General features: G+C 36.6%; 2 protein-coding genes and 2 long non-coding RNA genes across 10 annotated transcripts in view; 1 reads left to right on the top strand and 3 right to left on the bottom strand.

Moving 5' to 3' along the window:
- Positions 1 to 1,473, bottom strand: part of LOC309480985 (uncharacterized protein) — a 7,244-nt gene extending 5,771 nt beyond the window's left edge. For both annotated transcript variants that reach the window (XR_014199814.1, XM_082145765.1), the window contains exon 1: positions 1,244 to 1,473. Coding sequence is in view for 1 of the 2 variants with exons in the window: in XM_082145765.1 (XP_082001891.1) it covers positions 1,244 to 1,280 (37 nt within the window). In the remaining variant the exon portion in view is untranslated. The remainder of the gene's footprint in view (positions 1 to 1,243) is intronic.
- Positions 1,474 to 11,918: 10,445 nt separating this feature from the next.
- Positions 11,919 to 72,400, bottom strand: LOC309481010. 6 transcript variants are annotated; one of them, XR_014199827.1, is made up of 5 exons: positions 72,375 to 72,400; positions 13,965 to 15,556; positions 12,628 to 12,706; positions 12,401 to 12,528; positions 11,919 to 12,278 (listed from the first exon to the last, which is right to left on the bottom strand). It is a non-coding gene; the product is annotated as an uncharacterized lncRNA (long non-coding RNA). The 6 variants fall into 6 exon arrangements; XR_014199828.1 differs by lacking the exon at positions 72,375 to 72,400 and adding an exon at positions 72,175 to 72,207 and having other exon boundaries at positions 13,965 to 14,076; XR_014199830.1 differs by lacking the exon at positions 72,375 to 72,400 and having other exon boundaries at positions 13,965 to 14,076; positions 15,294 to 15,870.
- Positions 21,968 to 55,138, top strand: LOC309480846 (interferon-induced very large GTPase 1-like). The gene is made up of 6 exons (XM_082145512.1): positions 21,968 to 22,119; positions 44,005 to 44,046; positions 44,649 to 45,314; positions 47,465 to 48,088; positions 48,700 to 49,871; positions 50,279 to 55,138. Exons 1-6 carry the CDS (start codon positions 22,104 to 22,106, stop codon positions 54,959 to 54,961), a joined length of 7,203 nt encoding a protein of 2,400 aa, XP_082001638.1. The 5' UTR covers positions 21,968 to 22,103; the 3' UTR covers positions 54,962 to 55,138.
- On the bottom strand, positions 23,037 to 38,586 carry LOC309481041. Its single transcript, XR_014199867.1, has 3 exons — positions 38,521 to 38,586; positions 33,400 to 33,501; positions 23,037 to 23,688 (listed from the first exon to the last, which is right to left on the bottom strand). It is a non-coding gene; the product is annotated as an uncharacterized lncRNA (long non-coding RNA).
- Positions 72,401 to 102,807: the final 30,407 nt, after the last annotated feature.

Below are 102,807 nucleotides of genomic sequence, written 5' to 3' on the forward strand. Positions count from 1 at the left end.
CACACACACACACACACACACACACACACACACACACACACACACACACACACACACACACTTTGAACATCGTGGTGGTTATTATCTATAAATCACTTATGTAAAAATAATTCATTACATTTGGTTATCCATATCGGAAATTGCAAACAAGTTCTATAGAAACTGTGTATAGAATCAATATCTATAGAAATCTATAGGTGTACCAAATGATTCATTGATTAACCATTACAGTTTTTTTTTATTCGCTTTGGTACTATTTTCACAAGTAAGGTGTACATTTTCAAAACTCTTAGTGATAATATCACAACAGATCATCAAAAGTGCACTTTTTTCAAACATTTCATCATGTTTTCAGTTGTGTTAGTACAATACACAAAATCACAAAGTATCCTTTTCACAACACAAAATAAGTGTTTCATCTTCATAAATGTTTCATTCACAGTCACTGCCTTTCAGAAAGCTCTTACTATCAAACCTTTGATTTGCATCTCTTCTTGTTCAGTTAAATACATTTGTCTATGATTTAATATGATTGTCTTTTTTCGTGTTTTACTGTAGCATAAGAAGTGTTAACGTCAGTGTAAACCAGGAAGGCCTACATTAGGTTTATTTAACAACAGAAACTAAATAATCAAAATGTAAAAATAAAACACTGCTTAGTCTTCAGTGTATGAATTAAATATATACTGATTCTTATTAAAGCTACAAAAGTTATTCAGCGTAGAGCAGAGAGTGATTTACTTCATCTTTTGTTCATGACCCCAGTTATAGCAAGCTGTTGAGATATGTATATCGTAATATATACATTTATTCATTTAGATAATTTCGATGTATTGTACAGCCCTACTATCTATCTATCTATCTATCTATCTATCTATCTATCTATCTATCTATCTATCTATCTATCTATCTATCTATCTATCTATCTATCTATCTATCTATCTATCTATCTATCTATCTACTAAAAATAGTCCATGGTGTGCAATTTAAAGTGTTTGTGAAACTGATAAAAATAAACAAGTTTCGTGTTTAATGTTTTTGTAGCACAGCAGTTTACAATAACTTTCAGAGATTTTGCAAACAATTTCATGTTAGACCAATTTAATGCAATGTTTGAAAATCCTTAATTGTATTTGTACAACTTGTGTCAGCAGTTTGCCCTGTTGAGCATCTCAGTAAGTTACACAGTCGTGACCACAACCACTAAGAGAATAGAAACAATATAAGATTTAAAATATCTTACCATCCACACTGATGAAAAACACGATGAAAACCCACATTTTGAACAGGCATTAGATATTAATATAAGTGATGTTATTAATCTTGATAATGCACCTGGAGCTGGAGCTCGTCTGATGAACATTCAGAGGATTGTAACTCTGACTGTCATCAGGAAGTGCCACAGGTGGAGATGAATCTGCTGAATCCTTTAGATGGCACCAAAACCTCTCAACAATTACAGTTTTTTCTGAATGCTTAAGCGCTAATCGTGATTCTTGTAGCACAATTTCTAAAACTATTAATACGTATAGCAAAACCACTCACTGAGTTTGCAAAACTAAAAGCACAAACACTGCTTTGCACTCAGTTTGCAATTTTGTAACACACACTTTGCAAAACTGTAGGCACAATTCACTGCACAACACTCTTTTTGCAGAACTTTAAACACAGCTCACTGCTTACACTCAATTACCAAATTTCCAACACACTCCTAGCAAAATTATACACATGTATGGCTATCATTAACACTATTTTGCCAACTGTCTGGCACACTTTCACATGTGAAAACTGTTTTAGATAATTAGTTCACTTTGCAATCAGCCTAAGCACTATAAATAAGCCACAGGTAAGCTGTCTGTGTGGAGTACAATGGAAGGAGCAGTAAGAGTGAGAAGAGTGAGAATGAGGAGGTCGAGGAGGCCGAGAGAGAGGACGTGGAGGTGGAGGTGAAGAAGTTGGAGGAAGAGGACGTGGAGGTGAAGAAGTTGGAGGAAGAGGACGTGGAGTTGAAGAAGCGAGAGGGTTAGAGGAAGTTAGAGGAAGAGGACAAGGAGGAGCAAGAAGAGGACGAGGAGGCCGAGGGAGAGGACGTGGAGGTGAAGAAGCGAGAGGGTTAGAGGAAGTTAGAGGAAGAGGACAAGGAGGAGCAAGAAGAGGACGAGGAGGGGAAAGAGGAAGGGTAAGAAGAGTAAGAAATAGAATAACTGATGACATCAGAGCTACAATAGTGGACCATGTCATCAACCATGGGATGACCCTGAGGGAAGCTGGCCAACGGGTTCAGCCTAATTTGAGCCGCTACACTGTGGCAAGCATCATTAGGACATTTCGAAATGAGAATCGGTAAGTACTTTGTAGCACTGCCATACTCTAATGAGAAACACAACAGTACCATACATGCAAAAATACTGAAATTGTTACTTTACAGAATTGCTAGACGTCCAGATGTTGGGGGCAGAGGAAGAATGTTCACTCCAGAGCAAGAGACCCATATAGTGAACATGTGATTGCCAATAATGCAATAAGACTGCGCGAAATACAGCAGCGCATAATTGATAATGACACCATCTTTCAAAATATACACAGTGTAAGCATTTCTGCACTAAGTCGTGTACTTGCGCGCCACATAATAAGAATGAAGCAAATTTACAGAGTTCCTTTTGAGAGAAACACAGAAAGTGTAAAGCAACTGCGATATGACTATGTGCAGGTAAGCTATAGTGTCATTGGTTCTGTATTTGGAAGTGCATACTGTAGTGCTGTGCATGGGCCTGATGTGTTGCATTTGTTTTGTCTTGTCCAGAGAGTGATGGAACTAGAAGCAGATGCCATGGGACATGAGCTACTTTTTGTAGATGAGGCCGGTTTTAACCTCAGTAAAACAAGGAGACGTGGCAGGAACATTATTGGACACCGTGCCATCATCAATGTCCCAGGACAACGTTATGTTATGGTAACATAACCATGTGTGCAGCTATAAGCCAAAATGGTGTTGTTCACCATCATGCATCCATAGGCCCATATAACACTGCACACATTATTGCATTCCTGGACACCTTACATGACATGCTCACTGTTCAGAGACCAGAGCAGACCAGATACGTCATCATATGGGACAATGTTAGTTTCCATAGGGCTGCTTTGGTCCGCAACTGGTTTACAGACCACCCATCCTTCATGGCACTCAACCTCCCTCCATACTCTCCATTCTTAAATCCCATCGAGGAGTTCTTCTCTGCCTGTCTATCGCATGCGATGTGGACAAAATTTTGTGGCCGGACCCAGAAAGACGACATGATGTAGGCTGATTGTCTTTTTTTTTTTTTTTTTTTTTTTGTGAAATTACTATTTTGTGTTCTGACTTTGTCTTGGTTTTGATGAGTGTGAATAAACACCAATACTTGAAGTTTGGATCCTTGTATGTTTACATGACACTATGACAAAAGTATGACCTCAAATTGACATCTGTACACAGAGAAAGCAAAAGCCAGATGTGTTTTGTATTCATACCATCAGTGTGTAGTTGGCACATTGTGTGCTTAGTAGATGATGGCTTGTGTTTACTGTTTGATACGAAAACACCATTTTTACGAAGGTGTGAAGAGTTAATCTAGCTGTGTTCGCTTTTGCAAGAGAACTACAATGTTTTGATAATTGGGTGAAAGGTTTTCTTATTTGTGTGTAGAGTTTTGCAAAAATAGCCAATAGTTACAAAAAATGTGCTTAAGCAATCAGAAAAAACTGTAATCACAGCTTTTCTCTTTCTGACTTATCAGTGATTAAAACTCAATTTCATTATATATCATGCACTATTTATTTATGCCATGTAAACTTAACTTAATGTTAAGTTTATTAGAATTAAACAATGTTAATACCGCCTCTCCGATAATATATTGATATTTATCTTTGGTTATATTGAGCTTTTGCGAGTTTCAAAACCTGCAAAAAATAAATTAATGAATATATATATATATATATATATATATATATATATATATACTGTAGGCTATAGATAGATAGATAATTGTAACTATAAGAAAAATAAAGAAGCACTCACCTGACCCAGGAGGCCTTTGCTCTCCCCGTGTCACCGTGAGTTCCCCCACATCTGCCTGCAAAACCGGAGGGATTTTCAGGACCCTAGTTCTAGGACCGCATTTCTAGGACCCTAGGTTTTTAGTGACAACGCCACCTACCGAATTAGAGGACCAGCGAAGATGGATGACAATCAAGAGTGTGAGTATCAAATGCGAATCAATTTTTATTTGTTTAACTTTAAAAACAATTGTGATGCATTTCATTGGAAGGTTAATATAGCCAACGTGATGGTGATTTGCTAAATAGTCTTGAATGCATAGCCATCATATATTAGGCTCTAATGCTGTAAAATGAATTGTTAGCACAATACAGAAGCGACGCGGCGCGCTCATTTTTCCAGGCGGCGCCTCTGTTCATGGTTGCATAGCAACGACAGACTCCACGGGAGAGCAAGCGTTTGTGGAAAGGAGAAAGCGGTACTATGGAGTGAAAACAGTCTCAAAACCTTCCACAAATGCACGCAAGAGATCCACATGTGCTTTTCAAGGTTTTCTTAATAGGCCAGGGGCGTTTCTAGGTTTTAAAAACATCAGGGGCTGAGCCCTAAACGTCAGGGGCTAGGGTGGGTAACAAGATAACATGATTCGATACAGAGAATAATGTATACTGTAGGCCTATATGCAGGGGGGGCAGACTGGTTAAAAAATTCAGTCCTGGCACTGTGGCCACACCAGGCCATACTACCACACAGACACACACATTCAAATGTGAGGTAGTTAGGGGGGTTGGGGGGCATGCTCCCCCGAGAAAATTTTTATTTCTCAGACTTACATATGTACATTTTAAGGTGTTTGACGGCCAACATTTTTTGATAACAATAGCTTTAAAAGCATGTCAGTCGGCAGTAGCATAAATAATTTGTCAAGCAGATAACAGATTCTTAAACATGAGAATGAGGATAAATGTTGAAATGAATGATCCACACTAGAAAATGGAAATGCAGAATGTTTCTGCTTATTGTTGACAATACACAACCACATATTCCAAACAGGAATGGCCTTAAATGAGAAATCTTTCAAGGATTATTTTGCATAGATGTAAACTTTTTAGCATTAAAGATTCGTTTCAGCAACTTGTTTCTTTCTTGAGTTAATCAATGTTTTTGGCACTATTAAATCAGTTCAATTAAATTTCAATTGTTCACTCATAAAGACAGTCACTTGTCACCATTACTGGCCTAATGATGCAAGTTGTGCAAACACAGACAAGCGGAGTGATAGAAACTGTGAAAAGGCTGATGCTGGTGAAATATTCGAACACATTCGAGGACCTTATATATAGGCTACATATCAGAGTTAGGATTAGGAATACATTGTAATAATGTTAATCAAGCAGACTAAATCACACGACTGCGCAGCAATATTTAAGCACATTATACAAAGGAAATAATACAGATCTAGACAAATTGGGTGGCTTATAGTTAAAAGAATGTCATGAACGATCATTTAGGCTAGATGTAGGCCTATTTTTCACATTTTTGGTCACAAAATATTTAGTTAGTTTTGATGACTTTGCAATATTGATAAAATGTTAGAATATTAATAATGAAAATTGAGTAGGGCTACGCCAAAATGTGTAACATTTATGTAGCCTACAAAGGAATACAAAAGCCCCGACATAGAGTTTTGACGCAGCTTTAATCTCCCTTTTGGTTATTTCAATACTTAATTGACGACAGAACACGACGTTAGATGCTAGTTTATTTTGCGTGATACAGGGCGCGCCGCATTTGCGCGTGATTGAGCCGCGATCAAACGGCTGGCACGACGTAGGCCTAAGTAAGTTCGTTTTTCTGAGTTTTACTGACATATAGCCTGACAACATCTGGTGTGACTGAAGACTGTGCGGCGGTGCTGACTGCGTTATTTTTTTTAAACCGGTGCGGCGCGCGCGCCCCCGAAGTTCATCCGTGAGAAACTTGAAACCGGTGCTTGAACTTGAATTCAGGTGACTCATTAACACTCACGCTACTGTCCACGCCCTGCTCTCACGGCTCGTGGACTCGTGCTGCTTGCCACTTTGCCTAATAATAATGATCAATAAATTAATTTTTTTGAGATCCGGGGCTATAAAAAAAACATCCGGGGCTGAAGCCCCGGAGGCCCATGTCTAACGACGCGCCTGTAATAGGCTATATAGCCTATTCTGATTTCACGTTGAAGAATAAAAAAAGGGGTTTGGTTTTACTCTACATTTGCATGTATGTATATGATATTTAGAGAAAAATGTTTAGACTTCAGTTGTCTCGCCAAGTCAGAAACACCATTCTTAAGGCAGAACACCAATGCAAAAGACTCTGAAATTACAGGTACAGATAAAGCAAAGTTGTGGATTGTGTTGTGAGCAAAGCAATGCAAGTAAGGACAATAATGCATGATTGCCGTGTGTGTGGATCGCTGTGTGTGTGTGTGTGTGTGTGTGTGTGTGTGGATCTCTCGCGTGCATTCGTGGATCGCTGTGTGTGTGTGAGAGAGAATCTCTCGCGTGCATTTGTGGATTGATTTGTGTGGATCTCTCGGGTGCATTTGTGGATTGCTTTGTGTGTGTGTGGATCTGTCGTGTGCATTTGTGGATTGCTTTGTGTGTGTGTGTGGATCTGTCGTGTGCATTTGTGGATTGATTTGTGTGGATCTCTCGCGTGCATTTGTGGATTGCTTTGTGTGTGTGTGGATCTGTCGTGTGCATTTGTGGATTGCTTTGTGTGTGTGTGGATCTGTCGTGTGCATTTGTGGATTGCTTTGTGTGTGTGTGGATCTGTCGTGTGCATTTGTGGATTGCTTTGTGTGTGTGTGGATCTGTCGTGTGCATTTGTGGATTGATTTGTGTGGATCTCTCACGCATTTGTGGATTGATTTGCATGTGTGGATCTCTCGCGACTATAACATGATTCCTTGTTTATTTTACTTGAGTTATTATATTATACTTAGACCCAATAATTTCTCAACATTCCTAGGAACCAGGTTTAATTACAATAAAGAAAGTAGTATTTGGGTGTAATAAATGTTTTTAAAAAACTCTGGTTAAAACTGGGTGGAAATACTGCCTTGGTGGCACTTTTTTCGGTCCTCCAAAACTAGGGTCCTGGAAATGCGTTCCCGGGACTGCGGTTCTCCGACTCGGTAGGTGGCGCTGTCAACAAAAAAAATAGGGTCCTAGAAATGCGGTCCTAGAACTAGGATCCTGAAAATGCGGCCTCCGGGACTGCAGACGGATAATATTGGCAGGTTATGCCGAGTTCACACTGCACATTTGTAGCCCCGACTTTCACTCGCTGACAGATTTTGGCGGTGATCAAAATCACAGACAAACTGCTTGAAATCAGAGGCAGAGTTGCTATTCTAAATCATAAATCAGATGTAATAACATTACGACGCCCAGCAATCGATTTACAGTTTTTTTTCAACTGCTTACACACATTTGTAAAACCGCATATTTCCATCTTAAAAATATATCTAAAATACGTCATATGCTCTCATTGACAAATGCGGAACAATTAGTTCATGCGTTCATGATATCAAGGCTATGTTATTGTAATGGGTGATTGCCCTGCACGGTTATTAAACAAACTACACTGTTCTGTCAACACATTCTCCCTTATGAAGTATACTTAAGTAATTTTCAAGTATATTTTTAAGTATACATTATGTGGTAAGTATACTAATGTCAATATGTACTACTAGTAAACTTGTGAGTGTACTATTTTAATACCGCTTGGGACTAAATTGGCCCGCTTTTAGTATATGAAAGTATATGTTTAAGTGTACTATAAGTGTAACAGTAGTAAACTTTAACTGCACAACTAGTTCATAATTACGTTTCTCATTTGTAGGCTACTGCAAGTGAACTTATGGGTATACTAGTAGTTTACTATTTTAATACTTGTAGCAACTTTGAAGTATACTCTCAGTAAACTACTAGTTTAGTAGTTTTATACTGCAAGTTTTCTTTAAGTGAACTTAACATTATACTTATAGTTTACTATTTATATAATTTTTGCACTTGCAGTAGGCCTATGTTCAAATGTTATTTTTTATGCTTAAATACATTTAACTGTACTTTAATTTTAAAAAACATTTTATTAGCTTCATGCATTCATTTTTATCAACACTTGAATGTTGGTAAGTTTCATAAATAAAGGCAACATTTTAAACAAAAAAGATGAGAAAATCATATTTTTGTCAAAGACTACGCCTTGATCAGATTCATAGATCAGATTCAGAAACAAAACACAGATGGAGTAATCGAGTCCAACACCCCCAAAGCTTCACAGTCGTTTTCATAGCGCCCCCTACTGTATAAATTAAGTAGAATTAAAGTAAATTCCTATACACTACCAGTGGTCTAGCCTACCCAAAAATTCAGATAGGCAGAAATATCAGATATTAGAAACATATCTGTTTTATATCAATATTTTAAATCAATATTTTCAAACAATGTAAGTTTCATAAGACTGTATATGAAAAACACAAATATACAAAAAAAAAAGTATATTTAATAGGCTACTCGATCAAAAGAGTTAACACAACTACAAGCCAAGTATACTTTGAATAATTAAACTTAAGTATATCTCGATCAAAAGATTGAGTACAAGTATAGGCCAAATATACTTGGACTTTTCTCTCAGTATAAGTCACACTTTTTTTTCAATTGCTTACACACTAAAATTAAAACTTTCCCACAATTAGCAAAACCTTACACTCAAGGAGCAAAACACCGGCCTAAATTTGCACAACTGTAAGCTCATTGTCAGCTTCACACTTTTTGCTAAACATTACACACAGTGATTTGCAAAACACTAAACACACTTGCATGCATTTGACACAGAAATTTATCATGATGTCATTTCCTTGCAATTTCAAAGCAAAGGCTTTCAAATGAACACACCCATGAACCAATTGGTTAAACACAGCCACCAGATGTGCACACACACTGGAGCTTAATTGTAGACACACCAATCAGGTTTACAGTAAGCACTATAAAAAGGCAACAGGTAAGTTCACCTGTCTTCAACAATACTGTAAAACTGTATGAAAACTGGAAAATGTTTTGTTATGAATGTTTTGTTGAAATGTTCAGTATTGGCTGACTTGAGTTCATGAAAATAAATACATATTTTCATTAGTCTGCACAACTGGTGTCATGTGGTGTTTACACTCTCTCTGTGTAAATGCTAAAAGTGTTTTAGGTTGAGCACAGGAGTGTTTAACTGATTCAAACAGAATCAGACCATATGATGGTTGTGTTTATGTTATGTCAAATAAGGTTTTTATAAGACATTGTATAGTTTTGACAAAAGTGTTCCATTTTGCAAATGATCTGAGGTGTTGTGTTACTTTGGTGTAGTGTTGTGCTAAAAATTGTGCTTAAGCAATTGAAAAAAAACTAAGTATATTTCTGAGAAGTATATAAAGTATATTTCTACTTATTTGCAGCTGTATCATACAAATAAATAGTTAAAAAATCATACATTGTGATTTCTGGATTTTTTTTTTTAGATTATGTCTCTCACAGTGGACATGCACCTACGATGACAATTTCAGACCCCTCCATGATTTCCAAGTGGGAGAACTTGCAAAATAGCAGGGTGTTCAAATACTTATTTTCCTCACTGTATATATATATATATATATATTTTTTTTTTAAGTATTTACAGTTTTTTTGGATTGCTTACACACTAAAATTAAAAGTAGTACACTATTAGCAAAACCTTACACTCAAGAAGCAAAACATCAGCCCATATTTGCACAACTATAAGCACATTGTCAACCTCACACTTGTTGCAAAACTCTACACACAGTGATTTGCAAAACACTAAACACACTTAACATACATTACACACAAAAATCTATCATGAAGTCACTTCCTTGCAATACCAAAGCACTGACTGTCAAATTACCGCACCGTCCAACCAATTGGTTCAACACAGTCTTCAGGTGTGCAAACACTTGTTTGCTTAATTGTAGACACACCAATCAGGTGTATAAGCACTATAAAAAGCAGCAGTCATTCAAGACGTTTCTTTCCAAGATGTCTTGCTAATGACAACATTGCCTGCGATGTTGATGAAATTCTCTGGCCAGATCCAGCTAGGCGAAGAGACAATGTCTAGGTTTTTTTTTTTTTTTTTTTTTTACAGTAAACTTACAGTACAATACGTAAATTGACATTTTGTTACAGTATTATGAATCTCCAGGTCAACATTTTGGGCGTGTTGAGGAATAAATGAGTTTCTTCAGTCTGCAACATTGGTCTTGTGTAGTGTTTGGTGAATTTACATTATATTTGTACTTTGTTGATTGTACCCATACACAAAAGAAATATATTTACAGTAAAATATATTTTCAGAGTATATTTTGGAATATATGCAAATATTTGAAATTGGCCCAATAAATATATTTCACACTTAACATCATATATTTTTGTTATATTTCAGAATATTTTTCAAAGTATTTTTTTCTGTATGGGTCCCCAAAAGTGTCAAAAATATATGTGGCATATATTCCAAATACATTGAAATATATTCTGAAATATAACAAAAATATATGATGTTAAGTGTGAAATATATTTATTGGGCCAATTTCAAATATTTGCATATATTCCAAAATATACTCTGAAAATATATTTCAAATAAATTTCTTTTGTGTATCTAATCATAGGGAAGTAGAAGTGCTAAAAGTGTTTTAGGTTTATCACAGCAGAGTGTAACTCGTGCGAACAGAGTATAGTAATGTGAAACGTGTGTGTTTCATATGGTAACAAAGTGTGGTTTTTAAACAGAAGTGTATAGTTTTTACAAGAGTGTTTAATTATGCAAAGGATCTGTTGTGTTTTGCTAATTGGGTGTGTGGTTGTGCTAACTGTGTGTAGTGTTTTGAAAACACGGGCCCTGTTTTGAAAATCGTGCTTAAGCAATCCAAAAAAACTGTAATAAGCTACCTCAATCAAAATAGTAAACACAAGTACAAGCCAAGAATACTTAGAATACTTAATTATACTTTTAAGTATATCTCGATCAACAAGTATAGGCCAAATATACGAGATGGTCCTCACTGCAGAACATGACATCCAGGGGGAGGAGTTGGATCCAGATTTTCAGGTCAAAATGAAGCTCTACACTCAAAACCATTCACTCTTGCTGAAAAACTAAACTTTGCCCTCAGACATCACACACAAGCCCTTACAAACACACACACTACAACATAGTCTAACACACTGGTGCAATACATTCAAAACAACATTTCCAAAACTGGTAAGTTATGTTGCACACACACACAAAAAAAATTTTTTTCCACTGTTTTACTTTTTTTATTCTCCCCTCTAAATTTTTTACAAATATTTACTTAGATGTGTGTGACCATCATATGACAGTAAAAGAGCACGCACAAACCTTATTCTAATATGTAATTGTATTGGAATGGTAAAGAGTGTTGGTCGTGACAGGAGGGCCTCCACTCAAGGACACAATATGATGAACACGTCTACACAGTAAAAAACGCAGTGTCAAATTAACACTTAAAAAGTGTTCATTTTAACACTACTCCGGATCATATATGGTCCCAATCTATCTAGTGTAAAAAGTACACTGTTTGTAGTGTTGAATTTAGAGTGTTAATATAGCACCTTTCAGTGTAGAAAAATTACACTGAGTGTAAAGTGTTACACTTACAATTGTTGTTCAAGTTTTACACTATGGGGTTTTAACACCCCTGGTGTTGATTTAATTCCATTGCATTACACTATAAGTGTTATTAATAAAGTATTCTGTTCAGTGCAAAAAAAAAATTACAATATTAAATAATCAAGAATCTTCAGACAAGATGTATAAATCCAAAGTTTATTAACAAATGGGCAAAATGGCTCTTTTAAAACATATACCATATGTGTAAAGGTCAAATTATCACATTCACGAGGTGTTGCACAAAAGGAAAAAAGTCAATAAAATGCAAAAAATCATCAAATTTGCCTAGACATGAACAAATATGACAGGTAGATTTGAACAAGATTGCAGAAAACTACTTGTCGACAGTTGTGTAGCATCCATGAATGCAGTTCCTCTTTGTCCCATCAGCGAGCAGGTAGTAGTAGTCTTTGAGTTTACTGCCATATCAGCATCACCGGCAGCGAGCAGGTACGCTGTGTGGTCTCTTCAATGCAATCAAGGTGTTCTTGAATGCTGGTCCCTGCCAAAGACAAAAATAACACTCAAAGTCAGCTCTCCAATTGGCCGTCTTTATATTAGTTTTCCACAATACAATCAACCCAAATGGCAATATTTTTAGGCAGACAATATGTCCAAATTTACCTTTTTGATGACGACAAGGTGTTGTTCAGCTTGATATGAGGACATCTTTCCAGGTCTCTTGCAGCCTTGTGGTGATGGTGGAATCAAATCAAGGAGGAGACGAATCGATGCAAGATCGCTGCCCCATTCTAAATAACAGATGTGACAACTTCAGCAAAAAATGCATGAACGCGTATAGATAGTCTTATTCTGAACTATAGTCTAACCTGAATCATCAGTTTCATCACCTTTTACAGCAGATTCTGCAGTCAATCAGGTCCTTGGAGGTCTTGGGAGAAGCCTTTCCAGGAACTTAGCTGAGGTCTTCTAACCAAAAAATCAAAACAAACAAAAACATTATCAAACAGTTACATAGCATAATGACAACCTCATTCCTCTCTCAGGAACCATTCTGGTCAGATGATTGTGTAGTCACAGAGTAGTGCCGTTCACACCTGGCATTAACATTCATCTTGGGTGACACGCAAGTGAGCAATTCGAAGTACAAGTGTAAACGCACTCAAGACGCATTGAGATTCGATTGTTCTGATGAGGTCTAGGCCACGTTCTTTTATTAAAGGGTTAGTTTCACTCAACAAAAATTATTCTGTAATTTACTCACCCTCATGTCGTTCCAAAACCTGCAAGACTTTCTTTCGTCTTTGAAACACAAATGAAGATCTTTTTGATGAAATCTGAGAGCTTTCTACGCAACTACCACTTTGATGCTTCAAAAAGTTCATCTTAAAATTAATCCATATGAACCAAGCAGTTTAGTCCACATTTTATTTTTCTTCTGTTTATGTTTGTTGATTAATGTTTATATGCGAATAAAAGTCTAAATTCAATCTCATCACAAAGCGATCGAGTCCCTTCCAAAAATTTGGACTAAACCGCTCAATTCATATGGGTTAGATTTATGATCTCTTTATGAACTTTTTAAAGCATCAAAATGGTAATTGTGTGGAGTCTGTGGACTGTCAATAGAGGGACAGGAATCGTTAAGATTTAAAATATATTAATTTGAGTTTCGAAGATAAACGAAAGTCTTTTCATGACATGAGGGTGAGAAATGACAACAATTTTACACTTTAGGGTCAACTAACCCTTTAACTTTTTGTTATAGTTAGATGCATCATGAATTATGGCAATCAAGACACATCAATCACCCAAGACACATGTAAATTCCAGGTCTGAACAAAGGCATTGTGTGGTTACCCAGTTAGGTTTAAATTTGTAAATTAAAATTAAATTTTACATTCGTCATGTAATAAAATTTGTACTGCACAAAGAATAAAATGGTAAATGGTAAATGGACTGCATTTATATAGCGCTTTCACAGACCTATGGCCACCAAAGCGCTTTACATAGCCTCACATTCACCCATTCACACACCGACGGCGGTGTCAGCCATGCAAGGCGCCATCCAGCTTGCCGGGAGCAGCTGGGGTTAGGTGTCTTGCTCATGGTCACCTCGACACTTGGTCAGGTGGAACCGGGGATTGAACCACCAACCTTTCGGTTTGTAGACAACCTACATGAACCACTGAGCCACTGCCGCCCCATAAAATATAACGACACTCACAATTCTGGATTCATCTTCAGCATTCTGTTGCTTTCTTCTTCATGTCTGTTGGTTGCTTTCTGTTGCAATCTCATGAGAGGAGCTTTCTTCACTTGACTAGTCGAGGCCAAATCTATTGAAAAAGGATTTGAAAAAAATATGTCAGTTGAGGCTAATATTTCCAAAATTCAGTAATACAATACAATTTAAATTAGGGCTGTAAATATGGTAAAATAATTGTGATTACCCTTTCTATAAAGCATGGGTGTCAAATTGTAAAATTATTTATATTTATATATTCACACACCTACACTTGAATATTCACATATTCAAGTTAATAGCCACAAAACCTTCTTCACATGGAGGCCTGAAACAGTTTAAATATGCATTTAATTTTTGATTATTAAATACATTTATATAATTTAAACGAGTAAATTGAGCGATAAGGCATCTTAAATTAAACTTGGTGTACTACGTTAGATTTTAAGACTTGTTTATAATTTTTTTTACCCATAATTTTTTAATGATATTTATAATGTGAACAGAAAATACAGATTCATAATAATAAAATACAGACAGATAAATAGTTAGGACAAAATTTAGCCCAAAATAACATGCAGAATGAATTGATATATCAAATATATGATTATTTTGCTGAGAAATACAACAGATGTGCTGATATATGAAAAAATACAGTGTGATCCCATTTTCTTCTATAGTCACTGTATGTTTACAGTGTCTCTCATTAAATATGACCGATTTTGATACGAGTGAATTCTTGAGTTTTAATGTGAATGGATTGCTGTATTATCAAAATATAAAGTGGTCAGACTCTATATAAAATGACAATTTTTAATGTCTAATGTGCAGATGATAATAGCCCAGATCTTTCACAACATGGATTGCTATTCTTCTTTTGCAGGATAAAAAATGTACTTGTTTTCTTGGTAACTAGTTTGTGAATACTTTATTGAATGAATAAACAGTCAATGGGAAAATAAACCTTGTGTTATACAGTTGATTGTCTTCTTTTCAAACTGTGAACTTTCATCTGTAGTGATATGGTCAGGAAGAGTTTACTGCTACACAGGACATGCATCTCTAAACCAGTGATTCACAACTAAAGGGTACGTGAACATGGGCACTTAAAACCATAATTTACTTTTGGTAAAGGAACGTAAACTAAGTAGGCTATATAAAGAGATGTTTTTGGCTAATTGTGTGGATGGCATTTACAGTCAAATATAGTATATAAAATACTGTGTCATAATAATAGTACATAATATATAATCAAATATTTTATGGTTAGAAAATAAGAAATATCAATGATGAATAAATAATGTTGCTCACTTTTTATTCATGTAACGTTAACATATACTGATATAGTGTAATGTAACAGGTGATTTTTCTACTAGCCTGTTCATGGAGTCCTCCTATTGTTGTCCCATACAAATGGCGTAGAAATTAATAAGATAAAACATCCTAAAATACACGATGTATAAACTATAAGTTATCATGTTCATTGTGAGTACAACATTTAACTCGTTATGCTAGCTAGCGCTATGCTAATGTTCAGTCTACGATAAGTAAAAGACATGCGTAAAACAGATTGCCTAAATTTAGAGTAACAGAAAGGCTGACTCCAGCTCCTTTTTCGCCAGCTCCTTATTCGTCGAACTATTCGTTCCACCTTAAAATTTTTTGGATGGTTGTTAACCCCTCCCCCTCGGTGCTTTTGGCCGTATTTCTTAAAGGAACAGTTGTATGTGAATTACAAGCCTGTGGATCGGGCAGCATTTTTCATTTAACAGTGAAAATAAATAGCCTACTCCTGAAAAGATTATCTTGTCTGCCTCTATAAATGGTGTAAGCTATGTGGTAAATTATTATTTTGTAATTACTAAAGGTTTTTTTGTTTTTTTTTAAGTATGGAGAAACGTGACATTATGTTTCCAACTGAGATTTAATATAATGTATTTCTGTTCTTTATTAGAAGTTATCCATTACTCCAGTCTAACATATGCATACATATACATATACATACACATACATTACATACACATACATACATATACAAACATATATACACACACACACACACACACACACACACACACACACACACACACACACACACACACACACACACACAAATACATACTGTATATACACATATACACACATATACACATATATACACATATACACATATATACACATACACACATATATACATATACATATATACACACATACAAACATACACACATATATACATATATATATACATACACACACACACACACACACACACACACACACGTGTGTGTGTGTGTGTGTGTGTGTGTGTGTGTGTGTGTGTGTATACTGGACAAAGCATACTGGAGGTGCCATTACTTTAGTATTTCACAAGTTCTCAAAAAAAAAGGGAACGTAGAGGTATAGATAATTTCATTCTTAAATGAAATCTTGCATTACAACATTTTCTGATGTTTTATTGTTGAAATATGGTACCCAGAACATGCCTCTCCATGCAACTTTATGTGCCGACAAAGCATACTGGAGGTGTCATTACTTTAGTATTTCACAAGTTCTCAAAAAAAACAGGAACGTAGAGGCATAGATGAATTCATTCTTAAACGAAATCTTGCATTACAACATTTTCTGATGTGTTATTATTGAAATATGGTACCCAGAATATGCCTCTCCATGCAACTTTGTGTGCCGACGAAGCATACGGGAGGTGTCATTACTTTAGTATTTCACAAGTTCTCAAAAAAACGGGAACGTAGAGGTATAGATAATTTCATTCTTAAACGAAATCTTGCATTACAACATTTTCTGATGTGTTATTGTTGAAATATGGTACCCAGAATATGCCTCTCCATGCAACTGTATGTGCCGATGCAGCATACTGGAGGTGTCATTACTTTAGTATTTCTCAAGTTCTCAAAAAAACAAGCACGTAGAGGTATAAATAATTTCATTCTTAAACGAATTCTTGCATTACAACATTTTCTGATGTTTTATTGTTGAAATATGGTGCCCAGAATAAGCCTCTCCATGCAACTTTGTGTGCCGACAAAGCATACTGGAGGTGTCATTACTTTAGTATTTCACAAGTTCTCAAAAAAACAAGCACGTAGAGGTATAGATAATTTCATTCTTAAACGAAATTTTGCATTACAACATTTTCTGATGTGTTATTGTTGAAATATGGTGCCCAGAAAATGCCTCTTCATGCAACTTTGTGTGCCGACAAAGCATAGAGAAATGCGTATGACTAGGCTACATCGTTTTGTTTTATTTTGAATGGTTCTGTTTAAAAGTAAAGATTTCTGTAAATAATAGATATATTTCAATTTTGTTTAGGTCTGTGAGGCTAGTAGGCTACCTTATAGGCTGAGTTTCGGTTCATGGATGACAGCTTAGCTCCAGTTCAGGTTCATGGATGACAGCTTAGCTCCATTTCACTCCGGCGCCTCCGTGTCGTGATTATCTATTTTCTGATTTACATTTTATTTAGGCTATTAAATCTAGGCAATTGGTTGATGAAACATAGATTAAAATTAAGATACAATTAATACAAAACAAAATTCGTTTAGAAAGGCTTTGTGCTTTCTGTTTGAGGTCTCTGTGTAAGTTTTAAAGTCTTTTAGTGCCGCTTTCAGAGCACTTTTGTCCGTAATGGAGAACGGTCACGTAACATTGTTTTTCCCTCATAAATGCGAACACAGAAAATAAAAGACAAAAGACATTTTTTAAAAGACAAACCATACATTTTGGATTTTTTTTTTAATGGATTTAGGCTATAGCGTTTTCGAAAAAGAAATTATGGATTTATAGCGTTTTGAAAAGAAAAAATTACTTTGAATTAATCATCAACGATATTGTTGTTTGATTTAATAATCATTGTTCAACATGTTCAGACTGAGGCAAAAAACAACAACATTTTAACAGGATAAGTTAATAAAATAAATAAATAAAGCACTTTAATTGGAATGATTTTAGTGTCTGTGATTTATCGCGGGCTGGGGTCGGGTAACGGGTCAACACTAAAGTAATGACACCTCCAGTATGCTGGATCGGCAAATAAAGTTGCATGGAGAGGAATTTTCTGGGTACCATATTTCAACAATAACACATCAGAAAATGTTGTAATGCAATAATTGGTTTAAGAATGAAATTATCTATACCTCTAAATGCTTGTTTTTTTGAGAACTTGAGAAATACTAAAGTAATGACACCTCCAGTATGCTTCATCGGCACATAAAGTTGCATGGAGAGGCATATTCTGGGTACCATATTTCAACAATAACACATCAGAAAATGTTGTAATGCAAGAATTCGTTTAAGAATGAAATTATCTATACCTCTACGTTCCTGTTTTTTTGAGAACTTGTGAAATACTAAAGTAATGAAACCTCCAGTATGCTGCATCGGCACATAAAGTTGTATGGAGAGGCATTTTCTGGGTACCATATTTCAACAATAACACATCAGAAAATGTTGTAATGCAAGAATTCGTTTAAGAATGAAATTATCTATACCTCTACGTTCCTGTTTTTTTTGAGAACTTGTGAAATACTAAAGTAATGACACCGCCAGTATGCTGCATCAGCACATAAAGTTGCATGGAGAGGCATGTTCTGGGTACCATATTTCAACAATAAAACATCAGAAAATGTTGTAATGCAAGATTTCATTTAAGAATGAATTCATCTATGCCTCTACGTTCCTGTTTTTTTGAGAACTTGTGAAATACTAAAGTAATGACACCTCCAGTATGCTTTGTCGGCACATAAAGTTGCATGGAGAGGCATGTTCTGGGTACCATATTTCAACAATAAAACATCAGAAAATGTTGTAATGCAAGATTTCGTTTAAGAATGAATTCATCTATACCTCTACGTTCCAGTTTTTTTGAGGACTTGTGAAATACTAAAGTAATGACACCTCCAGTATGCTTTGTCTGCACATAAAGTTGCATGGAGAGGCATGTTCTGGGTACCATATTTCAACAATAAAACATCAGAAAATGTTTTAATGCAAGATTTCATTTAAGAATGAAATTATCTATACCTCTACGTTCCCTTTTTTTTGAGAACTTGTGAAATACTAAAGTAATGACACCTCCAGTATGCTGCATCGGCACATAAAGTTGCAATGGTGGGGCTTATTCTGGGCACCATATTTCAATAATAACACATCAGAAAATGTTGTAATGCAAGAATTCGTTTAAGAATGAAATTATTTACCTCTACGTGCTTGTTTTTTTGAGAACTTGAGAAATACTAAAGTAATGACACCTCCAGTATGTTGCATCGGCACATAAAGTTGCATGGAGAGGCATTTTCTGGGTACCATATTTCAACAATAACACATCAGAAAATGTTGTAATGCAAGAATTCGTTTAAAGCCCATGTTGCAGGTTTTTTTTTATTTTTTTTTTATTAATATAACCTTGTATGAAAATACCATGTGAAAAGTAAATGCAGGATTAAAAATTGTTTTGCAAGCATAAGGGCACAAATTTAATAGAAAACGTGACCGTTTCCTTGACCGTGTTGAAAAAACGCTTTTTTTCACCATCGCGTCATATGACGCCACATGAGGTAGTCGTTCGCCGGCTCTGCGCTCAGTGCGGAGTAGGTTGGTTTTCAGTTGGAGCGGTCATGATTCAGTGTGTTTTCGGTGCTTATTGTATTTCAATTAATCATCGTCGTGGTAAATGATTGTGAATTATGGCCTGTCAGGGCATCGAGTACACAGGTTTCCGAATAAGAAAAAGGACGGTGCGATCTTCCGTGCCTGTGTGCGTTTTGTGCAGGGTAAGAGACGGGACTTCACTTCTGCTTTTGCTTTGAATAACGCGGTAGTGTGTAGCGTTCACTATAGACCGAATGATTATAATCCCGGCGATATGTGGACACTGTCCCGGCTCCTTCATCGGGTCACCCGGTGACGGTCCGCCGTCAGCATGTGGTTCGGCCGCCGGCGGGAAACATGACGCTCACGGATCCGTCAGAGATCACATATTGTACATCTGTTTTACAAAATGTGCCTTGTCTTAATTTAATTCATTAACATATCCTACATAAACTTGTAATGCATTTATGTGTTTGTTATTAGTCTGTAGCCAACACTTATTATTATATATATAATATATTATGTTCTATATTTCATTTTCAATCTGTACAAACCGACTTTAATGTTTGTGTTGGCTGTTTCTACATATAAAGTTTTTATACAGTAAGACAGTTGTGATTGTGATCATTTTTTGTATTCATCGTCACCAAATGGGTCAAATCAAAGCCTTTATAAAGTCCCTCTTCCTCTGGAAACTGTCTCCTAATGGCTGACACACACAGCACATGCAGGTAAGGGTCTAAATACTAGCTTTGCCATTGCCTGATACATGATGATAATAATCTGTACAGTATTGTGATCTGAGCATAGTGTTGTACATATCGTCGGCTAACGTGAATACATCTATAAGCTAACGCTGTTCTCTCGCCCTGTTCTCCTCACACCACAACTCACCGTTGTTCTGTCTAACCCTGGCCTGTCCTGCTCACTTGGCTTCATATCAGGCTCATAATTATATGATATCATCATATATATCAATTATATGAATTATATATATCATACGAGTAAACATTTAGGCTACAATTCCCCCAGCTTTCCGAGCTGTCATTGCGATCCATTGCTTTCCTATTGTTTACTTTGACCGCTCTACCTCATGTTGCGTCACTTCCGGTTCGGCGGTTTTCAAATGCGGAAGTAAAATTTTCTCACAAAAACGACTCCAGAAGCCTAAATAGCGTTTTATAAGTATATGTTTATATTTAAATCTAGTTCCTACATTATTTTTCTATACATTGGCTTACTGGGTATTCTAACCTGCAACATGGGCTTTAAGAATGAAATGATCTATACCTCTACGTTCCTGTTTTTTTGAGAACTTGTGAAACACTAAAGTAATGACACCGCCAGTATGCTTCGTCGGCATATAAAGTTGCATGGGGAGGAATGTTCTGGGTACCATATTTCAATAATAACACATCAGAAAATGTTGTAATGCAAGATTTCGTTTAAGAATGGAATTATCTATACCTCTACATGCTTGTTCTTTTGAGAACTTGTGAAATAATAAAGTAATGACACCTCCAGTATGCTGCATCGGCACATAAAGTTGCAATGGTGGGGCATATTCTGGGTACCATATTTCAATAATAACACATCAGAAAATGTTGTAATGCAAGATTTCATTTAAGAATGAATTAATCTATGCCTCTACGTTCCTGTTTTTTTGAGAACTTGTGAAATACTAAAGTAATGGCACCTCCAGTATGCTTTGTCCAGTATACACACACACACACACACACACACACACACACACACACACACACACACACATATGTATAAATAAATAAATATATATATATATATATATATATATATATATATATATATATATATATGTATATATGTGTGTGTGTGTGTGTATACAGTATATACAGTATATATATATATATATATATGTATGTATATATGTGTGTATGTGTGTATATGTGTATATGTGTGTATGTGTATATATGTGTATATGTGTATATATGTGTATATATGTGTATATATGTGTGTATATGTGTGTATATGTGTATATACAGTATATGTATATCTGTATATATGTGTATGTGTGTGTGTGTATGTGTGTATATGTTTGTATGTGTATGTATGTGTATGTATATGTATGCATATGTTAGACTGGAGTAATGGATAACTTCTAATAAAGAACAGAAATACATTATATTAAATCTCAGTTGGAAACATAATGTCACGTTTCTCCATACTTAAAAAAAAACATTTAGTAATTACAAAATAATAATTTACCACACAGCTTACACCATTTATAGAGGCAGACAAGATAATCTTTTCAGGAGTAGGCTATTTATTTTCACTGTTAAATGAAAAATGCTGCCCGATCCACAGGCTTGTAATTCACCTACAACTGTTCCTTTAAGAAATACGGCCAAAAGCACCGAGGGGGAGGGGTTAACAACCATCCAACATTTTTTAAGGTGGAACGAATAGTTCGACGAATAAGGAGCTGGCGAAAAAGGAGCTGGAGTCAGCCTCGTCGGATGTCCGACCTCGAGTATGGCGTCCAGTTTAGGTAAGACTCAAATCAGACCATATAAATATGTTTAACGAGCCAAAATACCATATTTACTGAAATCCTAACTGTAATTCTTTTATTTTATTTTTTTAAATGCGCTTTTCTTCTATCGTAATCTAACGGAGCAACGCAGTTTGTTCGAATACGTTTTCTTGTGAATAATAAGGCAGAGGCATGTGGTAACCCAGCTAGAATTTTTTTGTTCTAAAAATGTTCTGAGAACATTATCTTGAAATGTTATAATAATGTTTTCAGCGGGAAGTTTTATTTTAGAAAAGGTTCTTGTAAAAGGTAGGAAAACATTCTCTAAAAACATTCTAAAAATGTTTAACATTGTTGGAACATTATTCCCTAATGTTCTTATAACATTTTTAGCGGGTAGTTTTATTTTAGTTCCCAGAATGTTCTCCTAAAAGGTAGGAAAACATTCTCTAAAAACATTCAAAAAATGTTTAATGATAACATTGTTGGAACATTATTCCCTAATGTTCTTATAACATTTTTTAGCGGGTAGTTTTATTTAAGTTCCCAGAATGTTCTCCTAAAAGGTAGGAAAACATTCTCTAAAAACATTCTAAAAATGTTTAATGATAACATTGTTGGAACATTATTCCCTAATGTTCTTATAACATTTTTAGCGGGTAGTTTTATTTAAGTTCCCAGAATGTTCTCCTGAAAGGTAGGAAAACATTCTCTAAAAACATTCTAAAAATGTTTAATGATAACATTGTTGGAACATTATTCCCTAATGTTCTTATAACATTTTCATTGAGTAGTTTCATTAAAGTTCCCAGAATGTTCTCCTAAAAGGTGGGATAACATTCTCTAAGAACACGCTAAAAATGTTTAATGATAACATTGTTGAAAAATTATTCCTAATGTTCTTATAACATTTTTAGCTGGAAGTATTATTTAAGTTCCCAGAATGTTCTCCTAAAAGGTAGGATAACATTCTCTAAGAACACTCTAAAAATGTTTTGTGATGACCTTCTATAAAGGTTTAATCATAACATTTTTAGAACATTATCCCTTTACATTCTTATAAAGTTTTTAGCAGGAAGTTTTATTTTTATTCTTAGAATGTTCTTCTAAAAGTTAGGATAACATTCTCTAAAAATACTCTTAAAAATACTACTTAACATTCTTATAAAGTTTTTAGTGGGAAGTTTTATTTTTGTTCCCAAAATGTTCTCTTAAACATAAAAAATGCTTAGCTATAACATTGTTAAAACATACAATTTTATTAATCTCAAAAATAAAACATAAAAATCTAACAGGTTTATTAATGGCATCCACATAAATTATTAGAAGTTATGCGTACAGTAGATGCCCAACATTACATGAAGAACTCAGTAAAGTCCAATGTGCAATCACACGTCTTGACTGCTGTTTGCTCAGAGCGCTCATCATCAGTCTTTGCTTGTCTTGGTTCTTGCAGAAAAATAATAGAGTCATCTGCATTAATAGGTGTTCTACTGTTCTTCTCTTCTTGTTTTTCAGCTGCTATCCCAGTTAGCAGAATTGAGCTCCTTTCTCTGTGTGCATGGTAGAGTTTTTCCTCATAGCCTATAAAAGAAGATCATGCAACAGTGTAAACAGAAAGAATACAAATACATACTACAAAAAAAGTTTGAGACAAACTTTAAGTTGGCTTGAGAAAGCCGGACCAGAGAGTTTGAAAAAGTTAAAAGTAGTTTGAAGTTTAAAGTAGTTTAAATTTTGATTGATAAATTAGTTAGAAAGAAAGAAAAAATATTAGTTAGAAAGAAAAAGATAGATTAGTTAGAAAGATAGATTAAAAGAAAGATTAGTTAAAAAGAAAGACAGATTAGTTAGAAAGCAAGAAAGCAAAAAAAAGAAAGAAAGAAAGAAAGAAAGAAAGAAAGAAAGAAAGAAAGAAAGAAAGAATTGTGGATTAGAAAGAAAGAAAGAATTGTGGCTTATAAAGAGAAAGAAAGAAAGAAAGAAAGAAAGAAAGAAAGAAAGAAAGAATTGTGGATTAGAAAGAAAAAGAAAGAAAGAAAGAAAGACTGATTAGTTGAAAGGAAGAAAGAAAGAATGGTGGAATAGTTAGAAAGAAAGAAAGATTAGTTAGAAAGAAAGAAAGAAAGAAAGAAATATAGAATTGTGGATTAGAAAGAATGAACGAAAGAAAGAATTGTGGATTAGAAAGAAAGAAAGAAAGAAAGAAAGAAAGAAAGAAAGAAAAAAGAAAGGTGGATTAGTTGAAAGAAAGAAAGAAAGAAAGAAAGAAAGAAAGAAAGAAAGAAAGAAAGAAAGAAAAAAGAAAGAAAAAAAGAAAGAAAGAAAAAAGAAAGAAAGAAAAAAGAAAAAAGAAAGAAAGAAAGAAAGAAAGAAAGAAAAAAAGAAAGAAAGAAAGAAAGAAAGACAGACAGACTGATTAGTTGGAAGGAAGGAAGGAAGGAAGGAAATATGGGCTTGGTACATTTACATTTACATTTATTCATTTAGCTGACGCTTTTAATCCAAAGCGACTTACAATTGCTATATATGTCAGAGGTCGCACGCCTCTGGAGCAACTAGGGGTTAAGTGTCTTGCTCAGGGACACATTGGTGTCTCACAGTGGATTCGAACCCGGGTCTCTCACACCAAAGGCATGTGTCTTATCCACTGCGCCACTACCACCCCTATGGTAGAAAGAAAGACTAGTTAAAAAGAAAGAAATATGGGCTAGTTAGAAAGAAAGAAAGAAAGAAAGAAAGAAAGAAAGAAAGAAAGAAAGAAAGAAAGAATGGTGGATTAGTTAGAAAGAAAAAAAGAAAGAAAGACTGATTAGTTGGAAGGAAGGAAGGAAGGAAGGAAGGAAGGAAGGAAGGAAAGAAAGAAAGAAAGAAAGAAAGAAATATGGGCTTGGTAGAAAGAAAGACTAGTTAAAAAGAAAGAAAGAAATATGGGCTAGTTTAGTAAGAAGATTAGTAAGAAAGAAAGAAAGAAAGAAAGAAAGAAATATAGAAAGAAAGATTAGTTAGAAAGAAAGAAAGATTAGTTAGAAAGAAAGAAAGAATTGTGGATTAGAAAGAAAGAAAGATTTGTGGCTTATAAAGAGAAGGAAAGACAGAAAGAAAGAAAGAAAGAAATAAAGAAAGAAAGAAAGAAATAAAGAAAGAAAGAAAGAAAGAAAGAAAGAAAGAATTGTGGATTAGAAAGAAAAAGAAAGAAAGAAAGAAAGACTGATTAGTTGAAAGGAAGAAAGAAAGAATGGTGGAATAGTTAGAAAGAAAGAAAGAAAGATTAGTTAGAAAGAAAGAAAGAAAGAAAGAAAGAAAGAAAGAAATATAGAATTGTGGATTAGAAAGAATGAACGAAAGAAAGAATTGTGGATTAGAAAGAAAGAAAGAAAGAAAGCAAGAAAGAAAGAAAGAAAGAAAGAAAGAAAGAAAGAAAGAAAGAAAGAAAGAAAAAAGAAAGGTGGATTAGTTGAAAGAAAGAATGAAAGAAAGAAAGAAAGAAAGAAAGAAAGAAAAAAGAAAGAAAAAAGAAAGAAAAAAAGAAAGAAAGAAAGAAAAAAGAAAGGTGGATTAGTTGAAAGAAAGAAAGAAAGAAAGAAAGAAAGAAAGAAAGAAAAAAGAAAAAAAGAAAGAAAGAAAGAAAGAAAGAAAGAAAAAAGAAAGAAAAAAAAGAAAAAAGAAAGAAAGAAAGAAAGAAAGAAAGAAAGAAAGAAAAAAAAAAGAAAGAAAGAAAGACAGACTGATTAGTTGGAAGGAAGGAAGGAAGGAAGGAAGGAAGGATGGAAGGAAATATGGGCTTGGTAGAAAGAAAGACTAGTTAAAAAGAAAGAAATATGGGCTAGTTAGAAAGAAAGAAAGAAAGAAAGAAAGAAAGAAAGAAAGAAAGAAAGAAAGAAAGAAAGAAAGAATGGTGGATTAGTTAGAAAGAAAAAAGAAAGAAAGACTGATTAGTTGGAAGGAAGAAAGGAAGGAAGGAAGGAAGGAAGGAAGGAAGGAAGGAAGGAAAGAAAGAAAGAAATATGGGCTTGGTAGAAAGAAAGACTAGTTAAAAAGAAAGAAAGAAATATGGGCTAGTTTAGTAAGAAAGAAAGAAAGAAAGAAAGAAAGAAAGAAAGAAAGAAAGAAAGAAAGAAAGAAAAAAGAAAGGATGGTGGATTAGTTAGAAAGAGAGAAAGAAAGAAAGAAAGGTGGATTAGTTAGAAAGAAAGAAAGAAAGAAAGAAAGAAAGGTGGATTAGTTGAAAGAAAGAAAGAAAGCAAGAAAGAAAGAAAGAAAGAAAGAAAGAAAGAAAGAAAGAAAAAAGAAAGGTGGATTAGTTGAAAGAAAGAATGAAAGAAAGAAAGAAAGAAAGAAAGAAAGAAAAAAGAAAGAAAAAAAGAAAGAAAGAAAGAAAAAAGAAAGGTGGATTAGTTGAAAGAAAGAAAGAAAGAAAGAAAGAAAGAAAGAAAAAAGAAAAAAAGAAAGAAAGAAAGAAAGAAAGAAAGAAAAAAGAAAGAAAAAAAAGAAAAAAGAAAGAAAGAAAGAAAGAAAGAAAGAAAGAAAGAAAGAAAGAAAGAAAAAAGAAAGAAAGAAAGAAAGACAGACTGATTAGTTGGAAGGAAGGAAGGAAGGAAGGAAGGAAGGATGGAAGGAAATATGGGCTTGGTAGAAAGAAAGACTAGTTAAAAAGAAAGAAATATGGGCTAGTTAGAAAGAAAGAAAGAAAGAAAGAAAGAAAGAAAGAAAGAAAGAAAGAAAGAATGGTGGATTAGTTAGAAAGAAAAAAGAAAGAAAGACTGATTAGTTGGAAGGAAGAAAGGAAGGAAGGAAGGAAGGAAGGAAGGAAGGAAGGAAAGAAAGAAAGAAATATGGGCTTGGTAGAAAGAAAGACTAGTTAAAAAGAAAGAAAGAAATATGGGCTAGTTTAGTAAGAAAGAAAGAAAGAAAGAAAGAAAGAAAGAAAGAAAGAAAGAAAAAAGAAAGGATGGTGGATTAGTTAGAAAGAGAGAAAGAAAGAAAGAAAGGTGGATTAGTTAGAAAGAAAGAAAGAAAGAAAGAAAGAAAGGTGGATTAGTTGAAAGAAAGAAAGAAAGAAAGAAAGTGGGAAGAAAGGAAGAAAGAAAAAAAAAAAAAAAAAAAAAAAAAAAGAAAGTAAGAAAGAAAAAAAGAAAAAAAAGAAAGAAAGAAAGACTGATTAGTTGGAAGGAAGGAAGGAAGGAAATATGGGCTTGGTAGAAAGAAAGACTAGTTAAAAAGAAAGAAATATGGGCTAGTTAAGAAAGAAAGAAAGAAAGAAAGAAAGAAAGAAAGAAAGAAAGAAAGAAAGAAAGAAAGAAAGAACAAAGATTAATTAGTTAGAAAGAGAAAGAAAGAAAGAAAGAAAGAAAGAAAGAAAAGATTAGTTAGAAAGAAAGAAAGAAAGAAATAAGATTAGTTAGAAAGAAAGAAAGAGAGAAAGAAAAAAGATTAGTTAGAAAGAAAGAAAGAAAGAAAGAAAGAAAGAAAGAAAGAAAAAAAGATTAATTAGTTAGAAAGAAAGAAAGAAAGAAAGAAAGAAAGAAAGAAAGAAAGAAAGAAAGAAAAAAGATTAATTAGTTAGAAAGAAAGAATAGTTAGAAAGAAAGAAAGAAAGAAAAAAAGAAAGTAAGAGAGAAAGATTGATTAGTTAGAAAGATAGAGAGATAGATTAGTTAGAAAGATAGATAGATTAGTTAGAAATAAAGAAAGATAGATTAGTTAGTTAGAAAGATAGATAGATTAGTTAGAAAGAAAGAAAGATAGATAAGTTAGTTAGAAAGATAGATATATTAGTTAGAAAGGAAGAAAGATCGATAAGTTAGTTAGAAAGAAAGAAAGAAAGATAGATTATTTAGTTAGTTAGAAAGATAGATAGATTAGTAAGAAATAAGTAAAGATAGATAAATTAGTTAGAAAGATAGATAGATTAGTAAGAAACAAAGATAGATAAGTTAGTTAGAAAGATAGATAGATTAGTAAGAAACAAAGATAGATAAGTTAGTTAAAAAGATAGATAGATTAGTTAAATTGATTCGTTAGAAAGTATTAGTTAGAAAGAAAGATTAGTTAGAAAGAAAGAAAGAAAGAAAGAAAGATTAGTTAGAAAGAAAGAAAGGATTAGTTAGAAAGAAAGAAAGATTAGTTAGAAAGAAAGAAAGAAAGAAAGAAAGAAAAGAAAGATTAGTTAGAAAGAAAGAAAAAGAAAAAAGAAAGATTAGTTTGAAAGAAAGAAAAAGAAAAAAGAAAGATTAGTTAGAAAGAAAGAAAGAAAGAAAGAAAGAAAGAAAGAAAAAAGATTAATTAGTTAGAAAGAAAGAAAGAAAGAGAAAGAAAGAAAGAAAGAAAGAAAGAAAGAAAAGATTAGTTAGAAAGAAAGAAAGAAAGAAAGAAAGAAAAAAGATTAATTAGTTAGAAACAAAGAAAGAAAGAGAAAGAAAGAAAGAAAGAAAGAAAGAACAAAGATTAATTAGTTGAAAGAAAGAAAGAAAGAAAGAAAGAAAGAAAAAGAAAGAAAGAAAAGATTAGTTAGAAAGAAAGAAAGAAAGAAAGAAAGAAAGAAGATTAGTTAGAAAGAAAGAAAGAGAGAAAGAAAGAAGATTAGTTAGAAAGAAAGAAAGAAAGAAAGAAAGAAAGAAAGAAAGAAAGAAAGAAAGAAAGAAAGAAAGAAAAAAAAAAGATTAATTAGTTAGAAAGAAAGAAAGAAAGAAAGAAAGAAAAAAGATTAATTAGTTAGAAAGAAAGAATAGTTAGAAAGAAAGAAAGAAAGAAAGTAAGTAAGAGAGAAAGATTGATTAGTTAGAAAGAAAGAGAGATAGATTAGTTAGAAAGATAGATAGATTAGTTAGAAATAAAGAAAGATAGATTAGTTAGTTAGAAAGATAGATAGATTAGTTAGAAAGAAAGAAAGATAGATAAGTTAGTTAGAAAGATAGATATATTAGTTAGAAAGGAAGAAAGATCGATAAATTAGTTAGAAAGAAAGAAAGATAGAAAGATAGATTATTTAGTTAGTTAGAAAGATAGATAGATTAGTAAGAAATAAATAAAGATAGATAAATTAGTTAGAAAGATAGATAGATTAGTAAGAAACAAAGATAGATAAGTTAGTTAGAAAGATAGATAGATTAGTAAGAAAGAAAGATAGATAAGTTAGTTAAAAAGATAGATAGATTAGTTAAATTGATTCGTTAGAAAGTATTAGTTAGAAAGAAAGATTAGTTAGAAAGAAAGAAAGAAAGAAAGAAAGATTAGTTAGAAAGAAAGAAAGAAGGATTAGTTAGAAAGAAAGAAAGATTAGTTAGAAAGAAAGATTAGTAAGAAAGAAAGAAAGAAAGAAAGAAAGATTAGTTAGAAAGAAAGAAAGAAGGATTAGTTAGAAAGAAAGAAAGATTAGTTAGAAAGAAAGATTAGTTAGAAAGAAAGAAAGAAAGAAAGAAAGAAAGAAAGAGGGAAAGACTGATTAGTTAGAAAGAAAGAGATAGATTAGTTTGAAAGAGATAGATTAGTAAGAAATAAAGAAAGATAGATTACTTAGTTAGTTAGAAAGATAGACAGATTAGTTAGAAAGAAAGATAGATAAGTTAGTTAGAAAGATAGATAGATTAGTTAGAAAGAAAGAAAGAACGAAAGAAAGATAGATAAGTTAGTTAGAAAGATAGATAGATTAGTTAGAAAGAAAGAAAGAACGAAAGAAAGAGATTACTTAGTTAGAAAGATAGATATATTAGTTAGAAAGAAAGATAGATAAGTTAGTTAGAAAGATAGATAGATTAGTAAGAAAGATAGATAAGTTAGTTAAAAAGATAGATTAGTTAAGAAAGAAAGATACGTTAGTTAGAAAGATAGATAGATTAGTTAGAAAGATAGAAAGATTAGTTAAAAAGAAAGAAAGATGGATTAGTAAGAAAGAAAGATAGATAAGTTAGTTAGAAAGATAGATAGATTAGTAAGAAAGAAAAATAGATATGTTAGTTAGAAAGATAGATAGATTAGTATGAAAGAAAGAAAAAAGATAGATAAGTTAGTTAGAAAGATATATAGATTAGTTAGAAAGAAATATAAGTTAGTTAGAAAGATAGATTAGTTAGAATGAAAGAAAGATAGATAAGTTAGTTAGAAAGATAGAAAGATTAGTAAGAAAGAAAGAAAGAAAGAAAGATAGGTTAGTTAGAAAGATAGATTAGTTAGAAAGAAAGAAAGATAGATAAGTTAGTTAGAAAGATAGATAGATTAGTAAGAAAGAAAGAAAGAAAGATAGATCGATAAGTTAGTTAGAAAGATAGATAGATTAGTTAGAAAGAAAGACAGATTGATAAGTTAGATAGATAGATAGATAGATAGATAGATAGAAAACGTTTGAAGATAGATAGATAGATAGATAGATATGGTTTGAAGATAGATAGATAGATAGATGATAGATAGATAGATAGATAGATATGGTTTGAAGATAGATAGATAGATAGATAGATATATAGATAGATAGATAGATAGATAGATAGACAGATAGATAGATAGATAGATAGATAGATAGATAGATAGATAGATGGATAAGGTTTGAAGATAGATAGATAGATAGATAGATAGATAGATAGATAGATAGATAGATGGATGGATAAGGTTTGAAGATAGATAGATAGATAGATAGATAGATAGATAGATAGATGGATAGATAAGGTTTGAAGATAGATAGATAGATAGATAGATAGATAGATAGATAGATAGATAGATAGATAGATAAGGTTTGAAGATAGATAGATAGATAGATAGATAGATAGATAGAAAAGGTTTGAAGATAGATAGATAGATAGATAGATAGATAAGGTTTGTAGATAGATAGATAGATAGATAGATAGATAGATAGATAAGGTTTGTAGATAGATAGATAGATAGATAGATGATAGATAGATAGATAGATAGATAAGGTTTGTAGATAGATAGATAGATAGATAGATAGATAGATAGATACGGTTTGTAGATAGATAGATAGATAGATAGATAGATAGATAGATAGATAGATAGATAGATAAGGTTTGTAGATAGATAGATAGATAGATAGATAGATAGATAGATAGATAGAAAAGGTTTGAAGATAGATAGATAGATAGAAAAGGTTTGAAGATAGATAGATAGATAGATAGATAGATAGATAGATAGAAAAGGTTTGAAGATAGATAGATAGATAGATAGATAGATAGATAAGTTATTAGTTAGACAGAAATAGCTTAAAGCTTAATTGAGTATCAATGGCTTCTAGCAGTTTACATTAAACATAGTTCAAACAGACATGGACTTTTGGTCAATGAAAGTCTATGGGATTTTTATGATTTTTAATATTAATTTTTAAGAAAACCATAACTCAAACCAGTCTGAAAAGATATAGCACACCAAGTCAGAACAGTATGAAGGTCTGACCCGAGTTTGGAGTATGTAGCTTGAACGGTCTAGGAGGAGTTAGAGTTGAAAATGTTTGGGTCAGAAGAATAAGAAGAAGAAGAAGAAGAAGAAGAAGAAGAAGAAGTTTAAATAGGATTTCAGTAAGTTGGCTTTCTCAAGCCAACTTAATAATAAGTTTAAATAGGATTTCAGTAAGTTGGCTTTCTCAAGCCAACTTAATAAGTTTAAATAGGATTTCAGTAAGTTGGCTTTCTCAAGCCAACTTAATTACATATTAAGATCACAAGCAATATTGACTTTGAAAACTTTCAAAATTAGCCAGCCTAATTATTAATCAGAAATTATGTAAAGATTAATTTATTTAAAAGTATAAATATAATACCTTATGAGTATCTATTTTGTTTCTGTAATTTAAAACATATACTTAATCCATTATATATACATGTTAATAACACAACTAGAGGCTAAACTATGTGAACAAACTACAAACTTGGCTTGAGAAGTGTGAACCTTGAACTCAGGTCGCCTTGAGCACAGCTGCAGCATGTCACAGCACTGCCCACAATGCTTTTGCTCTGATGTAACAGCTCATTTTCATCAGTTATATTGTCTATGGATTGTTACATTTCTTACAGATTTCTGCTTGTTTTAAATCAGAAATACAGATAAAGTAGCACTGCATTTGAATGCATTGGCGATAGAACAATTTCTAGTGTGATTTAATCATACCTGTGTATCGTCTCTTTGCTGTAAGTTTTAGTTACTTCAAAAGCAGAAAGAAATATATGCTATAACTTCTGTTTCTACGCCGTTTCTTATTGAGAAATCACAGGACAGTGTTGACACTAACTTTCTGTGCTCCAGTAGGTTTCTGTGTGCGCACAATCTGCACGTTAAATGTGACCTATTGTCTGTGCATATGAAAGCTTGTTTCCGCCATGGAATAACATTTTTAAAAAAGGTAATTGCGACTCACAATTCAAACTTTTTTTTCTCAGAAGTGCGAGATATAAACTCGCAATTGGCTGTTTGAAAGTCAGAATCACAGGATAAATTAGTAAAACCTGAGAAAAAAAAAGCAATTCTGGCTTTCTTTTCTCAGAATTGTGAGATATAAAGTTACAATTGCAAGTTATCAAGTCCAATAGGCCCTTATCTCATTTCCTGGTTTTGGAACGTTCAAAATCGCCAAGCAGTGTACTCGCACTTCCGGTGGTTACTTAGTTACACCTTTAGATGAAAAGTAGGTCAGTAAACTTAAATAAAATCGTGATATAGACCAGTGTCTGTCAATATTAAACTGCATAAAGACCATTTAAATAGGAATCGTGCATGTTCTGTGTGTCTCTGTGAATGAATGGCACAGACGCGCTGTTTCATTTACCACACACACACTGAAGCAGCATTTTAGCTTCATTTGAGAAAAACTATCATCATATCATAAAACACAGAGAGACTCAAAGGTCTACACGGCAATCCGTCAAAATAAAAGTTTGGTTTAACCTTTGAAGAAAGTTTTGCTTAAATCATTACATTTAAAATAATTGGTTATAGCAATTTAATTAAACAATTAAAATGGAATAAAAAATAATAAAAAATAAAAACTTTTGGGAGATGCGAGAGCGAAGTAGTCCAGTGATAATTAACAGGCAGCCATGGTTAATGCAATTTGCAAAGACCCGCCCCCTTTAGTTACTGTTGCTATGTCCAACAAGCCATGGCGCTCTCACGCCACACATTATGTTGTCACGCAATGAAAGATACATTGCGGATCAAAGAAAAAACGCTGAAACGTCTAAACGCCGAGACAAGACAGAGCAGGTTACTTTTGATATGAAACAAAGTCTCAACGTTTAATTTGTGTAATTTTTGTAAAAAAAGAATTTTTTGTAAAATAGAAATGTAAAAAATAAATACCTGTCAATCAAACTCCCTCGAAGGGTGAATTCTGAGGGGAGTAAAAAAGCCAGCTCACAATTCTGATATTTTCTTGCAATTGTGTGTTCCTGCCTCACAATTCTGAAAAAAAAAAAAAAAAACTGTAATTTTACTGATGGAAACAGACAGTAAAAAAGTGAACTTCAAAGATTTCTTATTCTGTAGCTCCCTGTGGGATTTTTTTTATAAGTCCATAAAAATGCATCCATTCATGATAAAAGCACTCCATACGGCTCTGGCAGGTTAATAAAGGCGAAAGGTGAAGCGAAGTGATGCGTTCGTGTAAGAAACATATCCATATTTTAGGGCTGGGAATCGATAAAAAAAAAGCAACTAATTACTTGCACAATTTGCTGTAATTAATTGCAATTAATTGCATTTCCCCCAAGCTTGTAATCATCAATATTTAAAGGTGCTGTAAGTGATGCGACGCGTTTTTTAGGCCAAAACATTTTTTGTCACATACAGCAAACATCTCCTCACTATCCGCTAGCTGCCTGTCCCCTGAACACACTGTAAAAAAACGCGGCCTCTCTAGACACCACAGGCTCCACAAACGGCAACAAAAACAAACTGGGCTCACCCACACCACGAAACACAACAAACAGTGCTCCAGCCAATCACCGACAAGAAGTATTGGAGGGTGGGGTTTGGGGGGTTAGTGCGCGTGCACGTGAAGGGGGTGTGGAGGAGAGAGAACAGAGAAGCATGAAGAGGGAAGTTTGAATTATGGCCGACACACGACCAAAGAGACGACGTTCCGATGAACAAATTGCAAAGAAGAGGGACAAGGATAAAGAACGCACGAAGTCCCGAATTTACATCGGAAAAACCTTCGAAAGGTGGCGAGAACTCCGCCGGCAGAAGGGCTTCCAATCCGACATAGTTGCTCTGTTTTTGCAGAACAGGTAAATCCATTTTTCTTTCTAAACTGACGTTCATGTTCGCTAAACCAACACAAGGATGTAATTAGCTAGAACTATGCAGTCAGCGTTAACTTTGGTGAATACAACATATATGTTTCAGCTAGCGATCAATCTCTATTGTAAATGGTCAAGCAAATTCACAGGGGAGGAGGGAGGAGACGGGATGAGGAGGAGGGAGGGTCTAGCTAGCCTCCGTTTTGTTTGACAACAATTCGAATGTCAACAAGAAGTAACGTCTCCCGGGATCGCTTAGAGCACCTTTAAACTTAGAATAACCTAATTAAACAACACAGGAAAAAAGGAACAGAAATAATGTAGAAAAAATGTATTAAAATAATATTAAACATCAATATATCTGTAACGATCACAAGCTGGAGTGCCCATGAGAGCCGCCAGAGGGCACTCCACACCAGACTATCTTGTTCACTCAGACTACATTTCCCATAACTCACTGCCCGGACTCATCATCACTGATTGTATTCACCTGTATCTCATTCACCTGTATCTCATCACCTTGTTAGTTTCAGCCTATTTATTCCTTGTTCATTCATTCAATCATTGCGAAGTTTTGTTTAGTGTCACACTGCAACTCTGAGCGTTTTCCTGGTTTTCTTGTTTATTGGTTTTCGGATTTCTTGCCTGTTCCTTGGATTACTCTCTTGCCTCTGACCCCTGCCTGTCTTATTTTTGTTTTGTTTTGTTTTGTTTGTTTGGACTGTCTACCTGTGTTTTGACCCTTTGCCTGTTTATTGGATTACGTGTCTGGATTGCCCCTTAATAAAGCTGCATTTGGATCTCCTCTTTGAGTCTCGGAGCAGTTTCGTGACAGAAAACTTCGCCACACCCAGATCCAGCAGCTATGACCTCCAGGAATCCAGCAGTACGGATCTTGCCTGATCTTCCCAGCATGAGCCGGGAGTTCGCTGGACAGATCGCGGCCTTGGCCCTGGATAGCCTCGATCTGTTCCAGTACACCTGGGGGTTTGTTCCTCTCGCTGCCTCTTGCTCTCTGGGCGATGAGGCAATTAAGTTGTGTTACCGGCTGGGGGCTAAGGAGGTCGACCCGAGGGAGCTCCCCGATCTCTCTGGTCTGGATTGGAGAGAGGCACTCTCCAGATGTCTGGAGAGCTTCCTTCCGTGGCACGCCATGTCACCGTCTGCACTTCACGCCAGTCCAGCCGAGCCTGCACTTCACGCCAGTCCAGCCGAGCCCGCACTTCACGCCAAATCTGCCGAAGCCAAGGCAGTATGCGTCATGCCCGCCGCCCCTGAGACAGCAGGCGGCATGCCCGCCAAGCTAGAGCCTTCACCGCTGGTCTCGTCCAGCACAGAGCCCTCTTCACTGCTGGTCCCGTCTAGCACAGAGCCCTCTTCACTGCTGGTCCCGTCTAGCACAGAGCCCTCTTCATCGCTGGTTCCGTCCAGCTCAGAGCCCTCTTCACTGCTGGTCCCGTCCAGCACAGAGCCTTCACTGCTGGTTCCGTCAAGTTCAGAGCCCTCTTCATCGCTGGTCCAGTCCAGCTCAGAGCCCTCTTCGCCGCTGGTCCTACCCAGCTCAAAGCCCTCGCCGCCGCTGGTCCCGTCAAGCTCAGAGCGCGCTGATCCTGATCCAGAGACTGTTCACGTCACTTCTGCCGATCCAGAGACTGAGCTTCACGTCACTTCTGCCGATCCAGAGACTGAGCTTCACGTCACTTCTGCAGATCCAGAGACTGAGCTTCACGTCACTTCTGCCGATCCAGAGACTGAGCCTCACGTCACGTCCGCCCGTCAAGAGTCTCGTCCCGCCGAGACTGAATCTGTTCCTGAGCCTGAATCTGATCCTGATACTGAGCCTGAATCTGTTCCTCTTCCTCTTTCTGCGCCTGTGTCTTCGGACAGGATGGCCGACTCCACGCCTGTGTCTTCGGACAAGATGGCCGACTCCACGCCTGTGTCTCCGTACAAGATGGCCGCCGCCGAGCCAGTGTCTCCGTACAAGATGGCCGCCGCCGAGCCAGTGTCTCCGTACAAGATGGCCGCCGCCGAGCCAGTGTCTCCGTACAAGATGGCCGCCGCCGAGCCAGTGTCTCCGGACAAGATGGCCGTCGCCGAGCCAGTGTCTCAGGACAATATGGTCCCCGCCGAGCCAGTGTCTTCGGACAAGATGGCCGCCGCCGAGCCAGTGTCTCCAGACGAAATGACCGCCGCCACGTCGCCTGAGTCCTCAGCAGAGATGGTCGCCGACACGGTGTCTGTTCCTGTCCCTTTCCCTGAGCCGGTGTCTGTTCCTTTCCCTGAGCCGGTGTCTGTTCCTTTCCCTGAGCCGGTGTCTGTTCCTTTCCCTGAGCCGGTGTCTGTCCCTGAGCCTGTGTCTGTCCCTGTTCCTGAGCCGTTGTCTGTTCCTGAGCCGGTGTCTGTTCCTGTGCCATGGCCGCCTGAAGGGTCGTCTCCTCCCTGGCCGCCTGAAGGGTCATCTCCTCCCTGGCCTCCTGAACCGTCGTCTCCGCCCTGGCCGCCTGAAGGGTCGTCTCCGCCCTGGTCGCCTGCACAGCCTGATCCGCCCTGGTCGCCTGCACAGCCTGATCCGCCCTGGTCGCCTGCACAGCCTGATCCGCCCTGGTCGCCTGCACAGCCTGATCTGCCCTGGCCTCCCATCTTGCCGCAGTCTCCAGGTCCTCTTCCACTTCACGGGCCTGGCCCTCCATCCCGCCCCCGGGTCCTCCTCTGCTCCACCACCCTCCTGAACTGTTTTTCTGAGCGTCTGGAATCCGCTCCTTAAAGGGGGGGCTATGTAACGATCACAAGCTGGAGTGCCCATGAGAGCTGCCAGAGGGCACTCCACACCAGACTATCTTGTTCACTCAGACTACATTTCCCATAACTCACTGCCCGGACTCATCATCACTGATTGTATTCACCTGTATCTCATTCACCTGTATCTCATCACCTTGTTAGTTTCAGCCTATTTATTCCTTGTTCATTCATTCAATCATTGCGAAGTTTTGTTTAGTGTCACACTGCAACTCTGAGCGTTTTCTTGTTTATTGGTTTTCGGATTTCTTGCCTGTTCCTTGGATTACTCTCTTGCCTCTGACCCCTGCCTGTCTTATTTTTGTTTTGTTTTGTTTGTTTGGACTGTCTACCTGTGTTTTGACCCTTTGCCTGTTTATTGGATTACGTGTCTGGATTGCCCCTTAATAAAGCTGCATTTGGATCTCCTCTTTGAGTCTCGGAGCAGTTTCGTGACAATATCAATATATTATTATTTTTCAATAATCAATCAACATAATCAATTTAATTTTTTTTAATTTATTTTTTTTACTAATTATCAAAATAAAACATAGTCCTACAAAGCTATTATTACAAGAGCATGTGATCAGAGCAGGTAATTTGACCATTGTTGCCAGCATGACTATACCAGCTCAGTAGGGCTATTTCACAGAAGTCTACTACTGAGAAATTTCACATCATTTGACTTTGCTTTTCCAGTGCATGATCGGTACATGATTGGAGCGTTTGGGCCGTTAACGACAGAGAAGAACGCGCAGCGCAAACACGGAGCAGAACATTGAGCAAAGAGCTCAATGTTTGCTCAATGTTGTGTGTGTGTCAGTGCGTCGACACACACACACACACACACGGAATGGAGAGCGCGACGCAGAAAAGACCCGCTCATGAAAGCTGCGCGAGAATGAAACCTGATCGCCGAACACGGCGGGGCGGGACGGCATATTTTTCCGCAACAGGAAGTCATTAAAACGAGGCAAAAAAAGTGCTGCGTTAATTGCGGTTTTTTTTTTTACGCGTTAAGCATCTCAAATTAATCGCAAAGATTAACGCGTTAATTTCCCCAGCCTTACCGTATAACTTTATCAACTTAAATAACTAGCTTCCGGCAGACAGCCATATGCAATTCAAATTACGCCCAAAGAGTAACTCTTGTCAATGTACGACGTAGGAGTAGCGTAAGCTTTGACGGCTCTCGCGGTTCAAACAAACAGGGCTAGGCAATAAATTCAAGCTCCTCCCACATTTCTCTTTAATGATAATTTTTCTAAAAATCTCTGTGGAAAGAAAGTCAGATATACATCTGGGATGGCACGAGAGAGAAAAAAAGAGATCATTTTTTATTTTGGAGTGCATTGTGCCTTTAAAATTGACTACGGTTTTATAAACTGCAGTGGATACTTACTAGTGATGGACTTGTTTCTCTGTTGGTGCCTGTTCTGCTCCGTAAACATTGTTCCAATGCTTGATCTTAAGAAAATTTAAAAAGTGGGTTAATGTGTGTTAACAGACTATTGATCTGGGTGATATAGGACCATTTTTTATGTGTTACTTAAGTGTTATATAAATCTGGAGAACCCTTACTAACATTAAAGGGATAGTTCACCCAGAAATGAAAATTCTGTCATCATTTACTCACCCTCAAGTTGTTTCAAACCTGTAAGAATTTCTTTTTTCTGCTGAACACAAAAGAAGATATTTTGAAAAATGTCTGTAACCAAACAGTTGATGACTTCCATAGTAGGAAAAAAAAAAATACTATGGAAGTCAATGGGGTCCATCAACTGTTTGGTTACAGACATTTTTCAAAATATCTTCTTTTGCGTTCAGCAGAAAAAAGAAATTCTTACAGGTTTGAAACAACCTGAGGGTGAGTAAATGATTTTTGGGTGAACTATCCCTTTAACCATGGTTTTGCTACACTAACTAAATTGTAATAAATTATTGTAATCAATCCACCATAAAAACATAGTTTCTACACTTTTACTATAATAAAAACCATGGTTAATTTAGCAAAGGACCCTGGGAACATGTCCTAAAAAGAACAGCTCATACAAAAAAGTTCTCTCGTTATTTACTCCATGTTGTTCCAAAACTGTATGAATTTATTTTGTAACCTTATATCTTGAGAAATGCCTTCACTGTTTTGTTTTTTTCCATAAAATGGGTTCCAATGTTATGGGTTCCAGTGTTGTTTTATTCCCAACATTCTTGTGTTTCGCAGAAGTAAGTCATACAGGTTTGAAAATAATTTCATTTTGAAAGGACATTTATGTTTGGGTCAGCTAGGCCCGTAAACTCATATCAAGAAGACAGGTAAAATATTGTCTGGAGGGTTTGGACCAGTGTGCCTTTGAGCAGAGTTTACATGTTCTGCCTCTATTTCACGTGTATTTTACTACAGTCTATGGTATTTTACTATGACAATACTCACCAACTGAAGATCGTGTGGCTGGATAATATTTATTCCCAAAATTCCTGGATAATGAGGGAAACAGACATACAGCAATATTATTAGCTATTTGTATTTACTTACTAAAAGAGACATTTGCAAAAGCTTGCGAAATTTTACTCACCAGCTCAAAAACATTTGACGGATCGGTAGGCCGATATCCCGCGATCAACAATATTCAAAAGCCTAACGTTTGCATGTGGTTCGAGTTCCTCTCTGTATAAAGACACAATGTTCTCAGTTCACTCATTGTAAAGCTCCTATACTGAGTTTTATTTAATTTTTTATCAAAAACTAAGTTAGCTGACAATATTTACACAGCCTGAAACATTGACATAATATCGATATTGCTCTAATTGCATTTAACATTAGATTCTCAATTTAACACACTATATTTTGATGTAGCTGAATGTATTTTTATATAAAATAAAGTTATTTACCTTCCGCAGATTGCAATATGTCCGTTACACGTACGTTGTTAAAATTCGTTGACCATTTACATCCCGCAACTCGCTCAAAATAAAAATGTAACAGTACGATGCAAAATAATCCATGTTTTAAACAATGTAAAAGCCACAGAACCGAAGGAGGCTAGTACTGAAGATCCCGAGCAGCAGCGCGCGCACACACACACACACACACACACACACACACACACACACACACTCACGACACTCACACCAACAGACGAATATTCAAACTTGACCAGTAAAAGGCGCGCATAGCTGTCATTGGCCAGATTCCTGGATGACAGTCTGAATAACCAATCATGCTCAAAACAACTCGAAGAGACAGCCAATAATGTGGTAACATTGCAATAACAGGGAAAGATGACATGTTTTAAAAGAAAGAATATGAAAAAAATTTACATGTGCTATTTATTTAGTTGTATTTGTAAGCTGGCTGTTATATTTAATCAATTGGTTAAATGGTGTCTTCATTGCAGTGCATGATAAAAAAAAAAATTAACTTACAATAACATATAAATAATAATAATAAATAACATAAATAATATATACCATATATAACAACATATATTTACCACTGCTCTGCCAAACAGCAATTTAAAAGAGCAAACATATTATATATTAAACAGAGCGAACATTGCATATGTAGGCTATTCATATACAATTCTGTATACCTTCTTAGATGAAAAACTAATGGATTGGTGTCATGGTGACATTAGAGTTACATTCATGTGACCCATAATGATCCTTTTGCACTTTAACAAAATATTGACCTTTCCTTTAGAAACACTCTTATGCCTAATAATGTCAACTTGCTTTTCACCCTGTGTGGCACTGTTACACAACCTGTTGTTTTAGGGTTAATCCTCTGTCCAACGCAACACTTTGCTAACATTGGCATAATTCTACACAAGTTGCAACATATACCCCGGGTTTCACAGGCAAGGTTTAAGCCTGTAGTCCCAGACTAAAATGCACGTTTGAGCTGTTTTACTTGAAAGCAACTTGTACTGACATATCTTAAAATATGTCAGTGCCATTGTTTTGTCTCAAGATGCACACCAGTAATGGTTTTTTTTTTTTTTTTTTTTAGGCACATTTTTAAAAGCTAATTAAATGCACTAAGGCCTAATCCTGGCTTAATCTAAACTCTGTGAAACCGGGTCTGGGTTAGAAATTAAGGGTTAAGGTTAACCCTAACTCTAACCCTAACCCTTGTCTACAGACTTTTATTTAACAGCATGGATACTCCAAGGTGTTGACTGCAGTGGTTAGGCCTTTAGCGTTGATACAGGACGAATAACTTCTCACGGTGACAGTCTGTAATGTATTTTAGCAAAGAGTGTTTGTATGGATTGTCCCTAATTAAGCTAGAGCTATTGGTGCATTCAAGTCATGTCATAAAGATCGTATTTACAAGTTGAACGCCAACACAATGATGAGAATATGAGTTTGAAGCTCAGGATTTTCTTTAACCCCGATCTTGAAGAGTTAGGGGTGTGTCAGTGAGAAACATTGTGGAATACCACTATAGGTATTCAGCAGTGACAATGAAGTAAGCTAATGCCTGCACAAAATATGATAGCATTATAATATAACAATATAATATGTGATGATAAAGTTTACAGTGGCTTCATTAATTTAAAACATAAAAAAAAATTAAACCTCATGAATACAAACTTCCCAGGAGGACTTAAACGCACAATATGTTCCATCGTGAACCCTGTTGGCCTGCTTACTGACCAGCAAGCTCAATTTAACAATAATTGTGTAGTTTGATTGCTAAATGTTACATTTAAAATGTTCTAGTTTTGTTAACACGTCACATTACAAGAACGTTTTATAAAAACACTCATCATCTCAGGTCTCAGTGATATCCTCAAAACATTTTACGAACGTTGATTTGATAATGTTCCTCCTCTGTTATTATGGAACATTGTGCCAATGTTTTACTGAGAACATTATATAATCTGTTATCTCAAAAACATCCTCAAAATGTTACATTTGAAATGTTCTAGTTAACACATCACATTACAAGAAGGTTTTATAAAGAACATTCAACATCTCATCTCTCAATGATATCCTCAAAACATTTTCATAATGTGACGGAGAGAATGTTCTTCTTTTGTTATCATGAAACATTGGGACAATGTTATATTGAGATCATTGTACAAACTTTAACTTTAACAACATTCCCAAAATATGCTCAAAATGTTGCAAGTAGAATGTTCTTCTTTTGTTATCATGAAACATTGTGTTGTGAACTTAGAATTGAAAGACCAGGAGACTTGGTTGTTTCTTCAGCAGGATTCTTTATTGAGACACGAGCTGTCGGTAGCTGCAGTCACCAAGTCTGACGTGAATGTTCTCTTACAGTTTATATACATTTAGGGGCAGGAACCGAAAAAGACAGGTTTAGGAACCGGTTTTAGACAGAGCATTGCCCACCCTAATCCACTCAGCATATCTATTCAAACACTGAGACCCGAGTACAGGACTGGCTGGACTTTCTTGCTAAAACACAAACTCCAAGAGTTTCAGTAAAACAGGACTGACCAGAGTCTTTTGCTAGAAAACTCTGATAATCATAATTTATACCTAACCTTAACATGCTAAATTCAATGTAAACCTAAACTAAACATTTTAATAAATTTGCATTCCCACAATTGGGACAATGTTATATTGAGATCATTGTACAAACTTTAACTTTAACAACATTCCCAAAATATGCTCAAAATGTTGCAAGTAGAATGTTCTAATTGTGTTAACTCGTCACATTAGAAGAACGTTTTATAAAGAACATTCAACATCTCATCTCTCAATGATATCCTCAAAACATTTTCCTAATGTGACAGAGAGAATGTTCCTCTTTTGTTATCATGAAACATTGGGACAATGTTTTATTGAGATCATTGTACAACTTGTTACCTCAGAAACATTCCCAAAACATCCTTTGAATGTTGCAGTTAAAATGTTATATCTTAGTTTACATTTAACATTATAGGAACATTTTTAAAAATGAGAAAACATCCTTAAAATATTCGTTAAACATTACATTCAAATGTTTTCTTCAGAACATTAACCAAACTTGTAGGGAATGTTAGCCAAAGTTCTAAGAACGTTCCCTGCTAGCTGGGAAATGTGATATAGAATTAGTAATAATAAGGCAAAGTTTGTCACCTCGAGAAATCATAAGGTAGCACAATTTTCAGTAATATTTTGATTAACCATTTCATCAAAGGTTGTAACGTTACCATTTTATTTTCCCTTTCGTCATTTCGCAACACTCAGGCTAGTAGACATATTCCTGCAATATTTTGCTCATACTGTAAAAAGACAAAGTTTCATTTTTTAAAGTTTTTGAGCATGTTGGTCAGAATAAAAAGGATTACGGAGATCCACCCATGCGCTTCAAAAAAGCATTTTGAATAGGAATAAAAGCAAGAAATAAATAAAGAGCATATTTAACTAAAGATATGCGACTAATCTTTGACACGCATTGCCTTCAATATTAGATGGATATGGGAATATACTGCATATACTGCAGCCATTCCAGACAGTATATAAATCTCAATCAAAAACCGGGAAAATAAAAATATATTGATTGTTTAATTTCTTTTCTTTTTTTTTTTCACTTGTCAATATTGTATTCAATTGACAGATTTGTATTCAGTCTGCAAAGACAATGCAAATATCCCCCCAACAAGGAATTCAAAGACACGACTGGTTGTAAAAAAAAAAAAAAAAAGAATTGTTCAGATGTAATTAATATTGTTAAAAGTGTGTAATTTACTTATCCCCATGCAGGAAATCAACTTTTGTGTTTTATGAAAGAAAGAATATAATACTGAGTTGGAATAACATGTTGACAAATTGTTCTTTTGTGTGAATTATTTCTTTAATATGAAGATAACAGAATTTGGTAAAAGAGTTAGCAAAATTTTAAATTGCATGTTATTTTCTTTTGCAGTTAAAAGAGGACGGCAGAGTCCATCTCTTGACCGACCTAATAGTAAGTAAACAAATATGAAAACAGAGTAAATGAAGTAGCCTAATGTGATTGCTCCGATTAACATGTAACAAGAGAATGAGTGAGTTTGCAAATCATTTGTGCACACATGGTCACTCTCACTCAGCTTGGCTGCAGCGGGACTTTTGTCATTGCGTGGCAACAGTAGACACCAAAACTATATTATTTTGATCATGGCATGTAGGCTAACCCAGCCAATATCCAAATTCACACCCATTCACACAGACATATGAATATTCAAATTGTAGAATAGTTCTGTTGTTTCAGGTTTCTAGATTCTAAGTTTATGTTTATCATTTTATGTCTCATTATACATTTTTGCATTCTGCTCTTTTCGTGTAAATTTCAAGTATTTTAGTTCATACAATAATAAATTGATTTCAATCACCATTGGTTTTGTGATGTTATTTGCCATAAATGCGATACATTGACTGCTATAATATTGTGAGATAGTAGTGGCTGTTTGTAGTTGTGATGGGGCCTATTAGGGGGCAAATCCACTGCCGTTTTTTACTCCCAGTCCGTCCCTGATTCACTTGGTCGAGTATAACTGTTATTTCTGTGTTCTCTGTTCTCTGTTCCAGTGAATGATTTGAGGATTGTTCTGCTGGGGAAGAATGTAACAGAAAACAGCAGAGTGGGAAACTTCATCTTAGGAAGAGCAGCGTTTGAGAGTGAAGCACCTGCTGATGTAGAGCTGCACATTGAGAAACACAGAGGAAAACTGAAGGACAGAGACGTCAGAGTCATCAACGCTCCTCAACTGCTGCATCCAAATCTGTCAAACTCTCAGATCACACAGAGAGTGAAAGAGTGTGTGAATCTGTCTGCTCCTGGACCTCATGTGATCATACTTGTCCTGCAGAAGAACGACTTCAGTGAGAGTGACAGAAACATAGTGAGATATGTGCTGAATGAATTCAGTGACGAGGCTCTTAAACACACTATAGTGTTGACCAATGAGGAAGAGATACACAATAACCGTATTCATCAATTCATAAATGAATGTGGAGGTGGACATCTTCAGTTCGATGAAAGAAAATCAGGATTGCATTCTGAGATACTCGAAAGAGTAGAGAAGATACTCAAAGAAAACCAGGTCCAATTTCTTGTCTGTGACTTGTATGAGGAAGCAGGAGAAGAAGCATCAGAGGATGAAGAGCAGAGCAGATCTAGAAGTTCAGTCACAGCAGAAGAAGAGGGAGATCTTGATCATGAAGATGATGGAAAAATCCAGAAGAATACCTTGTGTAAGTATTGTTGGCAAGAAAGTTAGTTTAACCCTCGCATACACATCACTTCCTTCAAGAGAAAAATGTTTATAATGATAAATGATAATACAAAAACAGAATTATGTAAGGAATAATTGACGACAGGCCGTTGAATTATTAGAAAAATAATGCACACCCGAGGTGGTAATGCGGTCACGACGCGAAGCGGAGTGGCCGTTACACCTCGGGTGTGCATTATTTTTCTAATAATTCAACAGCCTGAAGTCAATTATTCCGCTTATACTACAGTTACCACACCTCGAAACATTTGTTCAGATTTTGTATTTCAAGACGTTTGTAAAGTTTTTGTCATTAAAACGCTCTTGTATGTAGGACTAATTTCTTACGCATCTAATCCCATGCCTCCGTTGCTAATTCCAAAACGTCATTTCAGAGTTAGTAACGGAGGTTTGAGCCACTAATGCTGGGGACACACGACTAGCTGACACATTCTCGGACTGTTTTCATCGACTGCAGCAGATTTTAAACACCGACTTTGAACACAGACTGAACGCGCTGAACACGCGTTTGGTCATGATCAGTCATAAGTATCAAATTACATTCATAACCGGCCTTAAAGTGTGTCCCCGGCTTTATGCAGTTATTAGAGAGAGATGTTGCAATAATGAGACAGAAAAGCATGTGCGTCAATATTATTTAATAAATTAATTCAATTCGTTTTAATTAATTCGTTAATTCTTTTTTTTTAATTTATTATTGACAGATGACAGTAGACTAGCCAAATAAATGAAACCCAAAGCCCTTTTAACAAGTAGGCCTATCAATAATTATTTATTTGTTAAATTATCTGCAATAAAAATCCGTGCTGCAGGACTATCCATTTATTTAGCCTATATTCAGTTTAATTTTCTATTGATTATAGATAGGACTTTATAGTTTATTTATTCAAATTAAACTGCATGTTTCTATTGATTGTGAAGCTAGACGTTGAAAATTGCAGATCAAGCGCACGGGGCGAAATGCTTTTTCTTGTTATGAATTGTATCCTATTTTCCGTTATTACAGTTGACTACGCGAAGTGATATGGAACTGTAATGCGGTCAAGACCTGCCTGGAACTACTTTAGCCGTGCGTTTCCCTGAAAATAATGCACACCTTAGAACGTTCGTCAACCAATCAGATTCAAGCATTCAACGGCCCTGTAGTATAAAATTTTATAATGTCTACAACAAACTCAGTAAACTTACAGATACTCTGTTTTATTTTTTATTTGACAGCATATCCATTTGGGGAGAATAAAAAAAAACTTTAATAAACATTATTACTCTAACAATGTTAAAGGCTCAGGGAAGAAGGAGGCGGGAACCGTTAAACGATCAACATGATGTTTATTGCTAAAAATAAACAAACAACAAAACAAAAGTATCATTCAATTTTAATTAATACAAGTTGTATAAATCACATGAAAATTGTTATGTAACTCATGTAATTGACCCAATAAACTAATATTACATTTTCATTATTTACTTTTTTGTCAATATTGTCAATATTGTATTCAATTGACAGATTTGTATTCAGTCTGCAAAGACAATGCAAAGATTCCCCTGACAAGAAATCCAAAAACACGACTGGTGGTAAAAAATTAAATAAACAATTCAGATGTAATTAGTCTTGACAAAATTAAAAATGTATAATTTACTTATCCCCCATGCTGGAAATAAACTTTTGTGTTTTATGAAAGAAAGAATATAATACTGAGATGGAATAACATGTCGACAAATTGTTCTTTTTGTGTGAATTATTACTTAAATATATAAAGATAACAGAATTTGGTAAAAGAATTTGTGACATTTTTAATTGTATGTTATTTTATTTGTAGTTAAAAGAAGACGGCGGAGTCCATCTCATGAACGACCTAGTAAGTAAACGAATATGATCATTTGATAATATTCAATACTGAAAATATAATCAAACCCCAGAATAGGACAGAATCTTTATTCCCATTTCAATGTACATTAGCTAAATGCTGCTGCACATTATATAATGACTGTTGAAGATTATTAATGTTATTGTAGAGGTGATAATTCTATTTAAATTAATAACAATTTTATAAATCACATGAATATTTTTAGTTGACCCACTAAACTAATGTCATGTTTGTTTCTCAGTGGCAGAGAGTGTCTGTGCTTCACCAAAGCTGAATGTGGTTCTGTGTGGGAGTGACAGAACATTAAAAGCCTTCATATCAAACCTCATCCTGGAGCAGAGAGACAGAAGATCCGAGCTCAGCTCAGAGTGTGTGAAGCAGGAAGGAGAAGCTCATGGACATCGGATCACTCTGGTGGAGCTTCCAGCTCTGACTCGACTCTCACAGGAGGAAGTGATGCGTCAGGCTCTCCGCTGTGTGTCTCTCTGTGATCCTGGAGTTCATGTTTTCCTCTTCATTATTCCTGACGGTCCACTTACTGGTGAAGACAAAACAGAAACAGAGGAGATCCAGAAAATATTCAGCTCGAAGATCAACAACCACACCATGTTTCTCATAATCCAGAAGTCAGAGCATGAGACAGAAGAACAGAATGAAGCAGTGAACACTGTTGAGTGTTTTGGGGGAAAACATCATTTCCTTGGTCCAAACCCACAAGTGTCCGTGTTGGTGACTAAACTGGAGCAGATGATGGAAGAAAATAGTGGAATTTGTTTCTCCACTGACACATTTTTGGATGCACAAATAGAGAAATTTGAAGAAATGAGGAAGAGAATCTCACTAGACACACAGATTCAACAGAAAGGTAATGATCAGAAAATGTGTGTCTCACACCCACTTTAAGTGATAAAACATGTGGACATTTACTACTGGAAGGAGGAGAAAGTGCACATAATCTCAGTCAGACTATTGCACACACCATCTCCAAAAGACCAGGAGAGACTGTAGCTCAGACATAACCTGCTTTTTCATATTTTCTGCAGTGACTTTATGGCTTTTATGCAGAATCTTAAAGCAGAATGTGGTTATTGTCTACCTAAGTTTTGGTGCTCAATAAATATCTAAAACCATACAGTTGCTGTAAAATTTAGAAACATTGAGAATTGTTTTGGAATCAGATCTCAACACCCACCAAACAGAGATTAAAACCAGTTTCATTAGGCCATAAAGATATGTTAGTTTGGATAAATAATTTCAGGAAATTGTCACAGATGATGTGCTAAATACATTTTCTTCATGTCAAAATAAAACAGTCACATAATTGTCAAATTCACGTACAATTCAAATTCTCAATATATTTGATTTCAATTTGTTCTTTTGTAATTTGTAATAATTCAGACAGATTGCTCTTAAATGTTTGTTGGATCTGACTTTTAAAAGACTAGCAGCATGACTCAGCAGTTTTCTCTTTTTCAGATTCAGTAGAGGATTCGGATGATGTGAGGATTGTCCTGCTGGGAAAAACTGGAGCTGGGAAGAGTGCAACAGGAAACACCATCTTAGGGAGAGAAGCATTTAAAGCAGATGTGTCTCAAGAGTCCATTACTAAAGAGTGTCAGAGAGAGACGGCTGAGATTGATGGCAGACAGATTACTGTGATTGACACTCCAGGACTGTTTGATACTAAACTTAGTCATGAAGAGATCAGCAACTGCATCTCCATGATTCTGCCAGGACCACATGTGTTTCTGTTACTGATACCACTGGGACGATTCACTCAGGAGGAGGAAAATGCTGTCAAGATCATTCAGGAGACTTTTGGTGAAAACTCCATAATGTACACTATGGTGCTCTTCACCAGAGGAGATGATCTGAAGAAGAAGACCATTGAAGAGTATCTGGGTAAACCTGGATCTGCTTTGATGAACCTCATCGGACAGTGTGGAAACAGATATCATGTGTTCAATAATAATGAGACTGGAGACCGTGTGCAGGTGTCGACATTACTGCAGAAAATCAATGACATGGTGACAGCAAATGGAGGGAGTTACTACACATGTAAGATGTTCAGACAGATGGAAAGAGAAAAACAAGAAGCACAGATGAAGATGCTAATGGACAAAGTGGAGGAACTGAACAGAGAGAGAGAAGAACTCCTGGCCAAACATGAAGAAGAGAAGGAGAAAATAAAGATGAAGATGGAGGAAGAAAGACAGAATCATGATGCAGAGAAGAAGAGAAGAGAAGAAGAATTCGAGAAAAAGAGGGAGAGAGAACAAAAGGTGTGGGATGAATCTTATCAGAGACTTAAAGAAGAGAGAGAGGAAATCAAAAAACAGAAAGAAGATCTTCAGATCAAACATGAAGTAGAAATAGAAAACATGAAAGCAAATATGGAGGAAGAAAGACAGTATCATGACAGCGAGAGGAGGAGAAGAGAAGAAGAATTCAAAGGGAATGAAGAACAATTCAGAAAAAATATAAAAGAACAAGCGGATCAAATACAGATTGAGAAATATCTGAGAGAAGAACAATGTAAGATTCATGAAGACAAAAAGAGAGTAAATCCTGCAAACTATGAAGAAGACAGAAGAAAAGACATGGAGAACATGAAAATCTGCTGCTCTCAAACAGCCTCTTCTCTACTGGTAAGTGATCAATGTAAATCAAGGGTCAGGAGCATTCAGAGGACTTAGAGGTTTTATAACCATTAAGAGTTGAGTTCAAATTCCCTTATTCACAATTTCGTTTTTTTCTCTGTATGGACAATACTACACATTTACAACCTACAATCATAATCTATACACTGGACCTGCAAATATAACAGAGAATTACGTTTTCATCCCTTTCAAAGGACAGGGACCTATTTGTTTAATTATTTTTGTCTATAATCTCTAAAATACTTATTGCAAAACTATTTCTTATCTAAATTTTCATTGTTGTTGTTCTTCATTATATTTTTTTCTAATCTGTGTATCAGGCTATTATCTCTGCTAAAGTGAAAATAACAAATTACATTTATTTGTTTTATGTGAATCTGTTCATGTATTTACAGAAAGATGAAACTGGTCAAAACCAAAAGCTTGGACCAAGAACCAATGAACAGCTGGAAGAACTCTATGATAGACTAGATCTGAAAAAAAGATGTCAAGATAAAATGAAAACGGCAGACGTTCTTCAAATCACCAAGTGTTCATTTCAGTCTCAGGAGCCACAGGAACAGAATGAACTGGTAAACTCATTTTTGCAAAAGCTGATTAACATGGACTACAGAGCAAGATACACAGCCATAAAACACGGACAGAAAGAAGATAACAAAGACAGTTCAAACCCTGATATTCACTCAATGGATGTTCAGATGGCCGTGTTTCATTGTGCTGATGGTTTCCTGAAGCAGCTGATGGTGACTAAACTCTCACAGTGTCAGTATTCACTGCCTCTGCTTGTTCCTGATCCATTCACACAACAGATTGAGTTTCCTCTCTGGACATTCAGACAAATCAACAAGAGCTGGAAGAAGAAAGACTCCAATAATGAAATCATCAGTCAAACTCAACCGGTCTACAAGGCTGAGACTCCAATGGTGGCGTTCTTCAGGTTTGGTTCAGTGTCTTCATCTAAGTCTCAGCTGATAAACGGCCTCATCAATGAGAAACACCACACGTTCTTCCACAGGAATTGCTCAGGCAGCAGCAGAACCAGATTACTGATGGACGGAGTGGTGGAGATCGCCTGGTACTGCCCTTCTGGGAAAAAGACTGAGGCATTTGATGACTGTGTTGCTTTCTGTAATCTTCATGGTGATGCAGGAACCAACGAGACACAATATGAGATTCTGACCAGTATGGCTTCAGTAAATGTCCTCTTCTTACCTGATTTTGGACAGAAGAACCAGTACAAGGGTTTGGTGAGATCACTCTTCAAATCTCCTAAACCTCTCATTTGTCTGCTCACTGACAATGACTGTGATAAAACTGAACTGGGGAATGAAAAATGTCTAACTGGTCTTTTGGACAAAAAACAATCTAACGTATCTAATCAGATAAGGGAGATGATCAGAATAAGTTTGACCAAGGAGAAAAAGACCTTCAAACTTGAAGATGTGGCCAAACACACAGGAATCAGAGTAGATGAGAAGGATCCAGAATGTCTGAGAGGGAAAGAGGCAGCAGTTCAGATCATGAAACTGATGAGAGGAGAGGATCCATCAACAGTGAAAGAAACAAACCTGCCCTGTCAGGGGAAACTGTGGCATGACTGGTGTAAAATCAACAAAGAGCTGCATCATCTAGAAGGAGAAAATCTAGAGGAAGATAAAAGTACCAAACTCAAGCGCATGAGAGAAATAAGAGAAAAGCAAGTGGCCAAAGGACTGAGTGAGTTCATGAAAACATTTATTGAAACAATGAAATCACAGAGAAACAATGAAAAAACCTATTTCCTCAGATGGATGATGAACCTGTTGGATGACTTCACTACAGAGAAGCTCTTTGATCTTCATAAGGAGTATGACAAGAAATGGAATAAAGTCTTAGAATTGAAAAAGACTGACAAACTAATAACGACTGAACAAGCAAACTTGGAAAACATATCAGAGCAAATAAATAGAACATGTTTAGGCTTGGAGCACATCCTGAGAGAGTTTGGTCAGATCTATGAATCGTGGTCGTCTGTGATGAAGAACAAGAAAGACAATCTGCAGTTTGACTTCTGTTCTCTGTCAAGTCTTGCAGCAGAGATGATGATCTCTGGATTTCCAATGGAGCTGATGGATGGAGATGCTGCTCATATTCCTCTCTCCTGGGTCTCTGCTGTTCTAGATGAACTTGTTAAGAAACTGGGAAATGAGACCAGAATCTTTGTACTGTCAGTTCTAGGGATTCAGAGCTCTGGGAAATCCACCATGCTGAATGCCATGTTTGGACTGCAGTTTGCCGTCAGTGCTGGAAGATGCACCAAAGGAGCTTTCATGCAGCTGGTCAAAATATCAGAGGAGATGAAAACTGAGCTGAAGTTTGACTATATTCTGGTTGTTGATACTGAAGGACTTCGTGCACCAGAACTGGCTGGAAGGTCAACAACACATCATGACAATGAAATGGCCACATTTGTTGTTGGTTTTGGAAATATGACCCTCATCAACATCTTTGGAGAAAACCCATCTGAGATGCAGGACATTCTTCAGATTGTTGTTCAGGCCTTCATGAGGATGAAGAAGGTCAGACTGACTCCCAGCTGCATGTTTGTGCATCAGAATGTCTCCGATATTACAGCTGGAGAGAAAAACATGGAGGGAAGGAGACGACTGCAGGAGAAACTGGATGATATGACAAAACTAGCTGCTAAAGAGGAAGTCTGTGATGCAGAAGGATTCAGTGATGTGATTGAGTTTGATGTACAGAAAGATGTGAAGTATTTTGCTCATCTCTGGGAGGGCAGCCCACCCATGGCTCCACCAAACCCAAACTACTGCGAGAACATTCTAGAACTAAAGGAAACTATCCGAACACATGCTTCAAAATCAGATGGCATAATGCTGACGCACCTAAGAGACCGTATTCAAGATCTGTGGGAGGCTTTGCTTAATGAACAATTTGTGTTCAGCTTCAAAAATTCCCTGGAAATTGCAACATACAAGAAACTAGAGACTGAATACAGCAAGTGGACCTGGAGCCTCCGGAGTGCCATGCTGGACATTGAAAACAAGCTTCACAACAAAATAGAAAATGAAGTAATTCATGATGTTGAGGAAACTGATCTTCAAACAGAACTGAATCCAAAACGTAAAGAAGTGGAAAAGACAATGTCTGATTTCTTTCAGAAAGACAGAGACGCAGCTGTACTGAATCAGTGGAAAGGTTTCTTTGAGACAAAAATCAAACAGCTTCAAGAAAACATTGTGAGAGAAACTAAGAGGAAATTAAATGGGGTTCTTCAGCAGCGTCACCTGAAGAAAAAGATGGATGCTGAGAGGACACATCATGAAAATACACTCTTTGAAAAGAGCAAAGAACTTGCCTTAAAATTCAAAGAACAAGCAAATGATGAAAATTTCATGAAAACACAGTTCGATTCTTTTTGGAAACAACAGACAGCTATGATCATCAGAGACACTCCTTTAGTCAAATATATTGACATATTAGGAGATGTGAAAAAGATCATCACTCAGATCTATTCAAGTCTCCCTTTAGACCGTATGAAAGAGAGCAGTAAGCACAAAGATATGATCCGTTTGCCAAGCTATTCAGAATATGTACAATTAAAGAAATCCAGTGGAATTGCAGCACCTTTTATGAATGTGTACAACGGAGTTAATGAGATGATTGGTCGTGTTTTATCTGAAGAGGATGAAGTCCAGATAAAATCCTTAATCACAGACATCACTGAACCCACAAATAAAATGATTCAGTCATATAACATTGCAAAGATGGGCTACAACAACAGCTGCATTCAACAACTCGTAGATTACATAAAGACAAGAATAACACAGCATGAGGAAGGGCCAAAAGTGAATTATGTCTTCAAGAGTGAATTCTTTGTGGATCTGGTACTTTTCATATGTCAAATAAAAAACAATACATTCAATGATCAATACAAAATGTTCAGGGAAGCCAATGATCCTGTTCTTTATTTTGAGAGGAAGAGTCAAGAGTATTACAGCATTTTCCAGAAATACTGTCAAGGAGCATCATCAACTGCTGTTTTTGGGGAATTTGTTTGTAATAAACTTAAAGAGCCGATTCAGCAGACGGTCTACAAACAAACTGCCAAAGCTTTAGCAGATGAAATGAGGACAAACTGTGAATCACTAAATGGGAACCGATCAAACCTGGAGAAACACATCTTGAGGAGACTGGCAGGAAAACATGATTTCAAAGCTTACATCACATACATTAATGATCCCAGAGAACACTTCAAGAACTTCATCAGAGATGAAGTCAGTCAGTACATCACTGAAAGATTTGAAGAAAGTGTTCGACTCAAGATGGAAAACAGCATTAAACAGCTGGAGCAGAAGATCACAAACGCAGCACAACATTCCACCAAACAGACTGTAGAGACTAATGGAGATGCTCATCTGTGGTTGAGTCATTTCACAGAACAGCTCTCTGATGAGCTGGTATTGTCTCTAAATGACCTCACTGGAGTGAATCAGGATGATGTTGATGTCAGCTTCCTAGAAGATGTGATAATGAAAGAACTTCCTTCTATAATATCTGACATACACAGTAAATTCAGCACAGAAACGTTTCCAGTAAAGCTAGAACACACAGACAGACCAGATGAGCTTCTGATCGATCACCTCTGTCAGTGCTGTTGGGTTCAGTGTCCTTTCTGTGGAGCGATCTGCACAAACACAATAGAAGGCCATCCTGGAGATCACAGTGTTCCTTTCCATCGTAATGATGGACTGAATGGGTGGAGTTACAGAGGAACAACAAACCTATCCATCGACATCTGCACATCAGCAGTAGCCAGTGATCGATCTTTCTATACAAATAGCTCAGATGATAAAGTCCTCTGTAAGGAATACAGAAAAGGAGGTCCTAAATATGCGTCATGGAGTATCACCCCGGATGTCTCTGAGCTGCCGTACTGGAAGTGGTTTGTGTGTGAATTCCAGGAAGATCTGGAAAAGCACTATGAAAAAACCTTTCAAGGAAGTGGCAAGATTCCAGATGAATGGAAAATATACTCTCAAGAGGAAGCTATTGAGAGTCTGGATAAATACATTTAATGGAACAATTAACAAGGACTCTGATACACAATACTCAGCTGAAATGAGATTATGTCCCACACTTCAGCGAATGTTGCATATACTAAACTAAATATAGCGTACTGAAACTGCTCAAAGAAGGAGTTCACAGAAGAGATTAAAGATTTTAAAGAAAGATGATATCAAAGTGTTCTGTTCAACACACACTGTAAAAAATTTAACGTAAAATCAACAGTAACTTACTGGCAACAAATATCCAGCAAGCTTCAGTATTTTATTCCACGGTAAAATTACTGTAAATCTGACAACAGTACTTCACAGCATACCGTATAATAACTTACAGCATTTTTATACTGTAAAATTAATTACAGTGCTTGTTTTTGCACTGTATTTTAAAATACTGTAAAGTTACTATGCAGTATAATTGATTATGGTATTTTTATATACACAACATATAACCAACTACAATCTGTTACACACTTAAAAAAAGAATGAAAGCTAAAGTTGTGTATGCAAAAAATATTTCACACAGTTACATTACTGATTTTTAGATGTTACGTCAATTATGACAACACACAGAAGTCAGTTTAAAATTCTTTATTAAAATTTAATTCATTAAACTAGAAACACTTCAGACTTGGCAGGGCCAAGCAAAGCGCGAAACTCATCCTCAGCACGCTGCAATCTCGAACAACTGTACACGCTGGAAGAAATGAACAACATATTCAACACTGCACAGACGTACACAGAGAGATTACTTATGAATTTTAGTGCCTTATTCAATAACTGAAAATGACTTACCTCTGTTTTTAATGAAGGAGCAAAACTCATCCTCAGCACACTGCAATCTCGAACAACTGTACATGCTGAAAGAAATGAAAAACATATTCAACACTGCATAGACGTACACAGAGAGATTACTTTTATGAATTTTAGTGCCTTATTCAATAACTGAAATGCCGAGACGCGAGAATTCATTCGGCGGGACTTTCTCTGCCTGTGTATTCACTTTAAATGTGCATCGTACTGAAGTTATAAAATGTATAATATGACTAATAACACTGTGGTTGTCCATTCAATTAGTGTAACGTTAGAACATAACTTACCGGTAGGGTTATGTTATAACGTTATATGTTAACATATTGTTGTCTGAGGCCTCGATCGCGACAGGCAACACACACACGGTGTAACGTTAAGTTACACACAAGTGTTCAGAAACAAGAACATTTCGATTACTTTGTTCTAAACTTGAAAATAATAACTGACATTAACATCAAACATTGTAATAACTAGTATTTGGCTAACGTTAACTGGCTAGAATGTTCGCGTTAAAAAGCTAACGTTACCTTAACTTTACCTTTCAAACTCACCACGATTAGGATTTAGGATACTTAACAGTTAATGGTTGTAAAAGCAATTTTCAGAGATTAATAAAAACAGCATCAAAAGGTGTAAGAAACTTTCAAGAGGCAAAATTGTTTTAAAGAGAAAAGGTTTATTCTTTGAGGATTCTTTTCACAGCCGCAGCCACCCAGCTGTGAAACAGAATGACCTAGTGGACTTAATGAACATACTGTAGACATTTTATACAGGTTTCTGACATTCTTGACTCCTCCTTTCTCAGTTTCTGTAAATTTCCTTAAAGACATCTTATATCTCAAGCTGGTATATGGACTGTTTTCTACCCCCCCCCCTCCCTCCTGGGCAGGTCATGCTGTTCTTTGTTCCTGAGAAGCCAAAAGGCCTTCATTTACAATCTAAATGACCTCCTGCTTCCCTCAGGAGGGGCCTGGGACCCTATTATTATACGACACCCTGTATTCCTTGACTAAAACTCTTTCATGTCCCTTCAGCTGTAAGAGACCCTCACAGAAAACATATGACTAAATGATATTAACAGTTTGGAAACGATAAAAATTAAGTAATACTGAATTTTTTCCATCACAATATTCCTTCTCTTTATCATTCTCTGATAAACAACATAGAAAAAATTCACTCTTGTTTCCTAATCAAACCCATTATACTGTTAAATCTTTGAGAATAGAATTAATTCAAGTCTTAATTCAAGAACAGTTATACCCTTCATGTCTGATTTTTTTTGTATACCTGATCACTCTACTTGAACTTTGAAAGAAATACGATTTTTTTTTTAGTAAAAAGCTTGTAGCAAATAAATAAGCATTTTGCCTGAAACCGGGCTAAAAATGAACAAACATTGTTATCGCATTTTCCTGGTTGAGAACCAGACCCTCAGTCATCCCAGACATAGCTCAAAGCATATAGTAAGAAAAACGTAAATGATTATAATTGCAACTTCCGTCACTCGTACCATCTGCATATTTTGTTCATCCCTAGGATAGACTGTACCCATTAATAACAAAATGATCAGAATAACACATACAATCATAACACTATGTATTTGTATATGTAGCTTTTTTCAATTAATCACAATATTTTGTCAGGAAATGGTTTTACTTCTAAAGCTATATTTAATTAAAATCTATTTAATAAAATCTAACCCGAAAAGTTTTATAATTTGATCATTCGTTGTTCGAAATTATCCCTGACTTTTCCATTACATACCGTCTTTTTTCTTATCACCATACTTCACATTAATTAATAGATCTCCTACCTGAAAACACATTTTTCTTTGCACAAGTCAAATTATTAGATTTATATCAATACTAAGCCCTAATTTGATTCAATCAAATAAAATCACAAAACTTTTCTTCAACCATTAATTGGTCAACATTTTCTCCTGATATGTTGATCATCTCGTTGCCTCATGGACGTTCCATCTTCACCAATATGACACTTTGCATGCCGTAGAGAGGATTTTTTCCAACGTTGGCAGGGGAGATAGTTTCTAGCACATATCATTGATCCCCCACTTTATTCTTTGCGTTGGCGTTTTGGGTTGCTGACGTTGGTTGGTGTGGTTAAGGTCAGATGCTTGGACCCAGGTCTAACACCCTCCAATCATTTTCAAATCCTTACAAGATTTTCCCTTAGATCACGATCGCGCCCCCACTGGAATGAGTCATTTACTGTCTGCTGTCACCTGCGAATGGAGACCTTAAGTGATTTTGTTAGTGACCGCTTGTCTTGTCGTCCCTTTGGTGTGACCTGTGAAATTTTCAACCTGAAACATATCACCGGATAATTTCTTGCTCATTGAATAGCACTCAGGGTCCTTGTTCCCCTAAAAAAAACATTCAACCCATGTTGCTCATGTTAACAAAACAATACAGAATCAGTTCTGTTTGGTTCAATCTGTTCTGACATCCTGCAAAATGAAAATGTTAAGTTATGCGCTGCGCAAGGTGTGGCATCTTTCTGCCACAATAATGACCCAGGCCAGGATAACTAGTCAAATTCATATATAGCTCTTGTTTTCACTGGGCACAGTCTGCCCTGTCATTTCACTCCTGTGCTGGTTTTAGACAAATTCTTCTAACCCTCTGGGTTTTCCTGAATGCAAATGGTCCTTCTGCCCCCCCCCCCCCCCCCCTCTTATCTGACCATTTGTTCATGTGTGTGTGTGTGTGTGTGTGTGTGTGTGTGTGTATAAGTCTGCATCTTCTGTAAAGAAAAACAAATGTTGAGGTTATTGTCACATAGTTTTCTTTTGTCTGCTGTGCTGCCGCATCTGCCCTGGCGTTTCCTATCGAAACAATTCTTGTTATTGGCACACTTAAAAATACAAACAATGCACACAGCAATTTTGTTCGGGGGAAGAATGGCTTCTTGCAGGGCTTTTACCCAATTAAAACCCAGTGTCCTTCCAACATTTATCTTCCCACCTGTGCGATGGCTTTCAGCAAATGTGACCCCAACTGTTATCATCCTCCTCTTGACGCACGACTTATCAGTTCTTGCTTTCCCTCAGAAATCAAACCCATGACCTTGGCGTTACAGGTGTCAAACTCTAATGTTTGAGCTACAGGAAAACTGCAATATTTGTTAATATTTACTTGGTAACATTTGTTTGGACAAAGTTTGCTAACCCAAACATTGTCCTTCAGCCAAATTTCTTTTAGACATCTTTCTTTGCCTCTTAAACAAAAATATTACTTAAAGCCACAATTTCATCTTCTTATCAAATTGTTTTAAAGGGCAACGGCCCCGAGTCTCACCGCGTATCCTGCTTTTCAGGCTACAAACCTGAAAAGCAGGTTTTGACGGCTATCTACGACTTCACAATTCTAATTTACACATCAATACTTAAACCTGTCCAGAAAGTAATTCAAATTTACTGCACATCATAAATGACCAAAATAATAATTAACAGACAGAGCTCGATGATCAATTAAAACTTAAAGCTCGTCCTATGTTCTGTGTTGCCTTCTCATCAGATTGATTCACAATCCTCAGCTTATCCTCAGCTTACTTTCAAATTTGTCATTTGCCTTAAGCTATCTATAATACTAAAACACTCTTTCCAGTGGTTAAATGACAAATTTATACACACTATTCAGACAGGATAGTTGTCCTAAACTAACACATACTGTTCAAAACATGAATTAACACTCACACTCATCCCTGACTATGAACCGCTCATATTTCTTATTTATATATTTTCTCTAAAAATATTTAAATTTTAAATGACAGTTTAACCTTACATTTTCCTGTATCTTTTATCTAATGTTTTTATTTATGGCCTCTTAACCAGTTTCGAAGCATGTCTGTTCATTATTCATTTGATTTTAGAAAAGTCAGCTGGATTGTTTTGGTTCATTATCTTACTTTGCTCATCTTTCTTTGGCTGACTGATAACAGAAAGACAGACAGCGTATCAAGCAGTCTCTCAGTAGTCCACTCAAGCAGTCTCTTTCTCTCTCATTATAAGCAAATAATCTTTTCAACAGTCTCCTAGGACTGTAACTAAAATAATCATAGTCATAGTCAATCCTTAATAGTTCACAAATGTCAAAATACAAATGTTTGACTCAAATTAGAACCGTTACAATAATCTAAAATACATTATGCTATGATCTTTTTTCTAAGGTTATTTTTAGTTTAAATACTCAATTCACCTAACCTTCGTTTTTCAGAAATTTCTCTTGACTCATCACAAGCTGTTCTCATCTTTAGCCACCACCATGTCTAACGACCTTCAGGAGTTAAAACTAGTTCAATATCAAACATTTTTCTTTGCCCATAAGGCAACCAACATCATGTTCCTTATGTCACATCTTTGATCTTCTGTTAAAACAGAACGGTCAAATGTTTAAGGTGACAAGCTATTCGAAGTCCCCGTAATCAAGATGGTTGTTGGTTGTGCTCTGTGATTCTATTTACATATTACTGAGATTGGATGTAATTGTCTCTATATGATAATTAAGCTCTTTTAAGTGAAGGAACATTTTGATATATATATATTGGAGTGGAAGTTGTAGGGAACAGCTTATAGACCCCTCTTTGATGCTCTTGGCCCCAAGTAGCATCACAACCACTCCCTTTTCGTAAATAACACCTCCCGAACCTGGTGGGCAGGTGCCCCAGTGGCGGCGATAGCCTCTGTCTTAGGTTGTTCCCATCTATGGCCATCAGAGAATCTTACCCGTCTTCGGGATCTACGCCTCCTGCACACTGAGTTATGGATCTACTTCACTTGAGCAAAATTATCATAGTTTGTGGTAATGAAATGTTGTTGTTTTTTTTTATTTATTTTTTTTATCGAGGTAACCAAGAACCATCATATCCACTTGGAACATTTAATATTGACATTCAGTGTACTGTTACTTCTGTAGCCGGAGCCATCAGCCCTGTTTTATGGTGGAGGCTAAAATGAGACAAAGTCACTGGTCCTAAAATAAACAAGTTCAAAACAGTATTATTTTAAAGACTTCTTTAAAGTCTTTCAGTTTTACTTTTAAAACGTTTTAAGTACAAATTGCTCTTTGAATGGCAATGATTTCCTTTAACATCTCTGTGTCTATGATTTTCAACTGAAACACTGTGCTTTACACAGGCTCAGACAACAGCTTTCAGCTGACATTGAATGAGAGAGAGACTCTTGAGGCATTCAGGACTGATACACTGCATTCTCATAAACTTTTAACTTCAGACTTTATCTACCATCTTTTATCTACTCTAGCTCATCTTAAGGCATCTTTTCCATAAATTATATGTATTGTAATTTAGACATTACAAATTTCCACTCAGAATGAGTCTCTGTTGCACTGAAACTGTGGCAGCTTTAGTCACAGCATACCAAATTCAGATAAGCAAACCTGTTTTGGCCAATTCACAATCTTCTTTTGAACCCAAAACATCAGCTGTTAGCTCTTTTCATAGTCAACAACAAGCTTTTGTTTAATCAAATGCCTTTTTTATACATTTTACATTTTGCAACTGTTAATCCTGTAACACTGCTTCTGTTTATTTTATCTTAAAGAAATAATAATTATTCTAGTTCTTAATAACGTTTCAAATTTCATTTCAATTCTAGTTGTCAGGTTTTCAATTACCATAATTTAATACCCGACTTCAATGTTTTCTCTAGGAGTTTATCAATCTGCTTCTATGATTCATACTAACTTTTGAGGCTGCGCTCTCTGCTTGTCATACATTTTATGATTATCACTATAAATCATTCGTTAGATTTGTCTCTCTATATCATCTAAAACCTTATCAAAGCGTTTCATTCAAAACACAATCATCCTTTTAGTGACCGGTACTTTTAAAATATTTTGCAACTCATTTAGCTCATCTGTAATTTTACGTCAACCGGTACTTTTTATAGTTCTTTTCCTTTCAAAAGGAATTCCTTACACTTAATATCTTTCAATCTTCTTAACAACTTTCAAAAGTTTATCTGGCAACTTTCTTTTCTCCCTCATTTACTTTTACAGTCATACAGTGGGCATTTTACAGTCACTGAATGACCCCGCTGACCGCAGTAAAACACTCTCTGTTATTCTACCTACAATCACTGTGATCTTTCTAACATCTCCACCCTACTTTACACCCCTGAAGCAGTGTGTTCTTATTCAGGAAATGCAAACAGAGCCACTGATAAGTTCTCTGCATTTTCCCCCACTGTCCCAGCTGCAAATTCAATTACAATAGCCGAATCATAATCTTCATCATATTAACACTGATCTACTTTCTAACCCATATCAACACAGACTTTTCTTTAAATTTGTGTTATTTTGGCACTTTCTTTGTTTGGAGCCAGTCAAGTTACTGTTTATCTTTCCAATCAGAATCAAACTTTTACAAAAACATAATCTGCAAATCTCTTTAAACTGAGAGCTTCAGAGCAGAGCTGCTTACAGCATTTGCTCTCTTTTGTATCAGGACTATTCAGTTACTCTTCATACAGTATAAAGAAATTTAGCATGTCATTAATTTCATTAACACTGGTTTGATAGCTTATTCAAATGGTTAGTATGCAGATTCAACTTAATATTATCATTATTCAGTCCCACTTATCTCTACTGTTTCACAGAAATCACAAGATTCCTCAAATCTTGTTCTCAGTCTCTAAATTACACAGACAGCTATCCTAACCGCTTGCACCTTCAACTCTTGTTACAAAAATATGGCAATCTATTCTTCAATACTCTTGTTTTCATAACATTAATACAATAAAGCACATTCACATCATTATTATTGGCAGAACATTAATTTTCATAAGCGACATGGAAAATCTAAATATTCTAAGCAGGTTTCACAAAGTTTCTGATTAACTTTAGTCACACATTGTTTAGGGAAATTATCTCCAACCCATAATTTCCTTTATAAAACAGACAATGTCCTTGTCTTTCAATGACTTAATTTCAACAAAATATCTGACTTTGTACATTATTGATTTCCAAAATCTTTGGACATAGCTGTCTTTACATCTATCTAATTGTGCCTCGGCCACGTCTGTACCATAGCATCCAGTCCCAGAGGAGCTGGATGCGTGAAGGAGAACCAAAGTGGACAGTGAGACGTCTCTCGAGACGCAAACAGATCCACTTATAATTTCCATATCAGCTCCACCACCTCGGGGGTGGAGCCACCATTCCCCGGGCCTCGGCCCCTGTCTCGACAGAGTGTCTGCTCCTATATTCTGGACCCCGGGGATGTAGGCTGCCTTGAGTGACAGCAACTTCCCCTGGGACCACAAGAGGATATGGCATGCCAGCGCAAACCCCCTTGATATAGGCGACTACCGACGTGTTGTCCGTATGTACTACACATGGTGTCCCCTGAGACCTGTGATAAAGCTCCTCAGAGCCCGGAAGACAGCTAACATCTCTAGGCTATAGAATGCCAGGAACGATGATGGTCTTCCCACAGACCTTGAGATGAGCGACCCTCAGGATCGCTCCCCAACCCGTGAGGGAAGCATCCGTCGTTAGCAGTTTGCGACGACAAGGAGCTCCCAGCACTGGGCCCTGGGACAGGAACCAAGGTTTCTTCCACATAACCAAGGCACGTAGGCATCACCGCGTGACCTTGATTGTGCGAAATGGGTTGCCCCTCGGGGAAAAACCCTCTGGTCCTGAGCCACCACTGCAGGGGCCTCATGTGCAGCAGTCCAAAAGGTATCCCGTTGGAAGCTGCTGCCATGAGACCCAACAGTCTCTGGAACTGTTTGACAGTGAGTAGCTGGCCTAGCTTTACACTTCTCACAGCTGCCAGGATGGAATCGAAGCGTGGCGATGACAGGCGCGCCTGCATCGACACTGAATCCCAAACCACGCCTAAAAAAGTGGTCCTCTAAAATGGAGAAAGCACACTCTTCTTGGCGTTCAGCCGTAACCCCAACTCTTTCATATGGGCGAGAACAACATCTCGATGTTGAACCGCCATCTAATGCGACTGAGCTAAAATCAACCAATCGTCGATGTAGTTCGTGATGCGAATACCCCGGAGGCGCAGAGGCGCCAGAGCTGCATCCACGCATTTGGTGAAAGTGCGGGGTGATAAAGCCAGGCCGAATGGAAGAACTCGATATTGGTATGCTTTGCCCCCGAAAGCAAACCTCAGGAACTTCCAATGACACGGACGGATGGAAATATGCGTCCTTGAGGTCTATCGTGACAAACCAGTCCTCAGACCTGATCTGTGGCACGATTTGTCTCAAGGTTAACATTTTGAACTTGAGCTGCATGGCTGACTCGTACAGAACTCGAAGATCTAAAATGGGACGCAATCCCCCGTCCTTTTTTGGAACTATGAAGTACCGGCTGTAAAACCCGGTTTCCCTGTTGGAGGGGGGTACATATTCTATGGCCCCTTTCTCTAACAGAGTGTTTACTTCATGTTCCACAACCAGAACCTGCTCGGGGCCCACCACTGTGGGCAGGACCCCCATAAACCGTGGTGGGCGTTAATAGAATTGTATCTAATACCCTTTTTCCACGGTCTGCAGGACCCAACGAGAAACATTTGACAGTAGCTTCCACGCTGTCAAATATTCTACTAGAGGTACCAGTCTCTCGAGACTGGTTTCTGGATTTTGTTGCTGTTGAGTAGTCGGTTCGTCGCCCTGTAACGGCGCACCGGCAGGGAACGACCAAACAGACTGCTCCAGCACCCTCCTCAGAGGGGGCGGGCATCCCGAGGCCACTACGTTTCCGGGTGGACCTTGAGATATGTGCTCGCCGGAGACCGCTGCGCCCTGTAACACCGGAGGCGGCAGGGTTGGCAGAACGGTCCCCTGAGGGCACCGAAGAGAGACGGCACCGTATTTTTCTCCTGCTGTTGAGTAGTCGGTTCGTCGCCCTGTAACGGCACACCGGCAGGGAACGACCAAACAGACTGCTCTAGCACCCTCCTCAGAGGGGGCGGGCATCCCGAGGCCACTACGTTTCCGGGTGGACCTTGAGATATGTGCTCGCCGGAGACCACTGCGCCCTGTAACACCAGAGGTGGCAGGGTTGGCAGAACGGTCCCCTGAGGGCACCGAAGAGAGACGGGCACCGTGAAAAGAGGTGTTAACCGCTCTGCTTCGGGGGGACTACCCTCATTTGTCCTGAGCCCTCAGACATCAGGACTTTTTCCCAGCAGCCTTCTTGGCGGTAATAACGGTCCGCAGATCCGTTTTACCCCTCGAAGACTGCTGGGTTTGAGAGCGCCCTCCGTGTCCCCGAGATTTTTGTGGGGGAGCACGAGAGGACACACTCTGTTTTTGAGTGGCACGATGTTCAGCGCTCTTTTTAGAGGAGTGAGGCTGCTCCCGCTCAGCAGCCTCATAGAAAGAACGGCGGGGGAGAAGTTTTTGTAATGCAGCTGCCTGTTTAGCAGCTTCCTGAGATTTAGCTACCGCACTGTTTACTGCATCACCAAATAAACCAACAGTGGAAACCGGAGCATCTAAGAGAACGTGCTTTTCTTTCTCTTTTATATCGCTCAAATTGAGCCACAGATGCCTCTCAGTGGCCACCAGGGCTGCCATAGACCGCCCGATTGATTTAGCGGTCTCCTTGGTGGCCCTGAGAGACAGATCTGTGGCTCTGCGTAGTTCAGCCACTGTGTCAGGACCAATTCCCCCGCCCTCCTCTAAATCCCCCAATAATTCTGCCTGATAGGCTTGCATAATAGACATCGTATGCAGACACGCTGCAGCTTGACCAGCGGCTGCATACGATTTATGAACCAGAGATGATGTGAATTTTACTGGCTTAGAGGGAAGTGAAGGAGCTTTCAGGGAAGATGCCGTTGCTGGAGAGAGATAGCTCGCGAGCGTCTCTTCCACCTTCGGCATCTCCCCATAACCATATTCTTTATATTTGTGAATGGAAGAATAGTGGGATGTTTGTGGTGCATACACTCTGTATGAAACCGGTTTTCCCCACGATTTCGACACCTCGGTGTGGAGATCGGGGAAAAACGGAAGGCTGTGAACTGCTCTGTGAACTGCTCTCGTGACAACATCGAGCAATTCCTCAAAAGCGTGAGACTGAGGTGGCGAATCCTCAGACTCAGCTTCAATACTAACAACGTCCAACTCCTCAGAGCTGGACAATTGCAGTATTGGTGCCTCCATCGGGGGGGAAGAAACCGCAGCGCGTGCTTCCACACCCTGATGAGAGGAACTGGATCTATCAGAAGGATGTTGAGATAAGGCAGAGCCCGTCTCAACATCCACTGATAAATCCATTTGTGAACCCCAGGTCTGAGATCGACCAAGCCCTGGGGAACGTGATCGGGATTGAACCGAGCCAAGCGGGATCGGAGCGTACGCAATGGAAGCGCCTCGCAATGCACACAGTCACCACCCTCGAGTGCTGACTGGGCATGCTCCTCACCCAAACAAACAACACAAAGAGTGTGAGTATCACCTCCCGTTAAATAACGCGGGCAGGGATGGACACACACTCTAAACTGCTGCTTGCTCGCCATACTGAATATATATATATATAATATAGACAGACAACACCAAATAACAAGGACAGATTCAACACAGAGCGCAACTGAAGACTCAGAAAGCTTTCGTTTTCTGTTTCGGGCCGGCTTTTATAGCTTCCTGGTACGTGACGTCACCCGCCTCTGACGTTCCGCCACACCATTGGACTGATTTTACATGTGCTTCAAGACGTCATCACGCAAAGCGTTCCCATAGCGTCAGTTTTCGACGCAACGGGAGTTCCCTTGAAAGGGAACTGCGTTACAATGATACGATCTTCACTCACGCGATCAACAGGCTGTCATCTGCTCAATGCTCATCACTGCATCCTTTTATGTGATGGGAATAGATCTAAATACTTAAACTTCTCACGATTCGTTAATCTCGATAGCTGTAATAGTAAAAACGTATAATAACTGTAATAGTAAAAGTTTTCGAGAGAGTTCCACATGTAATGCTAAATGTTTCATATGCAAGCATGTCAGCCAATCACAGCAGTGGGCATTTACACTGAAATCTCACAGCCAATCACAGCAGTGGGCGTTTACACTGAAGTCTCACAGCCAATCACAGCAGTGGGCGTTTACACTGAAGTCTCACAGCCAATCACAGCAGTGGGCGTTTACACTGAAGTCTCACAGCCAATCACAGCAGTGGGCGTTTACACTGAAGTCTCTCCGCAGACACGCCCCTTCAAACAGAGCGTTCAAATCAGAGGCTAAAATCAGGCTAGGAAATATGCCTTTTATTTCTAAATTATACCAACTTTTGATCTAAAAAACATACTAACATTATAAGGGCACCCCAGGAAACATTCTAAAATAATAAAATAATCCATGCAATGGGACCTTTAAACTATGACATTTTTTATATGATTTTCAGTGTGGCAAATAAACGAGGAGTAATAACAACTGATTTCTAGACTTCTTTATAGAGATTTTTACATATACAAAGGAATTTCTACACAAAATTACATTAAAAATGATAGATGCTTCTCTATATTTAAAAGATTGCTAAATTAAACATACAATATAGTGAGGTCATGTGACAATGAGGATTGAAATGTTATTGTTGCATAATGAATATTTCACATATTTGTTTAAAAAATTACTGTACAGAATTATGTTGAAACATTTTATGCAGCCTAAAAACAAACAAACAATAACAAAAATTAACAAATTAATGAAATTTTTTTTTAATGCACTGCCTTAATTACACATGACAAATGTAACTAGTTAACACTATAGAATCATTAACGCTATTTAAATAATATCCATACATTCAAAAAACATTCAAGGAGTAAAAAAACTACAAAAAAACGAACCTAAACTAAAAAAGTTATATTTACAATAAAATTGAAATAAAAACTAAATAAAAAACTATAATAAAGCTGCTGTAAACTTACTGTATATGCTGTTAAAGCTTGCCATACAAAAAGTACAAAGGAAATGGTAAAAAAACTGTGGCAGGAAATGGTCATATCACCATCCCCTACATATATGCTTTTATCATAATTCTATATTTACATTATGCCGCTGTCATGACCACACCCACATAATTAACTATTTAGTTTTTCATGAAACTAGTGATAAAATGTCTACATATAAAACCAAAAATAATAATTTCTCATCCTCATTAAGTTTCATGTTTCTCCAGACTAACCCATGAAACGTGAAACAATGTTGAGGTTTCAGAAAATGCTGTTCAATACATCCACTTAAACAATGTTAATCAATAAAATATATTTAAAAGATTTATCCTACCCTCCACACTGATGAAAAATACGATGAAAATCCAGATGCTGATGGACATTATGAACAATTATCAGGTATTATAATAAGTTGTGTTGCTCTTGATGATGAACCTCGACCTGATCTGATGAACATTCAGTGAAGATTTAAAGTCTCTCTGACTTTCATCAGGAAGTGACACATTGACCACAGAATCAGATGTTACCTGCTAGATGGGAGGTAAAAACCTCTCAACAAAGAACTTTAATCACAGCTTTTCACTAATACAGACCATAAATATACCCACCAGTCACCCAATGCCTTTACACCTCCACTGCATGCATTTCAGTCACTACAAAACCCCCCCCCCCAAAAAAAAAACGATTAAAGTTAAAAATATCTTAATTTAAATAATGTTTACATAAATTTTCATTAATCGTTTTAAAGAAAAACACTTATTTACAGGCATTCCTGAATTATTATGATCAAACATTTTTACAGTAAAATGCAGATCTATTGCAGTTAACTATGAGCTATATCAACATCACTCATGAGCTAATGTAATCTAGACATCATTGCGTTAGTGATTACACAGTTATTACCTTTAAATAAAGCAACATGCAGCATAACATCAGTATTTTCTGAAGCACAGAAATGGTGACGCACAAAATCAGACAACAGAAACCCTTCAAATCCCGACCGAACATTAAACACTAACAGATCGCAGTACTAATCACAGTCCAGCTAAACTTTATTCTTTCATACAAAAGTTATTATGGTTTGAAGTAGGAGTGGCCTATTATTGTGGCCAGCCTAAGGCACACCTGTGCAATAATCATGCTGTCTAATCAGCATCTTGATATGCCACACCTGTGAGGTGGATGGATTATCTCGGCAAAGGAGAAGTGCTCACTAACACAGATTTAGGGTGCTTTCACACTGGCAGTTTAGTTCGGAACGGGGCACGGTTCACATGAAAAATTGCTAATGTGAACGCTGTCATGCGGACCCGGGTGCGCACTGGGGTACCGAACCCGAGACTGCCTGGAGGAGGTGCTCTGAGTTCAGTTGCACTCAAACTGTGCCACGGTTCACGTGAATGTGAAAGCAACACTGACTCGGGTCCGCGCTTGTTCAGGAAGTAAAGTGACCTGCCCATGCGTTTTAGCTGATTATTATGTATTTAGTTAAATAAAACACATGTAAGGGATAATAGTGTTGATGATTTACTTTGGATACGAGCGAAAGTGAGCCTCTAGTGTATTTGCGCATAGCGCGTTGAATCAGGGCAACAAATTAATGGAAATCCACTGTCTCCTCAAAAGAGTTTGTTTGCAAGCAGCAGAAAGCCACCTTATGACACACAGTAAACCTGTGTTGTTCACTCAGCTGCACATAATAGCACCAAATTAATAAAAAACACAATATACTGACCCACGTTCTGTTTTCTATCATGTGCCGTGCACGTTTGCGATGACGTAAGATACACACAAACGCACCAGGGTTCGGTAGAATGAAGTTGAGTGTGAAACCAGACCAACGCTGCGGGGGGGCGCCGGGAACAAACACGCTCGGGCTCGGACCGCAGCAAATGAGCCCAGTGTGAAAGCAGCCTTAGACAGATTTGTGAGCAATATTTGAGATAAATAGTCCTTTTGTGAACAAAGAAAAAGTCTGAGATCTTTGAGTTCAGCTAATGAAGAATGGGGGCAAAATCAAGTGTTGCGTTTATAATTTTGTTCAGTGTGTGTGTGTATATAAATTCACATATATACTCAGAGATTAGACACTGGATGAGATCAGTGAATCAGGCCACTATATTATGATTATATGATGATCAATAAGTAGACAACTTAAATTTCTCTTGCACTTTTGCCGTAACAAACATGCTTTAGAAACACACAATTAAAGCGGCCAGAGAAAATATTATTAAAAAGTCAAGGGTCAAGAGCCCAACTAAAGAAAACTATGATCCCCATAATGGTGACTTCAAACTTAATTATTTTCAATAAAACATCAACATCTAAACCTCTGTTAATTTCCAATAAGAACGTTTGTATGAAAGAATAAAGTCAAACTGGATTGTAATAAGTGAAGATATTGCAGTCTTGAGAGATCTGTTAGTGTTTGTTCTGTTGCTGTCAGTCATTTCACTGTTTCTTTTTAAAGATTTTTTTACAGTCAAGATATTTAATTCAGTAATTCAGGAAAAAACTGTAAAATAATTGTTATTCTGTAAAATGTTTAATTACAATTTTAGTTGCACTTTTTAGGATATTTTTTTTGTGTCATTTGACTTTCTTTTTTTTTTTTTACAGAGTGAGCAATGATGCCAAAACTGTCCATTTGCGCCATCTGGTGGTGATTTTTACAAACTACTATTTGATTTAGCAAATTATAATTTTACATACATTTGTAAGTAATTTAAGAAAACAGAAAAATACTGTATAAATAAATACAGTTATGTTTCAGTATTAAAATCTGAATTACTGTAATTCTGATTGGCCTGTTGTTTTCTGAGTGACGCACGGCCAGGCCAACCACAGGTAAAGGGTCATGTATGCTGTAGTCTGCTGTGGCTTGGTGATGCTCACAAGTAATGTAAATAAAACACCTGTAATGATGGACATTGCTGAGGGAAATGTTATCCGGCCTTATATGATCGAGTCGGACTCAGATCCCGAATCGGCGACGACAGGAGACAAACAACCACCTCCTCAAACACGCTTACAAAAGGATGTTTCAGAATGGTAATTAATGGTTTTTTTTTGTTTTTTTTACTTTCTGCATTATTGTAGGAGTATTATAATTTGTAATTATCATTACATCAATGCACGCAGATTTGACGTTAACGCTAATTTAAACTGCGATTTGTTACCCATGCAAGTTAGTTCTCATGCCAGCCAACAAGGTTACGAAACCTCACAGAGATCAAACCCACCAGTCGACCCGTCACTAAACCGGACTCAGAGTGTGGAGATTTTGTTTTGGTGTGACTTTGCTGTGGAAAGCAACCCTCATTTGCTTTTGTCTTATACCTGTAGGTTTTTAATTTTAATGGTCCAAGTACAATTTTGCTTCATTTTGGTTTTGGAAGAGACTAAACATGAGGATTCGATTTTAAAGCCCTCACTGCTATAGACTGAGTTCATGAAATCAAGAGAAATTAATTAGGAAACTCATGCTCATCATCAAACTGATATATTTTGGTTACAAACTTGATCTGTTCTTCTTCAAATGATTATTTTGCTGAGAAATACAACAGATGTGCTGATATTTGTGGAAAAAATACAGTGTGATCCCATTGTCTCCTATAGTCACTGTATGTTTACAAATGACCGAACACATTCAACAAAATGCATTTTGATACGAGTGAATTCTTGAGATTTAATGTGAATGGATTGCTGTATTATCAAAACAAAGTGGCCAGACTCTATGTAAAATGACAATTTCTAATGTTTAATTTGCAGATGACTGGAACAGTATGTGTGTTTATGCTTTTGATCATCACTGAGATAAAACATCAAATGGGTAGAATTCTGAAATATATATATTTTTGGATGGATAGATAGTGATTTGAATCTGACACACTATTGAGCTGAAGTCATCTTGTGCTCTGTGCCCATTGTCTACATTACACTGAAAATTCTGCTGAAATAACCCGGATCTTTTACAACATGGATTGCTATTCTTCTTTTGCAGGATCAAAATGAACTCGTTCTCTTGGTAACTAGTTTGTGAATACTTTATTGAATGAATAAACAGTCAATGGGAAAATAAACCTTGTGTTATACAGTTGATTGGCTTCTTTTCAAACTATGAACTTTCATTTGTTGTGAAGAGTTTACTGCTACACAGGACATGCATCTCTAAACCAGTGAATCACAACTAAAGGGTACGTGAACATGGGCACTTAAAACCATAAATTGCCTTAGGTAAAGGAATGTTAAGTATATAAAGTGATGTTTTTGGCTAATTGTGTGGATGGCATTTACAGTCAAATATAATATATATAGCCTATACAAAATATTGTCTCATAATAATAGTACATAATCAAATATTCTATGGTTAGAAAATAAGAAATATATGATGCATAAACAATTTTGCTAGATTTTTATGTAATACTGTTTGTAACAGGTGTTTTTGCTACTAGCCTGTTAATGGAGTCCTCATATTGTCGTCGTATAGCCTACAAATGGCGTAGAAATTAATACGATTAAACATCCTAAAAATAAACGATATATAAACTAATAAATTACCATGTTCTTTGGGAGTACAACATTTGACTCGTTTATGCTAGCGCTATGCTAATGTTAAGTCCACGATAAGTAAAAACATGAGTAAAACAGATTGCCTAAGTTTAGAATAACAGAACGGAGAAAAACTAGTATACCGAGAAGTAGTTTACTTTAACCATAGACAGTATATAAACGACTTTAACCGGTCATGAAGCTCAAGCCTCAGGCGTTTGGCGAACACACCTTCTCGAATTTGGCCACGAGAACAACACACCATAGGATAACATGATCACCCAGTTGAGTCAGTGATTGGCTGAGAGTACCTGTCACTGTAACCTAAACCAATGAAATCGGCTGCAGGGCGGGATTTATTTTTACTTTTCCGCGGGAAATAAATCCAGTCAGCGTTGTTTGAGCTACGCAGGTGTTATTTAAAGTCCCCACCACCACTCCACATCCGATAAGGTACTTTGAGAACAGCTTTTACTACCAGAATTGGAGGACTACAGAATGATAATCAAGATGATCGGTCATCTACTCTCTTTTTTTCTGGTAATTGCTGTAGCAGGTAGGTCGGAAGTTCGTTAACAACATAGTAAAAAAAAAAGTGATGTGAGTGTCAGTCATACTTGCTTAACTTACATCGTATATGAAACATCGTACTGTATTGACAGTACACATATTTTATTTACAGATTGTATTGCTGGGATCAACTCTCAGGTGGTGAAAAGAGGAGAGAACATCACTTTCCCAATAGATCACGACACCAAATCGGGAAAAGAGTTAGATGTCTACGTTATTTTGGCTAACACTTTAGTCGCTCATCTAAATTGCTCTAATGTCACCTGTGAGCTCGACCGCAAGACATCTGGAAGTCGGATAGTTTATGACAATGGCACAGTGATCATAATGAACTGCAGCAGAATTGACGAGGGGATTTACGAGATTCGCTACTTTAGCAGCTCTCTCAAGACGGACGAGACTGAGAAGTATTTTAATGCCACAGTTATAGATGATGGTAAGTATGATGTCACAATACTATTTATATTCTTAGTCATTTCAGGTGAAGTGGGGCATTTAAAATGGATTGTACTGTCTGCACTGTCAAAGCATATTACGCAAACATTCGTTTATTACAGCAACTTGTGTTGAATGAGTAACTTAGATGAATCCACACAGATGAACAGATGAATATGGCTAGTCGGGTGCAACGGGGCTAAAGGCACACCTTAGGAAAAATGAGCTTTTAACTACTCCCATAGTGTATGAGTATGTCAAGCCGTTTTACCATTTAATCTTTAAAACCTACTAGTATATATTTTCGTGCTACTAGTGCTTATTCTTTAGATAATAGTGCTTATTCTTTAGATAATAGTGCTTATTCTTTAGATAATAGTGCTTATTCTTTAGGTACTAGTACCTTTTTAAAGATACTAGTACTTACTTATTATATACTAGTTATTATTTATTAGATACTAGTTATTCCAATAGTGTCTACTAGTATTTAATTATACCTAACTTAAGAAAAAATAGAACTAGTGCTTATTTTTTTAGTTACTAGTAACATTTTATATCAAAGATATCCTTACCTCAATATATACTAGTACTATTTAAAGGGGACATATCATGCTAAATCCACTTTTTTAGGCCTTAAATGCATTTTGTTGTATATATGGAGTGTTTAGAAGTACAGAAAAGTTGAAATTATTCTCTTCAGGTGCTTCGTTGATATCTTTATATTCTGTTTTGGTCATATTTTTCAACCGGTTCAGATTTTTCTGTCATTTATGACGTTTTTTCAACTATTATGTCACAGTATTTGCAGCGGAACTGCCAAATAAGGACCTCGACTTCTGGCCCAACACTTCCAGCAATCCGCCATTTTTATTTCTCGCTGCAATTTTGTAGTCCAAGCTAAAGGATGCAGAAGTTACGAGAGGGTAAGCTAAAATGTTCGGTTGTTGGATGTAGTAACCCACACGCTTCATTACACCGTCTAATGTAGATGAACTGCCGCGCTTGTGACAGGGCGCATGTTTAACTGAAAGAACGAGCAGAGAGAGAGACCCGGTCGCGCGCGCACTCTCTCTCTCTTCGGAGCCAGGCGAAAGTGTAAACAAGACTTCACCGTCTTCAAACTAGGCGCTGTCTTGCTCTCTCTCCCTCGCACATATTAATCAAAATAAATCGACACGGTGGTAAAAGGTCGGAAGACCAAAGTTTCATGTGTAAATGCAGTTACACACCATTGCGATACATACATCCATATGAAGACGTTGTTCTGCAGGTTCGTCGTCTTCATTTTCATCTCGCTCCGGCTCCGACTCTGGCTCGAACATGTAAGGCTGGATGGACAAGTCTTCCGTTGTTGACATTTTGTTAATAACGTGTGAATAAAAAGTTTCTGTGCCGCTAGATAATCGTATCTCTGCTATCAAACTACAAAAATGGCCGAACGGGGTGGAGTTGAACCGAGTGTCACCTCTGTAACCTGGAGAGGGGGCGGGGTATGAAGTGTCTCAATTGCATTTAAAGAGACCGCACCAAAACGAGTTGCTCTCAGACGCACATCAGAAAAGGGGTAGAAAAGGGGCTTGTGGAGCTATAATAATGAGGAATTCAGACCCAAGCATTGCAGTTCCGCTTTATATAGACCACAAATGTATGATTTATATGTAAAAAGGAACTGTCTACACTTTGATTCAAATTTTGTCTTGAACTTTAGTTGCTTTTTTTTTTTTTTCTAAACAGACAATCTGCCCAGCACCATCAGCCCAGATCCTCCATCCATCTATCCATCTACTACACCTGCGGAATCGTCTGTAGGGTCATGGCCTGACCCGCCCCCCACAATCAGCCTAGAACACTTAACAATAATTGCAGTGGTCGTCGGAGTGGTCGTCGGAGTGGTCATCGGAGTGGTCATTTTTGTCATCATCTGGAGGCGTCAAAAGGCAAGTATTATCACAGGAAAATTAAGCAACAGTTCTGTTTTTTGTATTGATATTATAATGCTTTTTAACAGCAGTTTTTAGTGAAGAACATGTATTCAACAGTGCATCTTTTTTTTTTTGGGGAAAAATTTGAGTATTTGTGAAAGACTTGTGAAGTTTCTTGATATTTTGCTCATAAAGGATTCCATTTAAAGGGTAACTAAACCCCTGGTCAGAGCCTGACTCTACCCACTGGCAATATTTGAAAAATGCTAGAAAAGTGGGCAGACCCCAGCGGAGATAGAGGGGACGAACCGTGAGCGGGAGGGGGTGTGCACCTGAGAGTCCTGCTGTCAGACTCTCTAAAATGGAGAGTGACTCATAGGGTCGCAAGACGATGTAAAGTACATGATGCATCTGATGAGTTTTATCGAGTTGATGTCAATAGCGCGCGCTCTCTGTAGGCATATTCATATTTTGGCGCTATGTGAAAAAATCCAGCAAAATGCGCCAACACGTTTGTCGCCCCCAGAGGATTAACATATACTGTATATATATATAATATATATTAGGGCTGGACCCGAATATTCGAATATTCGTTCGGTGGGTTGGTATTCGATTTGAAAATTTGACATTCGAAATATTCTGTTTTTTTGGGGGTTTTTTTGGGCACACCTGGGATCCCCCGCGAAACGGTTCTCGCGCTTGAATAAGGCCGGCGACACACTGGCTGCGTGGCGTGAGCGTCTCAGCTGCGTGGCGTGTCCGTTTTTATTTCGTCTCCCATGTTAACAGGTTGGAGTTTGCACACTGCCTGCGTGAGACACGCGTCTCAGGCGCCGCTCGAGCCACGCGGAAAACGCGTGCATGCTAGAAATAGAACTGACCCCAGTGTTCCAGCAACGGGAGTGTTCTCTCGCTAGGGTGCAGAACAGTGGAGTTTGTATGGACCAAAGTGCATGCCTGAGCTTGTGTTTTGAGTTAAGCTGCGTTGCTTTGACATTGTGGAAAATAGAATAATAGAAACAAAATGTATTAGCCTTTTTACCCGTTATTATCAATCTAAATTAATCTCGTTTTTAATTTAAATTAATTTAGTTTTTTCTTTATTTAAATATAGTTTTTTCCTTTATTTAAATTTCGTTTTTCTTTATTTAAATATAGTTTTTCTTTATTTAAATCCACTGTGTCAGTAATTTGTTAGTCAGAAAAATATTAGACTACCTTAAAAGTATTGCTTAATTTAACAGACCTGTGTGCGTGTGTTTTATATCACTAGTGCAGTGTCCGTTATCGGAGCGTGAGGCGCGCCGCTTCCCGCTCGCGCTGTTCTGTAGTTTATTAAAAGTTTATTAATTCTGAACGTGTGGCGTCTCGCGTGTCCATCTATATTGCACCAAATGCGACACTGCAGTGAAGTCGATTGGATAAACGGTTCTTGAAATAATCAAAATGCAAACGGACATACCGACACATAGAGAATACTGCCTTTATTAGAGAGAAGAATATGTTCAGCACCCTCACTCCGAAGCTTCGAATATTCGATGTTCATTACTACCGAAGCTTCGAAGCTCAAAAAATGGTATTCGGACCAGCCCTAATATATATATCACTCACATCAAGACGCCGCTGCGGTGGTGGAGTCCATGCAGGAGGAGCAGCGTTTGGCACTGCGTCGCTTTTCAGCGCGAGCTGTGTGGAGAAGCCCATTTCCACCTCTATTGCGTTTCAAAAGCAATTCCGCGTAAAATGCAGGTTTCACACTCACGGTCTTCCAGGCCAAGTGCATGCAAACACTGGCGCCTAATTTCCAAGTCTGCTGGAAAGCTATGCAGTCCAACAGTGATGGTGCAACCAGCAACACTACACCTACGTACCCTCCTGCCCACTGTACTAAATACAGATAAATCTACGCTAGCTCACACCAGGGGCGTGGTGAGCTCGTATCAGGGGCGTGGTGAGCTGGAACCTGCTTACGTCACATGCCACCGCTTACATCACCTGCCACCGCAAACATCCAATAGGAAAATTCAACTGCAGTAGCCACCGTTCAACCTGAAGAGGGCAGCACTCAGACGTTTTTACACCATATATTGTAAAATTAAAACACTTTATACCCAAATGTCAAAAAAGTTACTCGAATCAATGAACAGCACTAATAAAGCCCCATTCTTACAGATCATTAACTAAAAAAAGTTGGTTTAGGGTTTAGTTACCCTTTAAAGTCATAATAGATAATTAAAATGTCATTCATTATTTACATTGATTGGTTTATTTGGTTTATATGATAATTTGATATTGATAACTTTTATGTGCAGTTGTAGTAACAGATTGTGGTTTTAAACTTTCTCATCTCCATACAGAAGAAGCAAAATAATTCTGATGCTGGTGTCGGTGCAGGGGATTCTGTGGAGAACAACCTTCTTTCGAACCAATCTTCAATGGAGGTCAGTCCACTAGATGACTCTCTGTTTTGCATCATGGACAATTTCAGGGTTGCCAACTTTGCCTGGTTGGAGTGAGATTATGATGACATGAGCTAAATCAATCGCACACATCTAGTTAAGGTTTGAAGGATCATCTCATTTTAATTTCATCTTAATATTGCAACGTACCCAATTTATATAGTGTGCAGGGCTCCAGACGAATATTTTTATTTTTTTTATTTTTTTTACATATACGAAAAATAAGAAAAATACATACAGCTCAAAACGTTTTTGAGTTGGTTGGATTAAAAAATAACAAATAAATACTGGTGACTACATAACAAAAAAATATCATCATTCTTTATTCTTTCAAGCAGCAGACATATTTATTTGTATGAATTAAATATAATGAATCATTATTAAAGCTATTAACGAGCAGTGAATGCTTTTCTCTTTTTCTTTTGTTGCTTGATCAATATTAAGGACACAGACCGCATTAGGTGTATTACCCACTGTCACTTTAAGACATCGGATCATGTCCAATGACATGCGGATCCAATTGCACTGATGCACATCCGATACACTCACAACTGTTTAAGACATAACCAACATAGTTTACGTGAATACTCTCCAAAACGGACATTTCGACATAATGTTGTGTGTATTTGTCCATTCAGACACGAAAGAGAGCTCAGTTCAGTACTCGCGCGCTGTATAGGTGTCTATGTGCATGGCTGCACGCTTCGGGTCGGGTGTGTGCGCACAGAAAACCGTACCGAATAGAGCTCTTTTTTTGCGTCGTCACTCTTATTCAGATCTATATGTCTGCTCTACTCATTCTCCCAGACGTTTAAGTTTTTTAACGTTTTATGAGACATGCAGGATTCAGCGCATGTCAACCCGTGTGCCGCTGGGTAGATCAGCACGTTACAGTACAAATGTGCGCATCTACCACAAACGCAGGACATCAGTTCTGACTGGATCGCTTCCCAAATCGTCATCTAACATTTTTGTCTAGGTTTTATTCGTTGAAGAAAATGTCAATAGATTTTCGTCATGGTTTTTGTCATTCAAAACTAGTTTTATTTAGTTATCGTCTCGTTTTTGTCTGTGAAAATAACCCATGTGATAGATGTGCCGCGAAACAAGTCTCCGGGTGAGTAGCCGGCCAGTGATAGTAACTATAGTAACAGCATGAGAAGACGCGCTCCGTTGTAGTCAGCGCTTGGTCGGTTAATTTTGGCATTTTCTAAGTAAGTTACCATAGGCTAGTAATAAATGAACACGCATACAAAAATGTCTTTCGTCCTGTAGGCGTCCTGGAGAATATTTCTGTTCGTCCTAAACACATTTTCTATCGTCCCCAGGACGATAGGACGCCGTTAGTCTCGAGCCCTGATAGTGTGTATATGAAGAGTTCAGATGCAAAAGCCTCTAAGTGCCATATGAAATTTTCTTCTAGAATGATAATTTTTATCAAGCTCGTATATTTAAGTTAAATAATTTCACTTAAATGGCAATGCAAATTACCTATTAATTGTCATTTAAGTGAAATTACTTAACATAAATATACAAGCTTTATAAAAATTATCATTCTAGAAGAAAATTTCAGATGGCACTTAGAGGCTTTTGCATCTGAACTCTTCATATATAGGGGTCTAGTGGTTACACCATATTATTTATTCTATTATTTTTATTATTTTAAGTGGAAATGAATGGTGCATAATTTAGAGGTAAATATTGTTTAGTACCATGAAATCCAAAATGTTAAATTAATAAATATGGAAAATATAGTATATTCATTTCATTAATAAGTAACACTTCTTGTAATCTGTCTAATATATATTTTTTTTCGATTAATCAGATGAAAAATCTAAATGTATTATTCATAAATTTCAATAAATTTTAATTGATTAGTATAGGTTAAATTAAACTTTTATATAAATTTAATTGATTATATTGAACAATATTATTCCACATCCTGCCCAATGCTGTCCTCCAAACAATGTGTAATATAAAATGAAAAAATTCCAATGATCAGAATGGTCCTATGAAAGCCAATATAGTGAATATATCCATGTAGTCTATGCTGTACATTATAAGCAAAAAAAGGGTTAAAATACAAGCATTACATTTTTAAACCTAAAAACTACCAATTGCTTACTATTTAAAGTAGGGATGTCCCGATCCGATCACGTGATCGGAAATCGGGCCCGATCACGTGTTTTCAGACTCGATCGGAATCGGACGTTACCTCCCGATCAGGACTCGGATATATATGTATATATATTCTCATTATTTTTGAACACATCTATAGTTATGCGGTGGCACAGAGTTATGGGTCCGTGTACGTTTTGATAGTTTGTTTTCCAATTTGAAATGAAATAAGCAGAAACGAGAAAACGGCCCCTTTATTCGTTTTTTCGCTTTTTTAAAAAAAAAACGAAAAAACGAGATTTCGGCTTGAGTTTTCGTTTTTTAGTTCACAGGCAAAAAACGAATAAATGACTTCAAAATTCGTTTTCCACATGTGGGCGGCCTGACACGCCCCCTTCCGCCGATTGGTCAAGCAAATCTGAGCATGTGACGTCATCAGTTGTCGCTCCGGTCAGGTCTGCTCAACAAAATAATAGTCCTCTACTATGGCTACAGATTCTTAAACTGTACAGGGCAGGTCCTACTGGGCTTTCTTCTGTGCAACTTTACACGTTTCACAGAAATATTTACATCAGAAATATTAATTATTAGTCTGCCACCAGCCCGTTTTATGTAGCTGTGCGGAGTTAAATCTGCTGACAGCGCCGAGCGGGAGACGCTCACTGACCAATGTTCTGTCAGCAGTCAGAACTTTTCTTTTAGACGCTCCGTTTTGCCACGGGATGGTGATTGCAAATACTGTAATGCCAATCGGCTGAGGGTGGGTACCAATGATGGTGAAATACAGTTTTACTGAAGCTGTAATCATAGCCGCGACCCGCGAGAATGAGACAGATGATTGACAGGACGATAGCGGAGGCAATTAAAGGCGCAAGATAACTTCTGTTAACAAAAACATAAATAAAAAAAAAGTTTAATATAAGTGACTTTGTCTTTGTTTTATTGTTTTTGTTGGTTTTAATCAAATCATTGTGAACCACAAACTGAGCCTTCGTTTTAAAGGGCAATTTCCAAATATATTTAATTTTTTTGTTATAATATGGGTATTTTATAATACAGCATAAATAAAAACAAACACACGTAATATGTATGCCTATAGGCAAAACACCACAGTTTTTTGGTTTTGTTTGTGTGAACTTTTATCCCCAACCATATTTCTTCATGGGCTCCACGCCAGGGGTCACGCTCAGCACCCCTACTTCCCATGGTAGCCTACTAACTGTAATTATGCTGACCCAGTTTATATGTAAAATCTTTGGTATATGTAATATCTAAAAACACTTTACAGTGTGATGGAAATAAACTTTTCTTAAAGCGTGTTGTACAGATGGTGGACAACCAGAATGAGACTTTTACCGCCGCCGTTCCCGCGGCGGCAAAAATGGGATGTGTATTTGCTGCCTTTTACCGCTGAGTGGCGCTGTAATCACAGACTTTGAAAAGTGTCAGTTTATTCTCTTTATGACGTAATCTGCCGCGGCAGTAATCTGAGCTGAGGTCACAGATAAATTCAAGATAAATATTGTGGTTAAACGAATCAAATTCATTCAATTTAAACAAAGTAGACACACGTTAACATTGTGTGCCCAGTTTTTCTATAATTTAGAAAGGCTATGTCAATAGGTTACTTGTCATTTACTTCGTGTTATTTTAATGTGTTTGTAGATTTATTAACTGAAACATAACAGTGAAATAAATTAAAATAATTTACCGTAAAATTAAAACATTTTCAGGACTTGCAGTTACTAACCGATGTTAGTCGGTTTAAGCATTCTTTGTTATATTCAGAATTAAATAGGCTTACATGTTGTTATGATTATCAATTGAATTCTTTAATAAATAATCAACCACAATGCCTATTACTGCCGCAGCAAAAATAAACCAGTCGAATTTCAAAGTCGTTCGCGAAATGGCTATACCGGGTGGCGCAAGTGACAGGGCAAAACAGCAGCAACTGCGGCATTTTAAAAGGTAAGTTTCCTATCTGTTTATTTAAAAAAAAAAAAAAAACATGGCGCAAGATCTTGTAAAAAAAAAAAAAAACTTTTTTCATTATTTGAACAAAAATGAGACTGATTGAATATGTAAAAATATAAACAAACAAAGCAGAGAATAAAACAGACTTTTAGGGAACGATAGCTCAGATGATAGCTCAGTCTATCGTCTGATAGCTCAGACGATAGCTATTCTATCTGTATTCTATCTGATAGCTCAGACGATAGCTCTGTGGTCAATGCATTAACAATAGCCTCCCGGAGCTTCAAACGATCTGAGATCGAATCTCAGTGTAGCCGACAGTGTTTATGTTTTTCCGTTCTTGATGCTTAAATATGCATCTGTTTATTAAAGTCAATCATCTTGTTTAATTATCAATTGTACATTACAACATAAATTTGCTACATTCCAGTTGAGCCGCTGCATTAAGCTCGTCTTTAATCTGCTAAATTATTTTTTTTGTGTGTGTGAATCATTCACGAGATTGAGATGACTGACAGTTATACCCGGCCATAGCAACGGAAGACATTTTTCAAAACAGATCGAACAAATCAGAAAAATACTTTCAATACAGTATTGCTTTCAATTAAAAAATAAACAATGAAAATGTAAAAGAAAAAGAAAATTAATTAAGTTTGAAAACCCATCGCACATTTCAAAGTATGAATAAAGTGTCGGGACAGTTTTTTTATTTAAACAGGGTTGCATCGATAGAGTTTATTCCCTTTGTGATGCAAAATAAGAAACACAGACTCTTATTCTTGCAACATTTTACATTTCTATTGTCAAAGAAATTGCAGCTAAATTAAAACGGTACAAAACGAAAAAAGTTCAAAAGCAACATAAATTAAGAACCGGCGTTTTTCTTTGCCTCTCTCGCGCTGGATATTTTTTTTAGTAAGTTTGGTCTCCCTCACTGCGCGCTTTCTCGAAATTAAGCATTTCAGCGTAAAAAAACAACATACAGCTGATAATACTGTATATGTCGCTGTGTGTCATCCACACAAATCACGGAAGAAAAAACTGTAACAAATAGCTTTTGTTCCTTCAAAGATAAAGCATGCCTTGCTGAATTCACCTTACAATAAAACGAGGTGGGTCGCGAATTAAAGAGCTCTGTATCTGCTAAATTGAAATTGTGTGTAGAAAACCTTTAAATATAATCAATAAAACTACAACATATAATTTAATAAGATATAGGGCCTACTGTACGTAGGCTATGGACTTTTGGAGATTTTGAGATTAATCCTTAAAAGAATTTTGCCTTTGCCTGCTCATCAGGCTGGCTCCGACACTCTCCATATGAAAGACGGAACATTAACACCTCTGTCCTGCACCCCCACGATAAAGCAACTATTGCCTTCTCCAAACCCCCCACTGGCTAGCTGAGTTTGCAAAACAAAACAAAGAGTTTGCCACTCGTCGTGGTGTGCCAAAACACTTAATTATTAACTTCAATATTTCATTCAAAACAATCTCAAAACGCTTTGTGACATTTTGAAAAGCCGTGGATGCATTACTGCCACTGGAACCATGAACGCAACAGAATACTGGTTCTGATTTTATTGTTTGTCGTTTAAACGTCATATATATATATATATATATATATATATATATATATATATGTTTTAGAACTATAAATCTCTCTGCATCAACAATAGACTATAAAATGCATTAATAGGCTAATATAAAAATATCAGTAGTCCAAGTTAGTTCGGGATTCGAACCCGTGTCATCTAAATGATCATAACGTAAGTTCAACCACTCGGCCACGATTCACTCGTTGCGACACAGCCTAACGTTCCAGTGTGTGTTCGCTCACACGAGCGAGAAGCGCTCTTCATTCAAATGAACGCGCCGCCGCGTTTGTCGAACTAATTCAACATGCCAGAATAAAACCTGGCTTTATGCATAGCGCCACTCGTCGTGGTGTGCCAAAAAATGTACAATAATTTAGTTTAATTTATTTCAGTGTTAATGTTTGAGTTAAAAAAATCCTCTACAAATTAAATTAACACAAAGTCGGCTATAAGAGTCCTTTATAGGCTACGTAAAAAAGCAAAGGGCTTACAGTCTTAACATTTAGGCTACTTTGCTTAAATTCGATACATTTATTTTCAGTAGGGCCTAATAAATTTGTAGGGATGTAATTTCAGTATGCTTTACCAACGCTATGTATTCAATTAAAGTTCCAAGAGGTCTGGTCTCTATATTTCCTTCCCAGCTGACACTAATATGCAAGTGCACAGCAAAAATCACAACTTGTGCTGCGAACGCAAGTTATTTAAGGTGTCTCAACTGTACACAGGCTACCCTACAGTGTGAATTCGTTACAAGGTTTCATTTAATTAAATTAATGTGCAGCAATTTGTACAAATAGAGTCTATAGGCTTACTATACTGTTGTAGCCATTAAATAATCTCATTTAGTATCATATTTGTTAAAATATTATAATGTTATTTTTTTCCATCTATGTTGAATATGAAAAGTGAACAGCACGAGTAAGATAGGATGCATTATATCGAGAGATGGATATGGAGTGGGTCAGACATGATTTTGACCACTTCATTAAGTTTTGTTTAGTAGAAAACCTTTCTTTAAAGTGAATTTCGTTTTCTATAAATTGTATCTTAATTTTAATAAATTTTTCATCAACCAATTGCTGGATTTAATAAGTAAGAGAAGCAAATATAACAGACACTAATCATGGAGGCGCCCGCGCGGTCACTTGCATTGCACGTCAGCTGGAGCGCATCTCATCCTCCTAACTTAACGAAACTCAGCGTATGCCTCACACAGACATGAGAAATACATCAAATACACAAAGCTTGAAATGTCTTCAAACGAAATAATTCAAAACGAAAAGAAAAAGGCTACTCTCTGATTATGTCTTTATGTGCATTTCTCTCTAGGTGCGTTCACTACAAATATGGCGATCGTCAACTTCATCTTTGCAGTCGACACTGTCAGAAAACACTAGTTTATTGATAAAAATCAATGCACGCATCACCGGATTTACAAATACACATCTTGCTTGTTGCACGCACACATATTATGTCGAAAAAAACGAAATATTATGTTGAAATAACATTATTATTAATAATACATCTTTTAGAATATTTGATTAAATGCTGATTGTTGCGCTTGTTCAATTTAATAAAATTAAAACTTTAAATGTGATAATTAAAATAATTGAAAATTAAATATTTAGTGGCCAAGTTTTGCTAATTTATTATATAGGCTATTATATGCCTATTGCCTATATTAAGTAGGTCATATTAAGGCATATATTAAGTTTTTTTAGCTGTTATGAGAAAAATAAATCTAACGAAATCTAAAATCTAAATCTAAAAAAATAATTCTAACGCCAATTCAACATGCCAGAATAAAACCTGATTTTTGAACAATGCGTAACGCCACTCAGCCTGGTGTGCCAAAACACTACATTTTAAACTTCAATGTTTAATTCAAAACAATCTCAAAACGCGTTGTGACATTTTTTTAAAGCAGTAGCCTAGCCTATATACATTAAGGGCATTGAAACTAGGATCTTAACTAAAACGCGTTCCACGTAATCTCTCAAAAATTATGCCACACTACTCCATTTATTTATTTTTTAAGGACTGCTTTTGAAATCACTATAAATTACTATGCAATTGTATCGCTCACGAGAGCTCTTCATTTATCTAATTCCTCAATAGAATAGTAAAAATATTCAGCGTCATTGCTCCTAATATCGTCTCTATTTTTAACTTTTGATTCTATTTTTTCAGTTCTAAAATTGATTCTATCTTTGGTTCTATTCTGTTGTAGCCTAATAGGCCTATTTATATATATGAAAAATATGCCTATTAGGCTTAGGGTTTTATATTTAACCCACTTACATTTTAAAATACGGCAATTGCTGCTGTTTTGCACAATGTCCCTTTGCGCCACCTGGCGGTCATTTCGGGAACGACTTTGAAATGCGGCTGGTTTATTTTCGCCGCGGTGATTTCGCCGCGGCAGCTGGCGCGGCGGTAATAGGCATTCTGGTTGTCCACCATCTGTATATCACCACAGATTTATTGACACCCTTCTATCTGTGTTGTATACTGAAATAGACAATTGTCCTGCAGAATGATGAGGTTTTTTGTAATAACACAATTATACCATGAAAAAAAATAAAAAAATAAATATATATATACAGTGCATAATTTGTAAAGTGGGAGGTCCCGGAGCGCAGAGGGGGTGTGGATCCGGCCACTCAAAACGGGGGTTGGAGGTAACAGAACAAAAAAAAAAAAAAAAAAAAAAAAAAAAAATACACTGCCTACGTAGCTTCTCTGCAGGGACAGTGCCAGAGAATTGTTAACGCATGTGCTGAGTGGGTGCTAGATCATTGACGGGGAGCTGCGCAAAACTTGGCCACTAAATATTTAATATTCAGTTATGTTAATGATCACAATTACAGTTTTAATTTGATTAAATTGAACAAGCGCAACATTCAGCATTCAATCAAATAGGCCTATTCTAAAAGATGTAGGCTATTATTAATAATAATGTTATTTCAACACAATATCTCGTTATTTCGAAATAATATGTGTGCGTGCATCCGGTGACGCGTGTATTGATTTTTATTAATAAACAAGTGTTTTCTCTAAAAGTGTCGACTCGGCTGCAAAGATGAAGTTGACGATCGCCATCTCCGTGTGAACTCGCTTATAGAGAGAAATGCACATAAATAAGCCTAATGGATTACATAATCAGAAAGTAGCCTTTTTCTTTTTTCGTTTTGAATTATTTCGTTTAAAGACATTTCAAGCTTTGTGTATTTGATGTATTTGTCATGTCTGTGTGAGGCATACGCTGAGTTTCGTTAAGTTAGGATCGCGCGGGCGCCTCCGTTATATTTGTTTCATAGGCCTATTCATTAAATACAGGCAATTGGTTGATGAAAAATTGATTAAAATTAAGATACAATTTATACAAAACGAAATTCACTTTAAAGAAAGGCTTTCTACAAAACAACTTCAACGGTCAAAATCATGTCTGACCCGCTCCATGTCTCATATTGCGCATCCTATCTTACTCGGTCGTGCTGTTCACTTTTCATAAATCAACATAAATGGAAGAAAAAATAAAAATAACATTATAATATTTTAACAAATATGAAACTAAATGCGCTTTTTTAATGGCTACAATAGTACGCCTACATACTCTCTATTTGTACAAATTTCTGCACATTCATTTAATTCTGAATTTTGCAAACACAAGTTGAAAGGCATTTGTTCAAATCAAGTTCACGGATAATTGTGCGTGCATTTATTAATCATTATGATACTAAAATCCTAACAAATAGGCTATGCTATGTACAAAAAATCAGATGAGCCCATAATATGAACGCATTTACACGTTAAGCATTTTCCTCCCATAGAAAAACATTATCGCTTAATGTGGCTTAATGCAGATTAGAATGTCCCCTTATTATGTCGAAATAACAAGATATTATGTCGATACTAGGCTACTGTGTCCACCGTGGTCTCCTTTTTGATTAGCGGGAACGATTTTTGCTTTTTTGGGATCTGACTGTCCAGCGTATTTGAAAAAGTTAAGCAAACTTTCCTGTCTTTTTGACATTTTTCCCCTGAGTGAAACGATCGAGGCTAACAGCAATCTCAACTCGTACAACAAGCGCGCAAGTCATGTGTCACAAACATTGAACACTACACAAACAGGAAAATTATTATTATTTTTTTTCATTTAGGCAATTCATTTTAGTGACACAGGAGGTGCCGGATCCAATAAAAAAGGTTCCGGATCCAATGTCGGAGGTGACGGAACATGTTCCGGCTCAAATTAAGCCCTATATATATATATATATATATATATATATATATGTGTGTGTGTGTGTGTGTGTGTGTGTATGTATATATGTGTAAAGGCAGGATCACCTACTGGTGGAACCTAAACGGAAGTCCAGTCCTGGCTGTATAATCAAACAATAAAAACGAGAAACAATGCATGCCATCAAGAACATTTATTGATTCCACAGGAACTTGATCCAGTTTCCCCCATTTTTACTAATAACTACTTTGTGTTAATTAACTACTTTCCGTTTGGGTTTCACCAGTAGGTGATCCTGCCTTTACACATATACATATACATATACATATACATGTACACACACACACACACACACACACACACACACACACACACACACACACACACACACACACACACACACACACACACACACACACACACACATATATATATTTTCATGGTATAATTATGTAATCTGCTTATTGTGAGCCTAAATGAGTAAATTGGTATTCAATCATTATCAGGCTGACTTGCCACCAACTACTGGTGTTTTTTTATATATTGAAAGTAGTGTTTCATGTTGTCACTTCACATTTAATAGCCTCTTAGAATGAAATTGCTATGCAAATTCACAGTGCCTCCTTTGAGCTGCATTAGTGTGTAATGTACATCTAAATGCAGGGTCAGATGCTGCTTCTGTGCCACCTATACTGCAAAGCTGGGAGTTTGTTCATACAAAGTTAATCAGACAGCCTAAAGCCTCTTATGTTGTTGATTTATATTTCAAACAACAATTCAACATTTGCTCACAATGTTTTTCTTACAAAAAACCTCATCATTCTGCAGGACAATTGTCTATTTCAGTATACAACACAGATAGAAGGGTGTCAATAAATCTGTGGTGATATACAACACGCTTTAAGAAAAGTTTATTTCCATCACACTGTAAAGTGTTTTTAGATATTACATATACCAAAGATTTTACATATAAACTGGGTCAGCATAATTACAGTTAGTAGGCTACCATGGGAAGTAGGGGTGCTGAGCGTGACCCCTGGCGTGGAGCCCATGAAGAAATATGGTTGGGGATAAAAGTTCACACAAACAAAACCAAAAAACTGTGGTGTTTTGCCTATAGGCATACATATTACGTGTGTTTGTTTTTATTTATGCTGTATTATAAAATACCCATATTATAACAAAAAAATTAAATATATTTGGAAATTGCCCTTTAAAACGAAGGCTCAGTTTGTGGTTCACAATGATTTGATTAAAACCAACAAAAACAATAAAACAAAGACAAAGTCACTTATATTAAACTTTTTTTTTATTTATGTTTTTGTTAACAGAAGTTATCTTGCGCCTTTAATTGCCTCCGCTATCGTCCTGTCAATCATCTGTCTCATTCTCGCGGGTCGCGGCTATGATTACAGCTTCAGTAAAACTGTATTTCACCATCATTGGTACCCACCCTCAGCCGATTGGCATTACAGTATTTGCAATCACCATCCCGTGGCAAAACGGAGCGTCTAAAAGAAAAGTTCTGACTGCTGACAGAACATTGGTCAGTGAGCGTCTCCCGCTCGGCGCTGTCAGCAGATTTAACTCCGCACAGCTACATAAAACGGGCTGGTGGCAGACTAATAATGAATATTTCTGATGTAAATATTTCTGTGAAACGTGTAAAGTTGCACAGAAGAAAGCCCAGTAGGACCTGCCCTGTACAGTTTAAGAATCTGTAGCCATAGTAGAGGACTATTATTTTGTTGAGCAGACCTGACCGGAGCGACAACTGATGACGTCACATGCTCAGATTTGCTTGACCAATCGGCGGAAGGGGGCGTGTCAGGCCGCCCACATGTGGAAAACGAATTTTGAAGTCATTTATTCGTTTTTTGCCTGTGAACTAAAAAACGAAAACTCAAGCCGAAATCTCGTTTTTTCGTTTTTTTTTTAAAAAAACGAAAAAACGAATAAAGGGGCCGTTTTCTCGTTTCTGCTTATTTCATTTCAAATTGGAAAACAAACTATCAAAACGTACACGGACCGTTATGCCGGTTTCACACTGCACGCGAGCAGAGCGTAAGCAGCGCAGGAGCAGTGCGTATGGTGAGCAGGAGCAGGACACGCGCGTTTTGCTTTCACACTGGCAGCGTTTGTCATGCGCGGCTGAACCGCGGGTTGTGTACAGACAGAGTAGGCTACTCTATAATGGATAAGTTGGCATTGCTTTATTTCGTTTTCAAATACATTTAAGAGAAAAGACTTGTCAAGAAGCTTATTTTATTATATATTTATATAACTTTTGGTTTATCTTTGTTTTTATTGTTCTGGCAACAAGTTTGTTTTTGGACATTTGTTTTCTTTTTAAATTGCTGTTGGTCATTTGATTGACTGTTTAAAACACAATAGATATCATCAATGCACTTTTTGGATAAAACTGCGGTGTATTTTGGCCATGATCAATGCATTGTCACTTTAATTCAGCGTAAGCGGCACAGCAAAAATAGACTCGGCGCCGAAACGATCGCGGCACTGCTGCTCTGCTCCTGCTCCGCACTGCCACGCCACCTCTGCGTGCGGTGTGAATGCTCGAATCTGTTAACATGGGCGGCGAAAAAAATACGCGCTGCACGCTCTGCTAACTGGCGTAAGTAGAGTGCAGTTCCTAAAAGCACATTACTGGCTTTGCAAACACTGTGGCACTTTTATTTTTTATTTGTTTACATGCCTGCCGGGTATTTTAAGTTGAGGAGCTATTTGTTTATATATTAGACTTTTTTTTATATTTACTGTTGCACTAAAGTCCAAAAGTGAAGAATTTATGTTATTTATTACTTGATTGTTCAAGCTACCTCACAGAAGTGCTCTGTTTGTTAACAGAGTTGTTGAATGTTAAAATAAGGTGAATTAAATAAAAAATAAGGAACATCCTGGATCTGTTTTTTCGCTCTTCTTTATTCTTTTTTTATGTATTATAGAAGTATCGGATCGGGACTCGGTATCGGTAGATACTCAAAATCAAATGACTCGGACTCGGACTCGAGGGCAAAAAACCCTGATCGGGACATCCCTAATTTAAAGCAGAAATTAAATTAACTAAATAAAAATGTATATTTAAAATGTTAACTTGTACGAGGTAAGAAGAACACGCATTCACTCGTCTCTCCCTAGTAATTATATTACATTAATGGGCTATTCCAAGAATAGTGCCTTTGCTGTTACTGCTCTCATACGTATACAGTATGATTAACTCCTTTTACATGTACATTTTTAAACCTACAACTTAATTTCTAACAAAAAAAAAAATATTTTAGCAAAATGTGTATTTTAGTCAGAATTTTGCGCTCCTATTCTCCTATTCTCGTCTGTTTGACGCACGTGCGCACACCGGCACTCGTTAATTGAAGTTTAAAAATACTTGCTTGTTGTCAGAATATGCAAAATGGAAATACTCCTGGGACTTTCTAACATTTACAGATCAGGATATAACCATAAAATGTAAGTTATGTGCTAAGGAAAACACGTGTCAGAGGCATTAAAGGGATAGTTCACTTTGAAATTAATTTTTGGTATGTTTTAGCTTACCCCAAGGGCATCCAAGATGTAGGTGTCTTTTTTTCCGCAGTAGTTTCAATTTTGATATTTTTAGGTCAAACCGTTCTTGTCTGTCAGTCATATAATGCAGGTCTATGGTCACTGTCTCAAAACACATGCACAGAGTCCAAATTAAAACAATTCCCCATCGTAAGTACACATTGATGGCCTAAGACACGAAACGAGCGGTTTGTGTGAGAAAACGAACAGTATTTATATCGTTGTCCGTATATATATATATATATATATCGTATAGCCATGTCCGAGTGATCTGATCTGACGTGTACGCAGACTGGTGCATAGATATATACACTAGATGTCGCCTTAAAGACATTCGTTCCAATGAACTGCCGTAGACAAGGCGACATCTAGTGTGTATATATCTATGCACCAGTCTGCGTACACGTCAGATCAGATCACTCGGACATGGCTGCGTATAAGAGGTAAAAACGATATAAATACTGTTCGTTTTCTCACACAAACCGCTCGTTTCGTGTCTTAGGCCATCAATGTGTACTTACGATGGGGAATTGTTTAATTTGGACGACGGGGAATTGTTTTAATTTGGACTTCTCTGTGCATGCTCTTTGAGACAGTGACCATCGACCTGCATTATATGCAGGGCTTGACATTAACTTTTTTGCTCACTAGCCAATGTGGCTAGTGGTTTTCCAAAGTTACTAGCCACACAGCATTTTTACTAGCCACATTTTTGTTGTTGTGAAATTACCTGATAAAAGTTGACTATGGCGTGCTAAAATTAGCTTGAACTAGATTTACAACCCTTTTAAATGTAAAACCACTGTACACACCCAAATCAAGACTACATAAATATATAACAATACAGGTCGTTATCATTAGCTCTGATAAGGTTGTGTGTAAAGCTCCTTTTTAAAATAAAACCATGTATTATGTATTATATGTCGCCACATAGCTCCACCGGCATACGACATAACTCCAGCAGGGCAGCTAGCTGTCTCTTCGTTTCTGTGTTGTAGTTCACTAGAGCGCAAGCGCAAGGCAACACTGCATGTGATGTGTGTATGTAATACTCTAGGGCTGTCAAAATTGCTCGAAATGACGTTCGAATATTCCCTCTAAAAAAACACATAGCCTTTATTCGAACATCTGGTTGCGCATTTGGTCAATGACACGCATTAGGTCAATAACAAGACAAATTAATACAAAGAGACATAACTACTTGTATAGTTTATTTAAGTTTAAACATATTTGACAACGTATTACCAACACAAAAACAAGTAAATCAAAAATGGCCAAGACCGCAGACCTCACTCTCGCTCGCTCGCTCACTCGCAGGCACTCTTTCTCTCTCTCAACCTCATGCTGCGTTCACACCAAACGCGAATAGAGCGTCTGGCGCGAGTGATTTCAATGTTAAATCAATGTAAAACGCGCGTCTGGAGGTCTTGCATGAGAATGAGGCGTCACGCTCTCTGCGCATAACGGTTTAAATGAACAACAACAAGAGTTTTGTGCAAGCAATTTAAGGTCGCGACTCTTATATAGCAGGCTTCATTCAGTGATTGAAACAAATATTATTAACATTAATTGAAGTTTTACAGTATAACCGACATCGAACGCTCCGAGCGAGCTGTGCTGTGGTAAACATGGAACTTTTCCTTGGCATGAAACGGTAAATAATCAAACCAGTGGAAGCCTATGCATAGAACTGCTGTATCTAACCTACCTTATTCATGCAATATCTATTCAGTCAGTACAGTAGCCTACACTTTAGTAATGTTTCTGTTTAACGTTAAATAAAATGACCTGTCCCTGTCCCTGACTCCTCAGGCAGCGCGCCCACTCGCAAAGCAGACAGCCGCGCCTCTGCTACCGCGGGCGTTTTTCCACATTAATATTAATTTTCACCTTCGAAATTCTGTTTTTTAAAACTATTCGAATATATATTCGAATTTAGAATATTCGTTGACAGCCCTAATAGCCTACTCATGGGAGTTGTAGTGTCGTAGTGTCACACTTATTTCAGATGCCTTTTGAAAAGACTACAATTATTCAACCCGCCAAAGTGGCTAGTTGGAGTTACTATGTTACCCGCCACGAGCAAAATCCACCCGCATTTGGCGGGTTGGCGGGTGTTAATGTCAAGCCCTGATTATATGACTGACAGACAAGAACGGTTTGACCTAAAAATATCAAAATTGAAACTACTGCGGAAAAAAAGACTCCTACATCTTGGATGCCCTTGAGGTAAGCTAAAACATACCAAAAATTTATTTCAAAGTGAACTATCCCTTTAAACAGCGGCACACACATCATTCAAAGAACAACAGGGCAAGACGTGGTAAACACTTATGCTTTTGTTTGAAGCATTAATCTAAATGTAAAGCATTTTCATGTTTTGGACAACTTTGATCATGTACCTTTCCCGCAGGAGCTCTCTCTGTGTCTTCCGCTATTTTCCATATTTGTTTTATCCATTAAAAATGTGTTATTAGTCTCCAACACTCTCTGAAATCCACATCCCGCAAAAATTCAGGAATCCGTTGCTCATCTCTCTAGTTCTTTCTAAGAAAGTAGTCCTCCAAAATTGGAAATCTAAGAAATTTTGCAATATTAATCATTGGACTAATTTAATTTTAGAATATATTTCTATGGAAAAACATAATGAAAACAGAGGAAAGAAAATGTCTTTGAAGACACCTGGTCTAACAAAAACCTAACTACAAACCAAGTACATTACCAGACATGCACCTCTCTTCTACGCTTTGTAATACCACACTCTTCCTATCTCTTTTACGTTATTTATATAGGGCTTTTTTTTTTCTTTTTTTTTTTCTGCAGCTACCACTTTGGACATAAAAATAGGCATACACTATCTACACTTATGCATAACATGTTTTCCAACCCCTTTTAACAACGTAATTGTGACCACCTAATGTAAATCACTAATCAATTACCCAATCACTAATAATACGTCCCAACGTCTGTCAACTGTACTGTTTTTTTTCGGTCCTGATATTGTCCCGTCTCATTTCCTTCTGTTGTCTGTCACCTTGTTGTGTTTTAAGTGTTATGTGTTTCACTCTGTATGTGGTGCTTTAATCCCCCATGGCCTTGTAAAGGTCCAGGGTCTTACTAAAACATGGTGAAAGGTTATGGTAGGACAACAGTTAAATGCACTTAATATAAATGTAATTTGAATGTAACATATTGTGTATGTACTTAAAAAATATATTGCCTTACAAAAAATAAAAAATAAAAATAAAGTTGTCCTCCGAAGAGGGGGGGTGGAGGTGTGTTATAAAAAAAAAAGTGTTAAAGCAACTGGCTGATGGTTTCCTGGCCACAGAGCACAGACGTGACTAATCGATAATCAAATTCATTATCAATTATTTTCATTATCGATTAGTTATCAATTTGATTAGTTGTTGCAAGCCCTAGTTTTATGACGCATGAAAATGTATATTCTAAATTATTGCGCTTATTTGTCTTTTGAGCTCCATGTGTTTCGCTGCGGAAGTTTAAATGCAGCTCCCTTACTGTTATGATATACTGTACCAAATTGTGCATATATGGAAGTTATATGCTTTTATCATGCAAAAAAAGCATTTTATGTTCTGTAAGTGACATTACTGACATAGATTTTTTTCAGTTAGAGCGCACATTATCATCCCGCCAGAGTGACCCGTGAAACTGAAATTCATCTGTCATATTTACCCGCAGCTTGGCAGGTGTTCATTTCGTGCCCTGGTTTTGGGGCACTGTACTATGGCATATATATAGTATTTCTTCTTGCTCTGTAGTGATCGCCTTGTGAAGTGCAGCAACTAGGGATGCACTGTAAATCGGCCACCATATCAGTATTGGTCAATACGTTTTTCATTTTTAATGGTATTGTTATTGATCTGATAAGAAAATTAGGCCAATACATGTATTTTCCTTCAGCTGAGACACTGTTCACCATGATGGTTTTTAATGGCTTGAAATATAAGTGGAATCACTTTGATAAGGAAAAAACAGTTAATATGTGCAGCACAAGTCTGTCATATAGGCTACGTAAAATTATAATGAAAACACGACTGTAAAAGAATGTTGTGAACTCTTTGTTCACTCGTGTGTCACCGTGTTGTTACGGGAAGAGTTGCACCTTCATGACTAGCGGTCAAGTCCACTTATGGATTTGCAACCTTTTGTGCAATTATAAGTTTTAATATTATATTTATTTTGTGTGTATGTATCTGATTTGTCTAGAGACACACCCTCCTCTGTGTGCCAGTTATCCCTAAACTCTTAAAAACCTTATTACCTTTTGTTTTACTTATTTGGAAATGAGACCTTTGTACCAGTCGCACTGAGACATTTCAAATTATACCAAACGTGTAATACTGTATGATAATTATTCACATTATACCATATATATTTTTGAGTGAATTCAGGTAGGGATTGGTGAAGGGAAGAAATGTAGATTAGGATTGCTTAGGTGAGAGGTGCTAGTTTCACAAGAGAGAGTTCAAATGTTATTTCCAGAAAGGTCCTTTGTCTTCTTGAGGAGTGGTCGTTCCTCAACCAGTTCTTCCAGTTTCTCCAGCTTTCAAAAGCGTTCGACTTTACCATGTGATCATCTTTAGCTTCAGCACATGCAGCTCAAACATCAATGCACATGTATAGTATAACTATGATTGGGACTGTCATATTACATAACATTATAGAGAGAACACAGTTGTAATGAAACAAATTCTTTTGATTTAGTTGTGTTTCAGCGCGTAATGAGAACAACAGGAATTGCACATTCAAGTAACTACAGTAACTTCAAGTTCACTTGTGAATTTGTATCCTTTTGTGCAGATATAAGTTGTAAAATTGCATAAATATCTGATTAATCTTGTTCATTCGTTAATCTAGGTTTCATTGAGTTTAACCTGCTAACAAAGCGCTTCAGTTTTCTGGTGTTCATCTCAGCGCGCAAAGCTCAAATTTGATTTGAAATAGTAATAGTAATATTAATTTAAGATGTTTCTTTTTCAAAAACATTGATGCTTTATTAATAATAACTAGCACTTTTATTTTTCTCATATTATTTTCATCAACAATATGGTTTGATTTAAAATAATTTCAGTATTGTCCATGAATAAGCTATTCTTTTTTATTCATCAATGGCACATGCTTTTTTTTTGTTCTTTATACGTGTTGTCCAATGAGTTGTTTGCATTATTTAGACATTATTTAATTTCTTTGTAAGGCAATAGATATATATTTTTTTTTTATAAAGAAATTTGGCCATCAGAGTGTAAATTGATTTTGAAAAAGTGCCCCTATTATGCTATTTTAAAGATTCCTAATGTTTCTTTTTTTTCATAATATAAATTTGCACATCACCACATTTTCAATAATTCTTAAACGACTCAATGGATGGTTCAGTCTCTCTAAATCCCTCCTTTCCGAGAGCCTGCTCTACTCTGATTGGCCAGAGGGCCAGTCTGTTGTGATTGGTCTACTGCTTTACAGCGCATGTTGGAAGCTAAACGCTGTCCTCAGTCATTAGCGTTATCAGCTTCCTCAGTCATTAGCGTTATCAGCTTCCTCAGTCATTAGCGTTATCAGCTTCCTCAGTCATTAGCGTTATCAGCTTCCTCAGTCATTACGTACTACACACTGTAAAGACAGTAACGATGACGTTGATTTTACCATATCAATCTCAGCACGAGTCCGGAGGCTTCTTAAAGCTCAGTGATTGTACACACTGTAAAAATTACTGTTTTTACAGTGTGTACAATCACTGAGCTTTAAGAAGCCGATGATGTCGATTTTTACCATAAAAATCCTAGTGCGAGTCCGATGATGAAACACTGGAAGAACTAGTTATTCAACCCGAAACTCCATCGCAAGGACGACTTGAGCAGGACGTTTCTCAGTGATGCACTACTTTACATTATGAGATGCTGCAACTGTAATTCCTCACCATCAGCATTAACAAGTGTAAGTCCATCAACAAACCGATGTGTATATTTCTAATTAACTGCGGTTCACATGCGGGAACTATATCAATAACAGTGCATACATTAGCCAAGCACTAACGTGAATGACTGATGTAACAAACGTTTGTAAAACAAATCTTGCTCCATCCTTTATCTTTACTCAAAGTAGTGAGAACGACAGGCAATCTGCATTAATAGACACAGTTTTAGGTAATGGTGAGCCACAACTGATTAGCAGTGACCCGGGTGAACAACATGCGCAGGCGTTATGCAAATGTATCTTCTAGACTAGTGATGTAGAACCATAAAGCAGTAAGATTAGAAACAAAAACAACTCATATTGGCGGTTCAGAGTCGATTCTTTCTTTTGGGAGACAATAACTTTCTTTATCTTGCACTTTCGACTTTACAACTTTGCAGAACATTTACGTTCTTCAAGGAATCTTACACTGGTTTAAACTAGGCTAATGTGCTGTATATGTTTGAGTTATGTTGAAGTGCTTGGGACATGGCTTTTAATGGTGAGACCTTTGTTTTTGTAATCAGGGTCTCAAGAAATAATATAAAAATGTGGATTTATAGCTATCTGCCAATATATCGGTTATCGGCTTTCAAATATAAAGTTATCGGTATAAGCAATCATATATCAGTTCATCCCTAGCGGGAAGACATTTTATTGGTGTAGAATCTTTAGACCAGTGTGTTATACTCAACAAATCCAGTGCTAGTCTGAAAATAATATGAACAGATTCAGTTTGCATTGTCTTGGTTTAGTTTTTTTGTCAGATTTAGTCGGACGACATGAGGAGCCTCACACCAATATGTGAAAGTTGGCATCCCTGAAATATCTTAATTTCTAAAGGATTTGACATTTTACAACCAGGACTAATTTTGAATGTCAAATGATCAGATATTTTTAAGAAACATACTGACCTTGATAGACATAAGGGCCTACAGGGGTCATCCCTATGATGTCATTTCCTGCTTTATGGTTTTCTTGACACATAATAACAAAGCATCTTTCTGCCTGTTGTTTATCACCCTGACATTTTCTTTGGCAAGGTTTCAAATATTTTAAATCAAAACTGCTTTTTTTTTTTTTTTTAAACAATTAATATTTGGAAATAATGCCAAACCATGTTTTTAAGATTTGTAATTTTGTCGGCCTCTTGAGATTTTTTTTTTCTTCTTTCTTTTCTTTTATCCTTCCTTACAATCTCAGGACTGTTCTTTTATCTTTTAAATTGCATTTAATTTTTACAATTTTTAAAGCACAGCAAATAAACTGAGTTAATAACAAACAAAAAACTAAAATAAAGTATGCCCTAACTTCCCCCCCATTCATTATGCATATATAATAATAGTAATAATTATAAATAATATTAATTTATGTTCATTTAAATGAAGTAAGTATTCCATTAATGCCATTGTATTGTAAAATATAAACTATTTATTAATTATTATTATTATTTTACAGAAAAACAATAAAATTACAGAAGTCTATAGAAGCTATAGAAGTCAATATATTGTTATACAGCCTGAAGAAGGTGGGACACAAACCTGAAAGTACAAGACATTGGGTGTCATTTGAAGACCATTGAACGTCTCATAAATGTCACCATCAGGCAGAAGTTTTTCCTTAAACTTACTCTCTCAGATGCTCAACCAGAAAGACAACAGTGGTCAAAAGTGTCAAAGTTTTGTTGGTTAAAATTGAGACACAAATAAAGCTAAATCTACATGTTGTATTTTCATATTCATAATGCATACAGTAGCATCAGATTTTTAAATCACAATATATGAGGGTATATAAATATTTTGCTTTTGGTCACACTAATCTGTTGTAATTCTTCTCATTACAGGCATAAATTAGGAAAAAGGACAGGACTGTTTCTCAACAGTGTTGGCAAGACCAAGATACTTCGTCTTGCATGTGTGAATGTTAAGTTTACTATCATGGGATAAGTTACCCTATCATGAAGTATTTCTATTTATTTTATTTATGTGTAATCTACAGAGGGTGGACAATGAACTTAAAGCTACTGTTACGTGTTTAAAGTTGGAAAAGGGGATGATGACATAACATTTATGTGAGGCACAGTTGCTGTGTGTGAAGACAGGAAAAACCAACAAGAAACGTTACAAACGTTTAAAACGTTTATTCATACGGAATGAAAGATTAGGTGCACAACAAGATCCAAAAATAAATACAAAATAAAGGAAAAACAGGAGTGTCGCCAAATCAATGAAATAATCAAAACATAGGCTAACTATAATATCTAATTTTAATCATACCTCTAAACTAACTGTCAAAGAAAAATGTAGAAACAAAACCGAAATCTTCAGCGGGTGCGCCGCCTTAAATAAACTACACTAACTAAAAAACGAAAGTACAATACTGGCGAACACTCCACGCCTAGTTAACAATAACAAAGCCTACCTCCCGTTGTTACTGAGCGTGCGCTTTCTCAAATCGCGTGCTAGGCATATGCTATCAAACTAACAACAAAACTCAAGGGAGTGTTACTCAGGTCTCTAATGGTATTAAACTCGAAGACATTCCAAACAGTGGTTACGTTAAACAAGGCATCTCTGTGAGGGCAAGTTAAGTGAGATCTGGTGGAGATCTTCCTCTCTTCTTGTGAATGGGGTTTTTAAACCCAGCAGGCAGCGCAGTAGTGGATTGGTGGAACAGCTGATGACGCGTGCCCGTAATGACTACACGCAGCGAATGAGCAATCTCCACCTGAAAGCAATGAATGAAGAGACAGAGCAACAGAAACATACACAAAGACACGTGGAACGTAACACTACACTATGAAAAAATAACACAAATGCGTATTAAATATACGTAAATGAAGGAAAGAATGTCAGGCTACTTAATATATGCAGTAGAAGGTGTAGTAGCTTGAAGCCACAACAAATGAACCTCAAACTGAAGAGTTTGCAAGCAAAAGTGACATCCAAAACAACACGATTCAACATCAGCTTGGCTTTTCAGAAATACTGTTGAGTTTGCAAAGCAGTGTTGTAGCCAAAATGTAGTAACATTGTAAAACTTCTAATTTTATGCTTCAACTGCTAGCATTGAATCTAGTCAATCCAGTGGGTTCCTATTCCTTATTTGCCCTTTAATTTTTATTTAAATGAGAATATGTAGTATTGTCCACCCCTGATGTTGGTAATGAAGTTCAATGTTTTTATGAAGTGCAATGACATTTTTGTGAAGCAAATGAATGTTATGGTAAAGTATATAGTATATGTTTTTAGAAGCTATTATACTTCAGTTATTTGAAGTTTAAAGCATGTATTACTTTTAAGGGCTGTTCACACTTAAAGTTCACTTGTGAACCCCCCCTCTATGCACTCTACCGATGCACATTTCACTTTCTTCTTTTTGCTTTTTCAAATGTAGGGTTATTTTTTTTATTTTTTTTGTGTGAAATTTTTCAAAATAATTTTGAACTTCATTGAAAAATAATCACCAAATAGAAAAGTGGTGAATACTATATCGGGGGAAAAACAGATGAAATAAATAGAAATGAAAATAGAACCTTAAATTTACTCTGTTAATGAAACCATGGTCAAATTGTAAATCTATTTTAAATGAGTGTGTGTGTATAGCACTACAGTAGACAGACATTTGACTTGAAACTTGATGATAAGGGGTCAAGCACCTGTTTTAATCATTAGTAGTTTCCTTCTGCTCTTGAAGTCCATGGCAGCCTTTAGAATTATGGTAAAGTTGTGAAATTTTGATCTTTACCCCAATTCATCTAGAACCACCAACTGTTCAAATTTTCACTCATTTACATGCTAATAACTTTTGAACTGTAAGCACACATGTATTTCCTCTTCTTCATTGGCTCAAGACAATTCAGTTGCACCCTATGATGTAATTTTCCCTAATGAAAATGTTTCCGCCATTTTGAATTTTCTGGAAAACCTACTTTTCCGAACTCGTAGAGCATTGCAACAAATCATTGAGCTTGCCAAATGAGCGTGAGGCTATATCTCTACAATGCTTTAGCATATTCAGACCAAACTTGGTGTGTTATGAGAACCGTGACCTGATGGTTCCTGCTCAGTCTCGGCACACACCAAGTGGTCAGGAGATATAAAAAATGGCTGATATTTGCTTATAACTTCTGAATGCTGAAGGTTTTGACGTCTTCCCTGCACCACTCCAGTCGGCCATTTACATTTTCTTTAAAAGCATATTTTGTCAAACCTAGACCGTTTGTCTTATTTTCACCAAATTTGATTTAGATCATCTTCACACGATGGTGACAAACACTTATGGATTTCGGACCATAGACCATTGTTTTTTTGTATTGAATTTGAACACATAATGCCAACCTGCATCTGAGGCTGTATCTCTGACTGACACCAAACTTTGTGTGTAATTGTCACTTAACACTATCAATTTAATGCCAGATCAATTTGGTGTCAGCAACTCCTACTGGTCAAAAGTAATAAGCAAATATGTCACATTACAAGTGATTTGTAATTATAAGCTTTCAACCATTATGCTGATAATCATCTCCAGATGTCTTTACTCATTTGTGCAGTTGGTCGGATCCTCGCTGCCTTGATTTTTAACTCTTTGTTCTGTCTCTGTGGTGCTTGGCCCCTTTGCAGCTACTGTATATGATGATGTAATCTTAACATTTGCACAATTGTTACTTTAAATAAAATATTTTATTCCATAAACATGTTTTGTGACAGTATATTGTGTGAACTTCATTGCATCAGATCAAGTGTATCCCTCATTCTTCCCTCGTGTTTTGTAACAAATCCTTACCTGTGGGTCAAAATGACTTAAAGCCCTAAAATTATACTTAATTTTCTTTGCCCAGAAAGCCTATTTTGACAACAAATAACAAAAAATCTCCAAAAAGAAATTGCATTAAAAAAAAATATATTTATATTTTATTTACCTTTAAAATTACTAGATTAAATCAATTTACAATAAATAAATCATAATTTAGTTTAAGCACATTCTTTCAACTTAAATTCAAAAATAACTAAGAATTTTATGCCTAAACCTTTTAATTCAGCTCAAAATATCTTAAATTTGGGTGTCTTTGCCGACCTCTTGTGGAAATAAAATAATATAACATGAGATTTCATGACTCTAGATGGCCTTATAGCTCTATATGGAGCAAATGAGCTGTTCCGCTGGGTCCTCACGTACCTTAGACGTATGTGGCTCACGTAAATTTATCCATTTTTCCCGAAATACATAAAAATAATTGGCCAGTGAACATGGGAGAAGAAAAAACTTTTTCATACACAATGTGCATCTGATAGGCTATGAATAAAACACATCGTCAAATTATAATTGAAAGGATTATTATTGCAGCTTCCATAGACATCAGTGTAAAAACTATAAATGTATTTTTATATATAGGTTCTAATCAATGGTGTTTCAGGGGGTGAAGGGGGCACAAATCAGACCTGAAGGGGCAATGCCTTCGTGACACCAGCCCTGTTATAACACTGCATGAGAGATGTTCTCAATTTCTATCATTTTTACTAAAAATTCATACAAACCAAAATAATAGACATGATTTTCTCAGGCCACATCTCACATGTAAAATTTCATTAATTATTAAAAATATTATTAAAATGAATACAAATGCATAATAATCGGGATAATCATGAAACCACAAT

The sequence above is a fragment of the Leuciscus leuciscus genome, assembly GCF_965113295.1.
Source record: "Leuciscus leuciscus genome assembly, chromosome: 18".
Classification (NCBI taxonomy): Eukaryota; Metazoa; Chordata; class Actinopteri; order Cypriniformes; family Leuciscidae; genus Leuciscus; species Leuciscus leuciscus.

Excerpts from the sequence above, each read along its gene's own strand:
- LOC309480846 (XM_082145512.1), top strand. Across the intron at positions 45,315-47,464 it reads AATCCAGAAGAATACCTTGT|TGGCAGAGAGTGTCTGTGCT; the intron begins GTAAGTATTGTT and ends TTTGTTTCTCAG. Across the intron at positions 48,089-48,699 it reads CACACAGATTCAACAGAAAG|ATTCAGTAGAGGATTCGGAT; the intron begins GTAATGATCAGA and ends TCTCTTTTTCAG.